Raw genomic sequence first — 144,179 nt, 5'->3', positions numbered from 1 at the left:
TAAGTCATACCACAGATTCTCAAATTGGATTGAGGTCTGGGCTTTGACTAGGCCATTCCAAGACATTTAAATGTTTCCCCTTAAACAACTTGAGTGTTGCTTTATCAGTATGCTTAGGCTCATTGTCCTGCTGGAAGGTGAACCTCTGTCCCAGTCTCAAATCTCTGGAAGACTGAAACAGGTTTCCCTCAAGAACTTCCCTATATTTAGCGCCATCCATCATTCCTTAAACTCTGACCAGTTTCCCAGTTCCTGCCGATGAAAAAAATGGTGTTGATGGTGTTGTGATGAGAGGTGTTGGGTTTGTGCCAGACATAGCGTTTTCCTTGATGGACAAAAAGCTCAATTTTAGTCTCATCTGACAAGAGTACCTTCTTCCATATGTTTGGGGAGTCTCCCACATGCCTTTTGGCGAACACCAAACGTGTTTGCTTATTTTTTTCTTTAAGCAATGGCTTTTTTCTGGACACTCTTCTGTAAAGCCCAGCTCTGTGGAGTGTACGGCTTTAAGTAGTCCTATGAACAGATACTCCAATCTCCGCTGTGGAGCTTTGCAGCTCCTTCAGGGTTATCTTTGGTCTCTTTGTTGCATCTCTGATGAATGCCCTCCTTGCCTGGTCCATGAGTTTTGGTGGTCGGCCCTCTCTTGGCAGGTTTGTTGTGCTGCCATATTCTTTCCATTTTTCAATAATGGATTTAATGGTGCTCCGTGGCATATTCTATTTTTTTTTTTAGAACCTAACCCTGATCTGTTCTTCTCCACAACTTTGTCCCTGACCTGTTTGGAGAGCTCCTTGGTCTTCATGGTGCCGCTTGCTTGGTGGTGCCCCTTGGTGTTGCAGACTCTATATACTGAGATCATGTGACAGATCATGTGACACTTAGATTGCACACAGGTGGACTTTATTTAACATATGTGACTTCTGAAGGTAATTGGTTGCACTAGATCTAGATTTAGGGGCTTCATAGCAAAATGGCGTGAATACATACAGTGGGGAGAACAAGTATTTGATACACTGACGATTTTGCAGGTTTTCCTACTTACAAAGCATGTAGAGGTCTGTAATTTTTATCATAGGTACACTTCAACTGTACAAAAATCCAGAAAATCACATTGTATGATTTTTAAGTAATTCATTTGCATTTTATTGCATGACATAAGTATTTGATCACCTACCAACCAGTAAGAATTCCGGCTCTCACAGACCTGTTAGTTTTACTTTAAGAAGCCCCCCTGTTCTCCACTCATTACCTGTATTAACTGCACATGTTTGAACTTGTTACCTGTATAAAAGACACCTGTCCACACACTCAATCAATCAGACACCAACCTCTCCACAATGGCCAAGACCAGAGAGCTGTGTAAGGACATCAGGTATAAAATTGTAGACCTGCACAAGGCTGGGATGGGCTACAGGACAATAGGCAACAACTGTTGGCGCAATTATTAGAAAATGGAAGAAGTTCAAGATGAAGGTCAATCACCCTCGGTCTGGGGCTCCATGCAAGATCTCACCTCGTGGGGCATCAATGATCATGAGGAAGGTGAGGGATCAGCCCAGAACTACACGGCAGGACCTGGTCAATGCCCTGAAGAGAGCTGGGACCACAGTCTCAAAGAAAACCATTAGTAACACACTACGCCGTCATGGATTAAAATCCTGCAGCGCACGCAAGGTCCCCCTGCTCAAGCCAGCGCATGTCCAGGCCCGTCTGAAGTTTGCCAATGACCATCTGGATGATCCAGAGGAGGAATGGGAGAAGGTCATGTGGTCTGATGAGACAAAAATATAGCTTTTTGGTCTAAACTCCACTCGCTGTGTTTGGAGGAAGAAGAAGGATGAGTACAACCCCAAGAACACCATCCCAACCGTGAAGCATGGAGGTGGAAACATCATTCTTTGGGGATGCTTTCTGCAAAAGGGACAGGACGACTGTACCATATTGAGGGGAGGATGGATGGGGCCATATATTGCGTGATCTTGGCCAACAACCTCCTTCCCTCAGTAAGAGAATTGAAGATGGGTCGTGGCTGGGTCTTCCAGCATGACAACGACCCGAAACACACAGCCAGGGCAACTAAGGAGTGGCTCCGTAAGAAGCATCTCAAGGTCCTGGAGTGGCCTAGCCAGTCTCCAGACCTGAACCCAATATAAAATCTTTGGAGGGAGCTGAAAGTCCATATTGCCCAGCGACAGCCCCGAAACCTGAAGGATCTGGAGAAGGTCTGTATGGAGGAGTGTGTGCAAACCTGGTCAAGAACTACAGGAAATGTATGATCTCTGTAATTGCAAACAAAGGTTTCTGTACCAAATATTAAGTTCTGCTTTTCTGATGTATCAAATACTTATGTCATGCAATAAAATGCAAATGAATTACTTAAAAATCATACAATGTGATTTTCTGGATTTTTTTTTACCTATGATAAAAATTACAGACCTCTACATGCTTTGTAAGTAGGAAAACCTGCAAAATCGGCAGTGTATCAAATACTTGTTCTCCCCACTGTATGCACGCACCACTTTTCCGTTTTATTTTTAAGAATTTTTTAAAATAAGTAATTTTTTTCTAGTAGAAAGAAGAGGACGGGAAACGCTACTAAGGTACACAATAGTCAATTTTGGTAGACTGAAGGTGCTCTTTGGTAAAAGGGGTAAATTGGTCATCAAAAAGAAAGGAGGACCAAGGCACTTCATATACTTAATTAAAATGCCTTTATTTGTATGGCATGTTCAATAGAAACAAAGTTTTAGGGCTATTAGGGCTAATTGGAAAAGCTGTTCAAAAGAGGACATTGTATTATTTCTTTGTACTCCCTGACGAAGGCCATGCAGCCGAAAAGCGTCAGATTTTTAACACTTTGTTTCTATTGAACATGCCATACAAATAAAGGCATTTAAAATAATTATATGAAGTGTGCCTTGGTCCTTCTTTCTTTTTGATTTTTTTTTCTTCTTCATTTCACTTCATCAATTTGGACTATTTTGTGTATGTCCAATACATATACATTTAAATTACAGGTTGTAATTCAACAAAATAGGAAAAACGCCAAGTGGGATGAATACTTCTGCAGGGCGGCAGGTAGCCTAGTGGTTAGAGTGTTGGGCCTGTAACCGAAAGGTTGCTGGATCGAATCCCCGAGCTGACAAGGTAAAAATCTGTCGTTCTGCGCCCAAACAAGGCAGTTAACCCATTATTCCCCTGGTAGGCCGTCATTGTAAATAAGAATTTGTTCTTAACTGACTTGTCTATTTAAATACAGGTTACATTTTTTTTTTTTTTTTATGTTTAAATATTGTGGTCAGAGAGAGACGGCATGAGTGTGCATAGGAGAGCAGCAGGTTAAAAAACAAAGCAACTGTTCCCTCATCTCAGATTCAAGTCAATCACAACTGAGACGGACCGCTTGAGAGAGGAGACCGGGAAGGAAGCGACTTCACCCTCACTCTCCAGAAGGCAATGTTAATGGGTGCTATTGTGGTGTCTCCCTACCATGGTTCACATATACTTTGAGTCAGACTCTCTGAACTATGGAGAAACACACAACCTATTGAACGGCCAATGCACAAAAGTATCAAAACGATGAGACAGTTGTGTGATTGAAGATCGCACACATTCAGACGGAGACTTCTGACACCAGTCACTCATCTCTAGCCATACCTGAACTATAACAACGTGAGATTCTTATTATTATCAGTTAAGTTCTTAAAACACTCATCTTCACGACAGATATAGAACACGTCTAAGATCTGAATTAGGTCCCTTTAGAGCTTAAAAAAGACAAACGTGACAAGCCAGCCAGTCACCTGCTTGCATGTAAAACGGGACTAGACAATCATTCGCGCCATATCCGTCCTAACGGGTCCGGGGTCATCTCCTTACCCATCCATTAAAAAGGGGCAATCTGCGATTGACACATGATATATACCCATTGATTCTTGAATAATATAACTTTTATACATGCTTCATGAGCTTACATCAACTGTCGTTCTCTATCAGAACCCAAAATATAAGCTTGTCTTATTCCAATGTTTGCAAACAATATACATCTAAACGAACACTGTATATAGCCTCAAAACATAGTTAAAACTATCATTTTAAAATCATGGATGGCAAGTCCTTGTATCCATAGCTGTCTATGCATTTGAGAGTGGTTACAATTTTCCAGCCCCATTCCTCAGCTTTTTACCAAAACAGAGGCGGGTGATGGCTTTGTTACTGTTTGAAACGGCAGATTGCTGCTTTAAGTTTTCAAACTGTATAGAAATTGTTCTAAATTTGTCACTTGGAATTCATTGTTCTTGTCCTTTTAAAACGTCTTTTAAATGTGTACATGATACTGCGACAACTTTTCCCTATACGGGAACAATAAAGTCAGTGGTGTAACCCACCCAGCATCCCGAGGGAGTATCCTCTTTGATAGTAACGCGTGACTTATGCTGAGCTCTGGTTAATATCGCAGCATGCTATTTCAAGGTTCAGCAGCGATGAGCTAATAATTCTAAACACATCACATCTAAATCAATGCACATGCACACACTGTACAGCATACACTCAGTATACACTAAGCCCATGGGAAATATCAAGGGACTATGGGCATCTGTATTCCATTTCCTTACCATATAATGATTGCTATAGCAGCTGTTTAGGGGAAAAATATAAATTAACATGGGCGGGGTAGTGGTACTATCTATTCTGTCATCGGGAGAAAGGGGAGAGACTTGCAAGCGAATTACGCTTTGCATGTCGAAGCGGTGCAGCGCTAAATTCAACCTCATTGACTGTCTTTACAACAGGCCTATAGACGGGGTGACCTAGTGTCTGTGTAGGTGGAAGTGGTTCAGTGATCTACACTTGTGTGATGACTAGCCTTGTCTAAGACTTGAAAACTACTGGCATACAGATGTGGTCAAACATATTGGATTCACTTTTTCTTCTAAAATAAGTTGAAATTGAAAACACTGAAATTGAGAAATGTCAAAGACAAACAATGGCCTTGACTAAATTATTAAAAATAATTTAGTTGTAGGCAATGATTGTCATTTACTGTGCAATTTCACCTCTGGTAAGTTGCAGGTGCCTACAGGGCAAAAATAGCCATTCAACCAGTTTTGAAAAGAAAAAACAGAACATTCTGCTCCATTGCAAGAGTGCCAGTATATTTGACCACATCTGTAAAAGTGTTACCCTCTCTTCCACATCAGCAATTGAGAGTACATACAGCACCCCTCCACCCTGCCTTCTCACTTCCTGGTATCCTTCCCGTGCCCCCAACATGACCTTTGACCCAGAGTTATGCACTTCCTGCTTGCTTGACGCAGCATCCATCAGACACATCTGAGGTTGGACGTTGGAATGCTTTGGTGTCTGAAATGTGTATACCACTGCCTTCCTTCCACACAATTATCCAGATACGTCCTATTAGAGCATCTCACAGCATCTGATTACATATCTTAATTGTTAGCTCGTAGTGATGTCCTTGGAAATTCTAGGGCCACATTTACTACATGTTTACAGTACAGACATTACATCAGTAATTTTTTCCTTTCAACTTAATCCCGTCTAAAAAAACATCAGTCCCTTAAATTGCAATGGTCCTCAGTCATATTCAGGAAAAATCGGTTAATTAAACAGTTAACTTGATTTACAACGTAGTAGCTTATAAGATACATGTATAATCAAAAGGTTGAACTATGAGGGTCACTTTGGTAATGTAAACATTTTTACACCACCAATTCCAAGACTTCCAGTTGACATTTCCATACGCTGGTATTAATCATAAATTCCCCAATGATAATAGTAATTGCTATCGCTAATCCCTTTCCATAAGTTTCTAATTAACTGGATGAAGGTTTATCATTGGAAGGACAGGGAAAGACTCATTTGTGTGAATAAGTCATTTCTGCAAACGTGAAGGATTTGTAGCCTCTAACACACACACAAGGTTCTTTCTCCCCATTTATTTTTCCCGCTCTCTCTCACAAACACACAGTGAGGAGCTGAGCAGACAGAAAGTGGTGGTTGTGTAAACAGAGTGGCAGATTAATTTGCGGGGTGCGGGGCTGAGGCAGTGTGTGTGTGTGTGTGTGTGTGTGACGAAGGGGGCTGCTGGCTACGCTGTACTAACCGTGGTGCTTAGAGGAGCTGAGAGAAGAGATCCTGTAGAGGACACACCAGAGGGTTTGTGGCTCAGAGAACAACATGGGGGATTGAGAGGGAGAGAGATGCTCAGCTCAGTTTAGCTCAGGCCTGGAGGGATGCTGACACAGTCCATCCGCCTGCTCCACTCCTGACTCGCATTCTCTTTTTTCAATCTATCTAGCATTTGAGTCAAGCATTGGATCAAGCCGAATCCAAAGCACACATTGTTGTTCAAATAAAACAACAACGTTACTGCCGTGTTGGTAGTTACATGGACTCTTAACAATGTGATGAAACGTTGCTCCTTGCTGAAACAAATGCAGCAGCAGCACACAGAAATAGAATGAATAGAACAGGTTTGGAACCTCTAACCCTGGCAATTTTACTGGTAGCCTCATGGGTATACTCGCAATGGCTGCCTGATATTGTGATGCAATAATTTCCATGATGATGTAGAATTTCTATTCAAATTATGTTAACTGATGTGGCTCATGCAATGGAATGTATTTCTTGTAATGTCAGTTGAGTTGAATCAACAAATCACAGCACATTTTTTAGCTCATATTTTACTTCCTGCTTTGCTATGGGTACACTCGCAATGTTTGCCAGTCCGCTCATTATGCCATCATTGACTTGAATGGGAATTACCGTTCTAGTCATTATATTTCTATTGCAGCACATGCAATCAGGAGTGGAAAAGAGGAGAAAATATGTAAAAAAACAAAAAAAATTGCCATTCGAACGGTTATTATGGTGACCGCAGTCCTTTCGCTGGCCAATTACTGTCATCCAAAATTCCATGACCGTCACAGCCCTACTAAGCAGCACATTTCTAATTTCTCACGCTTTATACTAAATTAAAATAAAAAAACACAAATCTTCTACAACAGAGGTACTCAACTACTTTGAGAATGTACGGTCACACAAATTTCCTAAGTGGCAAAGGTCCGGATGGATATTGTTATTTTTCGGTGTACCAACCTCGCAACCCATGTGCCCCCAATCTGTTCAAACCCCTCTTGTTGGAGGACAGAAATGTTTGCAGATTTCCTGAAATTCTACCGAAAAATGTGTTGCCTTATGTGTTCAAATCATACCTAAGTGACTCACCAAAATCAAATGAGGGACCCCTGGTGGTCGAGTCCCTGGGCACGTAAATCTAGACCTATTAACTACACGAATTAGATAGGTAAATTAAACTAACCAGCAATATGGCTAACATGGGCTAGTAATTGATCAACTGGACATGTCTGACAGGTTATAAATAGCTCGAGGGTCTGTCAGTGAATGAAATAAGAGGAAAACTGCCCATGCACTTCCAAATGTTGAAATTGCACCTTGTGCATTCTGCTACTACAACCATCAACAGCAGCAAGTTCAAAGCCCAACGGAGCATTCAACTTGCGGTCCGCCAGTTGAGTATGGCTGGTCTACAAGGTCTTATCAGGATAAACGTTATTACCAAAGTTCAGGAAGCTCAGGAGAGAAGACACCCTGGCCTGCACTCTCCTTGGCTTACAGGCTTTTAAAGTGTCATCACCATCGAGAGCCTTTAGACAAGACGAAAGTCCTATCAGATCGGTTTCAACACTGGACCCTTGCTTTTAGGAGAGGAGAGGCAGCGAACACTTTTTTTCTTCTCACAAATAACTGTAATCAGCCTTATCTACAGCCTCCTACAGCCTGCTCCGGCCGCTCCATCACCATCTTATCGCCCCACCAAATACCTTCCTTTCCTCTCACCTATCACCAAAGGACGCTGGGGGAAAATTGCCCCTAAAGCGGACCCAGCCAGTGACATAAATCACAGGGAGAGAAGAGCTTGATAAGAGCTATCTGTCTGGAAGTTAGAGCCACAAGGCACTTTTCTTCAGATGGCCGGCCGGGGCAAAAAAAGAAAAAAATGCTGGCTAGGCTAGCCAACTTAATTCAAATTCAAAGTCCACTTTGAAGATAACAGGGGGGGACCTTCGAGGTAATCAATTTAATCAGGAATACTCAAATCACAGCTCCGATGCCTCTGTTTCTTTTCTTCTTTTCAACTGCACTTTTTCCGAAAATGGGAAAGAAAATTATTGGGGGGGAATTGGACACCCTTGTCTTTGACTGAACACTCACACAATACACTTCCCATAGGAGAGGGGACGTAGAAAGGCAATGTCTTGGGGACCACAGTGATACGATGTGTGTTATACAGCAGTTTAGACCTTTATCAGAGATGGCTGATGCCTGCGGCCTGTGCAGAGCAAGGGAGCCAATCAATCTTTGGTTGGAGGGGAGAAGACAAGAGAGCCTTGAAACTTTCTGCCACTGTCTAATTCATTCTGAGGGAAAAACAAAGAGCCTTTGTGAACACATATAGATCACATATACTGTATTAAATGTTCACACACATATGTAGCAGATGGGGATCTGTCCAACTCACTCCTCAGCCTGAAGTGTCGCCCCTTGCACAATTATCCTTTACAGTGGTGCTGTGACCCGGATCTGCACTTGCGCTCAGCTCATCCGCTGGGGTCGCTGTGGAGTGAGTTTGGGGTGTGAATGTAGCAGACGGGGATCTCTGAAACTCACTCCTCAGTGAGTGTCGCCCCCTACGCAATTATAAATTGCCTTTTCCAATGGCCTGATGGGTTGGAAAACTTCACGAGGGCGGTCACGTGTGTTTGCGAGGCAAAGGTCCCGAGTCTCTGTATGAGCTGAATCAGGGGGAAGCGGTACTCGCTAAGCAAGCAGCGTGACTTCCTTTACACATAGTAGGGGTGTAACGGTACATGTATTCATACCGGGGACCACTCTTGGTCCACACTGTGAACCCGAATGACTACAGAAATAAATAGAAAATGAAAACAATAGGCTGGGGGAGGAATTGGACACCCTTGTCGAGTAAATTTGAGGTGAAAAAACATTAAAGAGCCTATGGTCACGTTGTAATATAAATTCAAATCTTAATTGCCGCATTTCAAACTGCCCTTTTGTGAGGCGCAGCCAGGAACTAGTTCTGTACGATGGCGAGTGGTGAGTGGTGGCGTCGATAAACCAGGAGAATTCTCCATCGTTTAAATCTTCAGTTTGGCTACATTTTGTCTTCCCAGTAGATTACAATGGCAATGGACAGAGAGAGCATGTCGCCACTGCTCAACGAGAATACCCTACGTACCCGACGTCGACCCAGTATTCCTACCACCGGAGCAAGACCGAAAGGCAAAAAAACAACACAACTTCGTCTCCCCTCTGCATTCAAGCAACCCTTCACAGTTTATTCTGACCGGGCCAAAGAAATTACAAGAGCGTAATCACTCCTCTTTCACCAAAACTGCCAAACTAACCCTAATTCAGAGGACCATCCTACCCATGCTAGATTACGGAGACGTAATCAAAGATCGTACTTTTTGGAGAAATGTCCTCTGGTCTGACAGAACTGTTTGGCCACAATGCCCATCGTTATGTTTGGAGGGAAAAGGGGGAGGCTTGCAAGCCGAAGAACACCATCCCAACCGTGAAGCACAGGGGTGGCAGCATCATGTTGTGGGGGTGCTTTGCTGCAGGAGGGACTGGTGCACTTCACAAAATAGATGGCATCAAGAGGATGGAAAATTATGTGGATATATTGAAGCAACATCTCAAGACATCAGTCAGGAAGTTAAAACTTGCTCGCAAATGGGTCTTCCAAATGGACAATGACCCCAAGCATACTTCCAAAGTTGTGGCAAAGTGGCTTAAGTACAACAAAGTCAAGGTATTGGAGTGGCCATCACAAAGCCCTGACCTCAATCCTATAGAAAATGTGGGCAGAACTTAAAAAGCGTGTGAGAGAAAGGAGGCCTACAAACCTGACTGAGTTACACCAGCTCTGTCAGGAGGAATGGGCCAAAATTCACCCAACTTATTGTGGGAAGCTTGTGGAAGGCTACCAGAAACGTTTGACCGAAGTTAAACAATTTAAAGGCAATGCTACCAAATACAAATTGAGTGTATGTAAATTTCTGACTTACTGGGAATGTGATGAAAGAAATAAAAGCTGAAATAAATCACTCTCTCTACTATTATTCTGACATTTCACTTTCTTAAAATAAAGTGGTGATCCTAACTGACCTAAGACAGGGAATTTTTACTAGGATTAAATGGCAGGAATTTTGAAAAACTGAGTTTAAATGTATTTGGCTAAGGTGTATGTCAACTTCCGACTTCAACTGTACATATTGATTTCACGTGCATATTGCACTTTATTTTAGTGTTGAGTAATTGTGTGTTTTCATTTGTTATAGAAAATACAAAGTGTTAGGATTTCTGATTGTGCTCTCATCAGGTATTATAAGACGCATGATCATATATGGAATTAGGAACACCAACGCTTTGTATTTTTTTAACAAACATTAACTACAGTAACTGTCGGAATTTAACTTTCCTGCTGTACCGAAACCGAATCATGACCCCAAAAGCGCAAAACCGTGGGTTTGGTGAAACGTTACAGCCCTAACACAGATTCTAAAATGAGCCAGACACAGAAATCGTCATAGTCACAAGTGAACCACTTTCATCAAGGTAATATCATATCATTAAGAAATGTTCTGTATTGCATCAGCCACTGATAGTACTGCTAAAGCTCAGCAGTATGGCTGGAACCACCGACACCAGCTAGCTAGGCCTTGGCAGGGTAGCCGTGGCAGTGGAGATAGAGCTTAATTGTCTACCATCACCCAGTTTGGAGAGCATCCCGCCAGCCAGCCAAGCCATCTAACACTGGACATGATTAAATACCCTGTCTCCTGTTATTGTTTACATTCCTGGGGGAAAGAAAGGGGGGGAAGGGCATTCAGAAGAGGAAGAAGTCATCCTTTTTTGTGGGTTTCCCCCCAAACCCAACCCAACAGCAGCTGTCAGAGAGAGAGAGAGATGGAACTGACTGGAGGCCAGGACAGACAGCTGGATCTGAGGTCATATCCCTCTGTGTGCCAGAAAGAGTCTTGACAACGACAAAAAAAAAAAAGATTAGAAAACTATTATAACTCAGTTTAAATCAGATTCCCAGGCCAATGTGTGTGTCATCAAATCTGGGGGACGGTTTTCTGGACCACAGTCAGCTGGGAGAGAGAGAGTAGAAATAAAAACTGGGCACCTTGCAACGACGAATGCAGAAATAGAGATATTTTGCAATAAGTGACAGACCGAAAAGGACAGATTGTATATTCTCCAAAAATATTGCTTAATCCCCCCTCTACTGAAAACGCCAATCAGATACGTGTCCTGCTGATATGAGTGGACTGCAATAACACAGCTTCAACAAAGCACTAGAGCGTTCCATGGCAGAGCCCAGTAGGTGTGGCAAGAGTGGCTGTTGCTCAGTCTTGTTTACATTTCAGCAATATCCATAACTGATCGTAATCTTGATCATACAGTAACATTACAGCATCGACACTCACACCGACGAGACGCAACATCAGAGTTCTTCTGTTTAGCTTGGGGACAGGAGGGACTGAGACCTATAGCTGTTTGTGTTATCTGCTGACTGGGGTAAAAACCTCTAAAAGTCTAAGCCTTTGGGGGGTTGAGGGTTCTACTAAGATGACGTGAAATTGTTTAAAGATGGTCATACCATGGATCATTTAGCTATTTCATTTAGAATTTTAGGACCACTGTAGTTATAAAAAGTACACTTTATATACAAAAGTATGTGGACACCCTTTCAAATTTGTGCATTCAGCTATTTCAGTTCCACCCGTTGCTAACAGATGTATAAGTCACTGGAGTGATGAATCACACTTGACCATCTGGCAGTCCGACAGACGGATCTAGGTTTGGCAGATGCCAGGAGAACGCTACCTGCCCCAATGCATAGTGCCAACTGTAAAGACTGGTGGAGGAGGAATAATGGTCTGGGACAGTTTTTCATGGTTCGGGCTAGGCCCCGTAGTTCCAGTGAAGGGAAATCTTAACGCTACAGCACACAATGACATTCTAGACAGTTCTGTGCTTCCAACTTTGTGGCAACAGTTTGGGGAAGGCCCTTTCCTGTTTCAGCATGACAATGCCCCCGTACACAAAGCGAGGTCCGTACAGAAATGGTTTGTCAAGATAGGTGTGGAAGAACTTGACTGGCCTGCACACAGGCCTGACCTCAACCGCATCAAACACATTTGGGATGAATTGGAACACCGACTGCAAGCCAGGCCTAATCGCCCAACATCATTGCCCGACCTCACTTATGCTCTTGTGGCTGAATGGAATCAAGTCCCGCCAGCAATGTTCCAACATCTAGTGGAAAGCCTTCCCAGAAGATTGGACGTTGTTATAGTAGCAAAGGGGGACCAACTCCATATTAATGCCATGATTTTGTATTGATATGTTTTGACGAGCAGGTGTCCACATACTTTTGGTTATGTAGTGTATTTGATAAAATACTGAATTTGGCCTTTACTAATATAGCCCATAGAAACACATTGAATAATACATGGTAAAACAGACAGTCAAAACATAAATCATAAGGAATAAGGTTTTGAAGTGTCTGTCCTAAATCTAGGAGCTATACGAAAGCTCATATTAGTTTGTATCCCAAACGGGTCGGACGCTACAGACAGAAGTTGGCACATCGGCGGTACCAACTTCAGACAAGTCCTGTAGCTCAGCCGCCTTCCACCGCAGATGCGGAAGGCTGACATAGGCGGATGCTGTGGATTGAGACGCAGCCCATGCAAAAAACAGATATCTCTAGCTTAAACTGACTGATTCTGATGGGGATTTCCTTATTATGTTACATTGATTGGCGCACGGGCGCATCAATAGACTTAAGGATTATTAATTAAATGGAAACTCAGAGAGACAGGTCCAACAATCCATCTCAACGTGGCCAGCCATCCCAGACCTGTCTGTCTCCAGTTTGACTTCTCCCCCTACTTTTTTTCCACAACCTAATGTACTCCCTTCTCTTCTCACATAGTTGGATGGTGTAGTGACTAGTCTCTCCATAGACAGACAGCTGGTGAAGAGTTCCCGCACTTGCAATCTGAAATGACACGCTACCTCCTTTGACCTTCCACTGTGTCAGGAAAATACATTTACCATAGGGTGACTCACTCTCACAGACCAGACAGGAACTTTCCCGTTTCTCTCCAACGACTCCCCTCGCCTGTGTTGATGTTTCCACAACAAGATGGACGCCTACTTGATATTTATGTTCCTAAGTCTTTTTTTCCGTGGCCGGCGGATTGTCAGACAGAAAAAAGAGCAGAGAGTAATCTGCAGGGACAGGGTATTTCAAGTCTTTTCCTACACTGTAGTTACGGATGGGAGATGGGTTTATCACCAGTGGTGGTGGGAGTGTGGTCCAGGCACCTGTCTAATACCAGAGAGTGATGAACAGGGCCAGTAGAGGTAATCACTTAATAATTCATGCGGATGCAAGCATAGTGTTGGCTTGGCACCCCACATGCACACCCACGAGTACACCCCTATACACAATAATATAATATATGCCATTTATATGCCACTTTTATCGTGTATACATTTTACATATGGGTGGTCCCGGGAATCGAACTCACTACCCTGGCGTTACAAGCGCCATGCTCTACCAACTGAGCTATAAATGACCACTTCTCACTCTGTTACTCTAAACACATGTGGTGAATCCTTATGACTACTGCATATAACAGCCTGGTCATCCATAACACCACACATGGCAAACTACTGTTCTGTAGCCATGCTAGATCTCACATGGAGTGAAACATCGACATGGGGTCTGCTGCATGAGATGACGCATCGTTAGACTGCTGGCGTCAAACCTTCCCACTACATCCAATCCATCTGCTCAGTATTTGCAATGCAAATGACACTTCTGCATCCCAAATGGCACCCTATTGCCTATATAGTGTACTACTTTTGACCAGAGCCATAGTCAAAACACGTGCAATAAATAAGGAAAACGGTAGTATTTGGTACACACACACACTGGCTGTACTGTATAAAACATGTTGCAGTCGTCAGCTTTGATTAATTTTGCGTACAAAGCACATTAGGATCTGGATGTTAAACAGACATAATGGTTAAGCCATTTACTCATGAGGCATAGGCATCATGCGGTCCCACCCAGAAACACAAGCCTGCTGCCTACAGTTCTTGGGCCACATTCAATCTTTTAAATATTCTTTGCAATGATATTCTCAATATATACAGTGCATTCGGAAAGTATTCAGACCCCTTGACTTTTCACATTTTGTTACATTACAGCCTTATTCTAAAATGTATTAAATCGTTTTTTCCCCCCTCATCTACACACAATACCCCATAATGACAGAGCAAAAACAGGTTTAGACATTTTTGCAAATGTATTCAAGATATATAACTGAAATATCACATATACATAGTCTGGGATCTGGCTAGGCCACTCAAGGACATTCAGATGCTTGTCCAGAAGCCAATCCTGCGTTATCTTGGCTGTGTGCTTAGGGTCGTTGTCCTGATGGAACCGTTCTGGAGCAGGTTTTCATCAAGGATCTCTGTACTTTGCTCCGTTCATCATTCCCTCGATCCTGACTAATCTCCCAGTGCCTGCCGCTGAAAAACATTCCCACAGCATGATGCTGCCACCGCCATGCTGCTGCCACCACCATGCTTCCCCGTAGGGATCGTGCCAGGTTTACTCCAGACGTGATGCTTGGTTTTCAGGCCAAAAAGTTAAATCTTGGTTTCATCAGGCCTGATTGGTGGAGTGCTGCAAAGATGGTTGTCCTTCTGGAAGGTTCTCCCATCTCAACAGAGGAACTCTGGAGCTCTGTCAGAGTGACCATCAGGTTCTTGGTCACCTCCATGACCAAGGCCCTTCTCCCCCGATTACTCAGTTTGGTCGGGCGGCCAGCTCTAGGAAGAGTCTTGGTGGTTCCAAACTTCTTCCATTTAAGAATGATGGCTGCCACTGTTCTTGGGGACCTTCAATGCTGCATACATTTTTGTTGTACCTTTACCCAGATCTGTGCCTCGACACAATCCTGTCTTGGAGCTCTACGGACAATTCTTTCGACCTCATGGCTTGGTTTTTGCCATGAAATGCACTGTGGGACATTATATAGGCAGGTGTGTGCCTTTCCAAATCAGGTCCAATCAAATGAATTTACCACAGGTGGATTCCAATCAAGTTGTAGAAATATCTCAAGGATGATCAATGGAAACAGGATGCACTTGAGCTCAATTTCAAGTCTCATAGCAAAGGATTGGAAATACTTATGTAGTAAGGTATCAGTTTTTAATTTTCTATACATTTGCAAAATGTTCTAAAAACCTGTTGTTGCTTTGTCATTATGGTGTATTGTGTGTAGATTGATGAGGATTTTTTTGTATTTAATACAAATTTAGAATAAGACTAACATAACAAAATGTGGAAAAGGGGTCTGAATACTTCCAGAATGCACTGTATATATAGTACCAGTCAAGAGTTTGGACATAACTACTCATTCCAGGATTTTTCTTTATTTTTACTATTTTCTACATTGTAGAATAATAGTGAAGACATCTAAACTATGAACTAACACATATAGAATCATGTAGTACCCAAAAAAGTGTTAAACAAATCAAAACATATTTAATTTGAGATTCTTCAAAGTAGCCACTCTTTCTCTTGATGACAAATTTGCAAACTCTTGGCATTCTCTCAACCAGCTTCGTGAGGTAGTCACCTGGAATGCATTTCAATTAACAGGTGTCCTTGGTTAAAAGTTAATTTGTGGAATTTCTTTCCTTTTTAATGTGTTTGAGCCAATCAGTTGTGTTTGTGACAAGGTAGGGGTGATATACAGAAGATAGTCCTATCTGGTAAAAGACCAAGTCCATATTATGGTAAGAACAGCTCAAATAAGCAAAGAGAAACGACAGTCCATCATTAATTTAAGACAAAGGTCAGTCAAGCCGTACAATTTCAAGAACCAGCTTCATGAGGTAGTCACCTGGCCTTTCCAACAGTCTTGAAGGAATTCCCACATATGCTGAGCACTTGTTGGCTGCTTGTCCTTCACTCTGCGGTCCAACTCATCCCAAACCATCTCATTGGGTTGAGGCCGGGGGATTGTGGAGGCCAGGTCATCTGATGCAGCACTCCATCACTCTCCTTCTTGGTCAAATAGCCCTTACACAGCCTGGAGGTGTGTTTTGGGTCACTGTCCTGTTGAAAAACAAATGATAGTCCCACTAAGCGCAAACCAGATGGCATTTGATTTGGATATCTTTTAGTCCTGATTTGGACTAATCTTCCAAGAGTCCATAAACATTAAAATAGAATTTATAATATGGTCACATTTTCACATATAACACACTGTTGCAAAGAGACATAATACACTAACATATTGACCAGATAAATACTCTAACAGTCTAAAAAGATAGATTGATTCTTCATCGACCATAGTCCAGCACAACTTTCCTATGTATTATATTTAAATGGTTTTAAAGTATTGTTTGAATTTATATATTGAGAGGTTTCTGGTTTGCTCAGATAAATTATTATATTTCTTAATTGCTCCAAAACTAAATGTTCTTTGCCCATTTCTCTTTTTTGTCTGGATAACACAGATGTTGGACAATCTATTCCAAGTATTTACTGAATGTCTGTCCCTTACCAACTGAATACTGTTGTGAATATAGTTTTGCCGTTTTAAATGGTGTATATTATGAAATAAAATAAGCATGTGTTTTTCAATTATCTTGTCGATTGATGACCAACCAAGAGCACTGAGCATGACTACAACAGAAGAACCATATCTCCACCTTATAACATTCCTTGCTGCTTTGTTCTGTGCATTCTGCAGTCTCCTAATTTCACTAGCTGATGCATTTCCCCAGACCACAGAACAGGAGTTCACCTGACTCTCAATTAATGCTTGTGTTATTTGCTTAAGAATGTTTTCCGGTAAATATTTAGCTATGCTTCTGATCATGCATGCAGTTGTAATACTTTCTTTTTTTTTCTTCACATAGATTATTTGAGACGACCATGATAATCGGTTGTCTAGATGCACTCCCTGTAGTTTGGTTTCTGCCACTTGCTGAATTTGTACTCCCCCCATACTTAATTGTATCCATTGCTGTGTTGGCCTTTTTCTGGTGAAACAGACCAACATAACTTTGGTTTTCTTGGTGTTTAAAAGTTTGTTCCGACAAACCCACTCCCTGATATTTTCCAAATCTACTTGTAGAGCTTGCTGTACCTGTTGAACCGATTGTCTTGCTGTATAAATTGTAGTATGGGATGGCATATCGCTGCAGAATGCTGTGGTAGTCATGCTGGTTAAGTGTGCCTTGAATTCTAAATAAATCACAGACAGTGTCACCAGCAAAGCACCCCCATATCATCACACCTCCTCCTCCATGCTTCGCGGTGGGAACCACACATGCAGAGATCATCCGTTCACCTACTCTGCATCTCACAGAGGTTGGAATTTGGACTCATCAGACCAAAGGACAGATTTCCACCATTGCTCGTGTTTCTTGGCCCAAGCAAGTCTCTTCTTCTTATTAGTGTCCTTTAGTAGTGGTTTCTTTGCAGCAATTTGACCATGAAGGCCTGAGTCACAGTCTCTTCTAAACAGTTGATGTTGAGATGTGTCTGTTACTTGAACTCTGTGAGGTGCAATCGGAGGTGCAGTTAATTGCCGATATCTGAGGCTGGTAACTCTAAATGAACTTACCCTCTGTCTTCCTTCCCTGTTGCGATCCTCATGAGCCAGTTTCATCATAGCGCTTGATGGTTTTTGCGACTGCACAAAGTTCTTGACATTTTCCGGTTTGACCTTCATATCTTAAAGTAATGATGGACTGTCGTTTCTCTTTGCATATTTGAGCTTTTCTTGCCGTAATATGGACTTGGTATTTTACCAAATAGGGCTATCTTCTGTATACCATCCCTACCTAGTCACAAACACAACTGATAGGCTCAAACACATTAAAAAGGAAAGAAATTCCACAAATTAACTTTTAACAAGGCACACCTGTTAATTGAAATGCATTCCAGGTGATTACCTCATGAAGCTGGTTGAAAGAATGCCAAGAGTGTGCAAAGCTGTCATCAAGGCAAAGGGTGGCTACTTTGAAGAATCTCAAATATAAAATATGTTTTGATTTGTTTAACACTTTTTTGGTTAATACATGATTCCATAATGTGTTATTTCATAGTTTGGATGTCTTCACTATTATACTACAATGTAGATAATAGTAAAAATAAAGAAAAACCCTGGAATGAAAAATTAAGAGACCACTGCAAAATGATCAGTTTCTCTGGTTTTACTATTTATAGGTATGTGTTTGAGACCATCCATCTTCCCCTTGATCACATTCCAGAGGTTTTCAATGGGGTTCAGGTCTAGAAAAACCAGTCTCAATGTCAACAGTGAAGAGGTGACTCCGGGAGGCTGGCCTTCTAGGCAGAGTTCCTCTGTCCAGTGTCTGTGTTCTTTTGCCTATCTTAATATTTTCTTTTTATTGGCCAGTCTGAGATATGGCTTTTTCTTTGCAACTCTGCCTAGAAGGACAGTATCCCGGAGTTGCCTCTTCACTGAGACTTTGAGACTGGTGTTTTGCGGGTACTATTTAATGAAGCTGCCAGTTGAGGACTTGTGAGGCGTCTGTTTCTCAAACTAGACACTCTAATGTACTTGTCCTCTTGCTCAGTTGTGCACCGGGGCCTCCCACTCCTCTTTCTATTCTGTTTAGAGCCAGTTTGCGCTGTTCTGTAAAGGGAGTAGCACACAGGGTTGTAGTTCTAAAGAAGGCCAGTTTTATTGCTTCTTTACAACAGTTTTCAGCTGTGCTAACATAATTGCAAAAGGGTTTTCTAATGATCAATAAATGTTATGTTATTTTAATGGACAAAAAATGGCTTTTCTTTCAAAAACAGACATTTCTAAGTGACCCCAAACTTTTGAACAGTAGTGTGTGGTTGTTTGCCTACTTTAGTTGAATACACTTCAAATTAAGTCACTCTAGATAAGAGCCCCAAAAATGTAATGTAGATCTTAGTTCTCTAGTAAAACCCTGAGAAGACTTGATTTGCCTGGGCTGCATGTGATGGTTGGACCTGTGGTTTTAGACATCACGATAGTCGTCAAAGACACATTGTCTGATAAATACCTCTGAAGCATTCAGCCATACAAGTTTGCATCCTTGATACAGATCCCCACAGCATTGTATATCCCCTTTAGCTTGGAGTAAGACACCCTGTTATTACCCTCCATAAAGATGAAGAAATATATATATAATATATTTTTTATATATACACACACAGATTTACTGTAAGAGGTAATATTGGATAATGGTGTCTGCCAAATAGATGGATAATGATAATAGATGGGTTTCGGAACACCAACCCATCAGTGGAGGAGGATGAATCAGGGAAATTAATAGCTGAAGGCATACAGCAACATTGATTTGCTGTGTTCTGAGAGTATATCACATAGAGGTAGATTCTAGGTCTGGCTCTTCTCTCTCTCTGTCTATTGTATTTGACTTATCTTATGAAATAGATTGAAAACGCCTAAATGTGCAGACAGACAGTATACTGAATGGTTTGAGTATCTCTCTCCCATCACTACCTCATAATGAGATGCTTATATCTGGGCTCCGGTGTTACAAGATTTTCTGGGATTTCTGGTTTGTTATGTCATTGTGCTATTGATATAAATCCTTCTAGGTACAATAATCTAGTCACAACACACACACACCATTCTAGGGTTGCAAAGAGAGGGTATATTACTGGTACCTTTTCAAGTTTAGAGGTAAACTACCAGGTTTTGGGGGACATTTTATAGCATGACATCTTTTGGGTACGTCTGTAATAATCTCTGGCCCTCTGTGCTGCCTTATCACAGGTAAAATATAAAATTATAAAATAAGAGCCTGGGAAAGCTGTAAAACATTATGCTAAATGTAAACCATCAACTTAGTGAATACTATTGTGTTTAATATGAGCATGAAATCTCCTTTATATATTTTTACACACTTATTTATTTTACTGTGTCAATTTATTTGTTTTAAAAGTGTTGGTGCCAAACTGGCGGCAGTGGTGAAAAAAGTTTATAGTTGGGAGAATTGTAGAGCTTATTGAAAATAATGCCTAATCTCTCTTGAACCATATGGTCTATCCACTAGAAAGTCATGGACAATATGGACACAAAAAAAATAATACTATACATAAATACATGACCAAAGATACCATAGATTGCCTGTTAATTACCAAAAGTTCCTGTAACTTTGGTAAATTACCAGTAGGTTTTGCAACCCTACACCACGTGTAAATAAAGGCATACACACAGCACAATACATCTTTGCCCACAACCTGGTTGGATAGGATTACAGACAAGACAGACGGACAAAAGAAAAGTAGGTTACACCATTTTTCCCCAAACCAACCCATACCGGCATCACGTAGCTGAGGAAGCTCCCAACACTAGAACGGTTGGAAAGAGGAAATCCTTTCGGAATGGAAAGCATAGAGGAGTGGAGTGGGACGGGACAGAGCAGAGCAGGGCGCTGATTCATAAAGAAAAATAAATACATGAAATAAAACAAAAACAGAGTGAAAGTGCAGACAAAGCAGGTTGTGCGGGCCAGTTTCCTTCATAAAACAAGCCTATTTCTTCCTGCTGGCCAGAGCATCAGAGGCCCCCTTCTCCCTCGGACCATTACCCAGAAGCACCGGCGCTGAGGCCGTCGGCCTGGCTTGTCCATCGAGGCACGGGTGGGAAGGGGCAGGGTGGTTGCGAGGTACACACATACTTCCTGCCCCCGGTGCTAGCACACAGACGTGCAAGAGACATGTGTGTGTGCGCGTGGTCTTGTTCTTCTATCCTCGTGAGGACCTGAAATCCCCAAGTGTCCCCACAAGGATAGTAAAACAAGGAAAAGTCTCCCTCGTGGGGAGGGCTATTTTAAGCTTAGGGGTTAGGGTTAGGCAAAACAGGATTTTGAATTGAAAAACATTTTAGGTCCCCAAGAGGATAGAAGAACGAGTATGTGTGTCAGCACAGAATGTAGAAATCACACTGTGTGTGCAATACACATTCAGTGCCTTTAACTCCCATTTATCTGTTCATGACATCATGTTCAAAAGAAAAGTGTGAATCTATTTTCAAAAGATCAATAGGAAGCACAACATGCACCCTTTCACTGATGCCAATTTTCTTTTTGTTATTTCAACACGACTGTTGTATTTCTCTTTGAAGAGACTTGTGTAATACCGTAACTGGGCTACAGACAGATTATTCCCTTAACTCTATTTTGAGTATACATATTTCACAGTCAGAGAACTACAATAACTGCACTTGTTAGAATAGATTAAAACTAGGCCTGACCCTCAACACAGGGGCCCCTCAGGGGTGCGTGCTTAGTACCCTCCTGTACTCCCTGTTCACCCAGGACTGCATGGCTGTGCACGACTCCAACGCCATTATTAAGTTTGCTGACAACACCACGGTGGTAGGCCTGATCCCTGATAACAATAAGACAGCCTATAGGAAGGAGGTCAGTGACCTGGCAGTGTGGTTCCCTCAACGTCAGCAAGACAATGGAGCTGATGGTAGACTATAGGAAATGGAGGCCCCCATCCACATCAACAGGGCTGTAGTGGAGCGGGTCAGGAGCTTCAAGTTCCTCTGTGTCCACATCACTAAAGAATTAACAACGTCCACACACACCAGCACAGTTGTGAAGAAGGCACGACAACGCCTCTTCCCCTTCAGGAGGCTGAAAAGATTTGGCCTGGGACCTCAGATCCTCAAAGAGTTATACAGTTGCACCATCAAGAGCATCTTGACTGACTGCATCACCGCTTGGTATGAAAAATGCTTGGCATCCGACCGGAAGGCGTTGCAGAGGGTAGTGTGTATGGCCCAGTACACTACTGAGGCCGAGCTCCCTGCCATCCAGGACCTCTATACCAAGCGGTGTCAGAGGAAGGCCCTAAAAATTGTCAAAGACTCCAGCCACCCAAGTCATAGACTGTTCTCCCTGCTACCGCACGGCAAGCGGTACCGATGCACCAAGTCTGGAACCAACAGGACCCTGAATAGGACCCTGAACAGTTAAATAGTTAACCAAATAGCTACCCGGACTATCTGCATTGACCCCCCTTTGCACTAACTCTTGACTCGTCACATAGTGTTTATTATCTATCCTGTTGCCTAGTCACTACCTATGAGTACATATTTACCTCGTACCCCTGTCATTATCGTTATTCATTGTATATTTATTCCTCGTGTTATTACCTCTTATTTAAATAAATAAAATATGCGTTGTTGGAAGGGCCCTTAAGTAAGCACTTCACAGTTAGTCTACACCGGTTGTTTGACCAAGCATTTGAAAAATAACATTTGATTTGAACAACTAATAAATGTTTTAACATAGAAACAACCACAACCCTTGTTTCCTCATGCCAGAGCACAGATCTTTTAGACAGACTTATTCTTAAACCTGACAGATTGCAGTTGGCATCCACAGCCTAGATATGAAGATACCCCAGCCTAGCGCAAACAGTTTACAGAGAGGAAGTGAAAAACTAGGGAAGCAGCGAGGCAAGCAGGGCAGGAGCCTAGGGCCAAAACAGTGCAGGCAGGGCTGCATAGTCAGTCAGACCAGGCATATGGATGGGAGGAAAAGGATGGCGCTATCTGTAGTTCCATCTGTGTAGGCCAGGTGGCAGAGAGGAGAGAGAGATACCTTTCATTAACCTTAACCTTCCTCCTGTTGTTGCTGATGCTGACACACTGACCTCAGATCAGAAGATAAGCCGATGGTAAAACAACACACTGACAGAGATTTAAAGTAAGAATAATACAGTAGCTTAATACTGCACAAAGGTTGGTGGAAGGCTGGTGCAGTTAGTTTTGTCTCTGATTGCTTCAGACAATGGATATTTCGAGGCAGGTGGGCAACATGGGTTTTGTACAAAACCCTGCCAAACCTGTGTGGCGCTTTTTCGGATTCAGAGCAATTCTGGGAGCCTTACCGCAGTAATATAAAATGCTTTCTCTAAATCGTTTGTCTTCATTGAAGAGAGCACTGTGTCAGGAACATAGAGAAGACATGAGTTGGGGTCAATTCCATTTCAATTACAGTCAATTCAGAAAGAAAACCAAATTCAAATTTCAAATTTTCCTAATTCAAAAGCATTCAATGGAATTGGAATTTCAGTGTACTTTCTGATTTGACTAATTGAAATGGTATTGATGTAATGTTTGAATAGAGAGTTGGTGATGACACTGAGGGGCTTCGTTCTAATAGTACTTCACACACCTACTGTACAACACATTAGACCCCAATGATCCCCTCAATGAAATACTACAGCACTCTGAGGCCTCTCTCTCTGCACCGGTCCTGTCCTGTCCAACACTACCAGGCAAAGAGAAGCCAAAAACACCACATAATAATGCAACTTTGTAAAACCCACTGCCTCGATGAAAAGGAAAGATTAAATAAAAACACTAGGAATGTCAATGAATCAATTCTACACAGGCAGGCTGGAAACAGACACCCCAAATAAAAACATGAGGCCCAGGAGGATGTTGCTACCTTATTTCACCAGAGGGATGTCCATCTCAGCATCTGAAAGTGCACCCTATTCGCTATAGGAAGAAAGTAGTGCACTACAGAGCCTTCAGAAAGTATTCATACCCCTTAACGTTTTCCACATTTTGTTGTGTTACAAAGTGAGAATAAAATGAATTTCATTGCCATTTTTTGTCTACTATCTACACAAAATACTCTGTAATGTCAAAGTGGACATTTGTAATAAAATATATATATATATATTAAATCTATATCTTGATTAGATAAGTATTCATCCCCTCATCCTGAGTTAATTCGTGTTAGAAACACTTTTGGCAGTGATTAAAGAGTTTTTCTGGAGAAGTCTAAGAGCTTTTTCACACTTGGATTGGGCAATATTTGCCCATTATTCTTTTCAAAATTCTTCAAGCTCTGTCAAATTGATCACCCAAACATTTTCACGTCTTGACAAATATTTTCAAGCAGATTTAAGTAAAAACTGTAATTCGGCCACTCAGGAACATTCACTGTCATCTTGGTAAGCAGCTCCAGTATAGATTTGGCCTTGTGTTTTAGGTTATTGTCCTGCTGACAGGTGAATTCATCTCCCATTGTCTAGTGAAAAGAACCAGGTTTTCCTCTAGGATATTGCCTGTGCTTAGCTCCACTCTGTTTTTTATCATGAGTACAAGCATACCCATAACATGATGCAGCCACATCAATACTTGAAAATATGAAGAGTGGTACTCAGTAATGTGTTGTATTGGATTTGCCCCAAACATACTATTTTCTATTCAGGATAAAAACTTAATTGCTTTGACAATTTTTTTTTTGCAGTTTTACTTTAGTGCCTTGTTGCAAACAGGATGCATGTTTTAGAATATTTTTATTCTGTACAGGCTTCCTTTTTTCTCTGTCAATTAGGTTAGTATTGTGGAGTAACTACAATGTTGTTGATCCATCGTCAGTTTTCTCCCATCACAGCCATTAAACTCTGTTTTAAAGTCACCATTGGCCTCATGGTGACTGAGTTAGCAAGGACAAATGTATTTTTGTAGAGACTGGGTGTATTGACACACCATCTAAAGTGTAATTAATAACTTCACCATGCTCAAAGGGATAGTCATGGTATGTTTTATTTTTATTTTTACCCATCTATCAATAGGTGTTTGAAATTCACTGCTCAACTGAGGGACCTTACAGATAATTGTATGTGTGGGGTAAAGAGATGAGGTAGTCATACAAAAAATAAATGTAAAACACTATTGTTATACATAGTAAGTTGCATGGACTCAGTCAATGTGACTTGTTAAGCAAATATTACTCCTGAACTTATTTAGGCTTGCCATAACAAATGGGTTGATTACTTACAGTAGACTCAAGACATTTCAGCTTTTAATTTATTTATAAACATTTCTAAAAACATTTCCACTTTGACATTATGGGGTATTATGTGTAGATAAGCGACACAAAATCTAAATGGAATCTTTTTTAAACTCAGGCTGTAACACAACAAAATGTGGGGAAAGTAAAGGGGTGTGAATACTTTCTGAAGGCACTGCATGTTGGGATTAGGGTGCCATTTCAGACACAGCCTTTGTCACGATATGGCCAGGGAGGGCCAAATAAACTCATTTACTGAACATGCTGGTCTGGGATAATCTCACAATGATTAACCATGATAGCAGGGAAATCAAAACATGAAGGCAAAAGGGCATACATAAACTGTCTGTCCCATCCAAATGAATCAAGGCTACAAGGAGCTTTGATCATTACAAGGAGGTCTGGGGCTGGTATAGTGATTTGGTTTGTTTACTTTGAGACAGTTCCATGCGTAGTAGAGGCACCAAATGCTATTGATTTGACATTCTTAATATGTCATGCTGCTGGAGTTGTTGTTGTAGAACTCAGGGCTCTGACCCAAATGGCACCCTATTCCCTACAAAGTGCACTACTTTTGACCAGAGCCATATGGACCCCAGTCAAAAAGTGCACTGCATAGGGAAAAGGAATAGGGTGCCATTTGGGATGCAGCCAGAATGATCCTCGACTGCATCTGGCTAATTCTAATGAAAACAGTACTTCATCATCTGTTGGCCAGCCAAGGGGGGAAATGTGAAGAAGGAGCGCAGCTCAGCACATGTTCAGAAAATTTGATGAGACAGTTACAAAGGGAATACACTGCCCCCTTCTGGTTTTGGAGAGAAGTGCAATATTCACAGCATTGTTTGTCTATGACTCAACCAGAGATACTGTACTGTACAGTAAAAACCTGAATTAATTTAAGCTACAGAAGTTATGTGCAGGGATATTATACAGTAATATATACTACTTCAAGGTAATACCATGTTTTTTTAAGACGCAACGGACGCATGCAATAATATATCGGACGTGGACAGGAGTTATGTTCTTGCACTTAAATGTGCATACATCACAGTATATACTCTTTACTTCAATATAACTAAAGTTGCGTTCAACAAGGGAAATCATTTGCTTACGTTGGCTAACATATTCCATTTGTTTTGTGTTAGCCAACAGTCTGAGATGATAATGTGCAGCGAACGTAAGTGTGTTTCGGGTATAAACTGCCGCTAAAAATAATAAAGTGGCCATGTAGAATTTCTACAATATTTAGTAGGAATAGTTAAGTTGTTTTACGTTTGAATATTGTCGCTAAAAAGCCACAGTAATCCTTCCAAAATTAACTGTTTGATGTTTCACCTAACATTTTGGAATGCTCATTCAAATCGTTCAACTGAAATTGTCACTCTGGCAACATGTTCGCTGCAAACAAGCCTTTATTGAACTCGCCTCAGTATTAGATCAGGATTTATCTTGCCCACCAGCTGGTAGATCAGGACATGGCTGTATCACTCTGACAGACAATTCTCTACTCACAACTTTTTGAGGGCTTTGATCATTTGGTTGATGAGTGTCTCTTGAGTCTGTCTCCCGTGACCTTGGTTCCTGTTCACTGGCTCCTGGCTCTCACTGGCCTTCAGCTTCTCAGGGCCGGGAGCGCTGGAACAATGACAACAATTATTTTTTACCCCCCTTTTCTCCCCAAATTGCGATCTTCTCTCATCGCTGCAACTCCAAGGGCTCGGGAGAGTCTTATTTTACCTTTATTAACTTTTACTGCCTCAGAAACCCGGATCCGGGATCACCCCCACCCCCCCACACTGATTAGCATCACTAGCATAGCGTCACATTTAAATAGTAGCATCTAAATATCATTAAATCACAAGTCCAAGACACCAAATGAAAGATACAGATCTTGTGAATAAAGTCACCATTTCAGATTTTTAAAATGTTTTACAGGGAAGACAAAATATGTAAATCTATTAGCTAACCATGTTAGCAAAAGACACCCTTTTTCTTTGTCCACCATTTTTTCTCAACACCAGTAGCTATCACCAATTCGGCTAAACTAAGATATTGATAGCCACTAACCAAGAAAAAACCTCATCAGATGACAGTCTGATAACATATTTATGGTATAGGATAGGTTTTGTTAGAAAAATGTGCATATTTCAGGTATAAATCATAGTTTGCCATTGCAGCCACCAACACAAATCTCACCAAAGCGACTAGAATTACTACAGAGAGCAACGTGTATGACCAATTTACTCATCATAAAACATTTCATAAAAATAGACAAAGCATAGCAATGGAAAGACACAGATCTTGTGATTTCAGACAATATTTCAGATTTTCTAAGCGTTTTACAGCGAAAACACAATAAATCGATAAGTTAGCATACCACATGTGCAAACATTACCAGAGCATCGATTCAAGCCAAAGAGAGCGATAACGTAATCATCGCCAAAATATATAAATTTTTTCACTAACCTTCTCAGAATTCTTCCGTTGACACTCCTGTAACATCATATTACAACATACATATAGAGTTTGTTCGAAAATGTGCATATTTAGCCATAAAAAAACGTGGTTATACAATGAAAATAGTAGCAAATCAAGCCTCAACATGTCGGACGCCATCTTTCATAGTGATCTAGTTTAATCGAAAGCTAATCATATACTTGACTAAAAAATACAGGGTTGACAGGAATCGAAAGACAAATTAGTTCTTAATGCAATCGCTGATTTACATTTCTAAAATTATCCTTACTGTGCAATACAGGGTTCGCCAAGCGAAGGGATACAAAACAAAATGGCGCAATATGCGTTTAAAATATTTCGACAGAACAACGATTTATCATATTAAATATTTCTTACTATGAGGTGATTTTCCATCAGATTCTTGGGCAATGTATCCTTTCTTGGGTCTAATCTTCTTTTGGTCGAAAGATGTCCTCTGTCCGTCGAAATGCCCACTAACGTTCGACCGGGACCCCGAAACGTGCCCAAAGCTTCAAAGAGCATCACATATAAATTCCTCAAAATCGCACTAAACGGATATAAATTGCTATAAAACGGTTTAAATTAACTACGTTATGATGTTTCTAACTCCTATATCGAATTAAATTACAGACGGATACATTTCACGTTGATAACCGAGCCTCTGAAAATGGCATCCCGAGGTCCTCTTCTGCGTAATGGCAAGAGTCGAAAGGGGGGCTACCCTCACTCCTTGGCCTTTTATAACCTCTGAGAGCTACGCAGAAAGCCCATTCCACTTCTCATTGGTTACTGACATCCAGGGGAAGGCGGGTGCAGTTCATGTCGTTCCATAGGATATACACAGACTTTTAAAACTGATCTGAAATCAGAGCTTCGCTCTCAGACCATCGCAGTACCTGTCATGGATTTCGCTGTAGAAAGAGTTCTGGGTCACCCACAGACAAAATTCCAACGGCTATAGAAACTAGAGAGTGTTTTCTATCCAATAGAATTAATAATATGCATATTGTACGATCAAGAATTGAGCACGAGGCAGTTTAATTTGGCGACACCCGGAAAAAAAAAATGCTAACTGCTCCCCCTATTGACAAAAGGTTAACTAGGCAAGTCAGTTAAGAACTTAGGAACAAATTCTTATTTTCAATGACGGCCCAGGTTAACTGCCTTGTTTAGGGTCAGATCGACAGATTTTTACCTTGTCAGCTCAGGGATTCGATCTTGCAACCTTTCGGTTACTAGTCCAACGCTCTAACTACTAGGCTACCTGAGTCATGCGATGAAGGTCGAGTCATGCGTTCTCCGAAACATGACCCGCCAAACCGCGATCCTTAACACCCACCCGCTTAACCCGGAAGCCAGCAGCACCAATGTGTAGGAGGAAACACATTTCAACTGACGACACTTAAGTCCTCTCAGGGGAAAAGTCACATTGAGCATGTTAACTTTCTGTCAACCAGAGAAAGAGACCCCACCGACAAACTCAATTGAACTAGGTTAAGTTAATCATAGTGGCATGTCCTATGTAGACTAATCCAATTAACAGTGCTTGACTTGGGCAGGAGCTCACCGGAGCTGAGTACCAGCGCCTACCATGTTTTGCTGCTTGAGCTCCTGTTCCTCTTCTATAATATTAGATAAAAGTATTGTGCAGCTCCTGCACCTACAATACCGTTCAAAAGTTTGGGGTCACTTAGAAATGAAATGAAAACATACATGAAATAAGTTGCAAAATGAATAGGAAATATAGTGAAGACATTGACAAGGTTATAAATTATTTTTAATTTAAATAATAATTGTGTCCTTCAAACTTTGCTTTCGTCAAAGAATCCTCCAGTTGCAGCAATTACAGCCTTGCAGACCTTTGGCATTCTAGTTGTCAATTTGTTGAGGTAATCTGAAGAGATTTCACCCCATGCTTCCTGAAGCACCTCCCACAAGTTGGATTGGCTTGATGGGCACTTCTTACGTAACATATGGTCAAGCTGCTCCCACAACAGCTCAATAGGGTTGAGATCCGGTGACTGTGCTGGCCACTCCCTTATAGACAGAATACCAGCTGACTGCTTCTTCCCTAAATAGTTCTTGCATAGTTTGGGGCTATGCTTTGGGTCATTGTCCTGTTGTAGGAGGAAATTGGCTCCAATTAAGCACCGTCCACAGGGTATGGCATGGTGTTGCAAAATGGAGTGATAGCCTTCCTTCTTCAAGATCCATTTTACCCTGTACAAATCTCCCACTTTACCACCACCAAAACCCCCCCTAGACCATCCCATTGCCTCCACCATAATTGACAGATGGCATCAAGCACTCCTTCAGCATCTTTTCACGAAAGTTCTTCTTTGTGATCGGCACACCTAAAAACTTAGAATAGTCTGTCCATAACACTTTTTAACAATTGTCCTCTGTCCAGTGTCTGTGTTCTTTTGCTTATCTTTTCTTTTTATTGGCCAGTCTGAGATATGGCTTTTCGCTGCAACTCTGCCTAGAATCCCAGAGTCGCTGAGACTGGTGTTTTGCAGGTACTATTTAATGAAACTGCCAGTTGAGGACTTGTGAGGCGTCTGTTTCTCAAACTAGACACTCTAATGTCTTGCTCAGTTGTGCACCGGGGCCTCCCACTCCTCTTTCTATTATGGTTACAGCCAGTTTGAGCTGTTCTGTGAAGGGATCTTCAGTTTCTTGGCAATTTCTCGCATGGAATAGCCTTCATTTCTCAGAACAAGAATAGACTGAAGAGTTCAAAAGAAAGTTCTTTGTTTATGGTCATTTTGAGCCTGTAATCGAACCCACAAATGATGATGCTCCAGATACTCAACTAGTCTAAAGAAGGCCAGTTTTATTGCTTCTTTAATGAACACAAGAGTTTTCAGCTGTGCTAACATTATTGCAAAAGCGTTTTCTGATGATTAATTAGCCTTTAAAAATGATAAACTTGGATTAGCTAACACAACGTACCATTGGAACACAGGAGTGATGGTTGTTGATAATTGGCCTCTGTACATATTCCATTAGAAATCAGCCGTTTCCAGCTACAATAGTCATTTACAACATTAACAATGTATACACTGTATTTCTGATCAATTTGATGTTATTTTAATGCACAAGAAATTTGCTTTTCTTTCAAATACAAGAACATTTCGAAGTGACCCCAAACTTTTGAACGGTAGAGTACATATAAAGAATACTGGCACCCAAAATGAGTACCCCGGCACCAGCATTCTCATGGCAAGGCCTTTTCAAGCGGCCCAACCCCGACTGAGAGCGGATCTATATTCACGGCAATTAAAGCTGTGACTCATATGTCACTGCCCACCAGAACACTAATTTCTACAGTAGCTGAAAGTAGCGCTTCCTTTCTTTCCACTGTACCACATTATGTTTTACTCAATGCATCTGTCTCTCTGTGAGTGGGTTTGTTGTTGTGTTGTCAAACCATGTTTGATTGACAGGTTTCACTACTGTGCGTCACTCCACTCCAGGGCACTTAGTAAAAACATCCCACGCTGCTTTTCACTTGTTTACCTTTTTTTCTTGCTTAAACGTTTGTCAAAGTTAAAGTAAAATGTTATGAATATTTTTTTTTATATTGTTCTTCCACTATGGAGAGGTCTACTTCTTAAACGTTCTGTGAATTCATTACAGTGCAAAGCAAGATCTACATGCACTTAGCTTTCTGGCTTAGGGAGTGAGTGAGAGCTTTGGCGAAAAGGTCCGCAGCTCGAACTCTTTGAGCTTAATCAGTTTAATGGATGAGATAGAGAGATCTAATGACCGCCCTACTTGCATCAGTAAACATTGGAAAGGTATAAAATAGTGGTGCATCTGCACTCTTCCCCCCCCCCCCCGCCATTTGATTATTTACTACATGGAGAACCTTTTAGTTTTTTTTTTTTAATGGATGCTACTGAAAGCATCCCCCTCTACTTAGGTTCATAAACATGTAGCCTCATAAGATGTGGAAAACTTCAATCATTTCTTGCGACACTAGTCTGGCTTTGAAAACAATTAGCTACTAACATCTGCTGGTATCTAGAAAAAGCACAGTGCACAGAAAGGCAGTGATCCCATTTTCTTCTTCACAAACTTCTATGGGCAGTTTCCCAGACACAGATTAAGCCTAGTCCTGGACTAAAAACTATTTCCCATGAAGATTTCCCATTGAACTTGTTTTTTAGTCCAGGACTAGGCTTAATCTGCGTCCGGGAAACCACTCCTACTGTGAAATTGAAATGTTTCTTATGTTAACATAATGATGCTTGAGAACTGTATGCTGCTATCTGGCTGTTCTTGATTCATTTATAAAGTAGTCTAGCCAGAAGAAGACATCGGTTTTGCATAGGGTGTTGTTATCTAGCTGTAAGATACTTACACTTTGCTATCTGCCTGGAAAGGGTTCCGGGCAACCATTTTCTTTGGCAGGAGAAATATATTTCGATAGGAGTTCATGAAATCGTTATGGGCCTCTTCAGTTGATTGGTATCTGTTGCTGTAAAAACAAGTTTATCAAAGGAGTAAACAACAAACTGATTACATGTGATGATGTGATTTAGAGTGCAAGAGCTATTCTGAATCATGATGAATTTTTTAAAAAGTGCCCATGGTAGCCTACAATATTGATATAGTAGGCATCTGTTGGTATTTTAGAAACCACCACATTAAATACAGTCTCCGACGTACACTGTCACTGACTGATATGAATAAACTGAAACTGAAAGAAGCGTAATTCATGAAAGGTAGAGTAGAGAGTCATAGGCCTACCTGTCTCTGAGTCTAAGCCCGTGGATTCTGCACAAAGCCTTCAAATTAGTGTAATCTATCCCCAGGATTTTCTGATCATCTGATGAGAGATACATGAATAGAGGTTGGCGTAATAAATGTGGCACTCAATAAATCAACAGCAACTTCACTTGGCAGGCAGTTGATCCATTTTTTTGTAGTTAGCTCCGACAATATTTCTTAGAAGGTAAAACTTTTTTTTTCAAGGTCACCACCACATTGTTGTAGGAAGGACGTGATGCTACACCTACAGTAAGTTGCTAGCTAGCTACAAAGTGTCATTTTTGTGCGCACAATGTATCAACATGATATCTCTATAAAGTTAGCTGCCGATGCTAGCATGATAGCTAGCTACTGCAACATTGTTTCTCTTTTGACCACCTGAAAGAAGCAAAACATACCCGTGCGCTGCAAACTAGAGGGATGAAGCTGCATTTCCCTAGGGATAAAATAATAGAATTAAGGTAAAGAAGAGAAAGAAAACGAAATAACAAAATACCCCTGACAACCCACAGCCCAGTGTCCCACAAGCTTTGAAAAGATACTACTGACATGTGTTTGGCTAGTTTCCTCTCGCCATGGTAACACCCTCACAGGTTGGAACAGCCTGGTCTCAGACTAGACGTAACATAGTAAATGTAAATCTGGTATTAGTATGATATGTAACGTTTGGTATGGTTACATAAGACAGATGGTTACTTAAGGCAGTCCTTCTCAAATAGTGGGGGGCTCGGAGCGATGCCGGGGGAGGGCGCGTGTGACCCCGGGGAACATGCTTTTTTTTGCCGCAGGGAGTAGGTTTTTTTTGCACTGAACAAGAGCACACAGCACAGAGCAGGAAATATGAAGTGCAGATAACAAACCCTTAAGAGACACCATGGAACAATATTTAACAGGGATGAAAAGAAAGGCGGAGAGAGACGGAGATAATGAGACAAACGTAAGTCTCCCGAAAGCTGAGACGAGGAAATATGACGAAGCGTATGTAGCGCTTGGCTTCACTGTGACTACGGTGGGAGACGAGGAAAGACCGGTATGTTTACTGTGTCTAAAAATGTTGTCAGAGGACAGCATGAAGCCAAATAAATTAAGGCGTCACTTAAAGACATTACACCCCAATCACACTGATAAGCCGCTTGAGTTTTTTCAGCGAAAACGTGCCGAATATTGCCAACAATCGTCCCGCTTTGTGAATGCTACTTCAGTAAACCAGCGAGCACTGTTAGCATCATATAAGGTGGCGTACCAAATTGCTCAGTGCAAAAAACCCCACTCCATAGCAGAGGAGCTGATACTGCCTGCAGCATTAGACATGGTCTCTGTCATGCTGGATGACGCAAGTGCTGCAAAAATAAAAACTATCCCTCTGTCCAATGACACTGTTGCCAGACGTATAAATGACATTGCTAACGATCTTAAAGAACAGCTGGTAGATAAACTCAAAGACAAACGTTTTGCCTTACAGTTCGATGAAGCAACTGACAGCAACAAAGACTGTTTGTTTATCGCTTATGTACGTTTTGACATGACAAACTCCCTGTGTGAGGATCTACTTTTTTGTAAATATGTCAGAGACAGAGCCACAGCTGAAGAGCTATTCAAAATGCTGGACTGCTTCCTGACTGAGAATGGGCTAAAGTGGGAGAACTGCATTGGTGTTTGCAGTGATGGTGCACAGACCATGGCAGGGATGAGAAAAGGACTTCGGGCACTCATCAAGAAGGCCTCACCTAATGCTGAGTGGACACACTGTGTTATACACAGAGAAGCACTGGCATCAAGGCACCTTTCCTCTGAATTAAGTGAGGTTATGACTGACATTGTAGGTGTAGTCAATTTTATAAAGACCAGACCACTAAAAACAAGAGTCTTCTCTGCTATCTGTGAGGAGATGGGAGCTGAACATCAAGCTGTGCTGTTTCACAGTGAAGCAAGGTGGCTGTCACGAGGAAAAGTCTTGTCCCGAGTTTTTGAGCTCAGAGAGCAGATAAGAATGTTTTCGGGGGAGCAGCACAAGTATGACCTCGCAGAAAAATGTAGTGATGAGAACTTCCTGGCAAAACTGGCCTACCTGAGTGACATATTTGGAAAGCTAAATGAACTAAATCTACAGCTTCAAGGGAAAGATAAACACCTCCCTCAGGTCACAGACAAGATCAGCTCTTTCACTCGAAAGCTTGCAATGTGGGGCAGGCGACTTGATGAAGGAAATACTGATTCATTCGAGAACCTGCATGAATTTGTTGACACTACTGACTATGATGCAACCTCAGTGATTCCATATATTAAGGAGCATATTTCATCACTGATGGGATTCTTTAAAAAGTACTTCCCTGAAACCAGCTCCAACTGGTTTCAGCTCTGCAGAGGAGGACCAGTTCATTGATATGACGTCTGACTCCACATTGAGCCTGAGGTTCACATCACAGACACTGAGTGAATTCTGGCTGAGTGTAGAGAGGCAGTATCCACTCTTAGGGCAGAGGGCCATGGGCATTCTTCTTCCTTTTGCAACATCTTATCTTTGTGAGACTGGCTTCTCTGCTGTTGCTGCACTGAAGACCAAGTACAGGTCCCAGCTAAACATTGAGCAGGAGCTGAGAGTTGCAGTATCATGCTTCAAACCCCGCTTCGAAAAGCTGTGCTCTGCAAAACGTGCTCATTGTAGCCATTAATCCTGACTTCCTCATTTTGATTTTAAAAAAATCAGCACAAATAGTTTTATTCATATTTGTTTTATAGGTCAAAGTGTTTAATATATTGTGCTCCTGAGTTAATGTTGCTGATCAATTTGAATGTATTATTATTTATTGATTATATTTTATTTTATTTTTCAGTATCAAATGGTCAAAAAATGTTTACAGTTTAAATAAGGGTTGAATTTTTTTTTACATTTCAGGCAAATTGATGCACTTTAAGTCTTTTCTGTTACAGACTAAAAACCAATGTTAATAAAGTTATTCTTTGTTGTAAGTTGATCTATATTTCTTTATTTTTTCTTTTTTTCTTTTCTTTAATGTTATTAAGGATACAATGTTATGCAGAGGTGTACTTATAACAATTTTATAGACAGATGATACTATTTACAGTAGCGGCGGAGAATTGGGGGGCGCGAAATGTTTACTTCTTCCTAGGGGGGGCGTAACAGAAAATAATTGAGAAGCACTGACTTAAGGCAACCCAAAGGTTGCGAGTTTGAATATCATCACGGACAACTTTAGCATTTTAGGTAATTAGCTACTTTGCAACTACGTAGCATGTTAGCTAACTCTTCCCCTAAACCTAACCTTAACTATTTTTAGATAATCCTTCCCCAAACCATAACCGTTTCAGCTAACCCTTCTCGTAACCATTTAACATAACTCCTAAACTTAACCCTAATCATTGACCCTAACCTCCTAGCTAACGTTAGCCACCTCGCTACGTAGCTAGAATTTGTAACATGTCATACGTTTTGAAAATTCAAATAAAATACAATTGTATTTGTCACATGCACCGAATACAATAGGTGTAGACCTTACAGTGAAATGCTTACTTACAAGCCCTTAACCAACAATGCTTTAAAAACGTGTTCAGTAAAAAATTGAAAATTAAAGTAACAAATAATTCAACAGCAGCAGTAAAATAACAATAGCGAGGCTATATACAGGGGTTACCGGTACAGAATCAATGTGCGGGGGCACCGGTTAGTCAAGGTCAAGGTAATTGAGGTAATAAGTACTGTACATGTTGTACATGTTCGTAGAATTAAAGTGACTATGCATAGATAATAAACAGAGAGTAGCAGCAGTGTAAAAGAGGGGTCTGGGTAGCCCTTTGATTAGCTGTTCAGGAGTCTTATAGCTTTGGGGTAGAAGCTGTTAAGAAGTCTTTTGGACCTAGACTTGGCACTCCTGTACCGCTTGCCGTGCGATAGCAGAGAGAATAGTCTATGACTAGGGTGGCTGGAGTCTTTGACAATTTTTAGGACCTTCCTTTGGCACCGCCTGGTATAGAGTTCCTGGGTGGCAGGTAGCTTAGCCCCAGTGATGTACTGGGCCATACACACTACCCTCTGTAGTGCCTTGCGGTCGGAGGCCGAGCAGTTGCCATACCAGGCAGTGATGCAACCAGTTAGGATGCTCTCGATGGTGCAGCTGTAGAACCTTTTGAAAATCTGAGGACCCATGCCAAATCTTTTCAGTCTCCTGAGGGGGAATAGGCTTTGTTGTGCCCTCTTCACGACTGTCTTAATGTGTTTGGAACATGATAGTTTGTTGGTGATGTGAACACCAAGGAACTTGAAGCTCTCAATGTGCTCCAATGCTGCCCTGTCGATGAGAATGGGGGTGTGCTCGGTCCTCCTTTTCCTGTAGTCCACAATTATCTCCTTTGTCTTGGTCACGTTGAGGGAGAGGTTGTTCTCCTGGCACCACACGGCCAGGTCTCTCACCTCTTCCCTATATGCTGTCTCATCGTTGTTGGTGTCACTGTTATGTCATCAGAAAACTTGATGATGGTGTTGGAGTCGTACCTGGCCATGCAGTCATGAGTGAACAGGGAGTACAGGAGGTGACTGAGCACACACCCATGAGGGGCCCCCATGTTGAGGATGTGTTGTTACCTACCCTTACCACCTGGGGGGCGGCCCATCAGGAAGTCCAGGATCCAGTTGCAGAGGGAGGTGTTTAGTCCCAGGTTCCTTAGCTTAGTGATGAGCTTTGAGGGCACAATGGTGTTGAACGCTGAACTGTAGTCAATAAATAGCATTCTCACATAGGTGTTCATTTTGTCCAGGTGGGAAAGGGCAGTGCTGAGTGCAATAGAGATTGCATCATCTGTGGATCTGTTGGGGCGGTATGCAAATTAGAGTGGGTCTAGGGTTTCTGGGAAAATGGTGTTGATGTGAGCCATGACCAGCCTTTCAAAGCACTTCATGGCTACATGAAGACTACGGGTCGGTAGTCATTTAGGCAGGTTACCTTAGTGTTCTTGGGCACAGGGACTATGGTGGTCTGCGTGAAACATGTTGGTATTACAGACTCAGTCAGGGACAGGTTGAAAATGTCAGTGAAGACACTTGCCAGTTGGTCAGCGCATGCTCGGGGGACACGTCCTGGTAATCTGTCTAGTCCTGCGGCCCTGTGATTGTTGACCCGTTTAAAGGTTTTACTTACATCGGCTACGGAGAGCGTGATCACACAGTCGCCCGGAACAACTGATACTCGCATGCATACTTCGGTGTTACTTGCTTTGAAGCGAGCATAGAGGTAATTTAGCTCGTCTGGTAGTTTCATGTCACTGGGCAGCTCGCGGCTGTGCTTCCCTTTGTAGTCTGTAAAAGTTTGCAAGCCCTGCCAGATCCGACGAGCATCGGAGCCGGTGTAGTAGGATTCAATCTTAGTCCTGTATTGCCGCTTTGCCTGTTTGATGGTTCGTCGGAGGGCATCGCGGGATTTCTAATAAGCTTCCGGGTTAGAGTCCCGCTCCTTTAGCTCAGTGCAGATATTGCCTGTAATCCATAGCTTCTGGTTGGGGTACATACGGTCACTATGGGGACAATGTCATCGATGCACTTATTGATGAAGCCATTGAGGAGTGGTGTACTCGTTAACTACAGCTTGTCAACACCTATTATAAAAACAAGTAATGAGGAAGTCAATCTCTTCCACTTTGAGCCTTGAGAGATTGACATGCATGTCATTAATGTTAGCTCTGTGTACTTTTAAGGGCCAGCTGTGCTGCCCTGTTCTGAGCCAACTGCAGTTTTACAAGTTCCTCTTTGTGGCACCTGACCACACAACTGAACAGTAGTCTAGGTGCGACAAAACCAGGGCCTGTAGGACCTGCCTTGTTGATAGTGTTGCTAAGAAGGCAAAGCAGCGCTTTATTGTGGACAAACTTCTCCCCATCTTAGCTACTGTTGTATCAATATGTTTTGACCATGACAGTTTACAATCCAGGATTATTCCAAGCAGTTTAGTCATCTCAACTTGCTCAATTTCCACATTATTCATTGGAAAATGTAGTTGTGGTTTAGGGTTTAGTGAATGATTTGTCCCAAATACAATGCTTTTAGTTTTGGAAATATTTAGGACTAATTCCTTGCTACCCATTCCGAAACTAACTGCAGCTCTAAGTTAAGTGTTACAGTCATTTCAGTTGCTGTAGTAGCTGATGTGTATAGTGTTGAATCATCCGTATACATAGACACACTGCCTTACTCAAAGCCAGTGGCATGTCGTTAGTAAAGATAGGCCCCTTGCTTTTTTCTAAACGGCTACCCTGGGGAATTCCTGCTTCTACCTGGATTATGTTTAAGAGGTTTCCATTAAAGAACACCCACTGTGTTCTGTTAGACAAGTAACTCTTCATCCACATTATAGTAGGGGGTGTAAAGCCATAACATATACGTTTTTCCAGCAGGACACTATGATCGATAATGTCAAAAGCTGCACTGAAGTCTAACAAGACAGCCCCCACAATCATTTTGTTTGTTTTTCCCTCTGGTTGCACATTTAACATGCTGGTAGAAATGAATTAAAACGGATTTGAGTTTCCCTGCATTAAAGTCCCCGGCCACTAGGAGCGCCGCCTCTGGATGAGCGTTTTCCTGTTTGCTTATGGCCATATACAGCTCATTGAGTGTGGTCTTAGTGTCAGCATCAGTTTGTGGTGGTATATAGACAGCTACGAAAAATACAGATAAACTCTCTTGGTAAATAGTGTGGTCTACAGCTTATGATGAGATACTCTACCTCAGGCGAGCAAAACCTTGAGACTTCCTTAGATTTTGTGCAGCAGCTGTTGTTTACAAATATACATAGACCGCCACCCCTTGTCTTACCAGAGGCCGCTGTTCTATCCTGCCGAAAAAGCATAAACCCGCCAGCTGTATGTTATTCATGTCGTTGTTCAGCCACGACTTGGTGAAACATAAGATAATACAGTTTTTAATGTCCCGTTGGTACGATATACGTGATCGTAGCTTGTCTATTTTATTTTAGATTGTACATGTGCTAATAGGACCGATGGTAAAGGTAGATTACCCTCTCGGCGACGGATCCTTACAAGGTACCCGGACCTTCGTCTACGATACCTCCGTCTCTTTCTCCTGTGAATGACGGGGATGAGGGCCTTTGTCAGGCGCCTGAAGTAAATCTTTCCCGTCTGTCTTGTTGAACAAAAAGTATTCCTCCAGTATGGGGTGTGTACTCGCTGTCCTGATATCTAGAAGCTCTTTTTGGTCATAAGACACGGTGGCAGAAACATTATGTACAAAATAAGTTACAAATAACGCGAAAAAACATACACAATAGCACAATTGGTTATGGGATAGTAAAACGGCATCCATCTCCTTCAGACCCACTCTTCCTATCATACGACATGGGTGTTGGATGTCAACAAATTAATACATACCATACGAAACGTACCCTATCATACTAAATGTAGTCTCTCGGATTTACATACAGAATAATATGAAATGCTCTGAGACCAAGTTGCAGCGAACCTTAGGTATTTTTCTTAAAACTGCATTGTTGGTTAAGGGCTTGTAAGTAAGCATTTCACCGTAAGGTCTACAGCTGTTGTATTTGGCGCATGTAACAAATACAGTTTGATTTGATTTGACCTCAGCAGTATTTTATGGCAGGTTCTTAGTTCTGGAACCAAACAGTGCATCAAAACTCAGTTGAGATGCTTGAACATGGAAGAATACCCCGCATCCCTTCTAAAACTAAATGCAAAACAATGGCACATTTTATAATAGGCCTACTAAAGTAGCTTACATTACACTTTCTGGTGCATGGGTCTGTGCAGAAGGCAAATAGTTGCCTATATATTGTGGGCATACTGTTGGTAGTGACTTGGTTTGAACTTTAAAAGATTTCTTCACTGTAGCATATTGTATATGTTTACCTGCGTCACATTCACCTAGGAGACACTAAAGTAATCCCCTCATTGGCAAGTATAGCTTGTGGCTTGTGTGGTTTAATTAAGTAAGTGATATCTAAGTTTATTGGCCAATTGACGCACTAAGCTCCAGTATGTCTGTCTGCCAGTTCTTTATCTACTCTACTGAATGCCTGCCTGGCTGTGGACTATGTAATTGATGGTTCACAAGAGGAATGGACATTATCATAGCTGCGGGAAGTAGGGGTGCTGAGGGTGCTGCAGCACGCCCTGAAAAAAATCTGAATTAATAAAAAATACAAAAATTCACAAAAGTATTGCACTGGGCGTTTACTAGTCATTTATTAGTGGGCCGATATAGCCGTCTGTAGCGTGGGCGCAAAACAAATTCTGCATATATCATATCGTCGTCAGTAGATATAGGCCTAATAACTTAACCTCTGATGAAATACACTGGGACAACTTCTTGAGTCTTGCAGATAGTCTGTATTGTACTTTCAGTGTTCAGAGATTATCCTGATTCCCACCCCCACCTCGGTGGTGACTTACAAAGCCAATTTGTTCTTATTATGATAGCTGGCAATGGACTTACACACCCTGCCAGGCCGGCCCCTAAAGTGGGGGCTGCTTGCCTCAGAGGGTGTATTAGTGTTCTGCATTAGTGGGTATAACAGCATCAGAGGCCTAATTCCATCAGAGGTCCGCAGGTTATGGGGACAGCAACCTAGAGGACTGTATAGCTGCTGCTGAGCATGACATAGAGAGACAGAGAGAGAAGAGAACAGAAGGGAAAGGCTTGGAGGGGAACTCACTACCACCACCTCTGTCCACAGCAGAGTCTGTTAGCTACCCAGCTATACAGCCATGTTCGGCAAATTGAAGAGGATGTTTATCCCCCAACCCCCAGTCTCTGCTCCAGCCCCGGCCTCTGCCTCAGCCACGGCCTCTGCCCCAGCCGCGGTCCCTGCCCCAGCCGCGGTCCCTGCCCCAGCCGCGGTCCCTGCCCCAGCCGCGGTCCCTGCCCCAGCCGCGGTCCCTGCCCCAGCCGCGGTCCCTGCCCCAGCCGCGGTCCCTGCCCCAGCCGCGGCCCCTGCTCCAGCCCTGGCCACAGTCCCAGCTCCTGCACCTGCTAAGGTAAGATACCACTGGTCCATCCCAATACTGTAGCAGCATTAGGCTGATCCATTGTGTTATATGCAGCATACTAACAACATATTGTAGGCTAGTGTAGCTGAATGATTATCACTGTCCAATGATGCTTGGACAAAGTAATGCTTATGTTAATAATGGTTATCCAATTTTTTTTTTTGCAATATTTTTTTCCCTGTCTTTTTCATTTCTGTTTCCTCGTCACATTTTGTAAGGACCAACATTCAGAAATATCAAGCAATTTCATTTTGCATTATCATGTTTTTGCTATGAGATTTGCACTCTGGATTCCAATGCTTTACTTGTAGCAATCAATTCTCCATGTGTTTCTATTCTTCAGGCAAAAAAACAATTGAATCATGATTGTTGTTTTTTTCTTTCATTTGTCCCATATCAATTGTTCATTACTTAAAGGCACATTCAAATTCATTGCATTATGATTAGACCTTAATTTGAAACTGTCTATCACGAGTAGTGTTTTGTTGCTGAATGGTAGATCTACTCCCTCTGTTGGAAATTGTCTTCTAAATTAAAATGTCCTCTAATCACTATGACTTGAATAATGAAGATGAGAGTTTGACTTTGAGGCAATGTTACTCATCTCAGCAGGAACATAAGCCTGCAGATAAAGAAAATGGGGCCAAGAAAGAGGACAAACCAGCAGGTAAAGAGACTCGACTGTTGGCTCATTCCTGCTGCTTCTCATTGCTTAGAGCTAGCTACTGAATATTTTGGATCATGTTTATGCTTGATTAAATATAGTTTGAGCTTTTTACTGTCCTTGTAAGGCAAGCCGTTACTGACAAGGTACAAGCAAACAAAAACACAACTTATTTCAAAATGCTGGTTGTTGTGCTGTATGTTTTACTTTACTGTGAGGCTGAGGTGGGGGCATGTCTTGGCTGGTTAGCTATTGTAGTTGGATATAGACAGCTCAACTGTCTGTTTATACTTTAAGTGGAGCAGCGAGGTGAGCAAGAAGTTAATTAAAGCTATGCAGGTCAATGGTCACATTGGTTCATCTGCATTAATGCATTAGCGCCAGTCTGTTACTGTAGCAGATGCCCAAGATTCACAAGACTGGTCACAGAGAAGGCCCCCCATGTCCCCCATCTCCTTTCTGTTGTGACCATGCAGGAAACTACTTAGGAAGCTCCTCACAAAGGCTCATACACCCCAAAATTTCATGTCTAGATATTTCTGTGGCAGATTAAATAGTTGATAGTTATTTTATGGATTTCTCTTATTAAATAAAGACATCAGTATGCCTCTTAGACCTGGTATATATTGTTTGTTTCTCTGGTTTTCCTTGTACACCTTGATTGAAACTGCCATCCCCGCCTGTCTTTGCAGAGCCTGCACATGCCCCAGCCACTGCCCCGGCCCCAGCCACTGCCCCGGCCCCAGCCACTGCCCCAGCATCTGCTGCGGCTCCAGCTACAGCCCCAGCCGCTACCCCAGCCAACCCTGGCCAGGAGGGAGCAGAGGGGTAAGTGCAGTACCTTGTGTAGTACCATTCTCCATTAGTCTCTCATTTATAGCTGGAGATTTGGTAACTCTCCATAGAAGGCTCTCTTCAACTTCCAACACTGGCACTTACTTACAGTATGTATAGTAAATATTGATAACACCCTTAAGGAGATGAGTGTGAGTGAAAGTAACCTACTCACCTTCTCTTGAACCACACAATGGGAGGATGACCGAATTTGAACCCCTTCCAAAATGGCCACCTCCCGAGATCTTAACACCAAATCAGTATCAAATTAATAATCTAATCAAGGCTGACAGAGAGTGGAAAAGATCTCTCAGTCCGTGTGAGACAAACACAAGCGTGATCTATAGGATCTATATCCCACAGCAAAGAAACATGCAGATTAAAGGAGAGAGAGAGGAGCTGAAACGAGATAAGAAGATTAGCTGATCGAAGCTCACTGGAGCTGCTTATGGTTAGCGAGGCTATGAAACAAAAAAATGAAAACAAATCCAGTATTAACGTCATGGCGATCCCTTTAGTCATGTTGATGCAACTGCCGTTTGACTGTTTGTCAGTAGCTGAACAAATTCAAATCAAGTAAAGACTAGTTTGCTTGTTTTGACAGCACAGCCTAGTTAACTAGTTGAGATATAGCCAACATTTGCGGTGATCAGCTGATATAGCCTATTTGTAGTTCTAGCCTACACTGTGTGATGACTGAGTGTGTTTTGCAGAAAATTAAGGCCTATACAAAAATAAATATGGAACATTTGGCTACAGGGGTAGTAGAAAAGTATGAATAGAGTTAAGGTTAAAAAAATTAAACACCATGGCTTTGCACACTAATATTGCTTGTTAAAGAGTAATCCACTCAAACTCTCTTCTGGTATTTTTTTCATTATACCACTGTTCAGTCCTAAAATGTTTTGCATGTCAGCAGTCAAGTGTTCAAGAAATGGACTTTCAAGAAGCATGTGGCGGTGACACTTGGTTCTTGAGAGTCCAATATCTTGAAAACTTGACTGCTGACACGCAAAACATGTTGGGGCTGTATCAACAGTGGACTAAGGAAAAAATAACACTTTAAAGCCAAACCCAAAATGTTGCATTTTATACTGATCAAAAATATAAAAACACAACAAGAGATCGCAATGTGCACAGGTAAGCTCAGGGATATTGTCTCTGCGTATTGAAACAGGTCAGATCAGGGATATTGTCTCTGCGTATTGAAACAGGTAAGATCAGGGATATTGTCTCTGTGTATTGAAACATGTCAGATCAGGGATATTGTCTCTGTGTATTGAAACAGGTAAGATCAGGGATATTGCCTCTGCGTATTGAAACAGGTAAGATCAGGGATATTGTCTATGTGTATTGAAACAGGTCAGATCAGGGATATTGTCTCTGCGTATTGAAACAGGTAAAATCAGGGATATTGTCTCTGCGTAATGAAACAGGTCGGTATTGTGGTGAAATGGAAGAGGAAAGACTATATAATTAGTGACCTCGAAGAAATAGAGAATGAAACTCATTTTATCCTCTATTGCCCTTTCTACCATGATATACACTTGCTCTTATTCCAGAAAGCACAAGATATACCCTGGCATTATGTGGCTGAGTGATGAGGAGAAATTGACATGTTTTTTTGTCCATTGTGCAGTGGCGTGCCGTGGGCCTGGGCCTTCAGTGAGGTACTACACAGTCCCACCCGAATTAATCCACCTCATTATGATGCCATGGCTCTAGACACTATACATTTAGACAGAACGCAGTATAACCAGGCGTTGCGTCACCTTGAAATTGACAAATTGACATTTTTGGGTAAACAGTGTTTACCCAAAAACATGACACAATCAATGAGTCTTTTCAATATTTCCCTTCACCTTTTCATTGTGCAGCTCCGTTGCCCTGCGCACTTGTTCTTTGAGCTGTAGATCCACTCCGGTGTCCCCAAAAGTTTTCAAAAGCACCATTGCTTGTTAGTGCCCAGCCGTACTTTGGTGTCTCGTTGCTGCCTTGGTTAGACAACTCAAGTTTGCAAAGCCAGTGTGGCTCCAAACACCAAATCGATCACTTGCAAATAATAGGCATTCCCAGCAGTACAGTTTGCAGTGCTTCTCGGAGCCAAGGAGCCTGTGAGCCATTGACAGCGCTCGTAGTTGAAACTTTGAAAGTGGCGAGCGAACGAAGCCCTTTCCCGCCTGTGACAGGCTTTGTGGCGTCGGGCGACCTCTCCTCACAATGTCTAACTTTTCTTGAAAAGTTCGTCTTGAGAATGGCGTTATAATTATATCCTCGACCAAATCGATATCTTCTCCTCCTTCCGCCATTGTGGGTTGAAAAAACAGTTTAGTAGTACGCGAATTAATTCGTTTATCAAATTCAGTTTCCTAGATCTCCATAGGACCTGCCTCTCAATATTGGTAATCCAATCAAAAGACGTGCACGCACTACGCCTGTGATAACGTGCGTCTCGGTGAGAGGTGTAGGAGTCAGGCGCAGGAGAGCAGGGATTACTGAGAAGCGTGTTTAATATAATAATTAATTATACATAGTCCACCAATACAAAATTGGCACAGATCTGTCTATATAAGGTCCCACAGATCACAGTGCCTAAATAGTGAAAACAAAACAGAAACTCGTGCCAAACGCACGGAGGAACAAACTCAGTTCCGAAAATAAACTACACGTGCGTAATAATGAGAACAAGAAACATCAACGATAAACGAGCGCAAAATACCCACAAGCATAATCCCGTACGAAATAAGGCAGGTAACAGGTGCCCTATATACACACAGAAATAAACGCAATTGAAACCAGGTGTGAAAAGGAACACAGACAAAACAACCAGAAAAGGAAAAAGGGATCGGTGGCGGCTAGTAAACCGGCGACGCCGAGCGCCGAGCGCCGCCCGAACAGGGAGAGGAGTTACCTTCGGTAGAAGTCGTGACAACGCCTGCTAGCTGGCTCCTGTGTAACACTGGAGCCAGCCAGAAGGCGTACAATAGCCAACTCTAAAGCTGATTGGTTGACACTAAATTTTCATTTCCATTCACTATAAGCTACAAGCGCCCGCACTGTTGATTCTGAAGGCCTGAGGGCAGATTTTAGACCCCTGGCAACACATGATGGCTGAATATGATTGGATAAAAGATCTAACATAAAGACCAGCCCTCCAAATCTCAACCTGGGGCTGGAAGCAGTGCAACCAAGAGGAAAGCTATGAAATGAAGAGTATAACTCTTACTCTGGGGAATAATTTAATACATATTTGTGGGAAAATATATTTAAAAAAAAAATTATATTCTGATGATGTTTAGGCCAGCAGAGAAGGCCTTGCAGGCCCTGACGGCCCACCACTGCCATTGTGTATTACCGTTTGCGGAATATTTAGATAAAGCCTGGAATTAAAGAAAAAGGGCTACCTATAATTGATCCACCTCTACGCAGACGACACCATTCTGTATACTTCTGGCCCTTCCTTGGACATTGTGCGATCTAACCTCCAAACGAGCTTCAATGCCATACAACACTCCTTCCGTGGCCTCCAACGGCTCTTAAACGCTAGTAAAACCAAATGCATGCTTTTCAACCGTTCGCTGCCTGCACCCGCACGCCTGACTAGCATCACCACCCTGGACAGTTCCGACCTAGAATATGTGGACATCTATAAGTACATAGGTGTCTGGCTAGACTGCAAACTCTCCTTCCAGACTCATATCAAACATCTCCAATCCAAAATCAAATCTAGAGTCGGCTTTCTATTTCGCAACAAAGCCTCCTTCACTCACGCCGCCAAACTTACCCTAGTAAAACTGACTATCCTACCGATCCTCGACTTCGGCGATGTCATCTACAAAATAGCTTCCAATACTCTACTCAGCAAACTGGATGCAGTTTATCATAGTGCCATCCGTTTTGTTACTAAAGCACCTTATACGACCCACCACTGCGACCTGTATGCCCTAGTCGGCTGGCCCTCGCTACATGTTCGTCGTCAGACCCACTGGCTCCAGGTCATCTATAAGTCTTTGCTAGGTAAAGTGCCGCCTTATCTCAGTTCACTGGTCACGATGGCTACACCCACCCGTAGCACGCGCTCCAGCAGGTGTATCTCACTGATCATCCCTAAAGCCAAAACCTCATTTGGACGCCTTTCCTTCCAGTTCTCTGCTGCCTGCGACTGGAACGAATTGCAAAAATCTCTGAAGTTGGAGACTTTTATCTCCCTCAACAACTTTAAACATCTGCTATCCGAGCAGCTAACCGATCGCTGCAGCTGTACATAGTCCATCGGTATATAGCCCACCCAATTTAACTACCTCACCCCCCATACTGCTTTTATTTATTTACTTTTCTGCTCTTTTGCACACCAGTATCTCTACTTGCACATGATCATCTGATGATTTATCACTCCAGTGTTAATCTGCTAAATTGTAATTATTCGATTTATTGCCTACCTCCTCATGCCTTTTGCACACATTGTATATAGATTCTCTTTTTTTTCCTACCATGTTATTGACTTGTTTATTGTTTACTCCATGTGTAACTCTGTGTTGTTGTCTGTTCACACTGCTATGCTTTATCTTGGCCAGGTCGCAGTTGCAAATGAGAACTTGTTCTCAACTAGCCTACCTGGTTAAATAAAGGTGGAAAAAAATAAAAAATAAATAAATAAATAGTAAAGATATTTATCTTCTATGTGGTTAATGGTGTGTGTATATAGATTGTGTATAGGCTTGTCTACCATATAAATCTTCTCTTTGTGTCAGACTGGGTTCAAGTGACTTCTGTTTATTTTTTTCTGTATTTATTGGTCTGTATATGGTATGTATGGATGTATGTATGGATGGATGGATGGATATTATTGTACTGCTCTAGGGATGTAGTTATTGTTTGGATAACCTTATTTACTATTATGTATTGATGTATTGTATTTTTTTGTAATGCAGCGAATACCGGAAGAAAAATTATAATTTAATTCCCATAGTGAATCATTGTAATGTTTGTTTATGTGTCAATTAATCCCTTAAGTGATGGGTTGCCAATTGGTAATTTGACACGAAAATAAAATGTCCTTCATTCATTCATTCATGCAACAATTCCAAAGAAGTTACAGTTCACATAAGGAAATCAGTCAATTGAAATACATTCATTAGGCTCTAATCTATGGATTTCACATGACTGGGAATACATATATGCATTTGTTGGTCACAGATACCTTAAAAAAAAGGTAGGGTCATGGATCAGAAAACCTGTTAGTATCTGGTGTGACCACCATTGGCCTAATGCAGCGCGACACATCTCCTTCACATGGAGTTGATCAAGTTGTTGATTGTGGCCTGTGGAATGTTGTCCCACTCCTCTTTAATGGCTGCTCGAAGTTTCTGGATATTGGCGGGAACTGGAACACGCTGATACACACATTGATCCAGAGCATCCCAAACATGCTCAATGGGTGGCATGTCTGGTGAGTATGCAGGCCAAGAACTTGGACATTTTCATTTTTTTATAATTTTTTTCACCCCTTTTTTCTCCCCAATTTCGTGGTATCCAATTGGTAGTAGTTACAGTCTTGTCTCATCGCTGCAACTCCCGTACGGACTCGGGAGAGGCTAAGGTCGAGAGCCATGCGTCCTCCGAAACACAACCCAACACTGCCTCTTGACACAATGCCCATCCAACCCGGAAGCCAGCCGCACCAATGTGTTGGAGGAAACACCTTACACCTGGCGACCGTGTCAGCGTGCACTGCGCCCGGCCCGCCACAGAAGTTGCTAGTGCGCGATGAGACAAGGATATCCCTGCCGGCCAAACCCTCCCTAACCCGGACGACGCTGGGCCAATTGTGCGCCGCCCCATAGGCCTCCCGGTCGCGGCCGGCTGCTACAGAGCCTGGGCTCGAACCCAGAATCTCTAGTGGCACAGCTAGCACTGCGATGCAGTGCCTTAGGCGACTGCGCCACCCGGGAGGCCCAGAACTGGGACATTTTCAGCTTCTAGGAATTATGTACAGATCCTTGTGACATGGGGCTGTGCATTATCATGCTGAAACATGAGGTGATGGTGGCAGATGAATGGCATGACAATGGGCCACAGGATCTCATCACGATATCTCTGTACATTCAAATTGCCATCAATATAATGCCATTGTGTTCGTTGTCCGTAGCTTATACCTGCCCATACCATAACCCAGGGGTGGGCAACCTTTTGGCTCAATGGCCACATTGAGTTTTTGAAACCAAGTGAAGGGACACTATATGCGTGACAAAAAATGTGAAGCCTTTATTCATTTGCAAATTGACACGGAACTACTAGTGTACTGTAGGTGTACAAATGCTTACAGAACAATTATACCCTTGCACCATCACTACCCTTGTTTTTTGTGAACAGATTTTTCATGTTTTTTACAAAATGTATATAATTTCTAACTATAAAGACACAGTCAAAAACACACACAGATCCTGCATCTCTACCCTTGTAAAGTACAATCAAACGTAGTCACAATATGCAAACTTAAAAATGGATATACTGTATATTTCATGACTGGAGACATGCAACATGTAATAGCAGATGTGTAAAAAAAACTATTCTCAAATTTGAGTGAAACATATGGTAAGGGCATCCGTTTAATTTGGAATGGTCTATTTTTTAGAACATAGTAAGGAACAATTCTTATCTCCATTGTGAGCCATATTTACAGTTATCCAATCACCTCAGCCCAAATCTGACTCATTAGTTATTACTTGTATCCAAGTGCATTGCTGGATGATTCTCACTGCATAACCATCACCATGAAAAAGCATAATCCTTGCCTACCCCAGTCACGGTTATTTGAGTCTTAATATGAACAATGGGTCTGGTCACCTCTCTTGGCAATGGTATCAAAGTCTGGTGTCATCATTGATTTAGAGATTCTCAGAACAGCTGACAAGTGGTAATTTGTTAAATTTGACCTGTGACTCGATTTGTTGTAATTCATGAATGAGAACGTTTGTTCACACACATATGTGGACCTGAATAAAACAAGCATCCTTTGGGCGTGTTTCATTCAGGGAGCCATAGAACTGATCTATTGTTGCTCTTTTGTACTTCTCCTCCAAAGCACTGTCACATTGGATGTCGATGAGCTCCAATTGTGTGTCTGGTGGTGCTTTCTCACTGTCGAAAGACAGGGGGCATGAAACAAGCTCCAGCTCAGTCTCAATCTTGGTGAAGTCTGAGAAGCGGCGGGAAAACTCAGCATGCAGGTCGATGGAAGTGCTACTGTATGTCTCAGTGCGGCACTGCGATGTGGGCGCGTTCAGTGAGGCCAGTGTCGGAAAATGAGCAAGAGACCGGCTGCTCATTTGTCTGGAGAATAACATAAGCATTGAATGCTTTCACGTTGGAATACAGTTCATGTTCAAAAATACAATTTGCCTGTAGTTTCACATTTAGATCGTTCAGATGCCCAAATATGTCCACACCGAAAGCAAAGTCGCCCAGCCAGTCTGTCTCTTTCAACTCGGACAAGTTGTCAGGAACATACCCATCTCCTCTGTTGAATCTTGCTATGTTCATACAAATATTTACACATTTTAAGTTTGCTGAAAATAAATGCAGTTGACAGTGAGAGGACGTTTCTTTTTTTGATCAGTTTTATATATATATTCTTTAGAATATTTCTTCCACTTTGACAGAGTAATTTGTGTAAATCGTTGACAAAAAATGACTTAAATACATTTTAATCCCACTTTGTAACACAACAAAATGTGGAAAATGTCAAGGGGTGTGAATACTTTCTGAAGTCACTGTAATTTAGAATGTCCACATAAATAAAGCAATGTCATTGTTCTCATATTACTCTGTAGGCTACTGACCTATTCAAAGCTTCATCCGACATCTCACCATACTGTACTGTACATCTGCCTGTAGTTATTGAAATCAACCTGCAGGGCGTTTGTTTGTTGTTATATAGTGGAAGGAGACAACTGCAGGCAAGGTTCTGACAGATATGTGTCTTGGTGGCAAGGACACACCCAGGAAACACGCACATCAAACCACACCCCCAAGCCAACTCATGGTAGGCACAGATAGAACAATGAGATCAGTTAAAAAACATATCTTGCTTCTGTCATGGTCGTCAGCATTTCTTGAGGAGCAAACCAAAAAACGAGGCCAAATCAGCAGGTGCAGTTCCCTTTTAAAGCATGGGTGTAATGTGGTGTTTTTTCCAGCAGAGGGAACACTTTATTCGTTTATAGTGTTTCACCAACATATTCAGTTGAAATTGAGCAAAACTGAGATATTGTCTGAGGTCCCAGATCTGTTTGTGCTCTGGCATGAGTTGGCACAAAAAGACTGCCACTCAGAATAAAAACTTGAGACAGTGTTGACACAGTTATCTTTCTGAAAGAGCTGTATTTTGAAATAATTCTGCAATAAGGGCAATGTAATGGGAGTCTTATTCTGTGATGCAGTAATGGTGAAACTCACTGTCAAGTTATTTTATTTTCCATTCCAGAGAAGAAGTTCCCCCTCCTCCACCACCTCCTATAGTGGTAAATAGGTACTCTGATGATCAGCTCCGGGTCATAGTGAAGAGGATGAGAGAGAGAACAGAAATATACAGAGAGAAGCTCATAGACCCGCACGCATCCTCACCTGAATTCAGCCCTCCAGTCAGTAAGTTTCCACACTCAAGGTAGTCATAAGAAATGAAGTGGATTCATTGTGAGTCATAAGGGATTCAAATACACAGAGGATACACATATTTAGTTTGTTCTTTATTTAGTTTATTTAGTAAACCTGTTAGCTTTAGCACCGTTTTGTGTAAAATATCTATCTGACTCCTTAGCTATATTTGTTGACTATGGGTTATCATAGGATGTAACTTTGTAATGTTTTAATTCTTTATTCTACTCAAGCTCCCATTTATCGAAAAAACGATTATGAAATATTAATTAAAGAGAGGCTAATAAAAGAAGAGCAAGATAGGATAAAGAAAGAAGAGGAAGACTTAAAAAAGAAAGAGGCGGCAGAGAAGAAAAAGCAGGAGATGGCGGAAAAGAAAGCGGCAGAGCAAAAAGCGAAAGATGAAGCAAAAGCATCGGAGCCTGTGGTCAAACCAACTTTTGGCCAGGAAGTTGCCGCCTTCCTTGACAGGAGGCTAAAACCTATTGAGGATGCGATGGACTCAGTGCTGCCATCCACCATAGATCCATTCTCAGGTACGTACTGTATGCCGACTGCTGCTGCTCTGGTAAACTGCTAAGCAACATCTACTGAATTTTTTTTGTAAATAATTGACCATGCAATAAGATGATTTATTGCAATGTATGTTCCTTTTCAGTGTTAATGCAGTAATAGTAAAGAGTTTGGATTCGGGCCTTGCAGCTACTTGCACCGTAGCTTTTACATAGATAATGAATCAATCTCCCTCTATCCCCCTCTCTTGCTCTCTCTCTCTCTCTCTCTCTCTCTCTCTCTCTCTCTCTCTCTCTCTCTCTCTCCCTCCCTCCTGTCTCTCTCTCCTCATACTTTCTCCCTTTCCTCCTCTCTCTGTAGATCGTGCGTACATCGTGTGGCTCACCCTGGTGACTTTGGCCTTCAACTACAACACCTGGTTCATGACGGCTCGTCTGTGTTTCCCCTACCACACCCCGGAGTGGATCCCTTACTGGATAGCCATGGACCTTGTGGCTGATTTCATCTATCTCATTGATTCAATCTTCTTCCAGGCCCGCAAGCAGTTCGTCAAAGGAGGGGACGTGGTTGTAAGTCCCTCAGGAAGTAGGACTACTACTGTCCTTAAACTATGAGGGCATTTTGTGAGTGTTACAGTTTGAACACTTATGAACAATTAAATATGAAAAATAAATGGCCAAGATGACAATTCCAGCTCAATTTAAGCATACCTGCATTGCATAAGTTTTGCAGCAGGGTATACATGTATCAGTCTTTCCCATAGTCCAATGAAATTTCATAATTATATGTTTTATAAGGTGTTTAGAAAGACCAGATAGACTTCCCCACACAGGTCGACCCTTTCAGTCTTCCGGTATTCAAAATGAGACTTGTGTGCAGTGGACTGGCAGTAGTTGTGTAAATGGGTATTCTGCATAAACATTGCTAAGGTAGATGTGATTTCATCTTTTGAATGTTCTGTCTTTCAGAAAGACAGGATTATAACCAAAGCGTACTACAGAAACTCTGAGAGATTTAAGGTACTTCAAAGATGTAATTTTTGTTATGTAAACTGTAGAAATTTTTCATGGCTTAAACACAAACATCTAACATTTATGAATTTGATTAAAAAACTTTTTTTTTTCTGAATGTCTTCAAGGTAAGGGGCTTCAGAGTTACCACCTACTGTAACTTATTTGTCTCTTTTCTCAGATGGACATGATAGCAATGGCACCCATAGACTTGCTATGCTTCCATTTCGGATACAAATCCATCTTCAGATTCAATCGAATGATAAAGGTAAAACATTTTCTGTTATGGTCATCTTATGCTGAAACAAGCATGACTCAACTGTTAACACTGATTCTACTGTTTTATGTTTGCTACTTTTAGATTTTATTTGACAATTTAACAATTTAAAATGCTTAAAAATGTACAACCCTGCAACAGATACATATACCAAATCCAGTCGAGGATAAACACAATAACGTAAAAAGACTTTCATTGTGGTCCTCTTTTTTTTGCTACTTTTGGGGTGTTGATTTTGAGGTCTTCTTTAGGTGGACACATTCTTTGAGTTCAGTGATCGTCTGGAGAGCCTCATGTCCAAGGCCTACATTTGGAGGTATGTCACTAACTTTACAACTTAAGTATGCCTATGTTTTGCCTAGAATCAATCCTTTATACTGTACCAACTCCAAATATGATGAAATCCGACATGACTGTCAGCAGTGAGCTGATGGCCCTTCAATCAATCAAACAAACAACCAATCACTCAAATACAGTACATTTCTATATTCCTTTTTACAGCAACATTTACAGTACCAGTCAAAAGTTTGGACACAACTACTCATTTAAGGGTTTTTCTTTGTTTTTACTATTTTCTACATTGTAGAATAATAGTGAAGACATCAACACTATGAAATAACACACATGGAATCGTGTAGTAACCAAAAAAGTGTTAAAACAAATCAAAATACATTTTATATTTGAGATTCTTCAAAGTAGACACCCTTTGCCTTGATGACAGCTCTGCACACTTTTGGCATTCTCTCAACCAGCTTCATGAGGTAGTCACCTGGAATGCATTTCAATTAACATGTGTGGCTCTTCTAGTGCAGTCGCAAAAACCATCAAGCGCTATGATGAAACTGGCTCTCATGAGCACAGTTTTTCATGAGCACCCAGAGTTACCTCTACTACAGCGGATAAGTTCATTAGAGTTAACTGCACCTCAGATTGCAGCCCAAATAAATGCTTCAGAGTTCAAGTAACAGACGCATCTCAACATCCACTGTTCAGAGGAGACTGCGTGAATCAGGCCTTCATGGTTGAATTGCCAAGAAACACAAGCAATGGACATTAGACTGGTCGAAATCTGTCCTTTGGTCTGATGAGTCCAAATGTTTGGTTACAACTGCCGTGTCTTTTTTGAGACACAGAGTTGGTGAATGGATGATCTCCGCATGTGTGGTTCTCACCATGAAGCATGGAGGAGGAGGTGGGATGGTGTGGGGGTGCTTTGCTGGTGACACTGTCAGTGATTTATTTAGAATTCAAGGCACACTTAACCAGCATGGCTTCCACAGCATTCTGCAGCGATACACCATCGCATCTGGTTTGCGCTTAGTGGGACTATCATTTGTTTTTCAACAGGACAATGACCCAACACACCTCTAAGCCGTGTAAGGGCTATTTTTCCAAGAAGGAGAGTGATGGAGTGCTGCATCAGATGACCTGGCCTCCACAATCACCCAACCTCGACCCAATTGAGATGGTTTGGGATGAGTTGGACCGCAGAAAGAAGGAAAAGCAGTCAACAACTGCTCAGCATATGTGGGAACTCCTTCAAGACTGTTGGAAAAACATTCCTCATGAAGCCGGTTGAGAGAATGCCTAGAGTGTGCAAAGCTGTCATCAAGGCAAAGGGTGGCTACTTTGAAAAATCTAAAATATAACATACACTACCGTTCAAAAGTTTGGGGTCACTTAGAAATGTCCTTGTTTTTGAAAGAAAAGCATTTTTTTGTCCATTCAAATAACATCAAATTGATCAGAAATAGTGTAGACATTGTTCATCTTGTAATCAGCACAATAGTTTTCAGCTGTGCTAACATAATTGCAAAAAATGATCAACTTGGAATAGCTAACACAACGTGCCGTTGGAACAGAGGAGTGATGGTTGCTGATAATGGGCCTCTGTACGCCTATATAGATTTCATAAAAAATCTGCCATTTTCAGCTACAGTACAGTACAATAGTCATTTACAACATTAACAATGTCTACACTGTATTTCTGATCAATTTGCTGTTATTTTAATGGACAGAAATTTTTATTTTCTTTCAAAAACAAGGACATTTCTAAGTGACCCCAAACTTTTGAATGGTGGTGTATATTTTCATTTGTTTAACCATATTTTGGTTACTACATGATACCATATGTGTTCATAGTTTTGATGTCTTCATTGTTTTTCTACAATGTAAAAATAGTAAAAATAAAGAAAAACCCTTGAATGAGTAGGTGTGTCCTAACTTTTGACTAGTACTGTATCTTGAAGTGCTATACCCTTGCTTTCTGTGTTACAAGAGTGGTCCGCACCATTGGCTACCTGCTCTTCATGCTCCACCTTAACGCCTGTGCCTACTACGTGGCCTCGGCCTACCAGGGCATCGGCAAGACCACATGGGTCTACACTGGCAAAGGCAACGCGTATGTACATTACACCAACTCAATTGTATATCTCCCGTTGTCAGTGCACACCTATGCAGAGCTCAAGTTATTGTTCAATTTTAGTTACTGCATGACCGTATCTACTGTATAACATTAGTCATTTGCATCTTGTTCATTTGTCATATACTTTTGCACTGTATATCCATGTCAATACTGTAAGGAAGTACTGTTCTAAAGCTATACACATTAGTAGAATGAGACCATGCATGTTACTTGTAGTTGATTATCTATATACATTATTTGGACATACTTTGGACTATGTATACTTTTTTTCTCTATTTGGACTGCCTTATGTATTTTTTGTTTTAGTTACCTGAGCAGTTTCTTCTATGCGGAGAAATCCCTGCTGATGATCGCTGAGTTGCCATTTCCCGACACCTTATTCGGCCAGGTGTTTCAGATGGCCAACTATTTTTTCGGCGCCTTCTTTTTGTCCATCTTTCTTGGCCAGGTAGTCTTCTTAGTGTGCTTGATTTTTGTCAGATTTTTTGTCTTTTATTTTGTTTTGGTGTTTGACAATTTCCTTTTTTCTACAATTCTTGATTTTTTTTGGTGCAGTTTTTCTCTTCAAATATGACCACCCCCCAAAAATGATTTTCCACCCAACAATTTTAACACTTTTCCCATGTCCTGTCATAACCTTTGATCCAGTGCCAGGGTGGTCAAAAACACACAATCAAATGACCTAGCTACCGCGGAGCAGAGAGACTAGCACCCCTCCTAACGCCACCCCCTCTCCACACGCAGATACCTGTCTAATACCCCACTCCTCTCTACAGGTACTTGCGTTGTTACTATTACGCAGTCCGCAGTCTGATCAACATCGGTGGTCTTCCCGAGCCCCACACAGTCTTTGAGATTACATTTCAGTTGTCAAACTTTTTCGTGGGTGTCTTCGTGTTCTCCAGTTTGATTGGACAGGTAACAGGAAGAGACATAGTCAGATAGATCTCCCATTGGCTTTCCCATCTAGGATCTAGAGTTCCTATTGAACTAATCAAAGCCCCCCATTCTCCCATGATTCATCTGGAAACCTTAACCTTAGCAGTGTTTCTTACACCACAACCTAGTCTCTGTCTTTGTCATAGCCATAGCATAGATGTCGTAGTGAATAACTGGGTGGGCGGTTCTCTTTCAATTATTAGTTTCAATATCTCACATGTGGAATTGACCTGAATCTCAACAGCAGGTTTTTCAGTTCTCATCTTCTGTGTTGGGTGACTTTACCGAAAGGAATGTTTTCGCTTCGGGTAAGAATTTGCTTTTCTACTTTTTCTTCCCTTTGTCTCCTGTGGTACATGGCAAGCTACTGAGACTTGGCTAGCTTAGCTGCAAGGCTTAGCTAACCTGGCTAGGTCGCTGCAAGTCTAGCTAGCTTTTTTTAGGTCGAGAGACATGCTTTTGTTCGTCGCAAGTCCAACAAAGCGCTAGCTTCCTTTGGCTAACATTGTGCTAACTAGCTAAGTTACTAGCACATGAGGCGAATGGTAAAATCAAATCAAATCAAATGTTATTTGTCACATACACATGGTTAGCAGATGTTAATGCGAGTGTAGCGAAATGCTTGTGCTTCTAGTTCCGACAATGCAGTAATAACGAACGAGTAATCTAACCTAACAATTTCACAACAACTACCTTATACACACAAGTGTAAAGGGATGAAGAATATGAACATAAAAATATATGAATGAGTGATGGTACGGCATAGGCAGGATGCAGTAGATGGTATCGAGTACAGTATATACATATGAGATGAGTAATGTAGGGTATGTAAACATTATATTAAGTGGCATTGTTTAAAGTGGCTAGTGATACATTTTTTACATCCATTTTTCCATTATTAAAGTGGCTGGAGTTGAGTCAGTATGTTGGCAGCAGCCACTCAATGTTAGTGGTGGCTGTTTAACAGTCTGATGGCCTTGAGATAGAAGCTGTTTTTCAGTCTCTCGGCCCCTGCTTTGATGCATCTGTACTGACCTCACCTTCTGGATGATAGTGGGGTGAACAGGCAGTGGCTCGGGTGGTTGTTGTCCTTGATGATCTTTATGGCCTTCCTGTGACATCGGGTGGTGTAGGTGTCCTGGAGGGCAGGTAGTTTGCCCCCGGTGATGCGTTGTGCAGACCTCACTACCTTCTGGAGAGCCTTACGGTTGTGGGCGGAGCAGTTGCCGTACCAGGCGGTGATACAGCCCGACAGGATGCTCTCGATTGTGCATCTGTAAAAGCTTGTGAGTGCTTTTGGTGACAAGCCAAATTTCTTCGAATTTCAAATTCCTTGGTAGCTACGTTCACATTGTTAAAGGATTAGCTTTCTCCGGCTAGTACTGTGCTAACTAGCTAGGCTATTAGCCCACGTGGTGAACGCTAGTTTAGTTTCACTTTATTCTCGGATTAGCTGTTTTTTTGGCACCATGGAGCCTGCCAGCCCCGGGCACCTGCCCCAGCACCGGCACATCTATGTCCATGCAGTTTAACCATATCAGGCAAGGACACGCACTCCCTGTGTGCTGTCTGCCTGGGTCCTGAACCCAGGCAGAGATTTTTGGATACAAATATGAACTTTACTGAACCAAACATACATGTATTGTGTAAAATGAAGTCCTATGAGTGTCATCTGATGAAGATCATCAAAGGTTAGTGATTCATTTTTATCTCTATTTCTGCTTTTTGTGTCTCCTCTCTTTGGCTGGAAAAATGGCTGTGTTTTTCTATGACTAGGTGCTGACCTAACATAATCGCATGGTATGTTTTCGTCGTAAATCCTTTTTGAAATCGGACACTGTGGTGGGATTAACAACAAGTTTATCTTTAAAATGGTGTATAATACTTGTATGTTTGAGGAATTTTAATTATGAGATTTCTGTTGTTTGAATTTGGCGCCCTGCACTTTCACTGGCTGTTGTCAAGTCGATCCCGTTAACGGGATCTCAGCCATAAGAAGTTTTAAGGTCTATCTAGCTGCTATCTCGGCCTGTCATATAGGCTTTAACAATAACAGTGGGAAAACACCCCTTGTTATTGTTTCATGAAGGGGCAGTCCACTTACCTCCAATATCAAAGCCTTTGCTCCGTCTTTTGGCTATTTCACGGCAGCCTTTTGAGCCGCTGGAAAGCGTTGAGATGAGGTATCTCTCCTTAGGACCACTTTACTGGTCGCCTTTATGTCCGCAAAGTGAGTGAGTGAGCTGCATGCACTATCAGCTCACCATTCGTGTCTACAGTTTGCCCCGGGCTTTTCCAAGGTTTCTTTGTTGCCCAACCTCGTCTTTATGCCTAAGGTCAGCAACCTTGGCTTTCCACCCGCCACCCTTCACTTCTACGGAAGAAGAGCATATCCATAATTTGTGTCCAGTACGTGCATTACGTGTATACTTGGATAGAACAAGAGCTTTGCACAAAAGCGACCAACTCTTTGTGTCCTGGGCACCTCCTTGCAAGGGGAGGCCCCTCTCTTGTCAACAGTTATCACATTGGATTGTGGAAGCTATTATATTAGCCTATAATAGCAAGGGCTTACAGCCTGCAGAGAGTCTGAGGGCTCACTCCACCAGAGGTATGTTTACCTCTTGGGAACTGTTCAAGGGCATCTCCTTACAGGAGATTTGCGATGTGGCTTGTTGGGTGTCCTCTCATACTTTTATGAGGTTCTACCAGCTAGACATCACTGTACCTTCTTTGGTGCATATTGTTACCTGGCTTCGGAGAGCATGCTTGCGATATGGGAGTTGGCCAAAAACCCACATGTGAGATATTATGTGGGATTTTTGAAAGAGAACTCAAGGTTACTTTCGTAACCCCGGTTTTCTAATATTATGAGTGAGATATCTCACCGCATTCACCTACTCGCAAGAGTGTGAGGAAGTTCGGAATGCTTGAAAATGACTAGAGGGTGGGCGAGTTGCTCCTTATCGTGAGGGGAGGGGCTCACCTCATTTGCCACTCGACCTGTCTGTCTCCAACAAACGTGTGCAATTGGTTCTTTGAGCTTCTGAGATTCAGGTCAATCCCATATGTGAGATATTTCACTCATAATATCAGAGAACTGGGGTTACGAAAGTAACTGAGTTTCCTGGATACAGATTAAGCCTAGTCCTTGACTAAAAAGCAATCTCACTGGAGAATCGCTGTTGAAGTCCAGGATTAGACTCAATCTGTTTAAGTGAACAAAAAAAGATGTTTGATGATAGCGTTATTTCCCTGGCCCATAGCCACCTCAGTCTCCGGACTCTGATCTATCCAGACGGATATAGATATAAACTCAGCAAAAAAAGAAATGTCCTCTCACTGTCAATTGCTTTAATTTTCAGCAAACTTAACATGTGTAAATATTTGTATGAACATAACACGATTCAACAACTGAGACATAAACTGAACAGGTTCCACAGACATGTGACTAACATAAATGGAATAATGTGTACCTGAACAAAGGGGGAGTCAAAATCAAAAGTAACAGTCAGTATCTGCTGTGGCCACCAGCTGCATTAAGTACTGCAGTGCATCTCCTCCTCATGGACTGCACCAGATTTGCCAGTTCTTGCTGTGAGATGTTATCCCACTCTTCCACCAAGGCACCTGCAAGTTCCCGGACATTTCTGGGGGGAATGGCCCTAGCCCTCACTCTCCGATCCAACAGGTCCCAGACGTGCTCAATGGGATTGAGATCCGGCCTCTTCGCTGGCCATGGCAGAACACTGACATTCTTGTCTTGCAGGAAATCACACACAGAACGAGCAGTATGGCTGGTGGCATTGTCATGCTGGAGGGTCATGTCAGGATGAGCCTGCAGGAAGGGTACCACATGAGGGAGGAGGATGTCTTCCCAGTAACACACAACCTCAGTCCGATGATGCTGTGACACACCGCCCCAGAACATGATAGACCCTCCACCTCCAAATCAATCCCGCTCCAGAGTACAGGCCTCGGTGTAACGCTCATTCCTTTGACGATGAACGCAAATCCGACCATCACCCCTGGTGAGACAAAATCGCGACTCGTCAGTGAAGGGCACTTTTTGCCAGTCATGTCTGGTCCCGCGATGGTGGGTTTGCGACCATAGGTAACGTCATTGCTGGTGATGTCTGGTGAGGACCTGCCTTACAACAGGCCTATAAGCCCTCAGTCCAGTCTCTCTCAGCCTATTTCGACAGTCTGAGCACTGACGGAGGGATTGTGCGTTGCTGGTGTAACTCAGGCAGTTGTTGTTGCCATGCTGTACCTAGGTGTTGTTACACGTGGTCTGCCACTGCGAGGACGATCAGCTGTCCATCCTGTCTCCCTGTAGTGCTGTCTTAGGCGTCTCACAGTACGGACATTGCAATTTATTGCCCTGGCCACTGCAGTCCTCATGCCTCCTTGCACCATGCCTAAGACACGTTCCCGCAGATGAGCAGGGACCCTGGGCATCTTTCTTTTGGTGTTTTTCAGAGTCAGTAGAAAGGCCTCTTTAGTGTCCTAAGTTTTCATAACTGTAACCTTAATTGCCTACCGTCTGTAAGCTGTTAGTGTCTTAACAACCGTTCCACAGGTGCATGTTCATTAATTGTTTATGGTTCATTGAACAAGCATGGGAAACAGTGTTTAAACCCTTTACAATGAAGATCTGTGAAGTTATTTGGATTTTTACAAATTATCTTTGAAAAAACAGGGTCCTGAAAAAGGGACGTTTCTTTTTTTGCTGAGTTTAGTAGATTATAAACCTGTAAAAATGCAGGTAGGTAGTCAGGTGGTGGGTTGGTAATGAATCAAATATGATTTTATCCTACTGACCAGCCTCACTGACCAATATTTAGCTTGGAATTCCTGTGACATGTTTATTTGATATATTGTAAATGTCACTTATTACATTTGTTACAAGTTGATGTGTGCGCGGGGGTGGGGGTTTGTAAAAAATGATTTATGTATAATTTTGCTAACAACCAACTTGTAACAAACGCACCTATGAAGTTATAAGTTGAACTTGAGCTTGACCTCAGCTGATCTATGTGTCTAATATGATCCATTCCAGATGAGAGATGTCATTGGGGCAGCCACCGCAGGCCAGACCTACTTTCGTTCCTCCATGGACAACACTGTGTATTATATGGTGTCAAATAACATCCCCAAACTGTGTCAGAACAGAATACGCACCTGGTACAACTACACTTGGGACGCCCAGGGCATGCTAGGTAAGGAAACTCTCAGGCTGCGTCTCAAGTGGCACTGTATTCCCTATTTGAGACGCAACCTCAATATTTTACTTCAAGCATTAAAGGTAGACTCTACAAAATGACGTTGCTAGGAGCAGCACCAGAAATAGTGAGATGAGCGAGATGCAACACTTGGCTCTCCCACAGCCACACACAGACTATGATAGCATAAGCACGAGTTTGCTTCACACTGTGTACAGCGTGGTATAACAGTGGAGAAGTTGAGCCTCGCGCTTAGTTGTTCCAGAAATTGACCCACTATGCTGTTTACTTTCTGCGTCTACATCATATCGCTGAGTCTACCTTTAACAGAGGCTCAGGTCTAAGTGAATAAGAGTTCCGTTCGATAAGACATCAGTAATTACCTGTGTATTTATGGTTCTTCTTGCCTGCCTTTAGATGAATCTGAGCTGCTGGAGCAGATGCCTCTGGTCATGAGGACAGCCATTGCTGTTGACATCAACCTGGCTACCTTCCAGAAAATTGATCTATTTAAGGTACACACGAAAGCATGTATATGTGATAAAGTGAAAATCGGAGGCCCTAACCTGCTAATATCGAACATGCGCTATAGGCTACAATCAGAGACTGCGGAATGATTTTTTGACAGGGGGTGCAGGATTGTTTTGGTCCTGATTTAGATATGTTTCTGCTTATAATTTTCCATATTTTTGTAGGCTATTTGTTAGTTAACTTGTCTATAGTTAGATACATGTAGCTTTTCTTTTGACCTTATATGTTGCCCTGGAAGACTAAATAAACCCTTGCTCACCAGAATAATATCAATAATCGATACAATGAATGATTCAATCTAGTTGACATCGATACAGTTCTCTGTCATCTCTGCTTCTTTCGCGGAGCAAAGACGTTTAAGGACCTGCGATAAAATGCTATTTTTTTTTTTACAGGAAATATTTTCTGTGCAAATTTTCCAAATGACATACATTTGACCAGTTGTAAGGAAATAGAAAACTGTGAAAACGACCCAACATGTTTCTGGTAATATTTCAGGTTGGATTGGATGCATATTTTATGTGGTTGAAATACTATCAGCTTTTATGATGCTGATGAAGATAGCACCTCTACAGACTGCGAATTCACATTCTCTCAAGATGGTGAAAGAAATAAATCACTCCACTCCTGTTCCCGAGTCAATATATTTACCCTACATTTGGTGTATCATTTTAATGCAAGACATACTTCATTCTGCAGTAGTTAATATTAAGACTGTGTGAGAGGTTATAGACCTACAGTCAGTGTCCAGATTTCAGTTTCCATTTAGCCCAACTGAACAGTAGGCTACAGTTCCCTTGATGTGCCATAGGCCTATTTGAAGCGACCAGCTCTCACAGTCTCACTTCAGAATTAGACGTTCATCCATGTTTCTCTCAAATGTCACATTTCAAAGTTGTTCCAAACGTCAAATTTCCAAGTGTTTAAGGGTAAGTTCAGACATTAACTCTGAATGTTAAAGGTTAAGGTTCAGGAATTAACTCCAAATTCTTAAGGTTAGGCATTAACTTTGAATGGTTAAGGTAAGGGTTAAGGTTTGGGATAGGCTTAAAACTCAAATGTAAAAATCAACTTTCTATCACTGGATTCGAACGTGCAACCTTTGGAATCCGAGGCAAATACTTACGCCCATCTGCCATCCCCAATGCCCTAGCAAAACCCAAACCTACTTGAACGTAATAGCTCTCGCTGCTGTGGCCGGTATCCACGTCATCTCCTGACGTACTCCGAAATGGATGGACGTCGAATACTGACTTGTATCACTGGTGACCTGGCTGATTTTAAGTCCCCATCTTGTTATTGTCGATTTTGTATAACGCCTCACAATCATCACACATAACATAGCAAGCACTTCTATCATCCTTTTTTACCACTTCACCAAATCTTTCCCAAACATGACTTTTCTGGCCCTCCCTTCTCTTTGTTTTCAACTCTCCATTTTGCAGCTTTTCACTTACTGAATTAAACTATGACATTTTAGTTTTTGCCTCTGGATTGTTGTGGATTTTTTCTGCCCGTTCCCAAAAGCATTTGGCGTGTAGTCTATTTGGCCCATGTACAGTACAGTTAGGCCTTAAAGCGAGCGCCTCATGTCCACCAGATGCATCATACACTTTGCATTCAGTTGGAAGTCATTCATTGTCAATGGAGCAGTCTGCAACGCTATGTTAGGGGTGCCGCGGTGCGTTCTGTGTACAGCATGTGTTCAATATTTTCAGCTCATTTGTTGCTTTACCATGCGGTGGTACAAACAGAAGTGCATACACAGACTCCAACCAGCTAGCTTTTAGCAAGATGAAAAGCAAAGCACGTAGGTCAAGTACTGAAAATGCTGGCCAGCAAAACAAACTAAATGCATCTGGTGGACATCAAGCATTAGGCTTACACACTAATGCCAGATAGCCTATATTCATAAAAGGAAAACCTAAATGTAGCCTATAGACATAAATTGCACAAGAATTATACATTTATGGATTTTTTAAGGTATTGTTTTCTCTTTATTCAATCCGCCCGCCCTTCATCCATACAATATTTCATGACCCTAAACCCGCCAGGATATGAGTCAACCCGCACATCACTAACGCGCACACACACACACACACACACACACACACACACACAGCACAGACAAACATTACTTAAAGGAAAACTCCATCCAAAAACTATATTTCGGTATTTGTTTCATTAGGCCATTGTTGATATAGTCCCAAAATATTTTGCATGTCAGCGATCAAATTTTCAAGATATATAACTTTCAAAGTACAGAAATACATGCATCATATCTTGAATGTTCCTTTAATCAACCTCACAGAAATGTGTACATGTAATACATTGTAATGCTTTAGTCTATGATGTTGAATTGTATTTCCTCAGGGTTGTGATAACCAGATGTTGGTAGACATGTTGCTGAGGCTTAAGTCTATTATATATCTACCTGGGGACTTTGTGGTGCAGAAGGTGAGTTTGTGTGTGTGTGTGTGTGTGTGTGTGTGTGTGTGTGTGTTTTATTGACTACCGAGAAGGTATCTGCTGCTGCCGAAGCACTTCCTTAAACATGTCAAACATAATCCTGTCATCGCTGGAGGTGAAATTACGTAGAGGGAGACAGGCGGGAGAACGGAGAGAGAGAGAGAGAGAGAGAGAGAGGAGGGATAAAGATAAAAAAGAAGGGGTGATAGAGAGAGAGAGACGCAGACATGGAATTAGCTGTTTCATGTAGTCTATAAAGGAACTGTTAAATGTGGTCAGCTCACACTATTTCGTCCGCATAGGGTAATATTGGTAAAGACATGCAGTATACTCAGCTTTTTAAAATCAGCTATATGTGTGTATATTTGGTTCCCCATAGGGAGATAATGTTAAAGAGATGTACAGTGCCTTCAGAAGGTATTCATACCCCTTGATTTATTCCACTATTATTGCACACAGAGTGAATCCATGCAATTTACTATGTGACAATTGTCATAACTCTCCTGTGACGATCTGAAGGATCAGGTTACAGGGGGGTCCGCTCTACAACATGCTCTCTCTCATAGAGGGGGAGAGCAGAAAGTCGACTGTTTTTATGGTTGGCCATAAAATACGCTGCCCCTATGCTCTGTAGTGTTCGAGGTTGGAATGTAAACTATGGAACACAGAGAGACCCTTGGAGATATGGAGATACATATCTATGGAGAAACAGAGAGACCCCATCAAAAGATTGAATAATTCAACAATGTTTCTATTTTTGAGAATGTGAGAATGGTCTGTGGACACTTAAGGGAGAGTCATGTCGAGTGTGTTTCATTTGGTGATCTCATCAAGGACAGGAAACACACAACTGTATCTCTTAAAGTGTACAGTCCCCACGTTGGAATGGCTACAATTCTATAGGCCACGTAGACCATACAGCTGTAGATTTGGCTACACGGCTGGAAATGGTTAAACTCTGAGACTATCGAACACTTCAGAATTTCCTAGACGTATAATTACTAGTCTGAAGCGAGAAATTACAGTTGAAGTCGGAAGTTTACATACACTTAGGTTGGAGACATTAAAACTTGTTTTTCAACCACTCCACAAATGTCTTGTTAACAAACTATAGTTTTGGCAAGTCAGTTAGGACATCTACTTTGTGCATGACTGTCACGATCGTCTTCTTGTGAGAGATTGGACCAAGGCGCAGCGTGTGCAAAATACATCTCTTTATTGTGGAAGAGAGAAAAACACGAAAACGAACACTATACACAAACTAACAAAAAACGACCGTGAAGCTAAATAACGTAAGTGTACAGACAAGCCACAAAACGTTCAACATAGACAATTACCCACAAACACATGATGCCCATGGCTGCCTTAAATATGGCTCCCAATTAGAGACAATAAACCACAGCTGTCTCTAATTGAGAACCAATCCAGGCAGCCATCGACATACAAACACCTAGACAAGACATTACCCCATTAAACCTACAAACCCCTAGACAAACCAAAACACATACTTCCCCATGTCACACCCTGACCTAACTAAAATAATAATGAAAACAAAGATAACTAAGGCCAGGGTGTGACAATGACACAAGTAATTTTTCCAACAATTATTTACAGACAGATTATTTCACATATAATTCACTGTATCACAATTCCAGTGGGTCAGAAGTTTACATACACTAAGTTGACTGTGCCTTTAAACAACTTGGAAAATTCCAGAAAATGATGTCATGGCTTTAGAAGCTTCTGATAGGCTAATTGACATAATTTGAGTCAATTAGAGGGGTACCTGTGGATGTATTTCAAGGCCTACCTTCAAACTCAGTGCCTCTTTGCTTGACATCATGGGAAAATCAAAAGAAATCAGCCAAGACCTCAGAAAGAAAATGGTAGACCTACCTTCAAGCAATTTCCAAATGCCTGAAGGTACCACGTTCATCTGTACAAACAATAGTACGCAAGTATAAACACCATGGGACCACGCAGCCATCATACCGCTCAGGAAGGAGACGTATTCTGTCTCCTAGAGAAGAACGTACTTTGGTGCGAAAAGTGCTTATCAATTCCAGAACAACAGCAAAGGACCCTGTGAAGATGCTGGAGGAAACATGTACAAAAGTATCTATATCCACAGTAAAACGAGTCCTGAAAGGCCACTCAGCAAGGAAAAAGCCACTGCTCCAAAACCGCCATAAAAAAGCCAGACTACGGTTTGCAACTGCACATGGGGACAAAGATCGTACTTTTTGGAGAAATGTCCTCTGGTCTGATGGGAAAAAAATTGAACTTTTTGGCCATAATGACCATCGTTATGTTTGGAGGAGAAAGGGGGATGCTTGTAAGCCGAAGAACACCATCCCAACCGTGAAGCACGGGGGTGGCAGCATCATGTTGTGGGGGTGCTTTGCTGCAGGAGGGACTGGTGCACTTCACAAAATAGATGGCATCATGAGGGAGTAAAATTATGTGGATATATTGAAGCAACATCTCAAGACGTCAGTCAGGAAGTTAAAGCTTGCTCGTAAATGGGTCTTCCAAATGGACAATGACCCCTAGCATACTTCCAAAGTTGTGGCAAAATGGCTTAAGGACAACAAAGTCAAGGTATTGGAGTTGTCACATTCTGACCATAGTTCTTTTGTATTTTCTTTGTTTTAGTATGGTCAGGGCGTGAGTTGGGTGGGTTATCTATGTTTTGTGTTTCTATGTTGGGTTTGTCGTTTGGCCTGATATGGTTCTCAATCAGAGGCAGGTGTTAGTCATTGTCTCTGATTGGGAACCATATTTAGGTAGCCTGTTTTGTAATGTGTTTTGTGGGTGATTGTTCCTGTTCCTGTGTTCCTGTGTTCTGTGTTCACATTTTCGGGACTGTAGCATCTTCGGTTGTTTTTGTCAGTTTATTGTTTTGTTCGTTCTTGAAAGTATTCGATTAAATATGAATACACATCACGCTGCATCTTGGTCCGACCATTCTGACTCCTCAGACGAGGAGAACGAAGACTGCCGTTACAGGAGTGGCCATCACAAAGCCCTGACCTCAATCCTATAGAAAATTTGTGTGCAGAACTGAAAAAGTGTGTGCGAGCAAGGAGGCCTACAAACCTGACTCAGTTACACCAGCTCTGTCAGGAGGAATGGGCCAAAATTCACCCAACTTATTGTGGGAAGCTTGTGGGAGGCTACCCGAAACATTTGACCCAAGTTAAACTATTTAATGGCAATGCTAACAAATACTTACCTTGTGTATGTAAACCTCTGACACACTGGGACTGTGAAATAAATAAAAGCTAAAATAAATCATTCTCTCTACTATTATTCTGACATTTCACATTCTTAAAATCAAGTGGTGATCCTTACTGACCTAAGACATGTTTTGTTTCTAGGATTAAATGTCAGGAATTGTGAAAAACAGAGTTTAAATGTATTTGGCTAAGGTGTATGTAAACTTCCGACTTCAACTGTACGTAAGTCTAGTACAAGAATACTGACAACCGCGGAAGCATCTATTCTATGCAACGACCACCTGTAGGCTTGACGTATCCATTACAACAGACACTATCCAGAGCTGCGGAGAAAGCTACAACCACAAAGAACATTGTGACTTCTGGGGAAGTTAACCAGAGACACTCTGATGAACTGACTCTCCAGCAGACGGACCGGCGATTCCAACAGAGAAGACAGCAACGGCATACGGGCGTAAATATAAACATTGCAATTATTCTCGAAAAAGCAGCCGTTCATGTGCAAAGGATTATAATTTCAATGAATATAATTGTAGACTGTGTATAGTGAATCCATTTTGTCTTGCCCGCTCTTTCTCATTCGCCAAAAAACTCCTCAAAAATTCCTCAGTCTCAGTGATTTCCTTTGACTACCAAGCCGTCATATCGGCTTTGTCCGCTAGAGACTTTTTATTTGTATCATGTGGTAACCCAAATGTCTACTGTTTGTTTGTTATGTAATTCTGTGTGATTATTTAGTTAGTTAGTAAATAAATAATTAAGCCAATTTGTATATCGCTGATTCATGATTTAAGCTAGGGTTCGTGCAGATATCCAAGGGTTTGCGACGTTCGGTAATGAGTACTGATGAGGTAATAATAATTAATTAATAGAAGACTGTAATTGATCAGATTTAAAAATATCTTAAGAGTTATATTCTGGAAATTATAACTCTGTAAATCACCATTTTCCGTGGTGCCCCGACTTCCTAGTTAATGAATGTTTACATGATTATTTCAATCACGCAATAATTAAACCTATGATTTGATATAAATAAGTCTTCACATTTAATGATAGCCCAGACATGACACAATTTTACTCCTGAACTTATTTAGGCTTGTCATAATGAAGGGGTTGAATGCTTATTGACTCAAAACCATTCAGCTTTTCATTTTTTATTAATTTGTTAAAAATTCCACTTAGACATTATGGGGGTATTGCCAGTGACACAAAATCTAAATGTAATCTATTTTAAATTCAGGCTGTAACACAACAAAATGTGGAAAAGTCAAGGGGTGTGAAAACTTTCTGAAGGCACTATACATCTATAGCATAACAGTTTTCTGACTGACTATCTTGTCCCGTAGGGAGATATTGGTAAAGAGATGTACATAATCAAGTCTGGAGCAGTGCAGGTGGTTGGTGGACCAGATAACTCCATCGTGTTCGTTACACTGAAGGCTGGCTGTGTGTTTGGAGAAATCAGGTACAGAACAGAGCTCTCCTGTGAACATGAAACAATGGGCTGCATCTGAAAAGGCACCCTATTTCCTACAGTGCACTATTTTTGATCAGGGCCCATATAATAAGGCTCTGTTAAAAAGTAATCCTCTATGCACTCTAAATCAAAGTAGTGCACTATGTAGGAAATAGGCTGCCATTTCAGAAGCAGACATGGTGTAGCCTACACCGAGATGCCTTGTTGTGAGATTACATTATACAATTGGAGTGTTTTTATTCAACAGTCTGTTGCAGTCGTCTAAAGATGGCGGGAACAGGAGGACAGCTAATGTCAAAGCTCACGGCTTTGCTAACCTGTCCGTCCTGGAAAAGAAGGATCTCTTTGAAATTCTGGTCCACTACCCAATGGCTCAGAAAGTTCTGGCCAGGAAAGGAAAGTAAGAGAGGAGATTGGCTGTATTATTGGTACTGCATTGGATTAGTTCCTAGTTTTAATCTAAGATAATTAGTTAGTAGTAGTAGTCTCTTGTAGGGAAAACATTTAAAATGCTAAAGAATACTGCTTCCCTGCTAACCTTTATCAATACAAATAGGTATTTGGATAATCCATCTATACAGTAATAGCTCATCAAACTCTATTTATAGTTAATTGAGCTATAGATGGACTATTCAAATAAAATGTTACCATGTCATGTAATAGAGATACACTTGACTCCTTTATAACTCATTATTTTCCAAGGAAACTGATGAAGGCTAAGGGTCCAGCTGCTGCTAAGGCTGTTGAAGATAAAAAGAAAGGACTGGCGCTGTTCGGACCCAAACCCCCCACTCCTAAAATGCTGCGTGTCTTTGGGGGCGGCAAAGGCTTTTTGGAGAAACTCAAGGTAAGAAACATTCCTTACTCTCACTTTGACCTGTTGTTAACAGCAGGTATGTACAGTACATTGATGTTCAGTTACAGATGATAATTGTACAAGACAACTTTATAAATACTGTTAGTGGCTCAAGCTGGTTTGTAATCTACTGTATTGTGTTGTGGTTTTCTTTCTCTTGTAGCATGCCACTCAAAATCAACAAGATTGAGAATATCAAACTGCATCGTTTCTCATATTTACTACTTTTGTGGTGAATTTGCAGTGCATTATTGTTCAATCCCCTCTTTACACTCACAGCTGAATGACCAGTATGTGAGTGTGTGTACAGAACACTATTTTGAGGGATTCTTGTAAGAGGGATACTACTACCCTCTCGCATACTATCCTTTAGAATTGTTTAATCTTTCAAAAACTTTATTCAGATGTGCAATATTTAAAGAAAAGACAAAGTGGAAAAAACGAATATGTCTAGAAGTATTTTGATTGTTTTTCTTTTCATATCAATTATAAATGATATTTCAGGTTTAGAAACTGTTATATTTTGGACCAATCACAATTTTTATTTGCCAATACACAGCTCATGTAGTTTGTGGTGACAGTTATGGATGCAGTGCCAATCAAAGGATTTATTTGTCTGTGTAACGGGTGGGTAACAGTTTAGCTACGAAACAAGCTACTTAAGTGACATTTAATACGATCTGTCTGCTTTGTAAGATACACATTTACCTAAATAAATCAATTCTCATTTACTAACGACTGCATCAGCTCCATAGTATCATATTCTTCTTCATGATCTATTGTGTGTTGTGTTGAATAGTAGTTGAATGTGAAAGAAAGCCAACCATGGAGATCTCAGTCCAGTAATCCCCTTATCCAGGGTGGGACATTGTGAAGTCTTAGCTAGGAAAGGGGCGGGACATTGTGATGTTTAATTAAGTAAGTGGTCTCCTCTCTGTATCTGTCCCCAGCTTTAACACACAGTAGCCAGCGAAGCTAAGAATAACCCAAATACTATATTCACTTCAACATAGCTGAGTTTAGTCCCTACCTAAGAGTCACAGTGCAATTATTCTGTTGCTACTTTACTATTGTGTATTAAGAAATGTACCCGAATCTGGTGTTAAACCTATTTGAAGTTTGTTGATCAACTCCTAGACATCTCTGATTGATCAATTATTTGATTTGAATTTGAATTGTCAATTATCCAAACCTACTGCCAAGATTGCTGCAGCCATGGACAAGAAACAAAATGGCCTCCTACGGTAGAGTTGCTGCTCATTCAACACCTTTGAGTACAGTATATTTACCAGACAGTCCAATGTCACAGGAAGAGTGTTGGGGATGTGAAGCAGCCATAGGTGGCAGTGATAGCTGCTCTTTGTTGACCCATCCCATAGGAAGAGTGGAGAAGTGTGAAGAGCAGAGGGGGAGTTCCTATGAAGGAATTAATGGAACAGGAGATTAATTACCTGAGGCAGGCTGTCGCTCCGACTGTCAGGCGTTCAGGGTTAGACAGTTGGTTAGACAGAGGAGAGAGTCTAAGGATCAGATCTGTAACCCTGGATAGGCTCGCCGGGTTCTCTGTTGCCCACACTGCCCACTAGCCAAACAACCACCATGTTTGGCAAGCTCAAAGCACTGTTCTCGGTGCCCGAGCCACCTCCGAAGCCGGATGCCACTGCTGCTCCTGACCCCGCACCAGCTCCCGCTCCTGCCCCAGCACCTCCAGCGAAGGTAAGGCATCGCCTCTCTTTCCGAAACACTACAGCAGGATATATCATTGAAAGTGTTTGCCGGCAGGACGAATCCTTAGACATAGGGGTAGAAAAGTATTTATTTTTTTAGAGCGGTTGAATAAACACTGCCTATATTATTACCACTGATTATATAGATATTGTAGGACTTTAGTATAATGACTGGCTGTTATTGATGTATGTAAATGTTGTTTAGGATTGTTTCTAAATGTCTTAAACTGTACACAGGATTAAATGGCCCTAAAAATGTCATATAATATGGTTGACATTTATACAGTCAACATACAGTTTGACTAATTAACCTTATCCCATGACAAATTGCTCGAAACGATATTGTCTTTATATTGAATAATGCTTGCTGTTAACCAAAAAAGTGGCGGGGCATCCAGTCTGCTGTTGTTTGAATCCCAGATTGCCCCTTTAAAGTGGACAAAATGTCATGTTCTAAACGAATGTTAGATTCAACAGTATCTCTCAGAGATTGTGACACTGGGTGAGGACACTGGGCAGTGACTCATGAGATGGTGAGATGGACTGGACAGCAAACCATGACAGCTGAGTCAGTCAGATTAGGGAAAGCCTCAGGTTGAAACATGCTGGACTTTGAAGCATTTAAACCAAGCTATCTCAAATACCTCCTATCAACAGTATAGCAATAGCACTAGAGTGGAGAAGCACTTATAGCCTGGGTTTCAGGCTGAGTAATTGGCCTTTGGGGAGGAGAAGAAGTTGTCAACCAACATGAGATGAGGTGTAACCAAACATCATAATGGCGTTTAGAAGGAATATGTGTGACTCTTGCTCACAATTAAATTCTTGATTATTTATCGAGTTAAAGTTCAAACTGTAACGTTTCGGCCGTCAGTGGCCTGAGTAATTGGCCTTCTCAGTCTGGAAAGACTCTTATAGGAAGTGTTTGTTATTGAAGAGGAGGAGGGAGTTCATGTATGAAAGACACCGAGATAATTTTCAGTGATTCATTATTGGATCATCCTTTTCTTAGGATGTGATTAAGATGTTTGTTAATAAGACAAAAGCCATTAATCTATCATAGACTCCAAAGTAAGAAAATGCTCGCTTTGGAGTTAGACAGATGTACTGTCTACAAGCCATGAGTTTTCATACACTTTATTTCCAACATGGATTCTGCCTCCCTCCAAGTGCATCCTGGGCATTGAATGAAGAACCCAAGCTCTCCGAAAAAGAATAGTTTGATTTTGTGAGATGTGATACACTTAACTGTTTCCACAGCATCATACCTACGAGTACTGGCGTACCGGACACCCCCGCACACCTCGCAAGGCGGGAGGGCCCACGAGCACTGGGGGCCCATGCGCCTGTCATCGATGCCTATTTTTTTGTAATAAATGTAATACAGTAAATCATTTTGACAGTAACCCTCCAAAAAGTAATTAATGAACCTTTTTAATTTCCATATGTACTAGGAAAGTTAAGTGTTTGTTTCTTGAGCTTCAAGAATGTGACTGGTCAAAAAGCCTCAGGCCTTGAAAAATAATAATTGAACTGATTGAAAGTAAGGGGATATCATGAACAAATACCTTGGTCAAGGCTACGGCGCCAGTGCAATGAGTGGAGCTTACTCAGGTGTTCAAAAGCACATGTCAGACCAAGAGCCTAATGCTTCTTAGGTAGTTCTTTATGAGTTTTAATTTAGAAAATGATCTCTCAACAGAAGCAACAGTTACAGGGATGGTTAAAAACTGTTTGATTGCAGTAGCAACATCAGGGAAACTGGGCAGAAGGGAGTGGGGATTCAAATTCAGCAGTTCTTTAATTGAGCCTTTCGCATTCTCCTTAATTGCAGGCCTCAACACGTTATGGAAAGAGATTAGCTGTATAGGAAGCACTGGGCAATATAATGCATAATGTCTCAGGAGGACTTCAGAAGACCAGTATCTCAAGTTGGATTTCATTTCATTTACCCTTTTTGTGTAGGCTATTAGCCAGACAAAACCTGCTGAGTTCAACAATAAATAGTGGCTAAATTTATCCTAAAGCCGATTACTTTTTTTCCTCATTGTTAGGCTATTTGAGGTATCATTTTTATAAAAGGTTTATAAATAGCAGCTAAATACGGTATCTCGCTATAGATAGTAGCTACACTGCATAATAAAACAATCCATAGTAAGCTAGTGTTTTGAGGGTGGGCTGACTATATTACTTGGCAATAATAGACTGGTTTTACGCACAACAACTTTCTATCCAGGCTGGGAGAGAGTGCGAGCAGGGCTCATGTCATGCAGGTTCAGGTAGGCTACAGGATAGTTTCATTTTTTTAATCAATTGGTCGCTGATTAGTATGCTGTCATGCTGAAAATACATTTGACAATCTGCAATGTTTGAATTTCCAACTTTAAATGACTGAGGGAATGATATTATTGTTGCTTCGTGAAATGTTAGGCTTAACATGAGAAAATATCGACCAAATAGTTCTACCAATAAACATTTATCCATTAGCTAAAGCAAAGCTATAGGCTACATGACCTTGCAGGGGTCAAGAGAAACTGTGTCACTTCGGTGCTAATGGGCACCTGTCTTCATGTCTCATTGGACCATATCTAAGAGTAGGAGTGCTGATCTAGGATCAGTTTTGCCTTTTCAGGTAATAATGAATCAAATAGGAAATCTGATCCTAGATCAGCATTACTCTAAGTCTGTTGGTGAATATGGGCTATTGTTTTCAGTGATGTAACAGTGTTGTTTTCCCAGGAAGAGGAGAAGCCTGCAGAGAAAAAGGATGAGGAGAAGAAAGAGGAAGAACCTAAGAAGGAGGAGGCTAAACCAGCAGGTAAGTTTCTTTGTTTTCATCTAGCATTTTCTCTTGCTTCTATATGATATTGAACTTGCTCAGTTTGTGTCATATAATACTCAAACACAAGGGGACAGAATTAAGACTTTTCATTGTTGGTGTTTTGGCTGTGGCATACCCTCTGGCACACACCCAGAAATGTTGCAGCCACAACATTAACGAAGTCTCATTCTATCCTCTTGTCTATGGATTTCCTGGAACTCCAGGAGATATATGTTAACTGTGATCTCTGCTTTATTTTACCTAACAAAACTATAACAATGGGCTGGGTTTCAGGTAAAGAACAAAAACAAAGCAGAAGTTGAAGGTTTCTGGCCAAAAAAAAGTATGTTTGATTTGGGATCCAGTTGAGTTTATTTTTGTGTAACTAACAGAGTATAATGCAAACAAAACATTGTTTGTTGATTACATTATTCCAAAAATACCTTTTCTTACACTGGGAATCTGGCAGACCTCTACATTTGATTTAACAAGGCCCAAACTCCCAAAGTGATTGTGACATGTGAAGCTTTGGCTCCCTGATTCTTCAATATCCTCACTTTCTCTCAGGCTCTCATTCAAAGAGAGTAACTTACTATACTACATTTTACTCCATCATATCATTCAATTATTTTATTTAGTAACAACTAAATTTGATTCCATTATATAATTAAATTGGTTTATCATATCATTCCAGTTAACTATTTCATTGCTGAGGTGAAAGAAAAGCTAATGTTTGGTCTACCTGGGTTGTGTTGTTGAGACACGAGTGCTGGTTTGGGAAGTAGGACACACATGGCAGCCTGCTCCCTAGTCCAACTGTCTGTTCCTATACATCAGCAGCAGAAACAACACATGTCCATTCCCTCTGCACCTTTTCTCTTTCACTATAATCCACATCTCAGAGACACACACTGACACTCAGTGCATTCTAGAACAACAAATGCTTCATTTATGATAGCTTTTTGTGTGTGATGGCAGTAAGCAATTCCATTACTTTCAGATGTTGTCATGTTGTTTTTCTTCTAAGTAATATACATAGAGTATACAAAACATGCTCTTTCCATGACATAGACTGCCCAGGTGAATCCAGGTGAAGCTACGATCCCATATTGATGTCACTTGTTAAATCCACTTCAATCAGTGTAGATGAAGAGGAGGAGACAGGTTAAATAAGGATATTTAAGCCGAGACAATTGAGACATGGATTGTGTATGTATGCCATTCAGATGGTGAATGGGAAAGACAAAATATTTACATTCCTTTGAACGGGGTATGATAGTAGGTGCCAGGCGCACTAGTTTGAGTGTGTCAATAACTGCAACGCTGCTGGGTTTTTCACGCTCAACAGTTTCCTGTGTGTATCAAGAATGGTCCACCACCAGATAGGACATCCAGCCAACTTGACACAACTTTGGGAAGCATTGGAGTCAACATGGGCCAGCATCCCTGTGGAACACTTTCGACACCTTGTAGAGGCCATGCCCCAAAGCATTAAGGCTGTTCTGCGGGCAAAAAGGGATGCAACTCAATAATAGGAAGGTGTTCCTAATGTTTGGTATACTCAGTGTATGGTCTTAAGTTTCAGTCTCTACTCACATTCTACACTGATCCACTTGCTCATTTTATCTTTTGTACACTACCCATAGATCCTGCCCCAGCTCCAGCCCCAGCTCCTGCCCCAGCCCCGGCCGCAGCTCCTGCCCCAGCCCCTGCCGCAGCTCCTGCCCCAGCCCCGGCCGCTGCCCCAGCACCTGCACCTGCAGAAGGGGACAAACCCGCTGATGGGGCTGAAGGGTAAGAACATGAATAACACCTAGCTGTGAAACTGTCTATGGGCTATTAGTTCAGCCAGTACACCCCACAGGAACTGCCAAATAGGGGTAGTAGGACATCACAAAGTTGTTAAAGAGATAGGGGAGAACCTGGGGAGTGAGAGAGAGTTCATAGTGGGGCTGTTCATCTACTGAGATGAGATGTGTTAATAATAGTCTGGTAGCCAGAGAGCAAATACTTTCTGTTCAATCTCTTCAGTGTTTAGTTAAAGAGATCTATGTGTCTTCCATGTAGCTAAAACAAATCAAATCCAGTCTAATTTTATTTGACACGTGCCGAATACAACATGTGTACAAAGCTTATACATGTGGTGTCCGTACACAGCACAGAAACATGTAGACTGGTCTCTTCCCACAACTGCAGTGGCTGTGGCTGTGTCTGTGGCTTGTGGGAAGACAATAGTCTACATGTTTACAGTACTAAGGACAACATAAGCAAGATTACAAATAGACTAATAGTGCAGTGTAGGCCTATATTCTGTCTGCAGGCAGCTGCTTAGCGATGGCTTGATGTTTTCCCTCCTCACTACAGAATGACTTGCAGCTTGTGACTCCCAAAGTAGCTGAATAAGATTATGGGATTATGGGTATTTGTGACTTAATGAGGTCAGGGGATGGGTGGCGGTAGTTCACGTGTAAGTTTTATTTGCAAAGGTTTTCTTTGCTTTCTCTCTGTACTGTAGCTCATTTCTGACTTCAATGAAGTATGCTACGTTTTAGAGTGGATTAGTCGCTGGTCTTGATTGAGAGAACTTGTATTCTGTATTTGGCTTCTGTAAAGGCTGATTTCACATACAGTGTGTGTGACGTGTGCTGAAATCCTATTTCCTTCTTGAGGTACAGCCAGGTAAAAACAGAACGGAAATCCCACCTGTTTCTATTTCTGACTATACAGAGTAGTAAGCTCCATACCTCTTAATGTGTGTGTGTGTTTTCTTAAATGCTTCATCTGGTATAGAATTCTTATAAGATGCTAGTGGGAAATATCTTTAAGTACAGTGCAGAGAAACGAGAACCATTGTAGCCCTTTCCTGCAGTGGAATTATTTGATTTGATTTGACTGAGCAAAGTGCCCTCTAGTGGCCTCATGGGTGGAATGTCAATAATATTTTTCATAATTTCATAATTAATAAAAAGTTTTTCAAAGAATATGCTGAAAATCAGCTGTTTCTATGTCAAACAGTTTTGTTATTTTTCAGTCTTCTGTGATGTATATAAAAGTGTAATATTGGGATGCAAACACAAAATTTAATACATTACAATTCTATATCTGACATGGTACAACCATGTATGTGATGTGTATACTTTTGTTTCAAAGTAGATTGTTTAACCGTACCAATAAATATTATGTGTGAAATTAAAAAGGGACAGATAAAATGTGAATACCAGTCCAGTGTAAATACAGCAACTTCTCAGAGTATATTAGGGATATACAGTACAGAAGGAAAGTATACTTAGTTTCCTGGTACACCTGGCAATTACTGTGTAACCAACTAATCACTAGCACCAGGATTACCTCCAGTGCGCCTGGAGAGAGTGAGAGAGAGCACGAGAGAGAGAGACGGCGATTATATTTGTTCCTAGTACTAAGATGGCAGGTGGGTGGTATGCTGCTGTGCTGAGTATGACTCAATAGGTCCCCATGGACAACACAGACATGGTGGTCCCACTGCGTTTACACAGGCAGCTCAATTCTGATCTTTTGCCGAATTATTGGCGTAAGATCTGATTGGTCAAAAAACCAATTAGTTGCAAAAGATCAGAATTGGGCAGACTTTGTAAACACAACCATAATGATTACGAGGAGTTATTTGAATGTAGCCAATGCAGCTGTGTACACCTAGGATCAAATCTAGGCCCTGTCTAATACCATACTGTCGGGCCGGGTTCCCCAACTGAATTTGGCCCAGGGGTGGTTTTATTTGGCCCCCCAAGTTTTCTGTGGGAGAAAAAAATCATATATTCTGTACCAGTCAAATGTTTGGACACACCTACTCATTCCAGGGTTCTTCTTTATTTTTTTACTATTTTCTAAATTGTAGAATAATACTGAAGACATCAAAACTATTAAATAAAACATATGGAATCCTGTAGTAACCAAAAAAGTGTGAAACAAATCAAAATATATTTTATATTTGCGATTTATCAAAGTATCCACCCTTTGTCTTGATGACAGCTCAAAGCACATCAAATCAAATTTTATTGGTCACATACACGTGGTTAGCAGATGTTAATGCGAGTGTAGCGAAATGTTTGTGCTTCTAGTTCCGACAGTGCAGTAATATCTAACAAGTAATCGAACAAATTCACAACAACTACTTAATACACACAAATGTAAATGAATAAGAATATATACATATAAATACAGTTGAAGTCAGAAGTTTACATACACTTAGGTTGGAGTCATTAAAACTTGTTTTTCAACCACTCCACAAATTTCTTGTTAACAAACTATAGTTTTGGCAAGTCGGTTAGGACATCTACTTTGTGCATGATACAAGTAATTTTTCCAACAATTGTTTACAGACAGATTATTTCACTTATAATTCACTGTATCACAATTCCAGTGGGTCAGAAGTTTACATGCACTAAGTTGACTGTGCCTTGAAACAACTTGGAAAATTCCAGAAAATTATGTCATGGCTATAGAAGCTTCTGATTGGCTAATTGACATAATTTGAGTCAATTGGAGGTGTACCTGTGGATGTATTTCAAGGCCTACCTTCAAACTCAGTGCCTCTTTGCTTGACATCATGGGAAAATCAAAAGAAATCAGCCAAGAGCTCAGAAACAAATTGTAGACCTCCACAAGTCTGGTTCATCCTTGGGAGCAATTTCCAAATGCCTGAAGGTACCACGTTCATCTGTACAAACAATAGTACGCAAGTATAAACACCATGGGACCATGCAGCCGTCATACCGCTCAGGAAGGAGACGCATTCTGTCTCCTAGAGATGAACGTAATTTGGTGTGAAAAGTGCAAATCAATCCCAGAACAACAGCAAAGGACCTTGTGAAGATGCTGGAGGAAACAGGTACAAAAGTATCTATATCCACAGTAAAAAGAGTCCTATATCGAGATAACCTGAAAGGCCGCTGAGGAAGGAAGAAGCCACTGCTCCAAAACCGGCATAAAAAAGCCAGACTACGGTTTGCAACTGCACATGAGGACAAAGATCGTACTTTTTGGAGAAATGTCCTCTGGTCTGATGAAACAAAAATAGTTTGGCCGTAATGAGCATCGTTATGTTTGGAGGAAAAAGGGGATGCTTGCAAGGCGAAGAACACCATCCCAACCCTGAAGCACGGGGGTGGCAGCATCATGTTGTGGGGGTGCTTTGCTGCAGGAGGGACTGGTGCACTTCACAAAATAGATGGCATCATGAGAGAGGAAAGTTATGTGGATATATTGAAGCAACATCTCAAGACATCATTCAGGAAGCTAAATCTTGGTCGCAAATGGGTCTTCCAAATGGACAATGACCCCAAGCATACTTCCAAAGTTGTGGCAAAATGGCTTAAGGACAACAAAGTCATGGTATTGGAGTGGCCATCACAAAGCCCTGACCTCAATCATATAGAACATTTGTGGGGAAGGAGGCCTACAAACCTGACTCAGTTACACCAGCTCTGTCAGGAGGAATGGACCATTTCAGTTTGTCCGTGATGTGTACGCCGAGGAACTTAAAACTTTCCACCTTCTCCACTACTGTTCTGTCGATGTGGATGGGGGGGCGCTCCCTCTGCTGTTTCCTGAAGTCCACGATCATCTCCTTTGTTTTGTTGACATTGAGTCAGAGGTTATTTTCCTGACACCACACTCCGAGGGCCCTCACCTCCTCCCTGTAGGCCGTCTCGTCGTTGTTGGTAATCAAGCCTACCACTGTGGTGTCATTGGCAAACTTGATGATTGAGTTGGAGGCGGGGTCGAAAGTCCAGGACCCAGTTGCACAGGGCGGAGTCGAGTTAGAGTAAGAGTAGTAATGGTCCATAATGCTACCAACTTGTGTCGCGCATTCGATATGCAGATGGAATTTAAGAAACCTTGTTCTCAGATTAGGTTTGTTAAAATCCCCAGCTACAATAAATGCAGCCTCAGGGTACATGCTTCCAATTTACATATAGTCCAGGGAAGTACTTTCAGGGCCGTCGAGGTATCTGCTTGGGGTGGGGGGGGGGGGGGGGGGAGTATACACGGCTGTGACTATAATCGAAGAGTATTCTCTTGGTATATAATACAGTCAGCATTTGATTGTAAGGAATTCTAGGGTCAGGTGAACAAAAGGACTTGAGTTACTGTATGTTGTTATGATTACACCATGAGTCGCTAATCATAAGGCATACACCCCTGCCCTTCTTCTTACCAGAGAGATGTTTGTTTCTGTCGGCGCAATGCGTGAAGAAACCGGGTGGCTGAACCGACTCTGACAACATGTCTCAAGTGAGCCATGTTTCCGTGAAACAGAGAATGTTACAATCTTTGATGTCTCTCTGGAAGGCAACTCGTGCACTAATTTCGTCCACCTTGTTTTCTAGAGATTGGACATTGGCGAGTAATATGCTCGGAAGCGGTGGGTGGTGTGCTCGCCTTCTAAGTCTGACCAGTAGGCCGCTCCGTCTGCCTCTCCTGCGGCGACCGCGTTGTTTTGGGTCGGCCTCTGGGATAAGATCCCATGTCCATGGTGGAGGTCCGAACAAAGGATCTACTTCGGGAAAGTCGTATTCCTGGTCATAATGTTGGTCAAATGACATCGCTTTTATATCCAGTAGTTCTTCCCGGCTGTATGTAATGACACCTGAGATTTTCTGGGCTAACAATGTAAGAAATAATACATAAAAAATCTAATTACTGCATCGTTTCCTAAGGACCTGAAGCGAGGCGACCATCTCTGTCGGCACCATCTAGCTTTGAACACTCTTGGCATTCTCTCAACCAGCTTCATGAGGTAGTCACCTGGAATGCATTTCAATTAACAGATGTGCCTTGTTCAAAGTAAATTTGTGGAATTTCTTTCCTTCTTAATGCGTCTGAGCCAATCAATTATGTTGTGGCTAGGTAAGGGTGGTATACAGAGGATAGCCCTATTTGGTAAATATTATGGCAAGAACAGCTGAAATAAGCAAAGAGAAACAACAGTCCATCATTACTTTAAAACATGAAGGTCAGTCAATCAGGATAATGTCAAGAACTTTTAAAGTTTCTTCAAGTGCAGTCACAAAAACCATCAAGCGCTGTGATGAAACTGGCTCTCATGAGGACCGCCACAGGAAAGAAAGACCCAGTTACCTCTGCTGCAGAGGATACGTTCATTAGAGTTAACTGCACCTCAGATTGCAGCCCAAATAAATGCTTCACAGAGTTCAAGTGACAGACACATCTCAACATCAACTGTTCAGAGGAGACTGTGAATCAGGCCTTCATGGTCAAATTGCTGCAAAGAAACCACAACGAAAGGACAAGACGAAGAGACTTGCTTGGGCCAAAAAACACGAGCAAGGGACATTAGACTGGTGGAAATCTGTCCTTTGGTCTGATGAGTCCAAATTTTAGATTTTTGGTTCCAACCACCGTGTCTGTGAGACGCAGAGTATGTGAGACGCAGAGTAGGTGAGCGGATGATGACGCATGGGGGGAGGTGTGAGGGTACTTTGCTGGTGACACTGTTGGTGATTTATTTACAATTCAATACACACTTAACCAGCATGGCTACCACAACATTCTGCAGTGATACGCCATCCCATCTGGTTTGCGTTTAGTGGGACTATCGTTTGTTTTTCAACAGGACAATGACCCAAAACACACCTCCAGGCTGTATCAGGGCTATTTGACCACAAAGGAGAGGGATGGAGTGCTGCATCAGATGACCTGGCCTCCACAATAACCCAACCTCAACCCAATTAAGATGGTTTGGGATGAGTTGGACTGCAGAGTGAAGGAAAAGCAGCCAGCAAGTGCTCAGCGTACAGTGGCAAGAAAAAGTATGTGAACCCTTTGGAATTACCTGGATTTCTGCATATAGATTGGTTATCAAATTTGATCTGATCTTCATCTAAGTCTCAACAATAGACAAACATAGTGTGCTTAAATTACGCTAATGACTTCTCCAAAAGCTAATTGGAGTCAGGAGTTAGCTAACATGAATTCCAATCAATGAGACGAGATTGGAGATGTTGGTTAAAGCTGCCTTGCCCTATAAAAAACACTCACAAAATTTGAGGTTGCTATTCACAAAATGCATTGCCTGATGTGAATCATGCCTCGAACAAAAGAGATCTCAGAAGACCTAAGATTAAGAATTGTTGACTTGCATAAAGCTGGAAAGGATTACAAAAGTATCTCTAAAAGCTTTGATGTTCATCAGTCTACGGTAAGACAAATTGTCTATAAATAAAGTCAGCACTGTTGCTACTTTCCCTAGGAGTGGCCATCCTGCAAAAATGACTGCAAGAGCACAGCGCAGAATGCTCAATGAGGTTTAAGAAGAATCCTAGAGTGTCAGCTAAAGACGAACACGCTAACATCCTTGATGAGTCTACAATACTTAAAACACTAAACAAGAATGGTGTTCATGGGAGGACACCACAGAAGAAACCACTGCTGTCCAAAAAAGACAGCAGTGGTTGCTGTCTGAAGTTTGTGAAAGTGCATCTGGATGTTCTACAGCGCTACTGGCTAAATATTCTGTGGACCGATGAAACTACAGTTGAGTTGTTTGGAAGGAGCACACAGCACTATGTGTGGAGGAAAAAATGCACAGCACACCAACATCAAAACCTCCTCCCAACTGTAAAGTATGGTGGAGGGAGCATCATGGTTTGGGGTTGCTTTGCTGCATCAGGGCCTGGACAGCTTGCTGTCATCAACGGAAAAAAATGTATTCCCAAGTTTATCAAGACATTTTGCAGGAGAATGTTAAGTTATCTGTCCGCCAATTGAAGCTCAACAGAAGTTGGGTGATGCAACAAGACAACGACCTAAAACACCATAGTAAATCAACAACAGAAGAAAATATGCCTTCTGGATTAGCCCAGTCAGAGTCCTGACCTCAACCCAATTGAGATGCTGTGGCATGACCTCAAGAGAGCAGTTCACACCAGACATCCCAAGAATATTGCTGAACTGAAACAGTTTTGTAAAGAGGAATGGTCCAAAATTCCTCCTGACCGTTGTGCAGGTCTGATCCGCAACTACAGAAAATGTTTGGTTGAGGTTATTGCTGCCAAAGGAGGGTCAACCAGTTATTGAATACAAGGGTTCACATACTTTTTCCACCCTGCACTGTGACTGTTTACACAGTGTGTTCAATAAAGACATGAAAACGTATAATTGTTTGTGTGTTGTCAGTTTAAGCAGACTGTGTTTGTCTACTGTTGTGACCTAGATGAAGATGAAATCAAATTTTAGGACCAATTTATGCAGAAATCCAGGTATTTTCAAAGGGTTCACATACTTTTTCTTGCCACTGTATGTGGGAACTCCTTCAAGACTGTTGGAAAAGCATTCCTTATGAAGCTGGTTGAGAGAATGGCAAGAGTGTGCAAAGCTGTCATCAAGGCAAAGAGTGGCTACTTTCTATTAATAATGTAAAATTAACAGCTGTACAGAAATACTCATGTGAAGGCAAAATTACAGAGGAGGAACTTCTTGATGCAATTAAAGCTTTTAAATCTGGGAAAACTCCAGGGCTGGATGGCATACCTTTTTGATATTCTCAGAGGACCGGTATTGGGATGTTTTAACCAATGGTAGAATATCGGACACTCAACAAGATGGTCTGATTTCATTATTACTGAAACAGGATATAAGCGGTAAATATAAAAAATTGGAGGCCCGTTACACTTCAGTGTTGCGATGAAAACAATTCTAGCAAAATGTATAGTGCATAGATTTTAAAAGGTATTGGTGGATACTATTAATTCTAATCAGACATGTTTTTTACATATACGATACATTAGAGATAATATAGGACAAGTATTGGAAACAATAGAACACTATGAAAAATCTGGGAAACCAGGCCTGCTATTTATAGCTGAATTTGAAAAGGCTTTTGACAAAGTACGACTGGAGTTTATATATAAATGCCAGGAAAATTTCATTTTAGGAGAATCTATTATAAAATGGGTTAAAGTCATGTATAGTAACCCTAGGTGTAAAATAGTAAATAATGGCTACTTCTCAGAAAGTTTTAAACTGTCGAGGAGTAAAACAGCCAGCCGCAAACGGGAGACCCATCAGGCAGCGCACAATTGGCCCAGCGTCGTCCGGGTTAGGGGAGGGTTTGGCCGGCCGGGATGTCCTTGTCCCATGGCGCTCTAGCGACTCCTGTGGCGGGCCGGGCGCATGCACGCTGACACGGTCGCCAGGTGTACGGTGTTTCCTCCGACACATTGGTGGGATTGGCTTCCGGGTTAAGCGGGCATTGTGCCAAGAAGCAGTGCGGCTTTGCTGGGTTGTTTTTCGGAAGACGCACGGCTCTCAACCTTCGTCCCTCCCGAGTCCGTACAGGAGCCAAGCTTATAGAGACATACTCCAAGAGACTTGCAGCTGTAATTGCTGCAAAAGGTGGATCTACAAAGTATTGCCTTTGGGGGGGTGAATAGTTACGCACGCTCAAGTTTTCAGTTTTTTTGTCTTATTTCTTGTTTGTTTCACACCCCAAAATATTTTGCATCTTCAAAGTGGTAGGCATGTTGTGTAAATCAAATGATACAAACCCCCCAAAATCCATTATAATTCCAGGTTGTAAGGCAACAAAATAGGAAAAATGCCAAGGGGGTGAATACTTTCGCAAGCCACTGTATATATACACTACCTGTCACGACTTCCGCCAAAGTCGGCCCCTCTCCTTGTTCGGGTGGTGTTCGGCGGTCGACGTCACCGGCTTTCTAGTCACCACCGATCCATGTTTCATTTTCGTTTTGTCTGTATTACACACACCTGGTTTCAATTCCCATATCATGTTCCTTATTTAACCCTCTGGTATACCTTTCTGTTCTGTCTGTGATTGTTGGTGTCTTAGTGGTTGTAGTAGGCAGAGTTGCAAAGAAAAGGTCATATCTGACTGGCCAATAAAAAGAAAAGATTAAGATGGGCAAAAGAACACAGACACTGGACAGAGGAACTCTGCCTAGAAGGCCAGCATCCCGGAGTCGCCTCTTCACTGTTGACGTTGAGACTGGTGTTTTGCGGGTACTATTTAATGAAGCTGCCAGTTGAGGACTTGTGAGGCGTCTGTTTCTCAAACTAGACACTAATGTACTTGTCCTCTTGCTCAGTTTGGCACCGGGGCCTCCCACTCCTCTTTCTATTCTGTTTAGAGCCAGTATGCGCTGTTCTGTGAAGGGAGTTGTGCACAGCGTTTTATGAGATCTTCAGTTTCTTGGCAATTTCTCACATGGAATAGCCTTCATTTCTCAGAACAGGAATAGACTGACGATTTTGAGCCTGTAATCGAACCCACAAATGCTGATGCTCCAGATACTCAACTAGTCTAAAGAAGGCCAGTTTTATTGCTTCTTTAATCAGAACAACAGTTTTCAGCTGTGCTAACATAATTGCAAAAGGGTTGTCTAATGATCAGTTAGCCTTTTAAAATGATAAACTTGGATTAGCTAACACAACGTGCCATTGGAACACAGGAGCGCGATGGTTGCTAATAATGGGCCTCTGTACGCCTATGTAGATTTTGCATTAAAGAATAGTCCAAATTAAACGGGCCTATTTATACAATGAATATGAATTCGCAGGGCAGACATGATTAAATATTAATGCTTTAGATCTCTCACTAAAGCCTTCAGTCACACAAAAGATATACTTCAATCCAAACTGGTTCTCTAGCAAATTAGTAAGAATGTCTCACCCCGTGTACAAGAAAGGCCTTTTCCCCTTTATTCAGATTACAACTTTACAAATACTGTAAGACTGGTAGATTTATGTCACACGTGCATCAAACAAAAATATATGGAAATGTGTGCTCTACCCAAAATTACAACCAACTAATTGCAGCATTACCGCAATATTGGAAGAGGAAAGTGGAAGGGGGAAAGTAGGGAATCTGCATTAAACACCATAATTGGTTAAAGAAAAATTGTGATAAATAAAAAAGTATACCAGTTTCCTTCAAGGACCAAAAAATGGACAGCTGTGCCATATAGATGGCAAAATATTTGGGAAGAGATTTTCAACGTACCGATTCCATGGCACATGGTTTATGAACTGATACTCAAAACAACGCCGGATTCAAAATGTAAAATTTTTCAATTTAAATTATTATCCCAAATTCTTGCAACCAATATAATTTAATATATGGCGGGTACAACCTTCCCAGCTCTGCAGATTTTGCTGCGAAGAGACAGAATCATTAGATCATTTGTTTTGGTACTGTCCATACGTACAGTAGCTTATTTTTGGTTGCAGGTTCAGGAATGGCTGAAGAATTGCAACTTTTACCTGGAGCTAACTCTGCAATATGGATGGTGTTATGAAATAGATGGGAGGGGTTGAATGGACCTGAAGGTTGGGAATAATAACAACTAATAACAACAAGATAACTAATGTAAAACATATATAGGTTCAGAACTTTTGTGAAAGAAATACTGTAGATGGGAGAGGTTGAGGTTAGATAAAGGACAGGAGTAAAAACAAATAAAATATAACTATTGTATAATAGACTGTGCCTGTAAAATGTATATAGAATGTATAAGCTGGAAGTAGAAGCCTAAGAAATGTTGTTCACTTGTTTACTCCAATTAGGGGAGGGGTGGTAGGGTTAGAAAGTAATAAAGGAAAATATATATTTTTTAAAGATGTGTGTGTATATATATGGATTCTTGGATTTGACGCCTTCTTGGATGGGCACTTCTAATGTAACTCTATTAAGTCCATTTTTTTTTTTTTTTTTTTTTACATTGTTTGCAAACTGATATGTGACACGTATTAATGCCAAAATAACATGTAGAACAGGCAACAACAAAAAATATATTTTCAATTTTTGACCGGTCACAACTGTACTGATGTAATCAGTAGTGCACAAAAAAAATCTCAGCACCTGGTCCGGACTGCCCTTACATGCAATATCTATTTAAGGAACATGCCATAACATTCATCCTCCTTTTATTTGAAAACAAATCATGTTCTTCTTCTGATTATTTGAATTAATTAGAGCCCTGTTAAACAATTTGTCCTCTTGTCTCTTGATGCAGTGAAGAGCAGCCCCCTCCTCCACCTCCGCCGGTTGTGTACAACAGGTATGCAGATGACACACTCCGGGAAGTTGTCAAACGGCTAAGAGACCGGACAAATACCTACAAAGAGAGAGCTATTGACCCCTATGCTACCACACCTGAAATCAGCCCCCCTATCAGTAAGTGGACCTACTGTAAACAGATGTTGTTGTGTCAGTCAGTCAGTCAGTCAATCAATCAATCACTTTCGTTTTTGATTAGTTTCCAGTTGTCTAATAAGGAACAGTATATGTATCATACTGTACGTATAATATATTATACTTCAATACATATCGACCATGTTAGAATTTAGAAGGTCGGATATTCTCAATGATGAAGCCCAAATGTTAGACTATATAATTATAAACTCCTCTGCTATTCCATACCACTCATATCATTCATAATGGGTTCTGCTTGTTTTCTACAGCCCCGGTCTTGAGGAAACCAGACTACCTGAGGAAGAAGGAGGCAGAGAGGATAAAAGCCGAGGAGGACGCAATAAAAAAAGCAGAAGCAGACGCGATAAAGGCAGTAGAGATGGCAAAGAAAAAGGAGGAGAAAGCGAAGGCGGACGCCGAGAAGAAGGAGGCAGAGCGGCTAAAGAAACAGGAGGAGGAGCAGGCAGCTAGAGATGCATCCATTTGTCCCATGATCAGCTTTTCCTTCATTGACACTATGATCCAACCAGTTGAAGACGCCATGGACTCAGTGCTTGGTAACACCATAGATCCATTCACAGGTAGTGCTCAGTTACACACTAAAGTACACCTACACACTACAGCTACACACTAGGTAGGCAGCTAGCGGTGAAGAGTGCTGGGCCAGTAACCGAAAGGTTGCTGGTTTGAATCTTCGAGCCAACTAGGTGAAAAATCGTTCGATATGCCTTTGAGCAAGGCACTTATCCCTAATTGCTCTGGATAAGTGCATTTGCTAAATGACAAAAAATGAACAGCTTCATAATACAGTTACAGTGCATTCACAAGGTATTCAGACCCCTTGCCTTTTCCACATTTTGTTACGTTACAGCCTTATTCTAAAATGGATAAAATAGTTTTTGTCCCCCTCATCAATCTTCACACAATACCCCATAATGACAAAGCAAAAACAGTTTTTAATTTATTTTTGCTAATTTATAAAAAATTTAAATATGACATTTACATAAGTATTTAGACCCTTTACTCAGTACTTTGTTGAAGCAGCGATTACAGCCTTGAGTCTTCTTGGGTATGACGCTACAAGCTTGGCACACCTGTATTTGGGGAGTTTTCCTATTCTTCTCTGTAGATCCTCTGTCAGGTTGGATGTGGAGTGTTGCTGCACAGCTATTTTCAGGTCTCTCCAGAGATGTTAGATCAGATTCATCCAGGTTCTGGCTGAGCCACTCAAGGACACTCAGAGACTTGTCCCAAAGCCACTCCTGCGTGGTCTTGGCTGTGCGCATAGGGTCATTGTCCTGTTGGAAGGTGTACAATTGTCCCAGTCTGAGGTTTTGAGCGCTCTGGAGCAAGTTTTTATCAAGGATCTCTCTGTACATTGCTACATTCATCTTTCCCTCGATCCTGACTAGTCTCCCAGTCCCTGCTGCTGCTGAAAAACCTCCCGACAGCATGATGCTGCCACCACCATGCTTCACTGTAGGGATGGTGCCTGGTTTCCTCCAGACGTGATGCTTGGCATTCAGGCCAAAGAGTTTAATCTTGTTTCTCATAGTCTGAGAGTCCTTTAGGTGCCTTTTGGCAAACTCCAAGCGGACGCTCATGTGCCTTTTACTGAGGAGTGGCTTCCGTCTGGCAACCCTACCATAAAGGCCTGATTGGTGGAGTGCTGCAGAGATGGTTGTCTTTCTGAAACGTTCTCCCAAGCTCTGTCAGAGTGACCATCGGGTTCTTGGTCACCTCCCTGACAAAGGCCCTTCTTCACCGATTGCTCAGTTTGGCCGGGAGCCAGCTCTAGGAAGAGTCTCGGTGGTTCCAAACTTCTTCCCTTTAAGAATGAGAGAGGGCACTGTGTTCTTAGGGACCTTCAATGCTGCAGAAATGTTTTGGTACCCTTCCCCAGATCTGTGCCTCGACACAATCCTGTCCCGCAGCTCTACGGACAATTCCTTCAACCTCATGGCTTGATTTTTGCTCTGACATGCACTGTCAACTGTGGGACCTTATATAGACAGGTGTGTGCCTTTCCAAATCATGTCCAATCAAATGAATTTACCACAGGTGGACTCCAATCAAGTTGTAGGAACATCTCAAGGATGATCAGTGGCAAAGGGTCTCATAGCAAAGGGTTTCAGTTTATTTTATTCTATATATTTGCAAACATTTCGAAAAACCTGTTTTCGCTTTGTCATTATGGGGTATTGTGTGTAGATTGATGAGGAAAACAATTAATTTAATCAATTTTAGAACAAGGCTGTAACGTAACAACATACAGTTACACACTACACTAAAGTTACACACTACAGTTACACACTAAAGCTAAAGTTACACACTACAGCTACACACTAAACTATAACTACACACTACAGCTAAAGTTACACACTACAACTACACACTACACTACAGCCACACACTACATCTCAGCTACACTTCACTACAGCTACACACTACAATACAGCTGCGCACTACACTACAGCTGCACACTACACTAAAGCCACACACTTCACTACAGCTGCACCCTACACTACAGTTACACACTACACTACAGCTACACACTACACTACAGCCACACACTACATCTCAGCTACACTTCACTACAGCTACACACTTCACTACAGCTGCACACTACACTACATTTACACACTACACTACAGCTACACACTACACTACAGCTGCACACTACAGCTGCACACTACAGCTACACACTACAGTTACACACTACAGTTACACACTATGCTACAGCTACACACTACAGTTACACACTACGCAACAGCTACACACTACAATTACTCACTACACAACAGCTACACACTACAGCTACACACTACAGCTAAAGTTACACACTACAGCTACACACTGCACTACAGTTACACACTACAGTTACACTACGGTTACACACAACAGCTACACACTACAGTTACACACTACACTAAAGTTACACACTACAGTTACACACTACAGCTAAAGTTACACACTACAGTTACACACTACACTACAGTTACACACTACACTACAGCTGCACACTAGACTCAGGGCTGGGTAGGCTACTTACTATATGTAATCCGTTACAGTTACTGGTTACCTGTCGAAAATTGTAATCAGTAATGTAGCTTTTGGATTGCCCAAACTCAGTAATGTAATCTGATTACATTCAGTTACGTTTAGATTACTTTCCCCTTAAGAGGCATTAGAAGAAAACAAAAGTGTATGTTACATTTTACTTTATGGGTTTGTTATGTAGACTTCTTCTAAACCATCGCTTTCTATTACATATAATAATACGATTCAATTATATCACACTACAGCTACATACCACACAACTCTAAAGCTGCACACTACACTACAGCTACACACTACACTACAGCTGCACACTACACTACAGCTACACACTACAGCTACATACCACACAACTCTACAGCTGCACACTACACTATAGCTACACACTACAGCTACATACCACACAACTCTAAAGCTGCACACTACACTACAGCTACACACTACACTACAGCTGCACACTACACTACAGCTACACACTACACTACAGCTGCACACTACACTACAGCTACACACTACAGCTACATACCACACAACTCTACAGCTGCACACTACACTACAGCTACACACTACACTACAGCTGCACACTACACTACAGCTACACACTACACTACAGCTGCACACTACACTACAGCTACACACTACAGCTACATACCACACAGCTCTACAGCTGCACGCTACACTACAGCTGCACACTACACTACAGCTACACACTACAGCTACATACCACACAGCTCTACAGCTGCACGCTACACTACAGCTGCACACTACACTACAGCTACACACGACAGCTACAGCTGCACACTACACTACAGCTACACACGACAGCTACATACCACACTACACTACAGCTGCACACTACACTACAGCTACACACTACAGCTACATACCACACAGCTCTACAGCTGCACACTACACTACAGCTACACACGACAGCTACATACCACACTACACTACAGCTGCACACTACACTACACTACAGCTGCACACTACACTACAGCTACACACTACAGCTACACACTACAGCTACATACCACACTACACTACAGCTGCACATTACACTACAGCTGCACACTACACTACAGCTACACACTACACTACAGCTGCACACTACACTACAGCTACACACGACAGCTACATACCACACTACACTACAGCTGCACACTACACTACACTACAGCTGCACACTACACTACAGCTACACACTACAGCTACATACCACACAGCTCTACAGCTGCACACTACACTACAGCTACACACTACACTACAGCTGCACACTACACTACAGCTACACACTACACTACAGCTGCACACTACACTACAGCTACACACTACACTACAGCTGCACACTACACTACAGCTACACACGACAGCTACATACCACACTACACTACAGCTGCACACTACACTACAGCTACACACTACAGCTACATACCACACTACACTACAGCTGCACACTACACTACAGCTACACACTACAGCTACATACCACACTACACTACAGCTACACACTACACTACAGCTACACACTACACTACAGCTACACACTACACTACAGCTACATACTACACTACAGCTACACACTACACTACAGCTACACACTACACTACAGCTACACACTACAGCTACATACCACACTACACTACAGCTGCACACTACACTACAGCTACACACTACAGCTACATACCACACTACACTACAGCTGCACACTACACTACAGCTACACACGACAGCTACATACCACACAGCTCTACAGCTGCACACTACACTACAGCTGCACACTACACTACAGCTACACACTACACTACAGCTACACACTACACTACAGCTACACACTACACTACAGCTACACACTACAGCTACATACCACACTACACTACAGCTGCACACTACACTACAGCTACACACGACAGCTACATACCACACAGCTCTACAGCTGCACACTACACTACAGCTGCACACTACACTACAGTTACACACTACACTACAGCTACACACTACACTACAGCTACACACTACACTACAGCTGCACACTACAGCTACACACTACACTACAGCTACACACTACACTACAGCTACACACTACACTACAGCTGCACACTACACTATAGCTACACACTACAGCTACATACCACACAACTCTACAGCTGCACACTACACTACAGCTATTCACTACACTACAGCTACACTACAGCCACACACTACATGTCAGCTACACTTCACTACAGCTACACACTTCACTACAGCTACACACTGCACAACAGTTACACACTGCACTACAGTTACACACTACAGCTATACACTACAGTTACACACTACACTACAGCTACACACTACAGCTAAAGTTACACACTACAGTTAAACACTACACTACAGCTACACACTATACTACAGTTACACACTACAGTTACACACTTCACTACAGTTACACTCTGTTACACACTACACTACAGCTACACACTACAGTTGCGCACTGCACTACAGCTACACACTGCACTACAGCTACACACTACAGCTGTACACTACAGCTCCACACTACACAACAGTTGCACACTACACTACAGCTACATACTACACTACAGCTACACACTAAAGTTACACACTACAGCTACACACTGCACTACAGCTACACACTACAGCTACACACTACACCTACATGCTACACTAAAGTTACACACTACACTTCCACACTATAGCTACACACTACACTTACACTACACTAATGTTACACACTACACTACAGTTACACTCTACTATTACACACTACAGCTACACACTACACACCACTACAGCTGTGCCCTGCAGCTACACACTAAAGCTGCACAATACACTACAGCTACACACTACACTACAGTTACACACTACACTACAGCGACACACTACACTACAGCTACACACTACACTACAGCTGCAGACTACAGTTACACACTACACTACAGCTACACACTACACACTACAGTTACACACTACAGTTACACACTACAGCTACACACTACACACTACAGTTACACACTACAGTTACACGCTAGTTACTCACTACAGTTACACAATACACTACAGCTACACACTACACTACAGCAACACACTACACTTACACACAACACTACAGTAGTACACTACAGCTGCACACTATGCTACAGCTACACACTACACTACAGGAGGAGGTATGGACTACACAGTAGTTTCGGCTTCTTTAACATTTGTTCATTCATTTTCTTTCTCTGTATCTGTCTTTCTCCCTCTCTCTTTCTCTAGATCGCAAGTATATTGCTTGGATAACACTTGTAAGTTTGGCATTCAACTACAACGCTTGGTTTACACCGGTTCGTTTGGTCTTCCCCATCCACACTCCAGTGTCCGTTCCTTTCTGGATATTTGCTGACATTCTTGCTGACAGTGTCAACGTCATAGATATCGTCCTCTGGCAACCCCGACTGCAGTTTGTGAAAGGAGGAGACATTATTGTAAGTCATTCTAAATATCACTAGAGAGAGATGAAGGTCTTGATACTGCGTGTGTGTGTGTGTTAGAGTGGAGGCCGCTGAGGAGAGAACGGCTCATAATAATGTCTGGAATGCAGTACGATGGAATGGAGTGAATGGAATGGTATCAAACTCATGAGAACCATGTTTTTTTTATACCATTCAATGTATTCCATTCCAGCCATTATCATGAGCCATTCTCCAATCAGCAGCATCCGCTGGTGTGTTTGTGTGTGTTCGTACATGCAAGTTTGTGTATGTGCAAGTGCGCATGCATATGCTTTGTATGTACTTCTAACATATATTATATTATTAGGCAACAATTCCACCATAATGTAGAGAAACATGCAGGTTAATAAGACTTCATGTTATATTTCAGAAAGACCGGACTGTGACGAAGCTACATTATCGAGAGATTTCGAGGTTTAATGTGAGCTCTTATGTCATCATTTCTCACACTTTCACCTTGTGTACACCCATAAACCTTGTTGATGGTATTCACTCTGCCTATATTATACTATACAGAGATACACACAGTGCAACATTGTTCATTCCACTTCGAGGCATAATTCAAGTAACATATCACACATATTGATGTAGAAATATCAAGACCATATACTGTACTGTAGATATGTTGTACTTGTTTCAAGTTGAGTATATTATTTCCACCTAACATTGTATTTTATTTCTGTTGGGGCAGTTGGATATGATCAGCATCATCCCATTCGAACTGCTCGGTATCCCGTTTGGATTCTCTGCTTTATACAGACTCAACCGTCTACTGAGGGTAGACACTGCAGTTATCTTTATCACCAAACATGATATGTTTCATTCTTCATCTTCTATTAAATTGCTATAGATTACATTAGACTAGAGGGTGACATTAGGACATTAGATAGTGTTTGGGGAACAACATGCATGCACATCTATGAAGCTTTGACGTATGCTGACTCTCAGTTTTAAAAAATAATGATGGATATCTGATGATAGATGCAATTTGTTTCCTTTTGTTCTCTCATGACATGTACAGTACCAATGTTTTTCTGGCTTTCGTTTCACAGATAGACATGTTTTTCGAGTTCAGCGATCGGCTTGAGAGTATCATGGCCAAGGCTTACATCTGGAGGTATTCCCATCAAACAGACACAGTCACATCCAAAATTACTGGCACCCTTGATAAAGAATACTGTATAAAATATTTTATGAATATACTGAGGTATATTGTATGCAAAAAAAAGGAAAATATATATTATTTTATCATAATACAATTGCTCGGGGGAAAATAAAAGATAGGTGTCAAAATTATTGAAACTTTGCAAGAATAACGGCACTTAACCTTTTTCTATAATGTTTTATGATATTGAAGAACACATTGGGAGGGATTTTAGATCATTCCTCAATACAGCATCTTTACAGATGCTTTGTATCCTTCGGTGTACGCTTATAGATACTCCCTCTTCAATTCAAACCACAGGTTTAGGGTTCAAGTCCGGAGACTGAGATGGACTTTGCAAAATGTTGATTTTGTGGTCAATTAACCATTTTGTATATTTTGATGTGTGGTTGTGGTCATTGTCTTGCTGGAAGATCCACTTGTGACCAAAATTTCAGCCTCCTGGCAGAGACAACCATGTTTTTTTGGCTAAAATGTCCTTGTACTTGGTAGAGTTCATGATGCTGTTGACCTTAACAAGGGCCCCAGGACCAGTAGAAGCAAAGCAGCCCCATAACATAAATGATCCACCACCATGTTTACAGTAAGTATGAGGTTATTTTCTGCATATGCATCCTTCTATTGAGGCCAAACCCACCACTGGTATGCATTGTCTGACCACAGCACTCGGTTCCAATCTAAGTGCCAATGGTGTTTAACAAACTTCAGGCGTTTACATTTGTTGGTTGCTCTCAGTAAAGGCTTTTTCATGGCAACCCCTATTGGTATGGAGGTAGATTGTAGATTCGGACCCAAGATGCGTTCTGTAGTTCTGTAATTCTCCAACTCCTTTCCTTGAACTTTCTTTGCCTCTTGGAACCATTTGTCTCACTGTGAGTGGGGAGAAGGTACACCTGGGTCAAGTTTACCATTGTTCCAGTAGTATTAAACTTCTTAATTGTTGCCCTAATAGTGCAAGTGGTATATTTCGTTTTCAGTGTTTTTTTTGTACCCATTTGCCTGATTATTGGAAGTCAACAACTAGTTGTCTCTTTTCATTTGTGAGTTCTTTGCCAATGGTGATGACAAATTGGTTTTACATACACATTAACTCGTTTTTATACTCCAGTGAAACAGGTAACCATGAAAGTCCACAATACAGTTCCTTAAATTGAGATTAATAAAATAAAAAAAATGGAATGTTAATGCAGATTACATTTTGTTTGATTTTATTTGGAAGAATCGTTAGGGGTGCCAATCCTTTTTTGTTTGTTTGTGACCAACTTTTGACTCAGTTTTGTCATTTTATTTTTCAGAGAGGTTGCAGGTACAAAAATAATGAAATAAATGCATACAAAGATAACCCATAACCCACTGTCCCCATGCTTCCCACCCCGCCTACCTGATTTAGGGGACACAGTGAACAGTAAGGAGTTGCGGTCAATTTCATCATAAAATGTTTAGTTGGTTTTAAATACAGTCTGTGAACAAACTTAAAATGTATAAATTGTTGGTTCGGATTACAGGATGCCAAAGTCATATTTTTCCATATTCTGTTCCAGTTAAAGGGTGGTTCAGAATCAATTAGATCTGTGGACCATACTTTTTGCATGGCTAGCTCAGAATATGAGCTTTCCAAAAGTTGCTTATATATTATAGAGATCGGTCCTTTCAGGAGCACAGATAATTTATTTATAAATCCCATCATTGGATGTTCCTCGTAGTTGCGTTTCCCAAGGGACTCCATAGGCCAATATAGCTGACCTAACTTGTAAATATATACTGATCAAAAATATTAGCGCGCCATGTAAAGTGTTGAGCCTATGTTTCATGAGTTGAAATAAAATATCCCAGAAATATTCCATACACACAAAAAGCATATTTCTCAAAAATGTTGTGTACACATTTGTTTACATCACTGTTAGTGAGCATTTCTCCTTTGCCAAGATCATCCATCCACCTGACAGGTGTGGCATATCAAGAAGCTGACTAAACAGCATGATGATTACACAGGTGCACCTTCTGCTGGGGACAGTAAAAGGACACTAAAATGTGCAGTTTTCTAAAACACAATGCCACAGATGTCTAAAATTTAGGAGGGAGGGTGCAATTGGCCTGATGACTGCAGGAGTGTCCACCAGAGCTGTTGCCGGAGAATTTAATATTAATTTCCATAAGCCTCCTCCAACGTTGTTTTAGAGATTTTGGCAGTACGTCAAACCGGCCTCACAACCGCAGACCACTTGTAACCATGCCAGCCCAGGACTTCCACATCCGGCAGCTTCACCTGCGGGATCATCTGAGACCAGCTACCCGGACAGCTAATGAAACTGAGTAGTATTTCTGTCTGTAATAAAGCCCTTTTGTGGGGAAAAACTAATTCTGATTGGCTGGGCCTGGTTCCCCAGTGGGTGAGCCTGGCTCTCAAGTGGCAGGCCTATATAAAAAGGAGTTACCCAGTAATGTGTATGTATCTTTCAAATCTTGGAATGTTCTCAAACCATTACTGTCCATGATATTCGTAAGGGTACGGATTCCACATTTGGAACAATGGGGGGGAATGCAAAAGACCGCCCTCCAGATTGCAAGCCATTATTGGGAAATATTGGAGTATGGGCATGTCATTTTGATTTCCAGTTACATTGCTTTAAAATGTGGCTCCAAATGGAAATTGTGTGAGCAGTAATAGGACCAAAGTGTAGTTTACATTCTTCAGGGATATATCAGTGAAGACCACCTGTTCCAGGGCAATAGGAGACACCAGGGGGCGGAATAATCATTTCTAAACCAATTCAGGATGGGGTAAAATGCTAACTTCTGGAAATACAATTTAAAGTTTGGTACGGATATTCCTCCTCCTTGACATCTTTATCAAGGGTGCGAATAATTTCGGATGTGACTTTTTTCAAATCTATAAAATGGAAGTGTCTGCTATGTGGCATAGTCTAGTTAGATGTGTGATGAATGATGGTAATACATTATGAAGATGATACAGGATGAATGGAGGATGCTAGAATACTGTAGCTTTAGCAGAGCCGCAACAGAAAACCATTATCTAAGACTTCTTCTTCCCTGCCGTTTATTCAGAGTTGGTCGCACTACTGGCTACTTGCTGTACATGCTCCATCTCAATGCCTGTTTCTACTACGTGGCGTCAGTGTACCTTGGCATCGGCACCTCCAAATGGGTCTACGATGGAGAGGGAACCGCGTACGTATATTATTGTGTAGAGTATATAGGGTTTCAGAATTGCCAGGTTTTCCAGAAATCCTGGTAGGAGGACTCCAGCTGTCCTGCTTATTCCAACTGGGACTTCTGGTAAAACCTGGGAATTTTGAGGAAATTAACAGAATTTTGCATCATGAGGAGTAAAATGTTCTATACTTCCAATATAGTCTCTTGTCTCCGAGACTTCTGTTACAGTTTAACAGTTTCTCAATTTGTAGTTTTCCCTAAACCAGTGTCTCCATTGCCTTCACTGTGGATTAGGGGTGTGAGTAACCGTCTTCCTTCCTACAGGTACCTGCGTTGTTATTACTTCGCTGTTCGTAGTCTGATCAACATCGGGGGTCTTCCTGAGCCTGGCACTGTGTTTGAGATCTGTTTCCAGATGACCAACTTCTTTACTGGTGTCTTTGTGTTCTCCAGTTTGATTGGACAGGTACAGTATCACTATTCTAAAGACATGCAGAATGCACTCCAGGCAAGAGGCAGCCATCCTCTTGTAACAATTATGATTGTGGTAAATTCCATTTCAATTCAGGAAGTCAACTGACATTGCAAATCTAATTTCTAATTTCTTTCAAATGAGGTAATGGACTAAAATGTAATTCTGGAATTGACTAGATTGAAATGGAATTGACCCCAACACTGGTTTGTTGTGTGGTCCTGGATTGAAAGTATTTTATTTGTTTCTTCTGGTACAGATGAGAGATGTCATCGGGGCTGCCACGCAGGGCCAGACATATTTCCGGGCCTCCATGGACGGCTGTGTGGAATACATGAACACTTTCACCATCCCCGACTTGGTGCAGAACAGAGTACGCACCTGGTACAACTACACCTGGGACGCGCAGGGAATGCTGGGTAAGCAATAAATAATAGTGGGGAATAAATTAATCTTGACTCCATGCTGTCATAATTGTGCTGTAAATAATGTTAAAATGTCATTTTATGGCAAATCGTCAACTAACATGGTGTACATTTGCTCTGTAGTAATGTCTTGAATTTTTTTTTCTTCCTATTACATCTCTCCCTCCTCTCTCTCCAGACGAGTCTATACTGCTGGAGCAGATGCCTCTTGTAATGAGAACAGCCATTGGTGTGGATGTAAACTTTGCCACCTTCGATAAAATTGCTCTTTTTCAGGTAAATATAGGTCGAAATGAACTTGTCATTATGCCAACAGGCAACTAACAGCCCACCTGCATCACCCTCTGAATGTTGGCTAAATGTTATCTGACTGTTTTCTCGATGTCTTTATTCCCAAGGGCTGTGATAAGCAGATGTTGGTAGACATGTTGCTGAGGCTCAAGTCTATTATATATCTACCTGGGGACTTTGTGGTGAAGAAGGTGAGTGTATGGTGTTGTCACTGTTGCATAATATAGTCAATATGTATTTTCTTTATATACACTTGGATCACAGGAGGTTGGTGGCATGTTAATTGGGGAGGATGGGCTCATGGTAATGGCTGGAGCGGAATAGGTGGAATGGTATGAAATACATCAAACACATGGTTTCCAGGTGCTCGATGCCATTCCATTCGCTCCGTTCCAACCATTATTATGAGCCGTTCTCCACTCAGCAGCCTCCACTGACTTGGATTTTAGTCTTTTTCAAAACAATACAGCAAAAAGCAACAGAAACAATGAAACTGAAGAATAAATAAAAGCAAACAGATGATGCCATCCAATACATACTGAATAATATATAAAGTAAGTATACAGAGTTGTTTTGTTAACAAGATATTAGTTAATCAGGTCTTCCTGGTTTGTGAATATCCATTTGTCCCAGTTACTTTCAAATACAGGTTTTTGGAGTCTTAAAGCATATGTCAAGCTTTCCATATTAAAGATTTCTTGGATTATACTTTGCCATTCTTAACATTTTGGGCTTCTACTTTATACCAGTTCCTGGTAATGGCTTTTCTACTTGCAGCAAGGATAACTTTTATCAGGTATCTGTCACTGCCCATCACATTCTCTGGAACATTACCAAGGTACATTACAGTTCTAGGGACTTCATATACTAGGACATCTTTTAACACCGAACATACATAATCCCAAAACAATGACATCTTCTGACATTCCCCAAAACAATGGGTGTGGTTGGCATCCACGTGGTCCCACAGCCACCAGCATGGCTGTTGTATACCTAGCTGTTGACTTTTGATTCTAGGAGTGACAAAAAAACTGCTAATATTTTTCCAACAAAACTCTCTCCATGTTCTTGAGTTTGTAGAAGTACGTTGAGTACTGCATATATTGTCCCAGTCTTCCTCTGAGATGTCTATATTCAGTTCCTTTTCCCAATTTTACTTTTACTATATGCATTTCAAATCACATGGTTAATCATATTTGGTTTGGTATTGAAGAATACATTTCTCTCTTTTTCAAAATAGTCCCTTAACTGTAAGTATCTGAAGAAATCTTGGTTTTCCATGCCATATTTCTCCTTTTAAATTCTGAAAACCTAAGAGTTCTCCATCTTCTACAATGTTACATTACATGTTGTAATGCCTCTCTCAGGCCATTCCTTATTTTTTAAATCATAAATAGCTGGTTTAAATTTTGAATCAAAACGCAAACCATTTCAACATTCCTGTTAATGTCCCAAATGTGTCTTTATCCCCAGCTACAGACTGGATTGGGCGACCTTGAACGGCAGCCTCAATATCTTTCCATATAGCACTGTGTTGTGAGTCACACCAACACACTATTGGCCTAAATTGTGCAGCTAAGTAATATTCCCTAAGATTAGGTAGTGCCATTCGTCTTTAGGGAGCTGAAGAGTCTAATATCTAATCCTTGGTTACCTCCAAATGAACCGTGATATTAATTGTTTCAGGGGGACCGCAACTGATAGAGACTGGAATAGGTAAAGCAATCTGGGGAAAATATGAATTTAACTGTCTCTATTATAGAGCTGAAATCTAAATGAAGGGACCATCTTTCTACTGTATATTTTTATGAATATTTAGGATAATTGGTTTATAATTTGTTATATACACTGAGTGTACAAAACATTATGAACACCTGCTCTTTTCATTACATAGATTGACCAGGTGAAAGCTATGATCCCTTATTGTCACTTGTTCAATCCATTTCAATAAGTGTAGATGAAGGGGAGGAAGGATTTCTAAGCCTTGAGACAATTGAGACATTGTGTATGTGTGCCATTCAGAGGGTGAATGGGCAAGACAAAATATTTTAATTCCTTTGAACAGGGTATGGTGGTTGTGCCAGGCAAACCCATTTGTGTCAAGAACTGCAACGCTGCAGGGTTTTTCACACTCAACAGTTCCCAGTGTGTATCAACAATAGTCCACCACCAAAGGACATCCAGCCAACTTGACACAACCGTGGGAAGCATTGGAGTCAGAGTTGTGGACTCGAGTCACATGACTTGGAATCGAGTCACAAATTTGATGACTTGAGACTCGACTTGATATAAAATAACTTGAGACTTGACGTCTCAAGACTCAACTTTGACTTGAGATTGATGATTTGAACTGGTCAGGTTTTGACACTCATTTTGTGGCACAGAGTCTACGTGGATTACTCTACACGCAGCCAGAGAGAGTAGCCGCAGCAGCATCGCCCTTGCAACAGATTGGCCAGTGAAACGTACACTCGGCACTGATTGTTCCAGCAAACTGTCAATCAAAACAGGAAGGGTGGTGAGCTAGCGAACAAGAGATTGTTGACTTGCTGTACAGCTATCGGATCAGGTGCCACGTCAACGTCAAATTATAGGAAGAGAGGATAGATAGATCCTTAAATGGTTTGGTGATCGAGAATATTAGCTGTTTACTTTGCAAGCTCATCAGCAAATGGGCAACAATTACTAGCATAGGCATACTGGTATTGTGGTATGTAACAATTGTTTGAAATAGATCATTTACTTATGAAGCTTGCATTTGGAATTTGTTTAAAATTAATTACACAACATGACCAAAAGTATGTGGACACCTGCTCGTCAAACATCTCATTCCAAAATCATAGGAATTAATATGGAGTTGGTCCCCCCTTGGCTGCTATAACTGCCTCCACTCTTCTGAGAAGGCTTTCCACTAGATGTTGGAACATTGCTGCGGGGACTTGCTTCCATTCAGCCACAAGAGCATTTGTAAGGTCAGGCACAGATGTTGGGCGATTAGGCAGTCAGCGTTCCAATTCATCCCAAAGGTGTTCGATGGGGTTGAGATCAAGGCTCTGTGCAGGCTAGTCATGTTCTTCCACACCGACCTCGACAATCCATTTCTGTATGGACCTCGCTTTGAGCACAGGGGCATTGTCATGCTGAAACTATAAAGGGCCTTACCCAAACTGTTGCCACAAAGTTGGAAGCACAGAATTGTCTAGAATGTCATTGTATGCTGTAGTGTTAAGATTTCCCCCATGCCCGAACCATGAAAAACAGCCCCAGACCATTATTCCTCCTCCACCAAACTTTACTGTTGGCACTATGCATTCGTTCTCCTGGCATCTGCCAAACACAGATTAGTCAGTCGGACTGCCAGATGGTGAAGTGTGATTCATCACTCCAGAGATCACGTTTCCACTGCTCCAGAGTCCAATGGTGGCAAGCTTTACACCACTCCAGCCTATGCTTGGCATTGCGCATGCTGATCTTATGCTTGTGTACGGCTACTCGGCCATGGAAACCCATTTCATGACGCTCCTGACAAACAGTTCATGTGCTGACGTTGCTTGCAGAGGCAGTTTACAACTGGGTAGTGAATGTTGCAACCGAGGAAAGACGATTTTTACTCGCTATGCGCTTCAATACTCTGCAGTCCCGTTCTATGAGCTTGTGTGGCCTACCACTTTAAGGCTGAGCCATTGTTGCTCCTAGACTTTCCACTTCACAATAACAGCACTTACAGTTGCCCGGGGCAGCTCTAGCACGGCAGAAATTTGACAAACTGACTTGTTGGAAAGGTGGCATCCTATGACTGTGCCACATTGAAAGTCACTGAGCTCTTCAGTAAGGCTATTCAACTGCCAATGTTTGTCTATGGAGACTGCATGGCTTTGTGCTCGATTTTATGCAACGGGTGTGGCTGAAAAAGCTCAATCCACTAATTTGAATGGGTGTCCACATACTTTTGTATATATAGTGTATTACTGTGGCGATGACGTACTATTGTGTCCAGCTTGCCATTGCGCTCTCCAAACTACCGCCAGTGGAGAGTGCTTTTTTTTCTCTTGTTGAAATGCTTGCTCTCGCTTTCACACATTTAAATGCATAGGCCGGCCCCATGTGGTAAATCTATATTCCATCTCATACTACAATAACTGCTGGTGTTTCATCATTCCATCCCCGTACAGTTTATTGCAACACAGACATTTCTGTTTGATAGGCCTACGATACATTTTTATATAGTCAACCATTTCTTACCCTCAGTGGGCACAATGTTTATTCTGCACATGAATGTTCACAAGACTCACAAGGTAGAAGTTCTATTAAATTCAATGTTTGGTTTTCTTTGTTCATATTTCCCGGGTTATGTCAGAGTTCTGTGTCCTCTGTCATTCTGGTTGTGCGTAATAAGAGCGTGTAATAGGCTACGTGGCCTGCACTCCACACGTTGGAGTCGTTGAATAAGATAAAATGATTGTTTCATATATGCATGGTGTTGGAATATCATGAATAATCAGTGCTTGACTTGGGCAGTCCCTCATCAGAGCTGAGTACGGCCACCTCAAATGTTCTACTGCTTGAGCTCCTGTTCCTCTTATAGAATATTAGCTCAAAATTATTGTGGAGCTCCTGCACCTAAATATAAACAGTACCTGCACCTATTTCAGCCCAAGTCAAGGCCTGATAATAATCATTTAGTCTGATTAAGACTAATATACCAATGTATGTAGAAATGGCCTTTTACATTGCAGAACCAGTTTATTGGTTGTTATTGCCAATTGGGTAAATGTATGGTCCTGGGGTCCCTATTTTACAATTTACATCATTAAAATGTGTTATAGACAAAGTAATGAAAAGGGTTGTCTGGTAGACTCAATAAATTGACAAAAATGTGTAGTTGAACAAGTCGTTGCATGTATCGATTTTTTTTTTGAGGCTTGCTCTTAGAATGCATGACTTGGACTTGACTTGAGTCTAGACCCATTCTACTTGGGACTCGATTTTAGACTCAGACCTTGTGACTTGCTTGTGACTTGGAGTCAATATGGGCCAGCATCCCTGTGGAATGCTTCCGACACCGTGTCCATGCCCTTACGAATTGAGGCTGTTCTGATGGCATATTCTTCCAGAATGTTCATTAGTTTTGGGAAGCAAGTGTTAGGGTCAGTCAATTTTATGCTCTTTTCCTCTGATGCTAATACCTTGTAAATCATAATTTTGCTTTATCGCTCTGCTCAATCTACAAGGCAATAACTCAGGTGAGGTGCAACATCCCTGACATGTGCCACGCTGTAAAGTTATTTTGTCAGATGGCCATTCACTTTAATGACAAATGTTTTTTTTAAATATTGGATTGCGTCCTTTTTAAAGCCAAATCTCTCTAAAACTAGACATGAGTAAAATTAATGTTAAATGCCTTTTCTGCATCTAAATGGACCAATAGTGCTTTTCCTTAATCTGATTTATGATATGTAGTTGTCTTGGGTTTGACGGCCTCTAATAAACCCAGTTTGGTCCAACTCAATTTGATCCGACAAAGGTTTCAAGTCTCTTGGTAATAACCGAGGTGTATAGCTTATAGTCATAATTCAAAATCGAGATTGGCCTATAATTACTGATATGTTCTTTGTCTTTACCCTCTTTTGGTATGACAGTTATGATGGCTTCCTTCCATGAGGGAGGGGCTTCTTCCTTGCAATGAGGATAAAAGTCAATATGTAATTTCAGAGCATCCACAACGTCACCCTGTGGTTTTAAACTAAACTCAGCAAAAAAAGAAACATCCCTTTTTCAGGACCCTGTCTTTCACAAATAATTCATAAAAATCCAAATAACTTCACAGATCTTCATTGTAAAGAGTTTTAACACTGTTTCCCATGCTTGTTCAATGAACCATAAACAATTAATGAACATGCACCTGTGGAACCGTCGTTAAGACACTAACAGCTTACAGACGGTAAGCAATTAAGGTTACAGTTATGAAAACTAAGAACATTAGAGGCCTTTCTACTGACTCTGAAAAACACTAAAAGAAAGATGCCCAGGGTCCCTGCTCATCTGTGTGAACGTGCCTTAGGCATGCTGCAAGGAGGCATGAGGATTGCAGATGTGGCCAGGGCAATAAATTGCAATGTCCGTACTGAGACACCTAAGACAGCGAGACAGGACAGACAGCTGATCGTCCTCGCAGTGGCAGACAACGTGTAACAACACCTGCACAGGGTCGGTACATCCGGACATCACACCTGCGGGACAGGTACAGGGTGGCAAGAACAACCCGAGTTACACAAGGAACGCACAATCCCTCCATCAGTGCTCAGACTGTCCATAATAGGCTGAGAGAGGCTGGACTGAGAGCTTGTAGGCCTGTTGTAAGGCAGGTCCTCACCAGACATCACCGGCAACAACGTCGCCTATGGGCACAAACCCACCGTCGCTGGACCAGACAGGACTGGCAAAAAGTGCTCTTCACTGACGAGTTGCGGTTTTGTCTCACCAGGGGTGATGGTCGGATTTGCGTTTATCGTTGAAGGAATGAGCGTTACACCGAGGCCTGTACTCTGGAGCGGGATCGATTTGGAGGTGGAGGGTCCGTCATAGTCTATACTTGCAGGTGCCTTGGTGGAAGAGTGGGGTAACATCTCACAGCAAGAACTGGCAAATCTGGTGCAGTCCATGAGGAGATGCACTGCAGTACTTAATGCAGCTGGTGGCCACACCAGATACTGACTGTTACTTTGGATTTTGACCCCCACTTATGTTCAGGGACACATTATTCCATTTCTGTTAGGCACATGTCTGTGGAACTTGTTCAGCTTATGTCTCAGTTGTGAATCTTGTTATGTTCATACAAATATTTACACAAGTTTGCTGAAAATAAATGCAGTTGACAGTGAGAGGACATTTATTTTTTTTGCAGAGTTTACATTTTCCAATCTGTGTTCTGTTTGATCGTTGTCTTCTATAGGGTGACATTGGTAAAGAGATGTACATCATAAAGGGTGGAGAGGTGCAGGTGGTTGGTGGACCAGATAACTCCATTGTGTTTGTGACGCTAAAGGCCGGCTGTGTGTTTGGAGAAATCAGGTATTATCATTATATCATTGCACTACAATATTCCAATGTAATAATATTAACCTCCAGCAGAAGAGCTTCCCACTAGGCAAAGACTGGTTGAATCAAAGTTGTTTCCACGTCATTTCAACCCAAAGAATCTATGTGATTGACCTTGAATCAACGTGGAAAACTGATTATATTTGAAAAAAGTCAATGTAAGTGAATTCATTTTTTCCCACCCAACTTATCCTAAATCCAATGACATTTTTTCTTATTCGGCAAATTCACATTAGTTGACAATACAAACAAATATAAATCAAAAGCAGATGTTGAACTGTTGTCTGTGCCCAGTGGGTTACTATTACAGATGAATTTCTAAGTGTGAGTGTTGGTCGAGGATCTTCAGCGTTCTGAATCGGTGCTCTTCCTCAGTCTGCTACAGTCTGCCAAAGATGGCGGGAACAGAAGGACAGCTAACGTAAAAGCTCATGGCTTCGTCAACCTTTTTGTCCTGGATAAGAAAGACCTGGTTGACATCTTGGTCCACTACCCAAATTCCCAGAGAGTGCTGGCCAAGAAAGGAAGGTATGCTCTTTGTGTGAGCTAGCTAATGTATGAGACCTATACTAAGAATGAGCAAAGTTAGACTTGCCAGAATTAAATCAAGTTGTGTGTGTTTTTAATCAACCGCTCTGCAAGATTGTGATCGTTGTGTGTCTCTGAGATTGACTGTTGCGAGTCTGCTCTGAAAGGAAACTGATGAAGGCGAAGGGTCCAGCTGGTGCTAAGGGTGAGGTTGACAAGACGAAAGGAATGGCGCTGTTCGGACCCAAACCCCCCACTCCTAAATTGGCACGCATCTTCGGAGGCTTTGGCAAAGGAGGCTTCTTGGAGAAACTCAAGGTACAGTTCAGCTACAGCTCCCTTTACATTATTATTACGCACTACGACAGAGCACCCGCATTACACATGGCATAGCACCCACTGACAAGATATAGCTCTTGACATTGCAGCATGTCCATGTTGTCAACCAGACTGTGTTCAATATTGAGTTGAGCACTGTTACCGGGATACAGTGCGGTGAAAAAGTATTAGCCCCTTTCTAATTTTCTTTTGCATATTTTTGATATTGAATGTTATCAGACCTTCAACTAAAACCTAATATTAGATAAAGGGAACCTGAGTGAACAAATAACACAGTTGTTGATCAGTCTCTCACGTTGTTGTGGAGGAATTCTGACACACTCTTCCATGTAGAATTGCTTTAATTCAGCGACATGTGGGTTTTCAAGCATAATGTCCTGCCACAACATCTAAATTGGGATTAGGTCTGGACTTCGACTAGGCCATTCCAAAACTTCAAATTTGTTGCTTTTTAACTATTTTCATGAGACTTGATTATTTTCAGCTCATACTGATGGCCTGACATTCTCCTGTAGAATTATCTGATACAGAGCAGAATTCATGGTTCCTTCTATTAGGCAAGTCGTCCAGGTCCTGAGGCAACGAAGCATCCCCAAACTATCACACAATACCACCATGCCTGACCGTTGGTATAAAAGGTTCTTACTGTGGAATGCAGTGTTTGGTTTTCGCCAGGCATAATGGGACCAATCCGTCTGTGAGCTGAAGCGCAGCTGGGTCATGCAGCAAGACAATGATCCAAAACACACAATCAAGTCTACATGAAAATGGCTAAAAACCAACAAATTTGAAGTTTTGGAATGGCCTAGTCAAAGTCCAGACCTAATCCCAATTGAGATGTTGAGGACTTGAAACAAGCGGTTCGTGCTTGAAAACCTACAAATGTCGCTGAGTTATAGAAGTTCTGCATGGGAGAGTGGGCCAAAATTCCTCCACAGCGACGTGAGAAACTGATCAACAACTACAGGAAGCGTTTGGTTGCAGTCATTACAGCTAACGGTGGCACAACCAGATATTGAGCGCAAGGGGGCAATTACTTTTTCACACAGGGGAATTGGGTGATGCCTAACTTTGTTAGGAAATAGGTATCCATTTTCTTATTTGTAAACTCCGGTTTCCTTTAATATTAGGTTTTGGTTGAAGATCTGATAACATCCAGTATAAAAAAAAGAGAAAATCAGAAAGGGAACAAATACTTTTTCACAGCACTGTAGATGCTATCTGGCTTAGGTGATCAACCCTTAAATCTCATACAGTATTTGATTTATAAGGATAAAGGCTACCTACAGTAGAAATACAGTAGAAATAATAAATTTTCTTCTTTCTTTCCAGGCTGCACAAGCGAAGGAGCAGCAGGGGAAGTAAAAAAAAAAAAAAAAAAAAAGAGTAGAGGGTGAGACATCTGATCCTTTACTTGGATCCGCCATCTTCGTTTATATTCCTCTACTGTGCTGGAGTGTATTCATTAGTGCACACCATAGCAAAACATTTAGAAATGTTTTTGTTTGTTGATTGAACCCAGAACCAAATTTTGCGTGCGTTGTTGACAATTTATTATGCTTTGATTAGTGAGTGAGTGAGTTCTGATCTCGGAGCTGTTAGCCAATATGATGGAGAATACCAGCATGTTAAACTTTGTACACTGTAAATAGTACTTTTCATAAAACTATTAAAATGTTTACTACAACTGCAGTGTCTTGCCATCTTTTTCATTTCAGTTAACGAGCCCAATTATGATATTTTTTCCCAATCACATCAGATATTTTTTTGATCTGATTGGTCAAAAGACCAATTAATGAAATTAAGAATTGAGCTGCCTGTGTAAACGCAGCCTTAAAATTCTATGGAATCAATGTAACATTAAAAAAACAAGTTGAAGCAAACTTTTTTTTTTCCCCTAAGAAGGATGAGACACACATTGTGGTAGATAAACAACGTTTACTTGTGATCATCATACAATATTAGAAATATGCTCAATTCCTTTGGGGGGGAAAACAGCTTTAATGGCACAAGGCACACATGAGTATACTTAAGCAGTAAGGCCAGAGAGGGTGTGGTATATGGCTACAGGCTGCTCTTATACACGACGCAACTGGTTACGAAACTAGTTAGATCAGTAAAAGTACTTTTTTTGTCATACCCATGGTATTCGTTCTGATATACCACTGCTTTAAGCTAATCAGGGCTCGAACCACCCAGTATATAATATAGGACATTGACATAACATGGAAGAGCAGAAAGAACCATTTGATTGTGTTACTTACTATACTGTAGTAGTATCTATAATATAAGGCCCTCAATTTTTAGGAACCCATAAACAATTATGAATGACAAAATAACTAATCCAGTTTAAACCTGATCAATTATCAGTGGGGAAGGAAAGGTTAAATAAAGTAAATTGTTTATCAATATTACCTATATTAACACAAAATGTATACTCTGAGCTAAAGCTGACATTTACATAATGAATATGGTCATAATTGAATTCAATTATTTATGCTCTAATGGAATAGGAACTCTGCAAGCTAGTCCATAAAGTGGCTCTGCAAGCATAATTGGCACAAGAGAAAGAAAAGCGAGCGCTCTATAGCGACTCAATACACAAACATCCAGAAATCATCCTTATTCTGGAGTGGAACGATTAATACACTATGAATGTCATTCACTCAAAAGCTGCATTCACAACACAATATCCAATTTGCTAAGCCGTCAGTTTAAAAACCATCACTTAAAAAGAAGCATGAATTTAGCCTGTTTGAATAAACAAAATTTACCTCAAAATTAATTTGAGGACTGGATAATTCCTGAAGATATAATGCTACTCACAGCTTCATAACTAATCTATACTGAGCATTAAACTTAGTAAAAATATACAAATGTACCAAACTATAAAAAAAAAACTCTGATGAAGCAAGGTTTATAGTGAAATAGGGTGGCAGGTAGCCTAGCGGTTAAGAGCGTTGGGCCAGTAACTAAGGTTACTGGTTCGAATCCCGAGCTGACTAGGTGAAAAATATGTCGTTGAGCAAGGCACTTATCCAGAGCAACTTACAGGAGCAATTATGCTTAAGGGTCTACTAAAAATGGCAAAACAGTATAAAATAAGAGCAACTAAGAAGCATTAGGCTACTTAAAAAGGATATATACATTGCCTAGTGAGTCTACACGCCCCTTCCACAGTTGTCACATTTTACATCTTTAAAAAGGGATTTCATTAGATGTTTTTTCATACTGATCTAAACAGCCTGCTCCACATTTTCAAATTGAATGAAGTAAAGAAAATTGTCAAAATGAATTGCAAAAAATTTACATCTTTTACACCCCAGAGTTAATACTTGGTGGAAGCACCTTTGGCAGCAATTAAAGTAGTGATGGGGCAGTAATTGATAGTTACATGTCATAATATTATTTTGGACGATATTATATCGATACTTTGACAAGTATTGATTTGTAAAAAAATTATTAAAATTGTTTGGCTAGTCGGCTGTACCTGCGCCAAAACGCCTGTATTTTTCATCCTATATAGCTTGTTCTCCATCTTTTTAAATAGTAAAGCTAACTTTCCTTTCCATGACTGATCAACAAACAAAAAATGTATCATGCGTTCAGTAGACATATAGTGAGCAATATGTTTGGAACATCAAATCACAATACATATCGTAGGAAGAAATAAAACTACATCTAAAAAGAGATTAAATTGTAAGGCAGCAAAATGTGACATCTGTGCAAGGGATGTGTAGACTTTCACAAGACACTGTGCATATGGGTATATGTACACATGCTTCTGGGACTGGCCTGCTGACGGAGATTGGGAACAAGCCAGACTGAACCAATGTGTTGTTGGTTGCTGTAAGTACACATGCAGTGTTTTGTAGAATTTCCTCCTACAAAACTTCCATCCTGCTCAATTCAACCTGACACATGCTAGTTAGTAATGGCTAGAGCTTTGTATACCTGTCATGATCCCTTTGACACAATGATAAATAGCAGAGTGTGCTTATGGTAGCTACTGAGATGAGCGACTGTCTACTCATCCTGACAGTGTACTTTGTCTTCGGTCAGGTGGGGATGGGTTGGTGCTGGGTACTGGGGTTGGTTCCTCTCCTGGGCACTAGGAGGTGAGGGTGGGCATGTCTGCGGTAGCTGGCGGTGTAGGGACGGGGGCAGGGGGCGTGTCAGTGTTGGGAGGACTCAGCTTGTTCATGTTGAAGTAGGTGACCACCTGACCAGGGACTTCAGCCAACACAGACTGGGCCAGAGCTTCTTTAGGAGACTGGAGATGGAAAGAAAAGAGGGGGTAATGGAGAAAGTAAAGGAAAATGCAGAGAGGGAAAAAAAACGTTTGAGAAAATGAGTATCTATTTGTGACAACTGATCATATAGGGCAGGCATTTTGACAATGATTAAATACCAGGCTGACAATACAGGCGTGAGCAGAACAATGCATTGAATAGGACTACTTTCATTTATTCAAGTCCCTTGTACTTTTATTTTCATACAAAATCACCAATGACAAAAATAGGGCTGGGTGAGCCCTGCAAGCAGCCATGCTCTACGATTATTCTAAGCTAGCTAGTAGCTAGGACAGGCGTACCATGGAAGCAAGCACACAGGCAGGGGTTGGGTTGAAGAAGCCAATGGGAAGTAGCTGAAGCATTTGGGGGATGTATCCCTACATTTCTACGAAGTACTGGGCTGAGGCTGGGACTCATAGGGCTGAGGCTGACGGGGCTGAGGGCTGGGACTCAGGGTCATGGGGAGGCTTCAGTTTGTGTATACTGAAGTAGGACACCACTTGTCCAGGCAACTCTGCCAGTACGCTTTGAGCAAGAGCTTCCCTGGGTGCCTGAAACAAGATGAGAAGGTACAGTAACAATGCTGGGTGGGAGAGGCTCTAAGGGTTGGGTGGGATCGTTGAAGTGATGCAGATTTCAGCAATTGAGGATCCATGATGATTGGAAAGGAGATGTTTTTGATAATTTGAGGTGGTTAAACCTATGCTGGGTGGCCTTAGTTAAAGCAGGCAGTTAGTCAGTGCACAGGAGACAGACTACACCCACAGACCTAGAATGAGCAGAACAGGATTCCCACTCAAGTCAATGATGCCATAATTGTGGACAATTTTCTATGGTATCAACACCTCAGTCATCCTATAAACAACGTTGTAGAAACATATGGATACCATCATCCAAGCCTTTCCAGAGAGCAGAGCAGCTTTAAGCAGCATGACGATCTACTCACGTTCTGGAACTGTCTGAAGGGGACGAACTGGACAATGTCCCGTGCAGCAGTCTCTCCCGTTGGCGCTCTGAGCCGCCCGTCGTCACTGTCCAGGAACTCCATGGCGGTGAAGTCGGCCCCTCCCACACCGATGATGATAATGGACATGGGCAGACGGGAGGCGTTAACGATGGCGGAGCGTGTCTGGTCCAGATCCGTGATCACGCCGTCCGTTATGATCAGGAGGACAAAGTATTGCTTGGAGGAGGAGAAGAGGATGAGGAGTATGAATTAGGCTATTTGAGGTTGGAATCCTAAGCAACATGCATACATGTTGTTTGAAGTACAGTAGACCAACATAGCTACTGTAGTAGGTCAAATCTGTGTGCTGGAAAACCTTACAGTACAGACAGAGGCAGTACAGTATGTAGCATACTATAGCTACTCACAGAGGCAGTTTTCTGCTGGGTAGCCTGCATAGCGAAGCGGGCTACATGGTTGATGATGGGAGAGAAGTTAGTGGGACCGTAGAGCTTCACCTGGGGAAGACACACTCTGTAGGCCTCCACTACACCCTCGATACCTGTAGACGCACACACAAACTGAAAAACTCCCAAACCCTATATTACCATATTATAACTGTTTCCTTCAAAAACTGTCTGCACACATACCTGCACAGAATGGATTTGCAGGGTTGAAATTGAGAGGGAACTCATGAGAAACCTGAAAAACACAATACATCCAGAACATTTTTATGAGAATTTATGCTAGAAATAATACTTGTAGACCCAAATGGGTCCCGATTGAAATGACGTTCAGCTTATAAAGGCTCCATAAAGCCTTCATAACGCTACATAAATGTGTTAAATCTATAACTATGTCATGCTTTATAAAGGTTTTGGCATAACTGTGACACAACCCACTGTCAAATATGACAAACCTATGCTTTACAAAAGGTGGCATAAGCACCGCTTAAAAAAGTCCTTATATATACAGTTGAAGTCGGAAGTTTACATACACCTAGGCAAAATACATTTAAACTCAGTTTTTCCCAATTCCTGACATTTAATCCTAGTAAAATTAGTTAGGATCACCACTTTATTTTAAGAATGTGAAATGTCAGAATAATAGTAGAGAGTGATTTATTATTTCAGCTTTTATTGCTTTCATCACATTCCCAGTGGGTCAGAAGTTTACATACACTCAATTAGTATTTGGTAGCATTGCATTTAAATTGTTTAACTGGGGGCAAACTTTTTGGCTAGCCTACCACAAGCTTCCAATAATAAGTTGGGTGAATTTTGGCCCATTCCTCCTGACAGAGCTGGGTTTACTGAGTCAGGTTTGTAGGCCTCCTTGCTCACACACACTTTTTCAGTTCTGCTCACATATTTTCTAGTGGATAGGATTGAGGTCAGGGCTTTGTGATGGCCACTCCAATACCTTGACTGTTGTCCTTAAGCCATTTTGCCACAACTTGGAAGTATGCTTGGGGTCATTGTCCATTTGGAAGACCCATTTGCGACCAAGCCTTAACTTCCTGACTGATGTCTTGATATGTTGCTCCCATATATCCACATCATTTTCCTGCCTCATGATGCCATCTATTTTGTGAAGTGCACCAGTCCCTCCTGCAGCAAAGCACCCCCACAACATGACGCTGCCACCCCCGTGCTTCACGGTTGGGATGGTGATCTTCGGCTTGCAAGCTTTCCCCTTTTCCCTCCAAACATAACGATGGTCATTATGGCCAAACAGTTCTATTTTTTTCTCCATCAGACAAGAGGACATTTCTCCAAAAAGTACGATCTTTGTCCCCATGTACAGTTGCAAACTGTAGTCTGGCTTTTTAACGGCGGTTTTGGAGCAGTGGCTTCTTCCTTGCTGAGCGGCCTTTCAGGTTATGTCGATATAGGACTCGTTTTACTGTGGATATAGATACTTTAGTACCCGTTTCCTCCAGCATCTTCACAAGATCCTTTGCTGTTGTTCTGGGATTGATTTGCTCTTTTCGCACCAAAGTACGTTCATCTCTAGGAGACAGAACGCGTCTCCTTCCTGAGCGGTATGACGGCTGAGGGGTCCCATGGTGTTTATACTTGCGTACTATTGTTTGTACAGATGTACGTGGTACCTTCAGGCGTTTGGAAATTGCTCCCAAGGATGTAAACGTCTGACCCACTGGAATTGTGATACAGTGAATTATAAGTGAAATAATCTGTCTGTAAACAATTGTTGGAAAAATTACTTGTGTCATGCACAAAGTAGATGTCCTAACTGACTTGCCAAAACTATAGTTTGTTAACAAGAAATTTGTGGAGTGGTTGAAAAACAAGTTTTAATGACTCCAACCTATGTGTATGTAAACTTCCGACTTCAACTATATGTGATTCGGCCACCAATGGAAATGGGTGGAGTAAAAGGCCAGCAACACTGTATAATTCAGTGCCCCATGAAATGACATCATATATGCATTGTACAGACCCTACTGAGCATTCCCTAAAATACCTTTACTGCTGTACCGAGAATGGTTCTTGCTTTAAGCAAATATGTATTTCATATACAGTGATTCGCATTGTGTGCATTTACTTGACCATGGAACAGGTTTTAAACCCCAGATTGAATGCAAATGTCACTTCAATATGAACAAATATGAATCATTGTTAATTTGTAGACAATTATTTTTCATATATCATGAATGGTTGACACTTTTCTACTATTACGTGGGGGACATTTATTTAGAACATTTCCGAAAATTCGTGATCAGGCAGTACTTTTTTAGTGTTGCTGACGAGACGCTGATCATGTGATGAGTTCGCAAAACAAATGTCCCGCTTGTGCTGCCACTGGACTGCGAAAAACAAGTTAAGCTTTATTTTTTACATTTAAATTAGTTTGTACTGTAGTAGTTAAGTGTTGAGTTAAATTGCATACTGTAGCTAGCTCAGTCGTCATTTCAAATAATTTCGGGGACATCACATCAGCTAGATTAAATTGTGCTAGCTAGCAGGCTCAGATAAATTTAAATCCCCCTCGATACAGCCATGTCACATCAGGAGAATTGTAAATGAAAGAGGAATACAATAATATGAATTGAATGGAGTTTACAATCTTCCCTTTATCCTGTTAGGAATTTCCTAACAGGCCTGCTAACTCTCTTAGATGTAACTTTAAGGTTGGAACCAACATGCAGTACCTCCAGCAGGAAGAGCGGCAAGAACCATTCGTCCGCCAGCTCAGGGACAAGCTACACTATTCACAGCCCCGTGTAATGTTTAATGTAATTACATTGCTGGACTTTTTGAAACTTAATGTGTTTGTATTGTTTCAAAAATGTACAAATAAATGATGTATGGTTTAAACATGTCTAATGATTATTTGTTTCAGCTGTTAGTGATAATTCCCCAAGTGTTAATACATTTGTGTTTAAATCATTAAGCCTTATTGTATGTGTTATGAATGACCAAAGGTGTCTGACCTTAATAGTTAATGACTCGTTTCAGGAAACTAGGCGTATGTCACACATCACTACTAAACAGGAACTTGCATGTGCCTTAATAACAAATGCTTAGTTGGTTTAGCCACAAAAAAGGTCAGGAACCTTCCCACTAGCCATTATTGGCTGGACATGATGAGTTCAGATTGGTCTGCCATGTAGCACACTTCTCTGTAACATGAGCTGCTCAGGTCATCCTTTCTAACGCTGCTTTTATGAAAGAAGACCTGAAAAGTGTTGCTAATGCTCTCCACTTTCTGAAAGTCTGAGTTTTGAAATCAGTGGAATGCCCAGTGGAAGCAGAGTATGATAGCTAAGGAGATGGAGAAAATGCTGGCGTTTGATTGAAAATATGCGTATGGAGTCGAAATGAGAACACACAGAAGGCTGTTGTATAAAACACCTGTCTCTGGACTATATCTTCAAACTAAGGGAAACCATGGCATCTGTGACAGAGGGAGAAGCATTCGTCCATGTATACAGGTAAGAGAGTCTCACTAGCAACATTTTCTGATATTATACGTTTCTAATTTTGTCAAAAAATTCAAAATCATTTTCATTGCAAGTTAAAGCATACTGTTAGCTAGCTAGCTATCATGAACTGGCTGGCTTGCTAACTAAAGTTACGTGTAGGATCTGTGTAGTAGCTAACATTATTAGTATCTCAGAAAGCCATTTGCGTTACTAGTTATAGCCTAATGTTAGCTAGCTACCTAACATTAAACCTAGTTGGTTCGCTTTAGCTACCTGCAGATTCATGCATGGTAGTAACGTTATGAGTTGGGATTAAACAAAAGACTCCATTATGCAAGTAACCATTTCACTGTACCGTTTACACCTTCTGTATCCTGTGCATGTGACAAATAAACTTAGATTTTATTTTATGTGTGTTTACCAGAGACGGTAATGTGAAGAACATGACCTGCAACAAAGTCAAATTAGGATATAACATTAGGCCAACGAGACAGTGTCCAAGTTCAAAAATTCTCCGGTAGAACGCCCTGCTTTGATTTCATCGCACTCACAACTGTAAGCTATTGTTGGTAATTAGCTCGCCGTTAACTTGTAAATAATAATCTTGTTGTGAGTTTATTTTCTGTAATAATGAATACAAATTATCTAAAGTTAAGACATTGTCAGGTATGATATGGTCATTATTTGAATTGGCTAGCCAGCGAACTTAACGTTAACTAGCTAACAAGCAAGAAACGAACCAAAACATTTTTTAGAAAGTTGCTTTTAGTTGCTAGATTGACATATACTAAATACATTTTTAAACAGATGGGTTGGTTGTTAAAATACACTACGCTATTTTGGACTACCAGGCTGCTGATGTCATGCAGCCTGTCGTTTTTGTGTTTATACTTTTTCATAACGACAACAGAATGTTCATGATGTCACTGCGACAACTGTCTACAGACATGTCGATAGACGTAGTATAAGCCAGCCTTTAGTCTTGAAATCTTTGGTTGTTTAGTACCGTACTCACTCTGTTTAGCACATGGCCTCACATGTGAATCCTTAAAGAGATGGGTGGGGCTAAAGCTTAAGAGGGTGTGAACAATGCTGAATGGGTGTAGAGAAAAGCTCTCTAGTAGGTGTACCAAAACGTTCAAGGGCAATTTTCTCAAAAGTGGGGTTACAAGTTTTTCAACTTTCAAAGCAGAATTACTTCCCCATTGTTCATCAACTGTAGTGTGTGATATACCATTTTCTAGCTCTGAGTTTCTACTTTTATCCAATGTAAAAAAAAACACGAGGGTCATGATACAAGAAATGTATGTATGTGTTATAAAATTACCAAATGGGTCTGACTTTAAATTAAGTGTTTAAACCTAACCCTAACTAGTGAAGGCCAAGTTTGATGCATTGGTCCACCAGACCTTCCGGGCATTTGGGTAGAAGTGTCTGGGAATGAGATTAGGTGTAATGTGACAGCACATCACTTCAGAGCGTATGCCACCCTTTAGCACAACATGCAACCCTTTATAAAGCATGTGCTTATATCATATTTGACAGTGGGTTATGTCACATTCGACATTGGTGATTACGCCACATGACAGATGCTTTCTAACACATGTAGTGCTTATAAAGGCATTATGGCTTTATGAAGCCTTTATAAACTGAACATCATTTAATGCGGGATCGCGATGTTCACAATCCCAGAAACCCAGAACTAAAACCTTGCCTAATAGATTGGTGAGAAGGTAGAGCTCCGCGGATCCTTTGTGTCCGGAATTAATTTAGCCTTTCATTTTAGTCATTGTGCCCTGTAGAGTTGCTATTTTTCTTGTGTCAATTAACTTGTGACATTCCTGGATTACTCATTGCATTAATAAAGTCTGATTTAAATCAACAAATACAATTGTTTAAACAAAGTTAAGGGTTAAAGATTGTGAACATATCTGGCTGTGTTGGCAAAATCACTAAATATCCAACTTAGTCAAGCGGGGAGAGGCTGACAGTTGTCACAGTTCCAAGACCAATCAGAAATGTCCAGCTAACCCTACACTAATGACACCATTGGATCTCAAAACTGAACTTGGATCTGCGTTAAGTAGCAATGATATCCTTCTCCACTGTCATTTTACGACGGATATCTCGAACCAGTCATGACTATTCAACAAAAAATACTTTTCTTTCCAGCAAATTTCTTAGTTACATGGTAGGGTTGGGCGGTATTCCGTATATGCCATATACCGGGGTATTTGGAAAAAGCCACGGGATGGTTTTTCAATACCGTCAAACCTATTTCTTTGAAGTTTTTCACCAAATTTGAATATTTGTAGCTACTTTTTACAGTTAATACCTGCTGTCAACTTGTGCAATACGTTAGGAGATAAAGCAGATTGCGTTCTTCATTTCACTGATTACATTATGAAGCTTACCATAGTTCCCTAGAACAGCTGAGCCAGTCAGGTGTTTGTAAATATCACAACGGGAGAAAGTGGGAGCTGTTGAGTCGATAGCGTTCTACATCTACCGGCGAGTCCCTGTTATGTGGTGCACGAGGTGATGAAGTTAACCTTGCATGCAATTCACTACTAAATGTTTGCCATCAGATAGCCATTATATGATATCTGCCAGAAGTCAGAGCTCTGGATGCCATTTTTTCCCTGTGCTTCCTAATAGTGGTTTTTAGTCCTTCGTTCTTCTCTGCGTACACATGCTACTCTTCCTTCAGAAAAGCATGCATCACAACTTTGTTCTTTTGCACAATTTTGCTCATAAAATGTCCACACCCACCAAAAATGACATTCGGTAGCAACTAGCTATGCTTGTTTAAGTTTATGGATTTGCATGTCTTTGCAATTAGTTTGTTCGTTTTCGCTCATTAGCGTTCAGCTAACAGTGGCGGCAAAATGTGATTTCGCTATTAGTTTGTGCTAATTTCATTAGCATTGTGATAGGGTTTCCTTGCATCATCCTGTTACATGCATCTGTCCACAAGAGATGATGATGTTCACCATATGAAAATCCATATTTACCTGCCAGGTAGGTGGGATCTGTGCTCCAAAGCCAAAGGCAGGGAACATTTTGTCACTGCAGGGAACATTTCAGTCAGATACTTTCCTATCATTCAAAACAATGATACAACCACAATGGAAACTAAGAGGCAGGATCATATCCTCACACCTTGTCTATGGAAACCACCTCAGTCTAACTAAAGAGCTAACTTGCTAACCTGCATCAGCACATTCCATCTTTAAACATGACAATCCACACACACTCCTCCTAATCATTAATATTCACACATACAACTATTGCCTAAGGTTAACAGAATGCAAAGCCAGATAAATGGTAAGAATGGTATTTTCGCATCCAACAGTTCCAGGGGCAGGCAGTTCAAGTAAAAACATACAGCACCATTGCATTTACATGGGGAAAATAAATAATTCAGCATATTATGGGTGTGAGTTTCCCAGTCACCGCACCATATATAATGTAGCATATGGGGAGTAGTACAGGTCAGATTACCTGTCGTAGTCTTGGATCACCATGCCAACGGACCAGATGGCAGACAGGTATTCATTGACCCCTTGTGGACTGATGTAGTGGAGAGACTGGGGAGACTTGGGGTCACCGTTTGACCCTGTGAAGTCAATACCCACCTACAGATGGAGAGGGAGACCGAGCTTATTGTGGTGGCAGTTCAATTCAATGAACTTTATTCAAGACATTTTTGCTGGCAGGCATAGGACACAAATTGAAAGACAATGAATAATAAAAACAAACAAGTGTGACGTACAATACAGAAAAACTCAGCATGAAAGGGCCATTTCTGTGCTAGAGGTCATTTAGAGAGAAATCTTTACTCACAGTGAAGTTGATCTGGCAACCTCCCATGATGTAGTCCAGGAAGGTATACTCCTTCACCACCTGACACAGCTTCACACTCACCACACCAGAGTTTTTGTATCCCTTCTTCTTCTGTTGCTTTTTACTGTTGATACACTCAAACTCAGCCTGGGGAGGGACAGAGGAGCAAGGATGAGAAGAACCACACAGGCAGACACACGCAGAGTAACCCTTGGACTCCATCTCACCGGTGAGGAGCGCGATGCCTCTTGCAGACGTGTCATGGTGGTCTCAAAGATTCCAATGAGGTCATGAGATCCATCATTGTCATAGTCGTAGCACTCCACCTTAGGACGAGCATAGAGTCTGAGTTAACAGGTTAGCAACAAGCCACAAAGACTCCTCAAAAAGGTGTGTGTAACATGAACACACAAACGGTTTCAAACCCCAAACAAACATCATTCACATCACACTCAGTAAGAATCAGACAGCGGGTGAACAAGAAGATCATGCAATGGAAAACACCAAACCAAGACGGCAAACCAAACTCAGAGCAAAGGTAACACACACTAAGTTAACTAACACTAATGCACAACAAAAAGATGATGCCATGATGACAGAGGAGGCTTCATCATTTTCCGCCATTTGTCCAACAAAGACAATATGGATGTCTATGGAAGGGCTGGATCCGTGGCTATCAGTACAGGATGGATACAGCCTACTACAGGGTAAGTGTTCCCCACCCATTCCAGTCTTTCACTACTGACTAGTCACTTCACCCTTCTACTGAAGGCACATGAGGTTGGAGTTGGACACACACACCGTGCTGATGACGGTAGATGACCTGGGTTTAAATAAGATTTGTTTCCTGCTCGATTGAGCTTGTCTGTGACATTGACACCAATGAAAGAGTCCTTAAAGTGTAGGCACAGGCAGGCTCAATCAAACCCCCAAAAATTTGAACCCAGGTCCGAGGGTAACTCACATGTCCTCCAGTGTGGGTATCAGTTGTTCCTTAAAAGACTGCATTAGGGGTATTTACAGCTGAAAAATCACCAATTGTCAACATCAATCAATGCCCTCTAATGCTGTACAGATTATGTACAGTAGTAGTCCACTTAGCTAATAGTAGAGAAAGAACCATTTAAAATCTATTATAAAACGTGAGAGTTAATGCAGTTATTTCCCCCCCGCTCTGTTTAAAACCGTTAACAAGTACAGTCACCTCCAACATTATTGGCACCCTTGATAAAGATAAGCAACAAAAAAAGACTATAAAATAAATAATACAAATACTAAGCTATATTGTATGGCCTCCAAAATTGGGGAAATTATATTATTTTACACTAATACAATTGCTCAGAGAAAGAGATTGTTAAACTAATACAAAAAATCTAAAAAAAGATAGGTGTCAAAATGATTGGCACCCATAAAGATTCTTATAAAATCAAACAAAATAAAATCTGCATTAACATTCTACTTTTTTCAAGTTAATCTCAGTTTAAGGAACTTTATTGTGGCCAACCATGGCTTCCTGTTTCAACTGGGGTATAAAAATGAGGTAACACACATGTAAAAAAAAACAAAAAAAAAACATCACCATGAGGAAAGGCAAAGAACTCAAAAATGAAGAAACTAATAATTTTTGCCCTTCATACATTGCCTTCAGAAAGTATTCATACCCCTTGACTTATTCTACATTGTGTTACATCCTGGATTCAAAATGGATTTGATTTTTTTTCTACATACAATAACGCATAATAAAAGTGAGAACATAAGTGAGAAGTTTTAGCAAATTTACTGAAAATGAAATACAGAAATACCTCATTTACACAAGTATTCACAGCCCTCAGTCAATACTTTGTAGAAGAACCTTTGGTGGCGATCACAGCTGAGTCTTTTTTTGGTAAGTCTAAGAGCTTTGCACACATGGATTGTACAATATCTGCCCATTATTCAAGCTCTGTCAAGTTGAATGTTGACCATTGCTAGACAGCCATTACCAAGTCTTGCCATACATTTTCAAGCAAATTTAAGTCAAAACTGCCTGTGTTTAGCTGTATTCCTTTTCTTATCCCCCCCAAAAAACATCTTAGTCATTCCACGGAGGGCCGAGTGTCTGCAGGTCTTCGCTCCTCCCTTGTACTTAACTGATGAATTAAGATCACTAATTAGTAAGGAACTCCCTTCACCTGGTTGTCTAGGTCTTACTTGAAAGGAAAACCCAAAAACCAGCAGACACTAGGACCTCTATGGAATGAGTTTGACACCCCTGCCATAGCTAGTCTTTGCCGATGATAAGTATACTCATAACATAATGCAGCCACCACCATGCTTGAAAATGTGAAGAGTAGTACTCAGTGATGTGTTGGATTTGCCCCCAACATAACTTTTTGTCTAGAATAGAAAGTGTTAATTTCTTTACGGCCATTTTTCCCCCAGTATTTCTTATGTGCCTTGTCGCAAACAGGATGCATATATGGGAATATTTTTATTCTGTACAGGCTTCCTTTTCTCTCTGTCATTTAGGTTAGTATTGTGGAGTAACTAAAATGTTGATCCATCCTCAGTTTCCTCATATCACAACCATTAAACTGTTTTAAATCGCCATTGTCGCCATTGCATCATGGTGAAATACCTGAGCAGTTTCCTTCCTCTCTGGCAACCGAGTTAGGAAGGACGCCTGTATCTTGTAGTGACTGGGTGTATTGATACACCATCCAAAGTGTAATTAACTTCACCATGCTCAAAGGGATATTCATTCAGCATCTGCTTTTTTGCTGTTGTTGACATCTACCAAATCGGTGCCTGCCCTTCTAAGCGAGGCATTGAAAAACATCCCTGGTCTTTGTGGTTGAATCTGTGCTTGAAATTCACAACTCAATTGAGGAACCTTACAATTATCTGTATGTGTGGGGTACAGCGATAGGGTAGTCATTAAAAAAATCATGTTAACAACTATAATAACAACAACTATTAACAACTATTAACAAAATCATGTTAACAACTATAATAACAAATTATTATGCAATTTGCTTAGCACATTTTTACTCCTGAACTTATTTAGGCTTGCAATAACAAAATGGGTTGAATTCTTATTGACTCAAGACATTTTAGCTTCACATTTTTTTTAATTAATTTAAAAAAATGTATACAAACAAAATCCACTTTGACATTATGGGCTATTGTGTGTAGATCAGTGACACAACATTTCAATTGAATCAATTTTAAATTCTCCAATCTCAAAACATTATAGAAAAAGGTTCAGTGGCGTTAGCCTTGCAAGGGGAGGAAGCACAAAGTAGATGCCAATAATTGACACCTATCTTTTTGATGCAAAAAAAAAAAAAACTTGTTAAAAAGGATCTTTCTCTGAGCAATTGTATTCGTATAAAATAATAATTTCCCCCCTTTTCTTGCATACAATATAGCTCAATATTTGTATTAGTTATACAATCTTTTTTGCTTATCTTTTTATCAAATGGTGCCAATAATTGTGGAGGTGACCGTATCTTAAGGTTATTTACCTGTGTTATTATCATGCAAACCACACACAATTCCAGGAAGGGTGTTACACCAAAACATTCCCCAAATCAAATACAAAAGATATGGAATAGTTCAGTGTCTGTGCGGTAAGAGTTGCTGATGTGTAAGTTAGGTTAGTACTGGTACAGGTGTGGTTGTGGGTCTGCATACCTTTATATGTTTGTCCATGTCTCCTCCACACAGAGACTGCAGGGGGATCCTGAAGGGTTTCCATGTTGGGTTCAGGTTGTTCTTCACCACCTTATGCAGGGCACAGGGACAAATATGGTAACCGTTATCTGTATCGCATTACCACTAACCACAATCTGTAACACAACACCAGTGTCTGGACACAGTACAAGAGCAGACACTCATTAGCTACATAGCATTTGGTTCAATCACATTAGAGGCATCTGGACAAAGAATAGGAGGAGAGTAATGAGTTTCTAGACAAAAGGAGGAAACCATGCAAATGTTATACTGTTTCCAGTGTCAGTCAGTGAACACAGTGCACAATACTGATGGGCATTTGAAATTATTTCACTATCTGAATAATAACGAAGTAAAAAAAAAAAGCGCTACTCTTGACCAATTAGAATTACGCAAAATGCAGACAGCGCACAGTTGTTTTTAGGGTGCTAGCTCGGTAGTTTTTGGCTAAGGGTAGCCTCGGCTAACAGCAAAGGTGAAAGAAGTCCGATGTTCACTATCAAAGAACTGATTGTTTCAAAAAGGATATCTGGTGAGTATTTTGCATTGATCTGTGTCAGGTCTTGTGGACCCTCCGTTGGCGCGCATACAGGCTAATCCCTGAAGTGGGGAAAATAGCAAAACGTTGGAGGGCTAAATACGCTATGATAGTAAAATGCCTTTTCATGTAAAACGCAATTAGCTTGAAAATAAAACTACTTTGTGCGTCCTCAGAACTGTAGGCTACATTTACAATGCCCAACTGTAAACAACGTACTGTCAAAGCCACATGATATCTAAAGCAGCAGTGGCTCAATGCGGTGTACATAAACACTACATTCTTACGTTTGTTGTTTTATTAAATTAAGCATTTCAAATGTCGTATCCTTGTGTGCTTGTTAAAATAGGCCTCTTTTTCTTTGTTGACAAAATTGAACTCACAAGGTCCTAATGTCTGTTAGGATATCCGGATATTCGATTAACCGTGCCATCTCTAGTGTGCAACAGGATATTACGTAGTCTATGGTTATTGTCGTCACATTTCACACAGACAATAAAACTTCCTTTAACATTCACAATATGCAAAAGAAGACCAGGAGTACACTATGTGCTGCATAACTGGATGGAAGTCGTATATAGTTGTAAAACCAGTTAAAAAGTCTCAGTTGAAATGGGCCGTATGAGAGTCTGTGTTGTACTCCGTAGAAATATGTCTATGTTGTACTGTACCTCCGTTCTGTGAGCCAGCTGCCATCCAGTCTCTGTCTGCTTGTAGAACTCCAGGTAAGGATCAGACTTCCCAAAGAAATCCTGGAAACAGCCATAATTAAAAAATTAAAAATAAAGTAAAATGTCAAAACATAAGTCATAAACAGTCACACAACAGACACAAGCAACTCGGCTTTATCTCCCTCAATTGTTGACTTTACACAGCAGCAAGTATCACTTCAACAGATTCGTCACTCATGGGATGACCCGTGCTTGGTGCACATTCTTCAATATTGTATCGATACCTTGTTGTCCAGTTTCCTTGCTTCAGCCTCAAAATTCACCACTCTGTTGTCTTTTATTTCTTCAGCAATTATCTACAAAGAAAATGAAGTTTAAAAAAACAGACAACGACAAACATAACATGATAAACAACAAACATCTCTGTAAATGACTCACTGTAATGGATCCTCTTCCTGCAGGCCTGTTGTTCTTCAACACCAGTGGTCTAGTATGCTTTCTACTAGACACCACCTGAAAAAGACAATGTGATGCGTAAGAAACACTTGTAATGTACATGGACAGTTAAGCAATAAGCCCCAAGGGGGTGTGGTACATTGGCCAATATACCATGGCTAACGGCTGTTCTTATGCACGACTCGAAGCGGAGTGCCTGGATACAGCCCTTGGTATTAGCCATGGTATGTTGTTGTCTGTGTCACACTGCTTTGCTTTATCTTGGCCAGGTCGCAGTTGTAAATGAGAAATGTTCTCAACTAGCCTACCTGGTTAAATAAAGGTGAAATAGGTGGTCTAGGGCACTGCATCGCAGTGCTAACTGCGCCACCAGAGTCTCTGGGTTCGCGCCCAGGCTCTGTCGCAGCCGGCCGCGACCGGGAGGTCCGTGGGACGACGCACAATTGGGCTAGCGTCGTCCGGGTTAGGGAGGGTTTGGCCGGTAGGGATATCCTTGTCTCATCGCGCTCCAGCGACTCCGATGGCGGGCCGGGCGCAGTGCGCGCTAACCAAGGGGGCCAGGTGCACGGTGTTTCCTCCGACACATTGGTGCGGCTGGCTTCCGGGTTGGAGGCGCGCTGTGTTAAAGAAGCAGTGCGGCTTGGTTGGGTTGTGCTTCGGAGGACGCATGGCTTTCGACCTTCGTCTCTCCCGAGCCCGTACGGGAGTTGTAGCGATGAGACAAGATAGTAATTACTAGCGATTGGATACCACGAAAATTGGGGAGAAAAGGGGATAAAAATTAAAAATAAAAATAAAATAAAATAAAAATAAAGGTGAAATAAAAATAAATACCACAAACCCCTGAAGTGCCTTACTACTATTATAAACTGGTACCCGGTTTATAAAATGTATTACAAACCAGGTAGTTTGAATCCTGGATGCTGATTGGCTGAAACAGCATTCAGCTGTGTGTATATAAGACAATATACCACATGTATGATGCAAAAATACTTGTTTACGGTTCTATTAATGTTGGGTTTGTGGCCAATATACCATGGCTGAAGGCTGTATCCAGGCGCTCCGCCTTGCATTGTGTACAGTGCCTATCATAATTATTCACCCTCCTTCAATTTCTTCAAATTTCATTGTGTTACAAAGTGGGATTAATCACTTAAATGTAACTAAATATTATCAAAAATGTAATCTACGCATCCATTATTTATCATGAGGGCCATAAACCATAACTATAAATGCTGCATACTCAAAGGTCAAAATATCACCTTCCTGGTAAAACTAGTTATAAATTGCTGAGGTGTAGTCACTTTTGAGGACACAAGCTCAAGTACATAGTACAAATTTGAAAATATTCATATTTTATGATGTATTTCCTATTCAACAAAAAACTGTATGAATAAGGCTTGAAATTACATATGCTTTCTAAATATAGCATAATCAAATAATAAAATTACCAACTAAGATTTCACCTTCCTTATAACAGTAAAATACATATTTGTATGTTTAGCGTTAGAGAAAGCATTTGCATATTTTCTAAAGGCGTCTCTTGATCAAAACATTTGCCCCCTATTGCTGTGAATGTCTCACAAAACTCTAGCTTGGCTTCCTGGACTCGCTGGGAAATCACCTTTCATCTCATGTCAATATTGTCCGTCTATGACAAACAGAAAGTGTTTGCTTAAAATCAATGAATTATTTTAGATTAATGGCTATAAATCGATCTCTGAATGGGCTACTGTGGTGAAACCACTATCTCCTGCTGCATTACGATGTAACGATTGCAGGCATGTCAGTGGCTGTGATGTAGGGTTCAGCCAGGAGTTTATGTACAGTCAAAAGAGCAAATGAAATGGTAGGAGGGACATCCCAGCTTCAAGTGGTTTCAGATTTCACATTCTACGTCACACAGGCTCAGAAAAAAATACTAGTTTGTCTGCGGGAACCAGGGCTATCGCTCAAAGCAAGCCATTTTGATCTACGGTGTCTATAGATCCATTTATAAGCGAAAATGTCAGTCGGAACCGGTACCAGAACCACGCAGGTCCCTGTTACGTCCAAGAGGTTTTAAAATGATTTGTCAGCGATCAACACAAAATACTGTCTTTTTTTGTGTGAAGATTAATGAAAAATAAAACACTAACATATCTTAATTAGATAAGCATTCCCCCATGAGTCAATACATATTAGAAACATGTTGGGTAAGTCTCTTAAGAGCTTTGCACACCTGGATTGTGCAATATTTGCCCATTATCTGTCAAGGTGTTGGGGATCTTTTCAAGCAGATTTAAGTCAAAACTAACTCGGCCCCTCACAAACATTCACTGTCTTCTTGGTAAGCAACTTCAATGTAGATTTGGCATTGTGTTGTAGGTTATTGACCGAATGAAAGGTGAATTCCTCTCCCAGTGTCTGGTGTAAAGCAGACTGACGCAGGTATTCCTCTAGGATTTTGCCTGTGCTTAGCTCAATCCAGATAATTTTTAGGCCATGGCTGCAGATCCAACTTTTTCAGGTTGGGGATCTTTAGTCAGCTGACTAAAAGATCCAGAGCTTCCCGAAGATTCTGCACATGTGTATTCTCTACTTTACGCGCAGAGAACAGGCTACTCAGGCGAATGGTGGTCGTTTAATAAAGTTAGATCAAGCTGAATCAATGCCTGCAAGATCTCACATAATGATCACAGTATTCTACAGAACAGAACCAAATATAATAGCATAGTATAACATTACTGTAAGACACAAACATCACCGCATTCAATCGTGAATGAGTTTTACCCATAGTAAATCAGCCATTTGATCTCAATCAGTTTCATGGGGATATGCACTTTGATCTTGAGTTACAGTGTTGTCGTTGTAGCCTACAGTGTTGTTTTGAATGATGTACAGTGAGCTAATTTTAGTGCAGATGGTGTTAAACTGTAGCATTAGCATAGCCTACCTGTGCATTTTGCCTAGTGGCGCGCGCTGTTGAGAAAAATTTGGTGTTTTTTTTGTCTTATAGTAACGTTATACTATGCTATTATATTCGGTTCTGTATGTTAAGTAGAATCCTGTGATCATTACGTGATCTTGCAGACATCGATTCAGCTTTATCTCATGTTGATCTAACCTCACCTGTAGCCTGTTAACTGCACGTATAGTAGAGAATATACAGGATACAAGTTTTGAAATATGTTTACTCTGTACATTTTTTGGTCATTATTGTGGAGTCAATACAATGTTGTTGATCCATTCTAAGTTTTCTCCAATCACAGCCAATGAACTATTGTAGCTGTTGTAGTTGAATCTGGGCTTGAAATACATGACTGAGGGACTATTTGTTGTATCTATGGGGAACAGAGGAAGGGGTAGTCATTCAAAAATCATGTAAAACATCTATTATTTCACAGAGTCCATGTAACTTATTATGTGGTTTGTTAAGCCACAGTTTACTCCTGGACTAATTTAGGCTTGCCTAAACAAAGGGGTGAATACTTATGCAACAACTATATTTTAGTAATTACATTTTTATTCATTAGTAAACATTCTTAGAATGTTCTTGCCACTTCCACATTATGGAGTATTTTGTGTAGTTCAATGACACAAAAATATCTACATTAATTCTATTTCAATCCCACTTTGTAACGCAACTAAATGTGGGAAAAAACCAAGGGGGTGAATACCACACCACCTCAGGCCTTATTGCCTGCATTGACACCGATGCACTTGAGACAGACAAAGTCCATACAGATTGTTTGTTCAGCCGCCTGAACAAACAGTTAAAAGAAACATTTAGTGTCAAGTCACAGATTGCACAGCCACTGCACGTCTGCATAGGGGTTGTATCGACTGTGCATGATGCTAACTCTCTACGTGAGTGACAGTGGGACACTGTTTTGGTGATTCCGGTCAGACTACTGCAACGTCTATCAATAGTTATACAATGGGTCGGTCTAATCCTGGACGCTGATTGGTTAAAACCGCAATCCAGCCGGTGTCTATTCCACAAGTTACCACCGGCTAAAGCTATGACGTTGAAATGCCTATTTACCCTGTTCCATCTCACTGCGCAATTCACTGTCTCATCAGCCTAGCCAGACAATTTATAAACTTGATTTCCACTGTAAAAAGCATCTAGACATTATCTCCCATTTCTTTTAGACTAGCAATTGATTTTCAATAGCAAAGATTTGTATAAAACTTGTGGGAGTCAGGACGAGACAGACAGGCAGCTTTTCTGAGCCAGTCGAAATCATGAATCAGCATAATTTCTACAGACATATACAAATAAATGTCTCTAGAAAACAGCTTAAACAAATGCAAATACTTTGTTGTTATTCTAGCTGCACTGTTTGATGTGGCTGAGTTAGCCGTAGTTGGCTAGCTAGCAAGCAAGGGATAAGAATCTTGCCAGCCAGTATGGCAATAGAACATCTAGAACGAACGACTGGGTCGGTTCGATAGATGCAGAACTAAAAAAGACTTAACGACTGGGTCACGTCTCGGGCAACCGAACCGATAGAACAAACGACTTGCCAGCTTGGGTAGCAACCCTAGATTTGTGTGAGGACTATATCTCGTGGAAGGATGAAATAGTATGAATAAATTAATAAAAATAAAGTTTAACTAAAATATATCAATCAATATTTGAACATGTTGGTAACCCGTTGAATAAAAAGTGATGCCCTCGAAGTCGGTGTTTGGCCTAACAACACCCGTGCCAATATATCCTCCAAACACAGGCTTCTCGGGCTTTATTAAGTGAGGAGGGGAAAGAAAAAGACCTCACCTGTCCCAAGGTACACTCCAGCTCTCCCAGGAAATCATCATCACTTAGGTCAACAGTTTTATTGTCGATGTCGTAAATTCCAAACTTCAGCTTTTGCACTATTTCAAAGTAGTAATCGACGATGAACTTCTTGGCAAACTTTGGCGCAAGGCAATTCTGTACCTTCTCTGTGCGGCCCACCTACGAACACAAATTCAGTCAATTAGTAATCAAAACACACACTCTCACACCCTCGTGAAACTAATCAACAACATCAAGTGATACTGAATTGGCCCAACATTTCAGATTCTTCCTGGAAATAGTTCATGCTCACTTTAGCCATTCTACAACGCTGAGATGCTTTTCCAAACAGTGAAGCGGAATACTGATTCAAGCTAATCAATTTTGCATGATGATGGCTTTGGGGAGAAATCGTTTTTTTGCCTAGTTGTGTTAACATTTAACAATGTCACAGTGTTTCTTGGACAAACAAGAATCTGTGACTGACCTCGTACCACTGTGACCCAGTAGTGTTCATGAGAAGAACACACAGTGGGTCAGACTTGGAGCCAATGTCCTTGTCCAGAAGATTCTCACAGGAGACAGTCAGCTCCACCTTTGTCACACACTGTGTCGCCATTGGACCTGCCTGTAACACAGAAGAGACAGATAATGTCCCTAGGCAAAATTAAACAATCTGTGAGCTACTGTACATACGAGCATCCAAAGATGTGTTTTTTCTAACTAGGTTTGATGTAAAGTTTGCTTTTATTACAGATACTTTACCAACATTAACTGTGAGGCTAGGCAATAAACCTGAGTAGCAAGGGTGTGGACAGCTAAGCTAAATGTCTAACGTCACTATTATTTTGACTGTTGACGCACTACAGTAGGAAACATTAGCTATTATTTTTATTTAAAAAAATTATATCAATACAGCTGAGTTAAAGCTGCAATATGTAACTTTTTGGGCTAAATGTGAGTTATAGATCTGTCATTCTCATTGAAAGCAAGTTGAAGAAGCGGTAGATCTGTTCTGTGTCCACTATTTCTATGCTTCCCATTCTTAAATTTCGTTTTTTGTCTTTTACTTTTCTACACCAGATTCAAACAGCTGAAAATACAATATTTTTGGTAATTGAAAATATATTTCACAGCAGTTTAGATGGAACAATGATTCTCTACACTATACATTGCTTGTTTTGTCACAAACTGAAATTATGCAAAAAGTTAGAATTTTTGCAACCAGGAGCGATTTCTGCATATTGCACCTTTAAATCATAAGTTACAGTACATATAAGGAAATCAGTTAATATAAATAAATTCATTAGGCACTAATCTATGGATTTCACATGACTGGGCTGGGGTGCAGCCATGGGTGGGCCATGGAGGGCATAGGCCCACCCACTTGGCAGCCAAGCCCACCTACTGGGGAGCAAGGCCTAGCCAATCAGAATGAGTTTTTCCCCAGAAAATGGCTTCAATACAGACAGAAATACCCGCCCAGACGACCCCGCAGGTGATGAAGCCAGATATGGAGGTCCTAGGCTGGCGTGGTCTGCGGTTGTGAGGCCGGTTGGACGTACTGCCAAATTCTCTAAAATTATGTTGGAGGCAGCTTATGGTAGAGAAATTAACATTCAATTCTCTGGCAACAGCTCTGGTGGAAATCCTGCAGTCAGCTTGCCAATTGCACACTCCCTCAAAACTTGAGACATCTGTGGCATTGCATTTTGTGACAAAATTGCACATTTTAGAGAGGCCTGTTATTGTCCCCAGCACAAGGTGCACCTGTTTTATTTTATGGGACTCCCAATCACGGCCGAATGTGATGCAGCCTGGATTCAAGCCAGGGACTGCTGTGCGTTAAACCGCTGCTCCACTCGGGAGTCAAGTAATGATCACGCCGTTTAATCAGCTTCTTGATATACCAAACATGTCAGGTGGATTGATCATCTTGGCAAAGGAGAAATGCTCACTAACAGGGATGTAAACAAATTTGTGCACAACATTTGAGAGAAATAAGCTTTTTGGGCGTATGGAACATTTCTGGGATATTTTATTTCAGCTCATGAAACCAACACTTTACATGTTGCGTTTATATTTTTGTTCAGTGTAAAAGGAAAATCGTTTATCATCCCTGAGCTCTGACTTCTCCCACATGCTGGCCTCTGGCATCACCGACTTAAAAAATGACCTAAATTACAGCATTTTCGGGAGTTAAATGTAAAACATATTCGTATAATTTTTTAACACTAATTTTACAAGCATGATAGCTGTACCTTTTAGTTTATGACCCAGCTTGATGACCATTGGCTAATTAGCGTTTCTCAACGAATTCAAAGCACATCTAACTAGTATTTACGACTTAACTAATAGTAATTACCACCTTCCCACTTGGTTATGAACGCAGCACAAATTTATCATACTGTAGAATCTACAGTGTAGATGGTGCGTGGGAGCTAGCAGAGTTATGTTACTTGTTAGCTAATTTAATAACATACCTAGCCATATACCGGTATTACCTATAACATATTAGACACAGTAATCGAATGACAGTTGTTGCTGTCTTTCTATCCTGGTTTTGGTTTGACATGTAACTGACAGCTGGCTAGCATGCTGTTTCTCTAGTTTAGCTAACGTTAGCTGTTTCTCTAGCTAGCTAACGTTAGCGGTTTCTGTTAGCTCCTGAAACACAACGCGTCAAACAATTTCACAGCAATAGCTAAACATAAACAAGCCATGCACGGTATTATTTATGAAATCGTTTCTTACCTAAATTAGCTTACTTTACAATACTTTGAGTCCCTGAAGTAATCTGTGTGCTACTCGGATCAAGAGCTGTTCCACAACTATTCCGTGTCGAATGGACCCTCCGGCCCAAACCCCGCCTTAGGTGTGTCCCAGATACAGACTTTGCGTTGTGTTGAAAACAAACGGAGAAAAACGGACCAAAATGGAGAGGGACTACTGAACGTGTCCAATTAAAACCATTGTTTTTTTGTTGCAAAACGTTTTGCTACGGTTTGCAACGGTGAGAAACTGGTCTCATATAATTATATATTATGTTGATGTCAGTTCTGACTACGGAACCTATGAAGTAGCTTCTTGTTTCTAGTCGACACCATAAACCGAGGACGTATTTTGCGAAGATGCATTTAAGATAACCATTCAGAAAAACTGTTTTGAAAAGCATACCCACCAGTGCAATAGTTTCGAAGTTGAACAATTGATACCAGAGAAAATACTGAGGGAAATACAAGTTAAACTGTAAAAATGCCCGATCAATCTTAAACAGATTTACAACAACCTGATTTGAAGTTCGTGTTGTTTCGCAACGTTTTAGCTAATTGCGATCTTGAATGCCCCGCGTTTGTATCGCATTCTACCTTTCAAAGTCCAGGCTGTTCGGCTCAGACTTAGAAGTGATCATTCAGCTCTTGACTTGATTAGGGAAAAAGATGTCAGGAGCAACTTTTATGCGATTTGCTGCCCGGACTGTGCTATCGGCACCTGCTTGTAAAGCCGTCAAGATCCGAGGATATCATCGACAATACTTGACTACTTTCAGGAGCAATACCTCTACTATTAACGTAAATAAACCTCTATTTACTTCATCCGCCCAGTTTCTACAGTTGCTGATGTGAAAGTGTTACATGCGACCTGGTAGAATAGAACCAGATTGGTAGGCTATTTGTTGAAAGTATCTGAATATGTAAAACATACAGTAACTAGATAAACTACCCTTATCTGAATGGATGTAGGTGAAAGGTCAGTAGGGGTATACAGTATGGTAGGTAGGGTATTCTTATGTGATGTGATTGTCTCTGCACATTGTTTAACATTTGTTCAGTATCACTATTGAAAGGACAATAGGATGCACATGATACAGAATACACATGACAATATAAATTACATTTGACAATATTGACATTTTGTTATCATTATTGTTGTGTTCATTTGATATTACTTGCATACAATACATTTTTCCCCCTGCAAAGCTTGGACAGGTTCCAAGACAAACAACAACAGTGTGTCTTGAATAAATAGGCCAAGGGGCCTACTGCCTTGATTAGGGGAGAATCTCAGTTAATATCGTCCTCTCTCCTCACCTCCTTCTCAAAACCCATTGGATGAGAAAGCCAGAGGTCCTGCACCTTTAACCTTCTCCTCCAATGGTTTTTGAGGAGAGAGGACACAAGGAGTATGCAATTGAGATTCTCCCTCAGAATTGTCGCTCTGCATTTGTTGTGACTTGGGTACTTTCGGTAGGGCTACTTTCGGTCAGAGGGACCTGAGCCAGTGTGAAAAACAAAACGTCTCATGCACACCAACAAGTGGATTCCTCACAAGTAGTGAAAGGGTGGGTGGCAGGGGGTCTAATATAGACTAGCCAGAGAGGTAAATGTGGTGAAATTTTCGATATAGGCATGGTCTACCTACTGAGCATATAACGTCTTGTGAAGCAGTCCTTAGTCATATCTGGTTTTATCAGGCTGTGACTGACATTGACAAGTGTTTTATGTCTTCAACTCAACTACCTCTGTCTGTCCCGTTCTCTGGTGCAGGGTGGAAGAACTGCATTCTTTCTCACCTTACCAGTACTATCTTATCTAGGCTTGGAAGCCTACAGGAGGGTGCAGAGTGCAACTGTGGTCCATGCTCTGGAAAAAGGTACACACCACCTGGAAATGAGTAATTCAGAAGGGTTTTAATTATATGTAATATAAAAATAATTTGAAAGGGATACAGCTGTTGAATCAGACAGAAAAATGCATGATTAAACATGCAAATGTATGATTTTGGGCTTTTTCCTATCCAATGGCACCTCCATTTTGCAATCTCTATTTTGTATTCTAGCTGAAGAGGCTGTGGAACAAGCAGACTACCTGTACAGCTGTGGGGAGACAGAGAAACTCTACCAGCTTCTGCTACAGTATAAGGACAGGTAGCCCTACTGTATTTCATAAACATGTCAAGGCATGTTGTCCATTGCATGTGTATAAGACAGACAGTGACCATTGCAAAAACAGAATGGTAGTATGTATTGATTGGGTTTGGCTGGGATCCAGAACGATTTTGCCAGTCAGGTTGTCTCACTGTTTAGGCATCAGTTTGGGGTCTTTGAACTAACGAGTAAAAATCCGTGACAAAGCTACAGTACCGTTCAGGAACTCAGCAATCGAGGTCAGGTGACTTAAGCCGTAAAACAACAACACTGAATGCCCTCCAAATACTGTTAAAATGTTCTTTCTGTTTCTGTCCCACTATATTCTACTGACCATTCAGCAATGACATTTTTGGAAATAAAATATTTGTGTGTGTGTGTGTCCAGTGATGATGCGGAGTTCCTGTGGAGGCTGGCGCGGGCATCTCGTGACCTCTCCCTCCTCGCTCACATTGCTGCTGACGAGAAGAAGAGGCTGACCTTTGAGGCGTTTGAATATGCCAAGAAGGCCCTGGAGAAAAATGAGGCCTGCTTCGCAGCACACAAAGTAATAAAGCCTATGGTTTCTTCTCGATGAATCTCTGAAGACAACCTACTACACTATTACTGCTGTGAAACTAAGCTAAATCATGGTTTTGATCAGGTTAATTTGCCTGCATCATTTTGGGGCTATGGTAATAAGATTAATCCGTTAACGCCTGGTTTGCTGCTATCGACCAAGTGGACAAGTTGCTACAAGTCCGTTTGAGGTAAACATTCTAATACAGAGCTTTGGTGAAAGGTGGTCATGTGAAAATTCAAACCCTAATAGCACAGAGGCTAAATGTTTTAATGGGCTGCTGGCTAAAAATCTGAATGATTCTTCTGTGTCTCAAGATTATATAGTAATTCTGAATTACAGTATATCACAAAAGTGAGTACACCCCTCACATTTCTGTAAATATTTGAGTATATCTTTTCATGTGACAACACTGAAGAAATGACACTTTGCTACAATTTAAAGTAGTGAGTGTACAGCTTGTATAACAGTGTAAATTTGCTGTCCCCTCAAAATAACTCAACACAGTCATTAATGTTTAAACCACTGGCAACAAAAGTGAGTACACCCCTAAGTGAAAATGTCCAAATTGGGCCCAAAGTGTCAATATTTTGTGTGGCCACCATCATTTTCCAGCACTGCCTTATCCCTCTTGGGCATGGAGTTCACCAGAGCTTCACAGGTTGCCACTGGAGTCCTCTTCCACTCCTCCATGACGACATCACGGAGCTGGTGGATGTTAGAGACCTTGCACTCCTCCACCTTCCGTTTGAGGATGTCCCACAGATGCTCAATATGGTTTAGGTCTGGAGACATGCTTGGCCAGTCCATCACCTTTACCCTCAGCTTCTTTAGCAAGGCAGTGGTCGTCTTGGAGGTGTGTTTGGGGTCGTTATCATGTTGGAATACTGCCCTGCGGCCTAGTCTCCAAAGGGAGGGGATCATGCTCTGCTTCAGTATGTCACAGTACATGTTGGCATTCATGGTTCCCTCAATGAACTGTAGCTCCCCAGTGCCGGCAGCACTCATGCAGCCCCAGACCATGACACTCCCACCACCATGCTTGACTGTAGGCAAGACACACTTGTCTTTGTACTCCTTACCTGGTTGCCGCCACACACGCTTGACACCATCTGAACCAAATAAGTTTATCTTGGTCTCGTCAGACCACAGGACATGGTTCCAGTAATCCATGTCCTTAGTCTGTTTGTCTTCAGCAAACTGTTTGCGGGCTTTCTTGTGCATCATCTTTAGAAGAGGCTTCCTTCTGGGACGACAGCCATGCAGACCAATTTGATGCAGTGTACGGCGTATGGCCTGAGCACTGACAGGCTGACCCCCCACCCCTTCAACCTCTGCAGCAATGCTGGCAGCACTCATACGTCTATTTCCCAAAGACAACCACTGGATATGACGCTGAGCACGTGCACTCAACTTCTTTGGTCGACCATGGCGAGGCCTGTTCTGAGTGGAACCTGTCCAGTTAAACCGCTGTATGGTCTTGGCCACCGTGCTGCAGCTCAGTTTCAGGGTCTTGGCAATCTTTTTATAGCCCAGGCCATCTTTATGTAGAGCAACAATTCTTTTTTTCAGATCCTCAGAGAGTTCTTTGCCATGTTGAACTTCCAGTGACCAGTCAGTATGAGGGAGTGTGAGAGCGATGACACCAAATTTAACACACCTGTTCCCCATTCACACCTGAGACCTTGTAACACTAACGAGTCACATGACACCGGGGAGGGAAAATGGCTAATTTGGACATTTTCACTTAGGGGTGTACTCACTTTTGTTGCCAGCGGTTTAGACATTAATGGCTGTGTGTTGAGTTATTTTGGGGGACAGCAAATTTACACTGTTATACAAGCTGTACACTCACTACTTTACATTATAGCAAAGTGTCATTTTTTCAGTGTTGTCACATGAAAAGATATACTCAAATATTTACAAAAATGTGAGGGGTGTACTCACTTTTGTGATATACTGTATGTATACATGCATCAGTACAGATGTTGGTTCATAGGAAACTGATACAACTTTCAATTGAATAGTGAAACATTTGCTACTTTGTCATGTTTACTGGTACAAAGAGGAAAATTCAGCAGTTAACCAAGTGCAAGGCAGGATTGTCTGTTTTTGAGACCTATAATTCTGTGTTCTGAACTCTGATAATAGAAAACACTTGTAGATCTATAAAATACTTCAGACCGTTTTAAAGTTGTGCAAGCAATTAAGTAGGCGAATCATATTAATGCTAATCATAAGCAAAAATATGTGAGAATATGGACGACGATCTTGGTCATGGTTTTGGAATCCTGGTCGGCCCCTACAGTATTATTTATGTGGGTATTCTAATTCTTCTATCCCTCGTCTCTCTTGGTTAGTGGTATGCAGTGTGCCTCAGTGACATAGGCGATTACGAGGGGGTCAAAGTAAAAATAGGAAATTCTTACATCATTAAAGAACATTTACAGGTAAGTGTTTAATAATTTACAGTATGTCATATCATATGATTATTCATTTAAATATTGGCAGCATTCTAAAACAAAATGTATCTTCCATAGAGGGCCATCGAGCTAAATCCAAAAGATGCCACATCTATCCATATCTTGGGTTATTGGTGAGTTATACACTTTCCATGACAGACTGACCAGGTGAATCCAGGTGAAAGCTATGATCCCTTACTGATGTCACTTGTTAAATCCACTTCAATCAGTGTAGATGAGGGGGAGGAGACTGGTTAAAGAAGGATTTTTAGGCATTGAGACATGGATTGTGTATGTGTGCCATTCAGAGGGTGAATGGGCAAGACAAGGAATATAAGTGCCTTTGAACGGGGTATGGTGGTAGGTGCCGGTGTGTGTCAAGAATTGGGTTCACGCTCAACAGTTTCCAGTGTGTATCAAGAATGATCCAGCCAACTTGACACAACTGTGGGAAGCATTGGATCAATTAACCTTTTAAAATGATAAACTTGGTTTAGCTAACACAACGTGCCATTGGAACACACGAGTGATGGCTGCTGATAATACGCCTATGTAGATATTCCATTAAAAATCTGCCTGTTTTCAGCTACAACATTAACAATGTCTACACTGTATTTCTGATCAATTTTTTGTTATTTTAATGGACAATTAGCTTTTCTTTCAAAAACAATGACATTTCTAAGTGACCCCAGACTTTTGAACGGTAGTGTATATAAAATAGAACTGTTACTTCTTAGGCAAGTTTTTGTTCCGTGTCTAAAGATACACAGCCTGTTTTGCCGGAGTCTGGGGTAGTGGTCTAAGCTCCCGATTCCTGACCACACATGGCAACAAGGTTTTCAGGGGTTCGAGGCCCAGCTTGGTCAACTGTCTGTGCTGTACCTTCAGTACTCCTCTTTATGTCTGTCTCCCAATCTTTAATTACACGTTTCCTGTCTAAAACAATATCAAAATTAATAATGGGGTAGTGACACAGCCTGTTTTCTCATTTAGGTGTTTTGCCTTCGCTGAGTTGGCGTGGTATCAACGTAAAGTGGCAGCCATGATCTTCGCCTCTCCTCCCACTGCCACATACGAAGAGGTGTGTTACATCTTAAATGGCACCCTATCACCTATATACAGTGAGCTCCAAAAGTATTGGGACAGTGACACATGTCATTGCTGAAAATGTGTCACTGTCAATGAGTGCAAACTTGAACAGTATGACAATTCTGTGCGACTTCCAGCGCGTGTTTACTGTGAACACTGAGGCTGTACCCACTTTAAGTTCATTTTAACAGTGGCCAAGTAGGATACTGTGGCTATTTGATCATAATGTAGGCCTAGCAGTTGCCTACCATCAAAAACAATGGAGAAAAACACATCCCATAACATTTTGACATGGAAATAACTGTTCTATCATTCAGCCTACAGAAGCAGCCAATGTGTGGTGTTCAATGCCTACATCCTATTAGACTTCTGAAGAAGAAAAAAAACATGCATTAACCTGTTTATTCACTTGTCCTTCAGACGAGTTGACTGAAATGTTGTATTTGATGCAAGAAACCACTTTACAAAATGCAATTAATTATTATTCTCATACCATTATTACAGAGAATCAGACAAATTATTCTACGCTCTGCCTATTGGCTACTTAGTTTATTCAAGACGTCTCAAAATACAACACTACCCCTTTAAGACATAGAAAAGCCTGACTCGCTTTTGAAAGATGGCTAGAAATGCACACATTTTATGCTCTTGTTGGCAGTAATCACTCCCCCATTGTTGACTAGAGCTGGGCTAATAACTCACTAACTAGCTAAGAATATGCAGTTCTCACTTTGATCTCAAAACAAGCGCATCTACTCACGACGAATGGCACAGATCCACATATGGCAATGGCTATTTACATATAGGCCTACTGCAGCTCTGATTGGTTATGCAGCAGGTCGTGCCTGTAAATGCAATAGAATCCTACTCCAATGTGCTCTGCTTACAATAACATCTCTTGCATAGTTCGTTTTGCATAATAAATCCTGAATAGTTTTGTTTCGGTATATTACATTGAAAGTGGCTAATATTGTGTTGATTCGATCACAATTGCCACAGTAGAGTGAAACGTTGAGAAAGTTGAGTGAAATTCAATCTCGTGCTTCTCTGTGCTGGCTCATATTTCTTCTGTGCGGCAGTCTGAGGTGAGCTGCGCAGTAGATGGAACATTGGACTGTTCCAATACATTTTGAGCTCACTGTATGCACTACTTTTGACTAGGACCTATGGGTACTAGTCAAAAGAAGTGCACTATATAGGTGATAGGGGGCAATTTGGGAGAGATGCGTGATGATGTCATACTTATTTTTTTACCCACAGTTCTTTGTATATGAACAGTACAAGATCTTTGAAAAATGTAAGGCATCATGTTTGACTATCATTTTTGTTTCACCTCAGGCTTTGGCGTTCTTCCTGAAAGCTGAAGAAGGTTCGTTGTTCTAAATGTAAAATTCGAACACAATACAATGTAAAGATAGACCACAGCCTGTCGTTTCCAATGGGAACAGATGAGTCATAGTGGGCAGAACAAGCAAGGAGGGGGGCAGAGCAAAGCACGAGCTAGCGAGATCCTATTGGCACGTTCTAGCATGTATTTGCATATTTCCGTTAGGGAACGCCTACTCTGATGTGTGCATTCACCCAATTTGCCCTTGCACTCCTTCTAATCAACACAATTTTTAAAACTTTGGCAAAGCGAAAAATCTAACAAACATATTCCACTCTGTTCGTAAAATATTTTAGTTTTGGGAACAGAAAACTGTATTGAAATGAAATGTTTAATTGATGAGGAAATTAGCATAATGTCTGCAAAAATCTATCTCGCTCCATCTTTTCCCACTGCCTTGATAGTGAGTAGAAATGCCAACCGGATGCTTCACAATTATACATTCTATGAAATATCTGTCTCATTGTTCCGTCTGTGTTTCTAAAGCCAAATTCTATGCAATTACAAGTCAACGTTTATCTCTCATTTGATCATCTTTCCATAGTGGACCCAAACTTCTACAGTAAGAATCTACTGATGCTGGGGAAGTCCTACATGGCATTGAAGGACCAGGGGAATGCTGTGCTCTGGCTGAGAAAGGCACGGGACTACCCCCCTCACACAGAGGAAGACAAGCAGGTAAAATGCAATACTGTGTGGGCCGGTTTCCTGGACACATATTTAACCTGGTCCAGGAGATTCTCCATTGAAAGGGTGTTTTAGTGTCCAGGACTATGCTTAACCTGTGTCCAGAAATCGGCCCTATAACTTAACTGTAATTTAATTGGACATTTACGTGCTCGCCGAAAGTGGGAAACTTCCCAATAAGGAAGTCGCAAGTCTGACATTATATTCAAGTGCTTTTGAAGACGGAAAATGATTCAACCAATAATATTTTAGCTAGCTAAATAAGCTAAGTTTATTAATAATCAAGTTAGCCAGAATTCATTTACATTGACAATATGGTCATACTAGTTACATTATCCACATTGACAAGTTTGTAATAGTCAAACTGATTTGTTGTCATCTTTTGATTGAAAGATCAGTGGTGAAACGTCACAACTAGGCAACAACATGTTCTGAGTTTCCCACAACGACCTCGAGGGTGTGATGTGAAACTTCCCAGTCGGAACTCAGAACTTGAGAACTCCCACAGCACGTGAACGCACCATTATCACAGTATACTCTGATTGTATAGGAGCTAATTGGTTTATTTCCTGTTCTTCATAGGTCCATAAAGAAGCCCTTGACCTTCTGAAGAAGCTCAGTGCATAAGATGACCTAGTCACATGGAGGCAAGAGTGCACTGTGTTGATAATAGGTGTAATCTATGTCTATCTACTGTATGTATATTTTTGTTCCTAATGCAAGAGTGTACATAGGCTATACTGTACGGCCTTAACAGGAAATGATACATGCTTTTCTACTAACCTGTGTATAGTGATTTACAGATGCTGTGATTTAACTTTAATTAAACTTTATTTTAATTTAATATGCGTATGAAGTCTGTTGTGATAGCTTGGGATTGTAACATTCAGGCAGGCATCTTGTCTTTGTAAATAGAAAGTAGAATGGGTGTCTGATTTTAAATTCCCAATATGCGGTCAATGAATGGGATTCAATGTGTTCCATGCAAATATTACAGTTTTTCCCAATTGTTTACATACTAAAATTGGAACTTGAAACGCAATCACCGAAACCTAAACCAAGTCTGCAAAATTGCAAGCACAATTCCTGCTTTACACTCAGTTTTCAATTCTACATCACACTTTTTGCGAAACACGACCCACAGTTCTCTACATTAGGCACAACATTCAAAATTAACATTTCTTTAGCCCCTTTGGAAAGCATCGCCAATCACAATGCCAAGCTCTATACACCAATTGGCAACACCCACTCCTCACAGGTGTAAACACTAGTTGTTGAATTGTTCACTTAGAAATCAGAGCTTTAGCACTATAAAAGGCCACAGATGAGCTCTCCTGTTTTGGAGGAAAATGGAAGTCAATGGTGAAGCAAGAGCTAGAGGTGAGAGGAAGAGGAGAATGAGGATGAGGAAGGACAGTTGTCAAAGATGAGATCAGGGCCACTTTGGTTGACCATGTGCTCAACCGTGGATTGAGTATGAGGGAGGCTGGGCAGAGAGTTCAGCCCAACCTGAGCCGCTACACGGTTGCATCTATCATCCGTACATTCAGAAATGACAACCGGTAAGTCGGCTACCATCTACACTATGCTCTTTATGTATGTATACTGCAATCCGACATATCAGTAGGCCTATGTTACTCAGTGA

The 144,179-nt window shown here is 41.3% G+C and overlaps 4 protein-coding genes across 6 annotated transcripts; 3 read left to right on the top strand and 1 right to left on the bottom strand.

The window, feature by feature from the left end:
- The first annotated feature begins 41,049 nt into the window (after positions 1 to 41,049).
- LOC120027665 (cyclic nucleotide-gated cation channel beta-3-like) lies at positions 41,050 to 70,635 on the top strand. Its single transcript, XM_038972659.1, has 18 exons — positions 41,050 to 41,319; positions 41,944 to 41,998; positions 42,688 to 42,823; positions 51,315 to 51,475; positions 51,718 to 52,020; positions 52,358 to 52,566; positions 52,966 to 53,016; positions 53,189 to 53,275; positions 53,536 to 53,600; positions 55,563 to 55,685; positions 56,486 to 56,627; positions 61,711 to 61,870; positions 62,291 to 62,388; positions 64,778 to 64,861; positions 69,459 to 69,577; positions 69,837 to 69,989; positions 70,292 to 70,436; positions 70,609 to 70,635. Exons 1-18 carry the CDS (start codon positions 41,050 to 41,052, stop codon positions 70,633 to 70,635), a joined length of 2,388 nt encoding a protein of 795 aa, XP_038828587.1.
- A 1,409-nt stretch (positions 70,636 to 72,044) lies between these two features.
- LOC120027664 (cyclic nucleotide-gated cation channel beta-3-like) lies at positions 72,045 to 109,608 on the top strand. The gene is made up of 18 exons (XM_038972658.1): positions 72,045 to 72,161; positions 74,912 to 74,990; positions 76,640 to 76,787; positions 88,028 to 88,188; positions 88,476 to 88,787; positions 94,516 to 94,724; positions 95,122 to 95,172; positions 95,443 to 95,529; positions 95,804 to 95,868; positions 98,983 to 99,105; positions 99,415 to 99,556; positions 99,822 to 99,981; positions 100,166 to 100,263; positions 100,386 to 100,469; positions 107,231 to 107,349; positions 107,752 to 107,904; positions 108,072 to 108,222; positions 109,576 to 109,608. Exons 1-18 carry the CDS (start codon positions 72,045 to 72,047, stop codon positions 109,606 to 109,608), a joined length of 2,292 nt encoding a protein of 763 aa, XP_038828586.1.
- A 2,194-nt stretch (positions 109,609 to 111,802) lies between these two features.
- Positions 111,803 to 134,436, bottom strand: cpne3 (copine III). 3 transcript variants are annotated; one of them, XR_005473399.1, is made up of 16 exons: positions 134,178 to 134,436; positions 131,911 to 132,051; positions 131,424 to 131,603; positions 126,641 to 126,715; positions 126,487 to 126,558; positions 126,203 to 126,283; positions 124,955 to 125,044; positions 121,507 to 121,605; positions 121,280 to 121,426; positions 120,938 to 121,071; positions 120,448 to 120,502; positions 114,135 to 114,186; positions 113,913 to 114,046; positions 113,485 to 113,721; positions 112,838 to 113,089; positions 112,403 to 112,516 (listed from the first exon to the last, which is right to left on the bottom strand). XR_005473399.1 is itself a non-coding variant. In XM_038973345.1 (16 exons), exons 2-15 carry the CDS (start codon positions 132,040 to 132,042, stop codon positions 112,952 to 112,954), a joined length of 1,626 nt encoding a protein of 541 aa, XP_038829273.1. In that variant the 5' UTR covers positions 132,043 to 132,051; positions 134,178 to 134,436; the 3' UTR covers positions 112,404 to 112,516; positions 112,920 to 112,951. The 3 variants fall into 3 exon arrangements, 2 of the variants coding, with proteins under 2 accessions (XP_038829272.1, XP_038829273.1); XM_038973345.1 differs by having other exon boundaries at positions 112,404 to 112,516; positions 112,920 to 113,089; XM_038973344.1 differs by lacking the exon at positions 112,838 to 113,089 and having other exon boundaries at positions 111,803 to 112,516; positions 134,178 to 134,435.
- Positions 134,437 to 134,791: 355 nt separating this feature from the next.
- Positions 134,792 to 143,378, top strand: rmdn1 (regulator of microtubule dynamics 1). Its single transcript, XM_038973346.1, has 10 exons — positions 134,792 to 134,995; positions 135,971 to 136,076; positions 136,263 to 136,350; positions 136,738 to 136,897; positions 139,270 to 139,359; positions 139,450 to 139,505; positions 140,365 to 140,452; positions 141,799 to 141,829; positions 142,392 to 142,525; positions 143,117 to 143,378. Exons 1-10 carry the CDS (start codon positions 134,864 to 134,866, stop codon positions 143,159 to 143,161), a joined length of 930 nt encoding a protein of 309 aa, XP_038829274.1. The 5' UTR covers positions 134,792 to 134,863; the 3' UTR covers positions 143,162 to 143,378.
- The last annotated feature ends 801 nt before the right edge of the window (positions 143,379 to 144,179 follow it).

This window comes from Salvelinus namaycush, chromosome 33, assembly GCF_016432855.1.
Source record: "Salvelinus namaycush isolate Seneca chromosome 33, SaNama_1.0, whole genome shotgun sequence".
Lineage (NCBI taxonomy): Eukaryota > Metazoa > Chordata > Actinopteri > Salmoniformes > Salmonidae > Salvelinus > Salvelinus namaycush.
This window is presented reverse-complemented; position numbering and strand designations above follow the sequence as displayed.

Coding starts and splice junctions, on each gene's coding strand:
- LOC120027665 (XM_038972659.1), top strand. CDS start 41,050: ATGTTCGGCAAATTGAAGAGGATGTTTATCCCCCAACCCCCAGTCTCT. Junction 53,276..53,535: donor GATTCAATCGAATGATAAAG/GTAAAACATTTT, acceptor GGTCTTCTTTAG/GTGGACACATTCTTTGAGTT. Junction 70,437..70,608: donor GCTTTTTGGAGAAACTCAAG/GTAAGAAACATT, acceptor TTTCTCTTGTAG/CATGCCACTCAAAATCAACA.
- LOC120027664 (XM_038972658.1), top strand. CDS start 72,045: ATGTTTGGCAAGCTCAAAGCACTGTTCTCGGTGCCCGAGCCACCTCCG. Junction 95,173..95,442: donor GAGAGATTTCGAGGTTTAAT/GTGAGCTCTTAT, acceptor CTGTTGGGGCAG/TTGGATATGATCAGCATCAT. Junction 95,869..98,982: donor GCCAAGGCTTACATCTGGAG/GTATTCCCATCA, acceptor CCGTTTATTCAG/AGTTGGTCGCACTACTGGCT.
- cpne3 (XM_038973344.1), bottom strand. CDS start 132,042: ATGGCGACACAGTGTGTGACAAAGGTGGAGCTGACTGTCTCCTGTGAG. Junction 131,604..131,910: donor CTGGGTCACAGTGGTACGAG/GTCAGTCACAGA, acceptor TTGTGTTCGTAG/GTGGGCCGCACAGAGAAGGT. Junction 126,284..126,486: donor CAAGGAAACTGGACAACAAG/GTATCGATACAA, acceptor GGCTGTTTCCAG/GATTTCTTTGGGAAGTCTGA.
- rmdn1 (XM_038973346.1), top strand. CDS start 134,864: ATGTCAGGAGCAACTTTTATGCGATTTGCTGCCCGGACTGTGCTATCG. Junction 139,360..139,449: donor TCATTAAAGAACATTTACAG/GTAAGTGTTTAA, acceptor TATCTTCCATAG/AGGGCCATCGAGCTAAATCC. Junction 142,526..143,116: donor ACACAGAGGAAGACAAGCAG/GTAAAATGCAAT, acceptor TGTTCTTCATAG/GTCCATAAAGAAGCCCTTGA.